At 42.4% G+C, this 106,776-nt stretch overlaps 2 protein-coding genes across 13 annotated transcripts; one reads left to right on the forward strand and one right to left on the reverse strand.

Annotated features, from left to right (window-relative positions):
- The first annotated feature begins 4,097 nt into the window (after positions 1 to 4,097).
- Positions 4,098 to 42,823, forward strand: atxn2 (ataxin 2). Of its 11 annotated transcripts, none has more exons than XM_061671968.1 (26): positions 4,098 to 4,882; positions 14,501 to 14,531; positions 15,243 to 15,302; positions 15,666 to 15,737; positions 16,670 to 16,820; positions 17,481 to 17,495; positions 20,203 to 20,357; positions 20,437 to 20,528; positions 22,588 to 22,776; positions 22,852 to 23,024; positions 25,755 to 26,006; positions 26,846 to 27,031; positions 29,994 to 30,167; positions 30,234 to 30,335; positions 35,526 to 35,596; positions 35,679 to 36,004; positions 36,086 to 36,149; positions 37,133 to 37,282; positions 37,505 to 37,522; positions 37,991 to 38,063; positions 38,168 to 38,361; positions 39,366 to 39,486; positions 39,594 to 39,785; positions 39,863 to 40,074; positions 41,974 to 42,151; positions 42,218 to 42,823. In XM_061671968.1, the coding sequence occupies exons 1-26, from the start codon at positions 4,788 to 4,790 to the stop codon at positions 42,244 to 42,246; spliced, it is 3,375 nt and encodes a 1,124-aa protein (XP_061527952.1). In that variant the 5' UTR covers positions 4,098 to 4,787; the 3' UTR covers positions 42,247 to 42,823. The 11 variants fall into 11 exon arrangements, with proteins under 11 accessions (XP_061527952.1, XP_061527954.1, XP_061527955.1 ...); XM_061671970.1 differs by having other exon boundaries at positions 4,099 to 4,882; positions 37,136 to 37,282; XM_061671971.1 differs by having other exon boundaries at positions 4,099 to 4,882; positions 20,233 to 20,357; positions 37,136 to 37,282.
- Positions 42,824 to 48,552: 5,729 nt separating this feature from the next.
- On the reverse strand, positions 48,553 to 104,787 carry sh2b3 (SH2B adaptor protein 3). 2 transcript variants are annotated; one of them, XM_061671974.1, is made up of 8 exons: positions 104,524 to 104,787; positions 80,521 to 81,681; positions 56,548 to 56,649; positions 56,372 to 56,460; positions 54,798 to 54,949; positions 53,616 to 53,830; positions 53,360 to 53,537; positions 48,553 to 51,181 (listed from the first exon to the last, which is right to left on the reverse strand). In XM_061671974.1, exons 2-8 carry the CDS (start codon positions 81,652 to 81,654, stop codon positions 50,802 to 50,804), a joined length of 2,250 nt encoding a protein of 749 aa, XP_061527958.1. In that variant the 5' UTR covers positions 81,655 to 81,681; positions 104,524 to 104,787; the 3' UTR covers positions 48,553 to 50,801. The 2 variants fall into 2 exon arrangements, with proteins under 2 accessions (XP_061527958.1, XP_061527959.1); XM_061671975.1 differs by lacking the exon at positions 104,524 to 104,787 and adding an exon at positions 90,239 to 90,472.
- Positions 104,788 to 106,776: the final 1,989 nt, after the last annotated feature.

Below are 106,776 nucleotides of genomic sequence, written 5' to 3' on the forward strand. Positions count from 1 at the left end.
ACACTTTCCCAGAAGTGTCGCCATTTTAAAAAAATATATTAAGACAATCAGAGTTAAGCTTTACACGATTAGGATTTTTGGGGCCGATCAGCGAGTTTAGAAAAACGATAACCGATTTCCGATCCGATCACAAGATGGAGGAATTTGTCTATTTAAATGACCTGTTCATTTACTGTATCTACTTGTGTACTTAATTGCTCAAAAAAATAATTTACAATAAATAATGTATCTTTGTTCCTCTATTAATACCAGTGAGGCACAGTGACAGACAGAACAAATGAATGGTCTTCTATTAGATGGCAGGAAGTAAATACAGTAATTAATGTATCCACTTTTGTGACATGTTTGTTTGTTGGTGTGCCGTGAGATTTTTCAATTGTAAAATATGTTCCTTGGCTCCATAAATGTTAGAAATCACTGCGCTAGTCAGATCGTGTATTCTAGTCAGTCAGGTCAAACCAACATTACATGACAGAAAAAATGGGTGCTAACCTACTGTAATTAAATGATTTTTTATTAAATTACTTCACCCACACCGAAACTTTCGAGCATGATTCGACAGAACGGCAACATGTTTACATCCAACCCTTCGTGGTACCACTAGCTTGCTAGGCTACATAACATTTTATTGCCTGCTTGTGAGCCGTATCGAATTAAAACTACGTGAACATACCTCAAGCAAGCCTTAAACAAACGTCCTCTCCTGTCCTGAGCACCGGTGACCACCAACACACGTTTTCCCCCATATTGTCCTTATAATACAAAGTCGACGCGCTCCACTCTTGTTGTTGTCGCCACGGTAACGAGTGTATCCGGTCGCATTTAAGTTGACAAGATAAAGCCCAATGATCGTAAAAAACAGGATCCGATGGTATCGGAATACAAGATTTTATTGCAGTAGTCTGACAGTGCAATCGTGAAAGAGCAAATTTGTCTTGTAATCTTATCCGGGCATTACTTGTTCCCCGTCCGTCTCTGACGTGTTATCTGTCCCACACCGCCGACATGTTTTTTTGTTTTTTTTATAAATAACTTCATTGGCCGTCAGATATTTACAGTACTATGTCAAAAGACACGCGACAAGGCAAAAAATAAACTAGCTTTTGGATTCAAATATACTGTGCACGCAGCGACGCGGAGTAAATGTCTTTTGTGGAGCCGATCAGTGAGGTCATTGATCGGATCGGTGAATTAAATTGACACGGGCGACTGTGATTTAGGACCCAAATGCAGCACACCTGGAAAGATAGAAAATATTTGGATTAACTGGGACAGGTTAAATCAAAGCCAGCATACAGTTTAGCGAAGGGCAGTCGCTTCACACGTGACAGCCGAGAGGGCCAGGCTTTGAAGATCGGCCAAAGTGATGCAATACTTTGTAATCCACAGATAGCAGGTCAGGAAATGCTTATATTTCACTACTGTCTTAATCCATGATTCACATAGAGCAGAATGAGGACCTTGCACTCCTTGCAGAATCCCCAACAGCCACAGGGACAGGAACAGGCAAACCTCAAAAGGCGGAACTGCTTGTGTCTTCGTCAAATATTCTAACTGGTTGCATCATCAACAAGGCCTTAAATAGGAAGTTGTCACTGACTCTGGTTAGTAGGATGTGATTGGCTGGCTAGTAGAACATGATTAGCTGACAGATTGGCTGTCTAGTAGAAGGCGATTGGCTGACATGTGACAGAAGAAATGGTACACTGTCAGAGTAAATAAAGTTTTCCAAAATGTCAGTACAACTAAAGTGTTCATCTTTGACTTATCTTTGTTTTAAGTTAAAAAAAAAAAAGTGCATGGAATTCCCAGGCGGCACGGTGGACGACTGGTTAGCACATCTGCCTCACAGTTCAAATCCCGGCCACGTCTATGTGGAGTTTGTATGTTCTCCCCGTGCCTGGGTGGGTTTTCTACGGGCACCCCGGTTTCCTCCCACATCCCAAAAGCATGCGTGGTGGGTTGATTGAAGACTTTAAATGAATAAATGTGTGTGCGAATGGTTGTTTGTTTCTATGTGCCCTGCGATTGGCTGGCGACCGGTTCAGGGTGTACCCCGCCTCCTGCCCAAAGATAGCTGGGACAGGCTAGCCAGCTGGGATAGGCTAGCCAGCCCATGACCCGAGTTAGGATAAGCGGTTAAGAAAATGGATGGATGGAATTCCCAGGATCAGCAGCATCGCCAATAAAGTTAACTGAAAAATAAATTAATAGTTCCATGAAGTTTACCCAGTTTTAAAGTGATCGCTTCTCGGCCGTCGGATTCAGCATTCATTAGCTGCCATTATGCGTCAAAATACCGAATAGCTGTGCTGATAATTGGCCCAGCCAATAATTGTCTAGTAGGGATTACTTGGAAATAAATTGTCTATTATTTATTTTGTTATGAATGAATAATGTAATCTACTAAAGAAATGGGATGGCAACAGAAAATCAAATATGGCAGCATTTACTTAAATCTTGATGACATTTACAGTGCTGTATTCACATTTTCCTACGATTGTCCATGCAAGGAGAATGTATTCATGACATTTTAACATGGTCAGGCAGTTTATGAAATCATATACGTGTAGTTAGTAGCACTATAGCTAATGTACAATTACAACGTAGTTAATGTCTAATATTTGATTCTACGCATTCAATGGCCCTCATTCACTAATAAATGCGTAAAATACGTTCTTACTCTGTGCACAAGTTGAGCGTAAACGCAAAATCAGTCAGATTCCTGACAAGGGCGTACAGGCCAACTTTCTTTGCAACACTGTGTATATGTTAGTCAATCATTCTAAATGACGAGCTCGAGCCCATGAGCTGCAATCTGCATAAACCGTGCCCGTCTCCAATGAAATGGCGTCCGTCTGACGCATCTCAAAACTTTAACAACTTTCTTCATCTTTATCCTATTTTCAAAACGTTTGTATCATCAGAAAGCTTGTAAAACACAGAAACTGACAACATATACTGTAATATATTCTTGTTAATAATTCTTAATCCTGAAGTAAAATTTGAGGATACAGCTCAAAAAATATACAAAAAACTACTTACGAACCGAGAGTAAAACAATACTGCATACATTGTTAAAATAAATAGTAAGGAATAAATAGCACAACGAAGAGGCATTTGTAGTTGATAAAATTCATGAAATTATTGTTGGAAGCCACAGAAAATATATGAGACATATGCCGGTCGGAGGTACGTCCCAAGCAATCACGCCAGCAGTGGTGTAAGATTCGATAAATTTACATCACATTTGAACATGCATAATAACAATATATTTGTGCATACGCCCGGTCTGAAGAGCTTCTAAATTTGTTTGCAGAGTATGAAAACAAGTACGAACACATTGATGAATTAGACATTTGTGGAATCTGTGCGTATACAAGGTTAGTGAATGAGGCCCAATGAGTATTCAGTATGATCAAAAGCGTAGGAAAAAAAAAGTCTGGACACTGTTTGAACTCACCGCACTGCACCACATTGGTTAAACCCACGTCACATGGTTTACGGACGCCATGTTGTCTCTAATCCCGTTATTGACTTGCATTAGCTTCGGACAGTTTTGGGCCTTTTAAATGCACTTTTGGCGAGTTTTGGCAAAAAGGTTGGCTTTGTGGGTGTCAGCTGTTCCACACATCCCGGACAAACCATACGGATGCAAAAAAGATTACGCCTTTGGGAGGTAAACCCTATATTAACCGAATAATAATTAAACACAATCTAGGATTAAATTTAAGAGATGACAAATTTATTTTGTGTCAAAAATTATGTATATATTTTAAACAGGGGTGCTCGCCAACGCAAGCCCTGTTTAAAAAAAAAAAAAAAATATATATATATATATATATGTATATATATATATATATATATATATATGTTGTTTTCATAATATGAGCCGATTTCTTTTGTAGTTCACTTACTGGCCATGATGATAATCTTAGATTACCATAAAGCACGTATAGTGTGAGGTTTCTGTGGGAAATATCCCTTATATATGGTCAATTTTGGAAATAGTCATTTGCGTCGCATTGCATTGTCTAGTGACGTTGTGTCAAACTGGTAACAATATGGCGCCCTCTCTTGTCACTGTCCAGACTTTCTTTTCTCCGGCTTTGGGTTTGATGGAAGCGCATGTGTATGCGGTGTGTTCGCCGGCTCACGTGGATGCCACAACACAGCCTTGGTGGATTTCCTGAAAATAGTCCCATTAAAGTAGCGCTTTTGTTTCAAACACTTAACTATCACCGTGTTTGTTTGATATAATCGTGTCTTTAACAGTCTGTTTGCTGTAGTCGTGCGTTGTCGTTAAATGTACAGAGATTTTTTTGTGTGTGCGCTTCGGACGCCAAGGGCCGTTACGCCTGTCAAATATCCCTCCGCCGTTTTTTTGTCCCCTTTCAAACTGTTTTGGTCTTTTCGATGTTAGCAACGGAAACAGCCCCAGACAGCACTCAAAATCAATTTTCAGATTACAAAATTATTTCGTTCGGATTAACGCAGCACGTTGGCAAGAGGTTCAACGCCCGCATTTATTTTAGGAGAATCGTTTTCACGTGTTGTCTTTTTTTAAAGCGTACCCCCCCCCCCCGCCCCTCCTCTTGATTTAAAAGCAATTGTACAGGTTGATAATTGGGCTAACCTAGAACGTTGACATTAGCCTGCTAGCCACCAGAGTGCTAACAGCGGCGGCTAACTGTCAACCAACCACAGACACAGTGGTCTCATCGTCGACGAGAGAATTTGCGGTGTCAAGCTGGTCATTTTAAGACGCCGTCTTTTATGGGCTCGCCATGTCAATGAAGGCCGGTGGAAATCGCAGCAAGCCCGGCGGTGGCAACGCCGCTGGTGCCGGAGGAAGCGGCGGGGGACGACAGAATCTGGGCAGGTCTGTGCGAATCGAAAACGTTCAACCTAGCGACGAAATACAACGACGGATAGGCGTACTGTGGCCTGTTTCCCGGACGAGATCACATTTGGTTAATCTTAGTGTCGTTTTTAAGAGATGACATACCCGCCTTGTGTCCGTTTTTGTGGGGTACGGGAGTGCTGAGGGCCTTGCGACGTGTTGGTCACCCAGGGAGCAACCGAGCTAACGCGGCCTGTCCGCTCGCTCCGGGTATTGCACATTAACGTCACCAATACGACTTTATTCATGTATTTAAGACATTTTCACCCCTATCATATTTGTGTGCGGACCACCTTCCAATGTTGGTTTAGCTTGGGTTATTTAGCCTTTTGCCATCTCGTAATTGAACGCTCTGGGCTCGGTTAAGCTAATCAGACGCTTGTCACCTGAACGCATCGTAACATGTAAAGCGATGCTGCCACATGTGTATTATAGTATATATTTTTAATACACTAACGAGGAGTGTTGGCGTGTGTGTGAGAGAGTGCAGAAATGGTAAGTACGCTGTCTGTCAACCTTGACGTCGCCCCGCTCATGTGAAATAATAATAATGCCCTTCAAGTGTGACTTTTAAATGCAATGCCCGAAGGATCAGGTGATCGCAGAGCTGTCAGCGAAATTAATTCATTTGAGCACGGCTCCTTATTCACTTGGTCACTGGCACAGCACAGTACGCCCTGTTTGTTCACTGCGTAGCGTTTCATTGAGGCAGCCTTTTTTTTTTTTTTTTTTTTTTTTTTTTTTTTTTTAAAAAGCTACATTTAGACACGCATCCCATTCTATTTGTCCAGGGGATTTATACGAGCCGATATTGGTGGAAAATTATGCTCAATCTTTCAGTTCAATATGTTTAATGATAGCTAATATCTATTGATTAGACGGAAGGCACTTTAGCCTGCATGTGATTGCATACCGGGCCACGTTCCAGCCGCCGAACAAGGTGCATTCTAGGACATGCTCAACGAATAAGATAAATTTTAGGATGTGATTAAAGTAGAACGCAGTGTATTTTACCGGACGAATATGTGTATTTGAGGACACGCTCAATGAATGACGTGTTATAGGATGTAACAAAAATAAATCTGTGTACTAGAAGAATAAGGTGCATTTGAGGACATGCGCAATAAATAAGTTGCATTCTACGACGTGACTATAAGAAGGTGAATTATTGAGCGTGACTATAGGAATAAGCTGCATTGCTGGACGTGACAAGAGTACTGTGCATTTTACAAGAATAAGGTGTATTCGAGTACACACACATTTTCACGTAGAATAAGGTGTATTCTAGGATGTGACTATAGGAAATAAGTGTATTTTACAGAAAGGATAAGGTTTAGGACATCCTCAATAAATAAGGTGTTTTGTTGGACGTGCCGATAAGAATAAGGTGCATTCTTAGGCGTGACTATAGGAATAAGGTGCATTGTTGGACGTAACTTTAAGAATAAGGTACATTGTTAGACGCGACTTCTAAAATACACTGCATTTTACAAGAATAATAAGGTGCATTCGAGGACATGTGGAATGATGTCTTATTGTAGTGTATTGTATGTGACTATAGGAATAAAGTGCATTTTACTGGAAGAGTAAAGTCTATACTAGATTATGCGCAATAAAGTGCATTCTGGGACGTCATAATTATAATGCTACATTCACACCGGACTCGAAGGTAACTATTAGGCTTGACACGATCAGGATTTTTGGGGCCGATCACCGATCAGCAAGTTTAAAAAAACCGATAACCGGTCACCGATCCGATCACAAGATGGTGTCCATTTACATGAGTTGTTTATTTATTGTATCTACTTGTGTACTGTATACTGAGTACTGTATCCATCCATCTATCCATTTTCTATACCGCTTATCCTCACTAGGGTCGAGGACGTGCTGGAGCCCATCCCAGCTCGAAATTATTCTCTAGCATTTTAGACAAAAGTTAAAACATCAATGACCTCTAGGGGGCATTCAAAGATTGGCCACTGACATAAGTTTAGGTCAGATCAACATTGCAACATGAAATAAATAATGGCTGCTAACTTACTTTAAATTAATTTGCTGCAATTAAATTACTTTAATAAATACTGTTAATGACATGCTTACTCTAACTTTCTCACTGTCCCAGCTATATGGACCTGTGTTGTCCAGAGTTTGCCTTTTTTTTCCCTTTTTTTTTTTCACGCTGCGTTGCTTGAACGCGGCATTTTCGTCCTTGTGTACATTCTTCAGGTGCCCGATCAAATTTGTGTTGATGCATTTAGATGACGTTCCCCACAATGTACTTCAGTTGTGCACAGACTGCAAATAACTTGCGTGTTGTCTGTCTGAGACACCGCAAAATAGTCCCACACTGATGACTTATTTTTAACTGACAAGATTGAAAAAAACTTTATTGGCCGTCAGATAGTTCGTTTTGCGCCACAAAACACGTGGCAAGGCTAAAAATAAACTAGCTTTTGAATTGAAATGCAACGGCGACGCGGCGTTAAATGTCTTGTGCAGAGCCAATCGATGATGTCATTGATCCAATCGGAGAATTATGACATGAAAGCGATCAGCATAAATGCTAATTATCGGCCGATCAATAACACCGATCAGATCGGCGTAAAGTCTAGTAACTATTGCCTTGGGTTACTCTTGCAAGTTTGATTGTGGTAGTATTTATACACACTGAACATGCATCACGTTGATGTCCTCCTCCCACCTCAGTTCTCTTAAGTGTGTCATCGGTCAGGGGGCATGACCTGCCCCCTGACTGGTTAGCTTTTTTTAAAAAAAAAACAACAACAACAATGTATTTTTATCCCCCCCCCCCCCCCTTTCACAGTTCTACTTCCCATTCCAGTCCCTCAGTCCTGCGACAATCACATCGTAGGTGTGAGTGTGAATGGTTGTTTGTTTCTGTGCCCTGCGATTGGCTGGCGATCGGTTCAGGGTGTACCCAAAGATAGCTGGGATAGGCTCCAGCAGCCCGCGACCCTAGTGAGGATACACATGACTAGATCCAGAAAAGGGGCTTTCTTGGACATGTTTAATGAGTCAGTTGAATTATAGGATGTGACTATACGAATAAGGTGTATTTTAGGATGTGAGAAATGAATGTGGTACATTTTACTAGAAGAATAACGTGCATTCTCTGACATGGTCATTGAAAAAGATACGTTATCTGACATGGTGAAAGAAACAGTACATTTTACTATAACAAGGTAAATGTCGGACGTTTCAAGAATAATATATATTCTAGGACACGATGAGAGACATGACAAAGATACAACCCCAATTCCAATGAAGTTGGGATGTTAAACAAAAATAAAAACAGAATACAATGATTTGAAAATCATGCTAAACCTATATTTAATTGAATACACTACAAGACAAGATATTTAATCTTCCAACTGATAAACTTGATTGTTTTTAGCAAATAATTATTAACTTAGAATTTTATGCTTGCAACATGTTCCCAAAAAGCTGGGACAGGTGGCAATAAAGACTGAGAAAGTTAAGGAATGCTAATCAAACACCTGTTTGGAACATCCTAACAGGCTAATTGGGAACAAGCAAAGGTGGGTGAGGTTCCCCTCTTTGTGAACAAGTGCGTGAGAAAATAGTTGAACAGTTTAAGGACAATGTTCCTCAACGTACAATTGCAAGGAATTTAGGGATTTCATCATCTACGGTCCATAATATCATCAACAGGTTCAGAGAATCTGGAGAAATCACTGCATGTAAGCGGCAAGGCCGAAAACCAACATTGAATGCCCGTGACCTTCGATCCCTCAGGCAGCACTGCATCAAAAACCGACTTCAATGTGTGAAAGATATCACCACATGGGCTCAGGAACACTTCAGAAAACCATTGTCAGTAAATACAGTTTGGCTCTAAATCCGTAAGTGCAACTTGAAACTCTACGATGCAAAGTAAAAGGCATTAATCAACAACACCCAGAAACGCCGCTGGCTTCTCTGGGCCCGAGCTCATCTAAGATGGACTGATGCGAAGTGGAAAAGTGTTCTGTGGTCCGACGTGTCCACATTTCAAATTGTTTTTGGAAATTGTGAACGTCATGTCCTCCGGGCCAAAGAGGAGTTATGGAGGCAAAGTTCATAAGCCAGCTTCTGTGATGGTATTGGGGCTGTGTTAGTGCCAATGGCATGGGTAACTTACACATCTGTGAAGGCACCATTAATGCTGAAAGGTACATACAGGTTTTGGAGAAACATATGTTGCCATCCAAGCAACGTCTTTTTCATAGACGCCCCTGCTTATTTCAGCAAGGCAATGCCAAACCACATTCTGCACATTACCACAGCATGGGTTCGTAGTAAAAGAGTGCGGGTACTAGACTGGCATGCCTGCAGTCCAGACCTGTCTCCCATTGAAAATGTGTGGCGCATTATGAAGCGTAAAATACGTCAACGGAGACCCCGGACTGTTGAACAGCTGAAGCTGTACATCAAGCAAGAATGGGAAATAATTCCACCAACAAAGCTTCAACAATTAGTGTTTTCAGTTCCCAAATGTTTATTGAATGTTGTTAAAAGAAAATGTGATCTAACACAGTGGTAAACATGACTCTGTCCCAGCTTTTTTGGAACGTGTTGCAGCCATAAAATTCAAAGTTAATAATTATTTGCGAAACAATAAAGTTGATCAGTTTGAACATTAAATATCTTGTCTTTGTAGTGTATTCAATTAAATATAGGTTGAACATGATTTGCAAATCATTGTATTCAGTTTTTATTTATTTAACACAACATCCCAACTTCATTGGAATTGGGGTTGTACATACAGTACAGTGGCATGAAAAAGTATTGTCCCCCTTCTCAAATACTTATATTTTTGCATAGTTTCCCCACTTTAATGTTGAAGATCATCAAACCAATGTGAACTTAAAATGCTGTTATTAAAGGGTGATTTGATTTATGAAGGGGAAAAAAAATTCAGTTACCTGGCCCTGTGTGAAAAAGCAATTACCCCCCCCCCCCTTGTTAAATCATGAATTAATTGTGGCTAATTTAAATTTTTGGTATTTTTCACTGATATCACCCAAGCCTAATTACCTCCAGACCTGTTCAATCTAGAAATCACTTCAACAAAATCTGTCCTGACAAAACCAAGTCGGACAAAAAAAGAAGTAAACTGCAACAAAATGACAGGATGTAAAGAAAATCAAGAGCAGTTGAGAAATAAAGTAATTGACATCTATCAGTCTGCAAAGGGTTACAAAAGCTACCGTATTTTCACGACCATAAGGCGCACTTAAAAGTCTAAAATTTTCTCCAAAATGGACGGAGCGCCTTATAATGTGGCCCGCCTTCTGTGTGCACAGAGTTCCAAAATCTGTAAATGTTGTTGTAACTTTGATGAGTGCTCCGCTTGACTGATTGGGAGCATTTCCTGCCGACACGCTGCTTATATAGAGGAAAGGCGGATGTAACTGAGGACAGCATGCGGACGTTAAAGGGGGAAGGGTGCGCGTGAAGGAGGATGCTAAAGGCACGCCCCCAGTAGGTATATAGCGCCGGTATGTGCATTGTGCAAAACATCGGTTTGGCTAAGGACCCCCGAAAATGGCACCTGCGAAGAGACACGCTTACGAAGCTCAGTTTAATCTGCAAGCTATCAGTTACGCGGAGGAAGATGGGAATCGAGCAGTCGCGAGAGAATTCAAGATCAACGAATCCATGGTTCGCAAGTGGAGGAAACAGGAAAACGAGCTTCGCCAAGTCAAGAAGACGAAGCTGAGTTTCCGCGGAAACAAGGCAAAGAAGAAGTTGGAAGACAAACTCGAGCAATGGATTAATGAACAAAGGGCAGCCGGGAGAAGCGTCTCTACAGTCACCATTCGACTGAGTGCAATAACTCTGAGCTTGCCATCATTCCGGGAGGCTTGACGAAGGAACTCCAACCGGTGGACATCGCTGTAAACCGGGTGTTCAAAGTGAAGTTGGGAACGATGGATGACAGATGGCGAACACAGCTTTACTAAGACTAGCAGGCAGCTAGTGGCGAGTTACGCCACAATTTGTGAATGGATTGTGGATGCTTGGGCGAACGTGTCTACTTGCACTGTCGTTCGAGCTTTTGTAAAAGCCGGCATTATTTCTGAGGAGCCGCACGGCAACGAGACTGACTCCGACAATGACGAGAGGGAACCTGGCGTGTTTGATGGAGAACTTGCCCAGCTGTTCATTTCGGATACGGAAGATGAGGACTTTGGATTTGTGGATGAGGATTGATCAAAAAATAACGTGAGTACATTGTTAAATACTTCAATAAAGTACAACCGAACTCAGTTTTACTCCCGCTGCCTTTTTAAAAACAATGTTTTAGTGTGCATGCATGCTACCGTATGTTTTAAGCTAGCGTATGTTTTACCATGCTTGCGCCCAATAATTCGGTGCGCCTTATGTATGTGTTAAATACAAAAATAGAGCCGGTAACTGAGACTGCGCCTTTTAATACGGTGCACCTTATGGTCGTGAAAATACGGTATTTCTAAAGCTTTAGAATTCCAGCAAACCATAGGGAGAGCCATTATCCTCACATGGAGAAAACATGGAACAATGGAGAACCTTCCCAGGAGTGGCCTGCCGGCAAAGATTACCCCAAAAGAACAGCAATGTCTCATCCAGGAGGCCACAAAGGAACTCAGGACAACTTTTAAAGAACTGCAGGCCTCCCTTGTCTCGGATAAGGTCAGTGTTCATGACACAACAATAAAGAAGAGACTAGGTAAAAATGGCATCCATGGCAGAGTTCCCAAGGTGAAAACCACTGCTGACCAAAAAGAACATAAAGGCTCGTCTAACAGTGGGTACGGAAAGTTTTCAGACCTCCTTCAATTTGTCACTCTTTGTTATATTGCAGCCATTTGTTAAAATAATTTTACGTTATTTTTTTTTTTCCTCATTAATGTACACACAGCACCCCATATTGACAGAAAAAAACTTTCTGCATCTTCATTGGAGTCCAGCTGTGCTTGGTTATACTGATTGGACTTGATTAGGAAAGCCACACCCCTGTCTATATAAGACCTTACAGCTCACAGTGCATGTCAGAGCAAATGAGAATCATGGGGTCAAAGGAACTGCCTGAAGAGATCAGAGACAAAATTGTGGCAAGGTACAGATCTGGCCAAGGTTACAAAAAAATTCTGCTGCACCTTAAGGTTCCAAAGAGCACAGTGGCCTTCATAATCCTGAAATGGAAGACGTTTGGGACAATCAGAACCCTTCCTAGAGCTGGCCGTCCCGCCAAACTGAGCAATTGGGGGAGAAGAGCCTTGGAGAGAGAGGTAAAGAAGAACCCAAAGATCACTGTGGCTGAGCTCCAGAGATGCAGTCGGGAGATGGGAGAAAGTTCTAGAAAGTCAACCATCACTGCAGCCCTCTACCAGTCAGGGCTTTATGGCAGAGTGGCCCAACAGAAGCCTCTCCTCAGTACAAGACACATGAAAGCCCGCATGGAGTTGGCTAAAAAAACCCTGAAGGACTCCAAGATGGTGAGAAATAAGATTCTCTGGTCTGATGAGCCCAAGATGGAAATTGTTGGCCTTAATTCTAAGTGGTATGTGTGGAGAAAACCAGGCACTGATCATCACCTGTCCAATACAGTCCCAACAGTGAAGCATGGTGGTGGCAGCATGATGCTGTGGGGGTGTTTTTCAGCTGCAGGGACAGGGAGACTTGTTGCAATCGAAGAAAAGATGAATGCGGCTAAGTACAGGGATATCCTGGATGAAAACCTTCTCCATAGTGCTCAGAACCTCAGACTGGGCCGAAGGTTCACCTTCAAAAAAGACAATGACCCTAAGCACACAGCTAAAATACCGAAGGAGTGGCTTCAGAACAACTCCGTGACTGTTTCTCAATGGCCCAGCCAGAGACCTGACTTAAACCCAATTGAGCATCTCTGGAAATACCTGAAAATGACTGCCAACCAACGTTCACCATCCAACCTGACAGAACTGGAGAGGATCTGCAAGGGGGAATGGGAGATGATGCCCAAATCCAGGTGGGAAAAACCTTTTGCATCATTCCCAAAAAGACTCATGGCTGTATTAGCTCAAAAAGGTGCTTCTACTAAATATTGAGGAAAGGGTCTGAATACTTATGGCTGTGTGATATTTCCGTTTTTCTTGTTTAATAAGTCTGCAAAAATGTCGTCAATTCAGTTTTTTTCTGTCAATATGGGGTGCTGTGTGCACGTTAATGTGGGAAAAAATAATTTAAATGATTTTAGCAAATGGCCGCAATATAAAAAAAGTGAAAAATTTAAGGGGGTCTGAATACTTTCTGTACCCACTGTACTTTTGCAAAAAAAAAAACCATCTGACTGATTCCCAAGACTTTTGGGAGAATATTATATGGACTGACAAGATGGAAGTTGAGCTTTTTGGAAGGTGTATGTTTTGTTACATCTGGCGTAAATGTAGCACAGCATTTCAGAAAAAGAACATCATACCAACAGTCAAACATGGTAATGGTAGTGTAATAGTCTTGGGCTGCTTGCTCCTTCAGGACCTGGACAACTTGTTGTGACTGATGGAACCATGAATTCTGCTCTTTAACAGAAAATTTTGTCGAAGAATCTTCAGCCATCAGTTTGTGACCTTGAGCTGAGGCGCACTTGGGTTCTGCAGCAGGATAACAATACAAAACACACCAGCAAGTCAACTTCTGCATGGTTTAAAAAAGCAATTTTAAGGTTTTGGAGTGGCCAAGTCAAAGTCGAGACTTGAATCCGATTGCAATGTGGCATGACCTTAAAAAGGCCGATGATGCTTGAAAACCCTCCATTTTTGCTAAATTCAAGCAATTCTGCAAGGAAGAGTGTGCCAAAATATCTCCACAAAGATGTGAAAAACTCATTGCCAGTTATAGAAAACACTTGATTTCAGTTGCTGCTGCTGAGGATGGCCCAACCAGTTATTAGGTTTAGGGGGCCATTACTTTTTTTACACAAGGCCAGGTAACTGAATAGTTTTTTTCCTTAATAAATGAAATCACCATTTAAAAACACACACATTAAGTTCACTTGGGTTGTATTTGTCTGATATTTACATTTGTTGGGGAAACTGCAAAAATCAAAGAATTTGAGAAGGGGGGCCAATACTTTTTCACAGCACTGTACATAGGAGAATAAGGTCAATTGTAGGACGCAGTGGAAGAACACCTAGGCTAAACAATGCTTGACCTCCAGCTGTGGACAAGTTGTTCAATGATTTCTGTAACTAAAAGGCTTCAAGTTCGATCACCATAGTGTTACTGCTATGAACGCGTTCGTTTTTATGTATGTGTTAAAAATGTTTTCATGACAGTAAACCTGTTCTATTCTTAATTTAGACACTTCACTCAAAAAGGGCTGTGGGAAATTTGAGCTGCCATGTTGCATTCATGGACTGCACGCTGTTACTAGAACTGGATTTATTGCGTGTGTGTGAATGTGGTCCACGCTGCTTCAATCTCAGTCAGTTATCTACGTGTTGGTTTCTTGGAATTTCTGTCATTCCATCTAACGGGAAAACTACGATCACTTCACTTTGCTCATAAGAACATGAGAAGCAACATGTCATCTGTGACATTTTTATTTTACAGGGGAAGACACAGTGGTAAAGGTCCTGCAGCGGTAAGTAACCTGCTTGAACACTTTGATTTAGTCAGTGGCTACTCTGCTGTTTTCAAAGTAATTTAGTGAAGCTGTTTGAATGTAGTTGTATTACTAATTAACCCAATATTTTTGGGGTAAAGCATGGGAACATGAATAATAAAATTAGCTATAAAGAGCGAGTCAAAATCTTAGTTGCATGCAAGCTTCAGATAATGTTGCCGCTTGAGTGGGGAAAAAAAATAAATAAAAAAAATCGGGTTACCTTTATGCCCCCACTTGGGTAAGGAGAGCCACAGTCATTGATGCACCTTCAGCTATTGATTGAACAGAACAAATACAAAATAAGAACACTCGCAAGTACTGCTGTAGACCATAACTGAAGCCCAGAAACTCACAATTAACTAACCAGCCAACCCGACTCCAACTCCTGATGCCACGTCCCTTAAAGGCACTCATCTAAGACATAAATACATGTACAATAGATACAATTTATAAAAACTGTTTATTTATTTACATTCATTTATGTTTTCTAATATTTTTATACAATGTGATGCTATTTTTCTTCATTTAAAAACATAATGACAAAATGTGGTTTCGTTTTGGAGAGGCTGGAATTGATTAAATGGCATTTCAATGGGGGATAGTTATAAGTAAATTGAATTATGACCTTGGTTACGGAACAAATTAAACTCACAAGTCAAGGTACTACTGTATTTATTTCCTCTTCAGGTCATTTTCAATGGAGTGTATGCGAACATGAGGATGGTCCACGTCTTGACATCAGTTGTGGTATGTTCACTTTCCAGATAACCGAATGCTTTCCGCAGAATTCCATTTATAAAAAATAAAAAAATAAAAAAAAAGTCTCTAACCTTGACACAGCAAAGCCAGCAGTACAAGATAACATTGTGACTCATGATTACTGTCTGTCTTAGTCATGCAGTAGTTTCCTCAAAATGTCCACACGGCAATAAAGCCCAGGCGATTTGCTTAGGTAGCTGCTTGCTTTAACAAAATGCATTGATCAGTCATCAGTCTTTTACAGCAGATGGTTTCTAAATGTGTCTTTAGAGCATGTCAATTGACATTGATGATTCAGTGTATGCGTGAATAAATGTTCACCAAATTTAATTACATGAACGATGATTACAGGGGACCAAGTGTGAACTGAAGGTGAAAAATGGAGCAGTCTATGAAGGAGTATTCAAGACCTATGGTCCAGAGGTAAGGTGGCAGTCTCTTGTCATTCAGGCTCACTGCAGAGGTGGTGCTGATAAAGTCCAATTCTTTCAGTCTGGCCCTTCTCTTTCCCTTTTAGATTGTCACTCTCCTTGGTGCAACCCCTGTGAGGCCATTTTGTCTTCACCAAATTAAATGCTAAACATAAACAAATGCTAAATAGAGAATTTATGAGAGATGAAAATTTGACTGAACTGACTTTTTGATTTTGGGGAAAATTAACCAATTGCTAAATATTATTTTATTGGATTGAGTGAGTCTTTGCATGTTCTGAACTCCTTTTTCGACACCAATGTCATACTAAGTAGAATAATATCGCTGTAAGAGGTGTTGCATGGTGTGGCTGTAGCTCAATTTACATAGCTGACATTATATTGTCTTTAGACTGCAAAGGGAGTCTTTAGTTAACAGCGCCTGTGCTATGTTGCAGCCAAGAGGTGCACTCCATTGCTTCAAGACACGATTAATCTGGAATACATTCCACTCAATGGACAGGATTATTAAAAATCAGCCATTATATTATATGCTCCTGGCTTTATCCAGCACCTTTTCAGAGCAAGTGGCATATGCTGATACTTTTCATTTATAGCACAGAAATGTGATCTTTTGTCATGATTCTGAATCCTTGTGCCATTTTTTTGTTTGAAATCAGTCAAAAGATATTGAGCTTTTCTCAATTTTTGATTGAGTATTCCAGAATGAAGTGGTAAAAAAGAGCATTCCATGAATAGTAACTAAACATCTTCAGATATTACTACTTAATTCACACAATTCACCATTTGATGATGATACATAAGTATGAGTAATTAACAAACGGACAGACAAGTCGTTTTTGTTAATGGATTTGACCTCTACTGAGGTCTACGCCCTACGAAGCTGACCTCTAATTTACACTGAGTTTCTTTGATGTCCCCCAGTGTGACTTGGTGTTGGACGCAGCCCACAGGAAGAGCCCAGAGCTAAGCGTGGGCCCCAGGAAAGAGGACATTGTGGAGAGCATTGTCTTCAAGGCAGTCGATGTTGTCGCCGTGTCCTTCAAAGACGTTGACCTTAACTTTGCAAGGAAAGGTACGCAACATATTATTGAGTCATCAACGTGATTCCTATACGTACAAAACTCATGAAGCATTCACAATGTGAAAAGGCGACTTTGTCACTTTGAATTCACTCACAAATAAACACATGGCTGAGTGAATCAGTGCATACACACGATGTATTGATCTGCCCCGTATTAACTACCAAGCAGGGACTCTGTCATGTGTCTGCTCTGAGAGGCTGCTCGTTGAAGAATAATGCATCCATCGATTGGCCCGAAGCCCTAGTGCAGCGAGAGCACTCAATAAAGACTGAATGACGCCGTCTAATTCATCTTGACCCAGACAGTTTTCCTTTGAGAAATATTGACTGGGCTTTTGTTGTCTGAAAATGAACAGGTGTAACAGTGTGAAGTGTGATAGCTACAGATAGTGATGCAATATTAATTGACCTGTTGAAGTGCACAATTGTATACTATCATTGCTAATATCATACCGAATTTGAGTATTAAAGACTGCAAACCTTCTGACTTGATGATGTTCCTGTATATGATCCTATAAATTTAGTTTTACAAAGCCATGCTGTTTATCATATTGTGTCTTGTAGGAATTGAGTGGTTCACCACTCTGTCATTTTGTCAGTCCATCTTCTGACTTTTTGTCATCTTTCTGTCTCTGCTCTCCCATGGTCTAGTTTCCTCAGACACAGGTAATGAATTACTTCTGTTTTGTCCTCTCATCTTTCTGTCGCACAGACTGTCTCTACTTCTAAATTAAACCTGTTGCAATCGCTCATGCTGCTGCTCATGCCCTGTATGGTAATTCTGTCAGGGATTCGGCTGCTTTAGCTTGCAGCTTAAAAATAAGAATCAAAAACAGTGGAACCTCCAAATTCTACTGCCCTTGAGGCCATATCCTTTATTTCCCCTCACAGTGAAGCATCTTTTTTCTCTGTACGACCAAACTTAGAGAAAAATATTCTAAAGTTGCATGATACTGTGCTAAGGACTAGGGTTGGGCATCGTTTGAAATTGAGCGATTCGGAGTCCGGTTACTTAGTTCGACTCCGGTTCCAAACGATTCTCGATTCCGATTATTTTAGGGGGCTGGGTCAAAAAGGTTTACATGGTATATATAAAGGGTGTCCAAATTATGAAGATCCATTTTCTTAGCAGCCCGCAGCATAGACTAAAATGAACATTTGACTCGTATGAACTAAAAGGCAATGTGTGTGGAAATAACCCAATTGACTTAATATTCATTCATTGTTTCAGCTAAAAGTTAAATATAGCATTATTAAAAGTTATTTTAACTTTTTTAACTATTTTTTTTTTCCACTCACCCAGTTGACTGAGAGTTGACTTCACTGACAGCATAATTAAAATAACTATTTTAACAATGCTATATAGCTGCCCCTGTATTCTTTTCATGGTGAAAAATTCCTTTGCACAATATAATCTTATTCCAATTCTTATTTGCACTGAGGCGACTGGTCATTCATTTTAACAAAGTTAAGACACACTTTTGTTTGCCGTTGGGCACAAGCACGTCATCGTGCACGCTTTTTCGTTGCTTTTCGCCACTTCTTCTTCGCGGGTGGAGGACTAGGCATCAAAACTGGGAACCAAATTTTTTTTAATTTGACCGGTTCCGGGAGAACCGGAACGTTAGTCCCTGTTCCAGGAGTACAGAACCGGAACGTTAGTCCCGGTTCCAATCGGTTCTTGATTCTCGATGCCAACCTTACAAATTACTTTCACAAAACGTGAGCATATCTCATGAGACTTTACCGGCGCAACCGTCAAAGCACAAATTCTGTCCGTTTAAAAAAAATATTTAACACAACACCTCAACATTGAGAAGAACTCGACGAGATGGTTATCAAACACCGAAATTTACATGGCTTCCAGTCAAAGCGGTAAAACTCAAGTGTCAATTACAGTAATCTGTTCAGAATTAATAAATTCACCTATTTGCATTTTTTTGTCTGTGGAACTTATCTTCAGCGAATTCATAGTTTTTGTACTCTTAGTGAAACGCCTTAAAATGCTGCCAAAACCCTGTCTCAATAGGAGTTGGTGTCAAGGAAGTATGTTGACGTGATACATCTCGCTTTAGAGACAAGCTTTGTATTTTGGGGAGGAGCTAAGTGTAGTCTGGGTTGTTAGTGGCAGTTATGCAGTCTTGTGTACATGCACACTTTGGTGTAAGTCAAATCATCTAAGCAAATTTTTAAGGGTAATGTAAAATGAGTTTGAAATAAGATGATGATAGTGGTATATTTACAGTTTCAACTATTGATATGGGCATTTATAAACACTTTGGGGAGCGGGTGTGCCAATTGTGGTTTTTCGCCATTCGCGGCAGGGCCGGATTACTGTACATGCATCACTTGTTATAAAAGTTGTTTGTAATTTGGTTTTACAGGGTAACTACTTTAAATTCAAGTTTAAAAGTTTTGTCACTGTTGGGATTATTTATTGACAGTTTTACTTGTTTTGTGTTTTATAAAGATGTTATTACACTTTTTGTTGGCCCCTGGAATGGTTTATTTCCATTTTTACAATTTAAATTTGAATATATTGAAGGTCAACCAGTGTCCTAGAGCGAGATTTATTCAGTTTAAGAGGTTCCACTGTAGTTGAACTTGTTGTTGCTTTCAGCGGAAGATCAGTAATTTTCCACCATGAAGCATTTTCTGTAGACTCCTACAGAGTTTATACATCTGTGAAGATTAGACATTTTTGCTCATGCCATCATGCTTCCATCTCGATCAAATTTTTTAGTTATAGTTTTGGTTCAGCAATACAAGGCTAACCATGAAGCAGATATTTTTCAAACTGTCCAACAGTTAACAGATGAGATTAGGGCCACCTGGGATAGTGAACCAAACATTTAATTTCCTTTGAAAGCAACAGGTTGTGCAGTTACTCTTAAATCATAAAAAAAAGTGAAATTGCTCTCTAACAATCGGATTCAAATGTCAGAATTTTCCAACAACCATCTGATTGACTGCAGACTAAACACATGCTTGCTTCGCCTCACCCTGTATGTGCAACTTCCATGATGGACAGTGCTCATAAAGCATGTCGGCCAGGTCTGCTAACATATAGCAGATACTTTAACCATCCTGATTCTTGCTTTTAATATTACGAGTGGACCTAAAAACTTTCCTCCCTCCAGATTTTTCCTTTAAAATGTTGCCTTGATGGTTCATTAATACATTTAAGACGTAATGAATTGTTTTTTTGCCACAATGATATTTGAGCCACTCTAATTGTGTAAGGCTTGCACATATTATTTGATGACTACATAAACCACTAAGAGACCTTGTGACAAAAATCCTGAAGGCATGTGTGCTTTGGTGCATAAGCAATAAGCGTGCGGTTTCCCTGCCTGTGTTTGTGTGTCTGCAGAGCATAAAGGTATATCCTTGCGTGTCTCAGATAACTTCACAGACTCCGCAGTCAGTGGAAGGATCAATGGTGAGCATAAAGAGAAAGATCTCGAGCCGTGGGATGGCGGAGAAACCCACAATTCTGACAGCCTCGAATCTCTGGATACTGATGTGGTGAGGAACAAGATTCAAAGCCACAACAAACACTAACCAATGTGTTAACCAGATGAATTAACCTCGTATATTGTTTTAGTCAAACGGCTGGGACCCCAATGATATGTTCAAGTACAACGAGGAGAAGTATGGAGTCTTGTCTACGTATGACAGCAGCCTGTCCACATATACGTAAGAATATGTCTTTCTTTTGTTGCATTAACCTTTTTGCATCTGTTCTGTTTTGAATAGGTTTTTTTGTCTTTAATTTTGATGAAGTCATGACATTTTTCCCATGGAATCAGTCACTTTGGTCTATTAATACTTCAATTTCAGCTAATCTTATTATTGTAGCATGACTGTTTATTGCTCCCTAAACGTATACAGCATGTAAACAAAGGATGCATTGCCTATATAACAGTGCCTGGCTAAGTATTGCCCGTTTGCCACATGCAGCCAGATTTGTTCTTTAATCCGATCCACAGAGCATTTACATGATGAAGTCCGATATTTAGTTTCCCCAAAATTGGTGAAGTAAATGCATTTCACAGTTTTTTCTTTTTCTTTAATTTATAAGTGGTCAATTTATTTATTGAAAATAATACATTCAAAATACAAACAAAAGTACATGTATTTTGTTTTTTTTATAAAATAATACTACTTTTATTAATAACAAATGAGATGTTTCCCCTGCGATTGGCTGGCAACCAGTTCAGGGTGTCCCTGAACTGGTTTCCCCTGCGATTGGCTGCCCGATGATAGCTGGGATAGGCTCCAGCACTCCTGCGACCCCTGTGATGATAAGCGGCTCAGGAAATGGATTGATGGATGGATGTTTCCCCTGTCAGGGGTCACCACAGCGAGTCACTCGCATGATTTGTTAGAATTTTTATAGTGATAAAATTAACCAATTTGCATATTTTTTTGCGTGCATATTTTAATTTCCATCATCCATTTTCTTCCGCTTATCCGAGGTCAGGTAGCGGGGGCAGTAACTTTAGCAGGGAAGCCCCTCTCTCCCCAGCCACTTCATCCAGCTCTTCCGGGGGGATCCCGAGGCGTTCCCAGGCCAGCCGGGAGACATAGTCTCTCCAGCGTGTCCTGTGTCGTGCCCGGGGTCTCCTCCCAGTGGGACATGCCCGGAACAGGCATCCTAATCAGATGGCCGAGCCACCTCATCTGGCTCCTGCTGATGCAGAGGAGCAACAGCTCTACTCTGAGCCCCTCCCGGATGACCGAGCTTCTCACCCCATCTCGAAGGGAGAGCCCAGACACCCTGCGGAGAAAACTCTTTTCGGCCGCTTGTATGCGGGATCGTGTTCTTTCGGTCATGACCCACAGCTCGTGACCATAAGTGAGGCTAGGAACGTAGATTAACCGGTAAATTGAGAGCGTCACCTTTCGGGTTCACTCCTTCTTCACCACAACGAACCGATGCAAAGTCCGCATCAATGAAGACGGTGCAATCCGCCTGTTGATCACCCGTTGTATTCTTCCCTCACTCGTGAAGAAGACTACGAGATACTTGAACTCCTCCACTTGGGTTAGGATATCATTCCCGACCTGGAGAGGGAAGGCCACCCTTTTCCGACTGAGGACCATGGTCTCAGAGTTGGAGGTGCTGATTCTCATTCTCTCTCTTTTCTGATTTTCACCCCAACGGCTTCACAATTGGCTGCGAACCGCTCCAGTGAGAGTTGGAGATCACGGCTTGATGAAGCCAACAGAACCACATCATCTGCAAAAAGCAGAGCTGCAATACTGAGGCCACCAAACCGGACCCCCTCTACGCCTTGGCTGTGTTCCGCGTCCCTAGAGCCAACTTCTGTAGCCAGGGATTGGATCGCAATGGTCCCTACCTTTGGCCATAGCACAACTCACACTGCACCTGACCCCTATGGCCCCTCCCACAGGTGGTGAGCCCATGGGAAGGGGGACCCATGTTACCATTCGAGCTCCACCTCCAGGCCTGGCCCCGGTGACCCGCGTCCGGGCAAGGGAAAACATTTTCCAGTGTTTTTATGCATCGTAGGAGTCTTGTGAGCCGTGCTTTGTCTGGACCTGTTTGATATGGGTGACCCTGCCAAGAAAGAAGTTGTATTTCTGCTTTGGTCTATGCCCCCCACCTTCATTTTACGGTGAAAATTGCGATTATAAAAATTGGCCAAACTTTCATTAAAAATTGGTAAGAACTGATTTTACTAATCCAGATCAGTCCATTGCTGTATTCCAACCTGTCCTTGCTTCCCAGGGTCCCCCTTGAGCGCGACAACTCAGAGGAGTTCCTCAAGAGGGAAGCGCGAGCTGCCCAGCTGGCCGAGGAGATAGAAGCCAGCTCCACTTACAAGGCCCGTGTGGCCCTAGAGAATGATGAGCGCTCAGAGGAAGAGAAATTCACTGCGGTGGTACGGGGGGAAAGAGAGATGCACACACTGAGCAGGTGATACTTAGTTCACATGGTGACGGGTTCACTGGGTCGAAGTCGGCATCATATTGATTGTGTATCTGCGTGCAGGGAGAACAAGTACATTCCCCCTGGCCAGAGAAACAGGGAGGCAATGTCATGGGGGTCTGGACGGCAGAATTCCCCACGTCTGGCTACGAACTCAGCAGGGCCTTCGGCTGCTCGTGCGGGACTGCATGACTACAATCAGAGCCCAGGTGGCGACCAGAGGGTGGTGAACGGAGGTAACCGATGATCCAGCTCACACACACCTAGGATGCTTTGTGCTCCCCTGTAGCCAATGTTTTCATTGGAAAATGGCCTAAACATTTTCAGGTCAGCTTTTCCCAACTGTTTTCCATCTTCCTTTAGTAATACAAGTTTGTCATAGAAAATTACAATGAATAAAGAAATATTGACCCCTTAAATGTATGATTTATTATTTTTTTAATGCTATCATATTCACAATAACAATACAGGGGATTTACGACCGTCCAGACAAAAGTTTCAAGGTTACGGATTCAGCACAATGAAGTGGTTTATTTGTGCAATGGCGTAAGAATACATCATCACTGGAGGAAACGCTCAGTTACGTCATCACGCAGCCTAAAATGTATGCTGAGATCGTCCCCATACTTACTAATTTTTATTTAGTTTTATATGAATGGGCTAGAAGAGTTTAATTTTTTTTTTTTTTTTTAATTTATTTTATACACAAATATTTACTGTAATTATGTTACTACTGCATTAGCGTAAGTTAGTGAAAGACTACGTCACAATTAGACTTTACACCAATCTGATCGGTATCGGCCGTAAATTAGCATTTTATGCTTATCGACTGATCGGCTTTAATGTCATAATTCACCGATCATTGATTGGCTCCGCAAAAGACATTTACTCTGCGTCACCATCGTGTAAAGTATATTTGAATCCAAAAGCTAGTTCATTTTTAGCCTTGTCGCGTGTCTTTTGACGTAGTAGTGTAAATATCTGACCACCAATAATATTTACCCAAAAAAAAAAAAAAAAACGTCGGCGATGTGGGACAGACGACACGTTTGAGACAGACATGTAATGCGTGGCTCAGACTACAAGACAAATTTGGTCTTTCACGATTGCACTGTCAGAAATCTTGTAGTCCGATACCGCTGCATCCCGTTTTTTACGATCACTGGGCTTCATCTTGTCAACTCAAACGTGACCGGATACACTCGTTACCATGGCAACGGCAACACTAATAGATCGAGCCGTGTGTTTATAAGAACATAAATTCATTTATCTTCTGTTCCGCTTATCCTCACAAAATGGGGAAAACGTGTGTTGGTGGTCACCGGTGCTCGGGAGAGGACGTTCGTTTAAGGCTTGCTTGAGGTATGTTCATGTACTTTTAATACGATACCACTCGCAAGCAGGCAACAAAATGTTATGTAGCCTAGCAAGCTTGTGCTAGCACTAACGGTTGTAAGCGAACATGCAGGCGTTTTGTCGAATCATGCTCTAAAATTTTGGTGTGTGTGAAGTAATTCAATTACAACCCCAATTCCAATGAAGTTTGGACCTTGTTAAACATAAATAAAAACAGTTGATACATTCATTACTGTATATACGTCCTGTCATCTAATAGAAGACCCTTCATTTGTTCTGTCTGTCACTATGCCTCACTGGCATAAATAGAGGAACAAAAATACATTATTGTGAATATAATTTTTGAGCAATTAAGTACTTACAGTAGTATAGTATATACAGTAAATGAACAAGTCATTTAAATAGACACATTGGTCCATCTTGTGATCGGATCGGTGATCGGTTGTTTTTTTTTTAAACTTGCTGATCGGTCCCAAAAGTCCTGATCGTGTCAAGCCTAGTCACAATCCAATTTAGGCTAAATTCATGCTTTCCGTGTCCACAGGGTGCGTGTTGCGTTGGTCCATGTGACGTAAATATAGTTATCCACCCCTGTGCGCAATGGTCGACCACGTGCAACTAAATTTTTGTGACCGCACGGACTGAACGCGTATAACCGTGCCGACCATGCACGCACGAGAGCAACCAACAACAACAGCGACGGACGCCTGCTTCGAGAAGCACTTGTGAAGACGTCCGCTGGTATCCCCATCTTTATAATTCAGTACAAATTTAAAGGAATATGAAGATAGCCAGATGGTACAAAAACAGTTTTTTTGCACCAGTGCGCTGAATTTTCAGTCTTCGGTCCTATTCTCGTTCAGTAGTTGTACATTGCATCTTCGGTTTGACTTTTTCATCCTCTTGAGCCACAACAAACAACACAGGAGCTCTGTTTATTTTTCGCTTTCGCTGGGTCGGCATTTTGATCATAAATGTGCATGCGTGCAGCGGGGATGCGTGGACCAATGCGCACCAACCTGAACCCTGAACTGTAGCATGCATGGAACAGTGTGCGCATCTGTGATCTCACTTTGTCAGTATGTATTACATTGATTGTTTCTACTGCCTTTATTGTGAAGGGTCTGGCATTCATTTCTACCCAACTTTAAATTATAAATATGGTTTCTTGCCCTATAGAGGGCCACAGCAGCAGGTCAGTTTGTCTTATTTTATCCCACCAGACTTACATTGGTTACTGCAGATATATTGTTGTGTGCAGACCACAGATCACCTTTATTTGGAATTCTAGGGTTCTAGGTCTCATCATGGGCTAAAGAAGATATCACCCCTTTTCAGTTTCGGCAAATTGTCAAAGGGAATATGCCCAGTTGGATACATTATGACAGTCTACTACGTCGATGTATTTCTCGTTAGAAGTGTTTGTGCTGCAGTTATTTTAGGAATGCCTTTTTGGTCGGTATATCATTATTTGAAACCCTTGCTGTTCTGTGTTATGTTAATTAATGAATGGCATGTGCGCTTATGTTTGTTCTACTCTACTTTTTCCATTTGAGTTGCTTATTGTCCGCTGTGTGACATCCTTGATCATTTGTCCTTCCCTCTTTTAGGTTCATCCCATTGGCCCTCACCCTGTCCATCTCCTTCCTCCCGTCCCCTCCCTCGCTACCAGTCCGGCCCCTCCTCCCTGCCTCCTCGGGCCACCACGCCCACCAGGCCACCCTCCAGACCCCCCTCTCGACCTTCCAGGCCACACTCTCATTCATCCTATCCCTCCTCCTCCTCTTCCTCCTCATCTCCCTTTCCTGTCCACGGGCCCTCGTCGACGGCCTCCACTCTGCCCAAACGCATGTCTTCAGAAGGTACCCACATCCGTGTGGCGTAGACCTGGGCAAAGGCATGAGTTGAAGGTGGATGGATTGGTCTTAACCATAGTGACGCCTAACTCCTGGCTTAACATGTCCTAAAAGTTAATATGTTAACTGCTTTCAAAAGTAAATTTGCCCAGGTCTAGTGTGGAACATAGTGTAAGATGAAGTGCTTTCTGTGGAATGATTTGCAACACATTACCTAAATTACCCATAACAACAATGGGACAGTGATCTCCTAGACAGTGTTTCATTTCAGAGTAAAGCTAAACTGTGCACTTAATTTAAGGCTTATTTTAAAATGCATAACTCCTGTGAAAATACATGTACGCATCTTTACCCATATGAATGCCAGGCAGGTGGGATCTGATGCATCCGTAATGACAAATCAATGCAGCGAGTGACACTGAATTTCTGACTTAATTTGTAAATAAATTGATTGATTTCCTTAAAGTTGCAAATAATGTGTCTGCGACCCCCCCCCCCTTGAGCATGTTCCATGTCATCCATGGACTAGGGATTTACCAGTGTGACTGGTTTGTGAATCTTATTTTCTGCCCCAGTTCTGTCAGTACTTTGCACTGAGGGGTCACTAGTTCTTAAGCTGCACAAATGCTGCTTGTCATTGAATCTGTTCAATACCACCTCACCTTTTCCCCTCCAACTTCCCACGTTCCCCTCTTTGTTCACTTGGCTGCAGTTTGAGATGTTTGGTGTGCGTGTTTGGTTTGATCTCATATCTGCTACTAACAAGCATGTCCAGCCATCCCTGTGTAACTGTGTTTGACTCATGATTTCTTCTCTCAAATGTCTTTTATCTTCTGTCCTTGTAGGTCCACCACGGATGTCTCCGAAATCCCAGAGGACGCCCCGTGCTCACAGAGTACCTCCCAGCAGGACCACTGGGATGCCACCAGGAGTTGATCTAATTTCTCACAATGCCCCTGGAGAGGTCCCAGTGACTCCGTCCAACAGAGGCAACTCCTCGGGAGGAACTTGGTCTTCTGTCGTTAGTGGAGGTAGACACTTTTAATGGTCTTCAGCCATGATGTCAGCAAACTTATCTCTATTAGTATACAGAAATGTGCAAATGTTCCTTTTCTTCCTGAGTTCAGCGAGGAAGACCAGCAAGCAGCATATCATGCAGTGTTAACATACCTTTCCATGAAACAAAGTATAATGATACATGTTTAACATGCGATGTCATATAAATCCAGTATTAGTCCTTAATTGTTGTACATTGGATCAAAATCACTTCAGATTTAGGCAATGTCCACACGGAAATTGAGCTGATGTTTTTTTTTTTCGGTTTTTAAAGTTTGCAGTAAACATGTAATCATTTCAAGAAATGCATGTGTTCACGCACAGACGATGTAAGCATACAACAGTGGCAGAGAATGCCAAGCAAGCAAGCAAAGAAAAGCCATATCGGGCTCCTCAGGAGCTTCTGCAGCATGAACGCAACATGGTGACCCAGTGTTGCTGCTGTTGTTGCTGGAACTGGGCTTACCATGTCATCCTCTCAGTAAAGATGCATATGTGTTGGAAACACGGAAAGGCAAGGGCAGCTTTTTCACATTTATTCACTCTTGGAACTGGTTTTAAAATTATCCTATTCTGGCTCCCAAAATGCCAGTTCCATGTGGACGAAACATAGAAATGATAAAGAAAACCTTTGAAGATACCCTTAAACTTGTGTGGACACAGCCTTAAGAAAAATTAGTCTGTCATGACCAGCCGCAGAGAGCAACTTATCCTTAGCGGCGGGAACAAAAACAAGTGGCACATTTTTAAAAAATCCTTTAACTTTCTTTTACGTCCTTACTAAGCATAATGTTCCTGGATCAATTTAATCTGTTACCCAAAAGTGTCAGAAATGAAAACAAATCTCAATTTAATATAATTTATCTCATTACAAAATACTCAGTTTCAATCAATATTTAAACAGGGAGTTGTCGACCTTACTTGAATTTGTTCGCAAGTCTGAAGTCTGTCGTAACTACTTAAGGTAAATATTTGTATGGAAAACCCTTCTTGGTCATAAATGTAAAAAAAATGTAAAACCGTAAGTACGGCGGTAACTGAACGTCTCGTCTCGCCTTGTGCCATGTGACAAATTTATTCTTACGCATCGAAACCTCGTATGTCATGACTGTTGTAAAGCAAGCACTTTATTAAGCCACTACATCAACTCAGCAATTTCTTGAACTTAAATAAACTTTTGTCAAATTTTCCGGTTTTCGAACTCATCACACTACAGAATATGTTCTTATCAAAGAGCTACATGATATAAGGTTGAATACTGACTCGGCAATTCTGGTTTTGTTGGATCTGAGTGCAGCTTTTGATACGGTAGATCATAATATACCACTGAACAGGTTGGAAACGTGGGTAGGACTAAACAGAACAGTCCTTAAATGGTTTAGGTCCTACCTGGAGGACAGGAGTTATTTTGTAACCATTGGAAGCCTGCAATCTCATCGAATGGCAATGACCTATGGGGTCCCTCAAGGGTCAGTTCTTGGACCCTTCCTGTTCAGCCTGTATATGCTACCCTTGGGTCAAATTCTTCAGAACTTTAATTTTGACTATCATAGCTATGCAGATGACACACAGTTATATCTAGCAATGGTCTCCAGATGACTGCAGTTCAATGTTGTCAGTCTAAAAATAACTGGATGAGCCAAAATTCCCTTCAGTTAAACCACAACAAAAGTGAGATAATTGTTTTTGGCAATAAAGAGAATTGCTGTTAGTAAATACCTGGAGTCACTCGCCTTAAAAACCAAAGTCCGAAACCTTGGTGTACTGATAGAGTCCGACCTGACTTTCAACAGTCATATCAAAACAATTACTAAAACTGTCGTCTACCATCTGAAGAACATATCCAGAGTGAAGGCTTGCATGTGCCAAGCAGACCAGGAGAAGCTCATCCATGCTTTTATCTCAAGTAGACTAGACTATTATAATGGTCTTCTGACTGGACTCCCCAAAAAGAGCATTAAACAGCTGCAGCTCAGGTTCTAACCAGAACAGAGGTCAGAGCATATTACTCCAATTCTAAAGTCTTTACACTGGCTCCCAGTCAGCTTTAGAATAGATTTTAAAGTTCTGCTATTGGTCTATAAATCACTAAACTGTTTAGGTCCTGAATACATGAAGGAAATGCTAATGGAATATAAACCCAGTACGGCTCGGAGATCGACAGACTCAGGTCAAATAGTGGAGCACAGAGTCCAAAGCAAACATGGTGAAGCAGCATTTAGCTATTATGCTGCACACAAATGGAATAAGTTGCCAACCGAAGTGACGTCAGCCCCAAGTTGTGAATGTTTTTAAGTCCAGGTTAAAAACTCTTTTTAAAAAAAATTTTTTTGTATTTCTTTTATTTATTTTTCTCAGACTTTTTAGAGTATTTTGACTTTTAAATGATATTTCTTGCACTGTACGCTGTTTTTAATTGTACTTTGAGTTTATTTTATTTTTTTCTTTGTTTTAAATGTTTAAAGGCTGTTTTTTTTCTTTTTTTTAAAAATGATTTTAATCATGTAAAGCACATTGAGTTACCTTGTGTATGAAATGCGCTATATAAATACATTTGCTTAGCTTTACTTTAAAACAAGTCAATTAGACCCGCATCTTAATAGGAGTGTTAATTTTCATATAATGGCAGCATAGCGGCGTAGTGGTTAGCTTGTTTGCCTCACAGTTATGAGGTTCTATGTTCAAGTTTTAGTTGTCTGGCAATCAGTCCCAACATAGGGCCCGTCTATATAAAATGGATGGATGGGCATCAGAGTATATAGTGCCTCCTGTTTCTTTGTCATGTGCTTGACAGCCTGTGACAACATTTTCATGTGGACTGATGGAATTGGTGTGGGTAAAGATTTCTTTGACCCTATAGTGGGGAATAATTTAGTTTACATGTGGTCATAACTTAAAAATGTCTTTTTTTTTTTTTTTTCTTTTCTTCCTCGTCAGCTCACAGGCCACGCTCCCCACGTCAGAGCAATATGGGTGGAGCCTCCCCTTCCTCCTCTTCTCTGTCTCAGACAGGAACAACTCCTCCAGAGTCTTTTGCTGCACCGATGTCCGCTTCCTCCCCGACTGCTGCGAGCCCTGCCCCCAATACGCTTGCCTCTCTGACAGGAGATGGTAAGGCTCCAAGTTTAGTAACTGTCAAGACTGCTTTATCTTGTATGTCACATATAATTGTTACAGTTAAAGAAAGTCGTGTCCAGGAGACGAGACAAACATCCCCCAAAGCCAACAAAGACGGCATGAAGGACAGTTCGTCCAGTATCATCAGATCTGTGTGTAAAGGTACTCCAAAGTCCTAATAGCCTTGAAACAGTGAAACTGGACAAGTTGTTTTTTGTAGTTTGATGGCTAATCTAAAGCAGTTATTACCAACCACTGGAAATTATCCAATTTCACTTAATTGGTTTGAACATTGTTGTGTATATTCTTCCAAATAACTTTCTTCATTTGTAGTCCCCTCGAAATGTATTGGAACAGCTAGGTCAATTCCTTTGTTTTTGTGGTATACTGAAGACATTTGGGTTTCAGATCAAAAGATGAATATCAGAATCATCTTTATTTGCCAAGTATGTGAAAAACACACGAGGAACATGTCTCCTGTAGTTGCAGTCGCTCTAGTACGACAACAAACAGCCATTTGACAGAAAATACCTTTTGAGGCATAAAAACACAGTACGGAGAGTGGAATTTGTTCTCTGCATTTTACCCATCACAGTGAACACATACACATGTTAGTGGAACACACTGGAGCAGGTGGCAGCTGAAGCGCCCGGGGAGCATTTTGTGGTATCAGTGTCTTGCTCAAGGACACCACAGCCGTGACTCCGGGGGATGTTGGCGGATGGTCCAGTCGGGGTTTTGAACCTAGGTCCCCCACGGTGGCTGGCGATAGATAATCTTAACCATTGGGCCACGGTTGCCCACCATTGGGCCAGATGGTGGGCCACGGTTGCCCACCATTGGGCCACATGGTGGGCCACGGTTGCCCACCATTGGGCCACATGGTGGGCCACGGTTGCCCACTATTGGGCCACATGGTGGGCCACGGTTGCCCACCATTGGGCCACATGGTGGGCCACGGTTGCCCACCATTGGGCCACATGGTGGGCCACGGTTGCCCACCATTGGGCCACATGGTGGGCCACGGTTGCCCACCATTGGGCCACATGGTGGGCCACGGTTGCCCACCATTGGGCCACATGGTGGGCCACGGTGGCCCACCATTGGGCCACGGTTGCCCAATAGCGCTTACCTGAGGGAAGGATCTGGAAGAGGTGGTGATTTTGCATGCTCTTGTCTTAGTTCTGGCAGCATGCAAGTCCTCAAGAGTGGGTAGGGGGGTACTGACAATTTTTTCAGCAGTTTTGATTGTCCGTTGCAGTCGGAGTTTGTCCTTTTTTGTGGCAGCACCAAACTGAATGTGATGGATGAACACGGGACTCATTTGATGACTGCTGTGTGGAACTGCCTCAACAGCTCCTGTGACAGGAAGTACATCCTCTGCTGGGCCTTTTTGAGGATGGAGTTGATGTTGGTCTACCACTTCAGGTCCTGAGAGACTATAATTCCCAGGAACTTGAAGGTTCGACAGTTGACACAGGGCAGTTTGACAGCGTGAGATGAAGGATGCCTCCTGAAGTTCACGATCATCTCTACAGTCTTGAGCGTGTTCAGCTCCAGGTTGTGTCGGCTACACCACAGCTCCAGCCACTCCACTTCCTGTCGATATGCAGACTCATCACCGGCTTTGATGAGGCCGATGACTGGTTTCGTCTGCAAACTTCAGGAATTTGACAGCCAGGTCCGTTAAGGTGCAGTCATTCGTGTAGAGCTAGAAGAGCAGCGGAGAGAGGAAAAATCCCTGGGGCACCCTGGTGCGTGTAGATGAGGTGGTGTCCCCCAGCCTCACATGCTGTGTCTCCAGGAAGCTGTAAATCCACTACAGATGGGGATGGTGGTGTTGAACGCAGAGTTGAAGTCCATGAACAGGATCCTTGCATAGATCAACCGCGCCTTCGAGGTGTTCTAGATTGAAGTGCAGTCCCATGTTTACAGTGTCATCCACAGACCTGTTTGCTCGGTAGGCAAACTGCAGGGGGTCCAGCAGGGGACCTGTGACGCTCTTGAGGTGGTCTAGCACGAGGCGTTCAAAGGACTTCATGACCACAGATGTCAGGGCGACATGCCTGTAGTCATTCAGACCTGAGATTGCATTTAATATTTGGTGACACTTGCATGCAATAACTGCATCAAGCCTGCGACCCATTGGCTTCACCAGACTGTTGCATTCTTCATTTGAAATGCTTTTCCAGGCCTTTACTCATACATGCAAATCAGTCGCCTTTCGATGAAATTAACCCGTTCCGAACTCAAAATAGGCCATTTACGTGAATCGTATAGAGCCGATGAGTTTTCGTGGGGGGGGGGGGGGGGGGGGGGGTGGTTGCCGTCGCTGTCATCATCATCATAGGCTGTTTAGTACACCTTGAACGCTGGCAGCTAGATCCATTCTACACATCCACACACAGATGTAATTGTGAATATTCCTCCGCGGCGGACTAATATGGGAGCGCATTGGTGAGTTTCCACCTGAGCGCGCGTGACCTCCGCTTTGTTTAAGTCACAGGAGTTGACGAGACCAGGAAAAAAAACTTCCGCCTCTTCTGCTGTTAAGAAGTAGCAATACTTTTACTCCGTTACAAAGATCTAAATGTCGCTCGATACTGTTATCAATTATTGCTTATTTATCAACTACTTCGTGCATGAGATTTCTACTTTCGCATTGAGCGCTGTTTGCGCTAATCCCATTTAAGCGCTAGTGACGTTTAAGTCTAGATCACCAATCGAACGACAAAGCCACATGACCTCAAACAACGTCTTCTATTGGGCTTCCCGGGCATAGGTATTAACACTAGATAAGCCAGACCCGGTGATCGTTGTGTCTTCGTGGCGGCCATGTTGCGGAGGTCGTCGTCACTATGAAGGCAACTCGTTTACATTTCGATGAAGATAAATAACAGCTTTCATGTATTGTAGTATTTTAGTGGCACTGTCTGCCCAAACGTAGATATTTCAGCTCACTTATAACTTGAGAAAACACTGCAGTAAATTGCATACACCAATATAGCAACATCACAATTTGCACATTCACATTTTATTTTGTAATGTTTTTAAATTGATGTTCATTCTGTGGTTAAAAACATCAGAAGTTACTCAGTTTTTGAGTAATTATTTCACTGTATACTTTTTACACTTATTTTTTTTGGAGGCCTACTTTTTACTTGTGTCACATTATTGTCAGGTAACAGTACTCTTATTTGAGTACAATATTTGGCTTCTCTACCCACCTCTAGAGCGGAGATCCACAATTACTACTCTTACGTTTAAGCAACATTTTAAACGGAGCAATGTCAGGGATTATTACACAACACAGAATGAACTAACTTCAAATTCAGCCATGCAAGCCCAAGTCATGACATTACCTCCACCATGCTTCACCAGATGAGCTTGTGTGTTTTGGATCATAAGCAGATCCTTTCTTTCTCCATACGTTGGCCTTTCCGCCACTTTGGTAGCGGTTAATCTTGGTCTCATCAGGCCATAAAACTTTGTTCTAAAACCTTTGTGGCTCATCTCTGTACTTCTTTGCAAAATCCACTCTGGCCTTCAGATTCTCTTTGCTGATGAGTGGTTTGCTTCTTGTGGTATGGCCTCTATATTTATTCTCTCGAAGTCTTCTTCGAACAGTGGATTGTGATACATTCACCCCTGCCCTGTGGAGGTTGGCAGTGATATCACTGATTGTTGTCTTTGGGTGTTTCTTCACAGCTCTCACGTTTCTGTCATCAGCTGCTGTTGATAGCCTTGGCCGACCTGTTCGATGTCTGTTGCTCAATACACCAGTAGTTTCTTTCTTTTTCAGGACATTTCAAATTGTTGTATTGTCTATGACCAATGTTTGTGCAATAGCTCTGATCGATTTCCCCTATTCTCTCACCTTCAAAATTGTTTGCTTTTCTCCCATAGTCAGCTCTCTGGTCTTCATGTTTAATAGCAAATGCAGTTTTCACAGGTGCAACTCAGTCAAAAACAAGCACTATCTAATGTTTAAGCAATCAATCTAAAAGGCAACACCTGAGCAACTAGAAACAGTCACATGTTCCAATACCTTTGCTCACTTGAAAAATGGGTGGGTTCAAACAAAATGTGCTCTGTCCTGAGTTGTTTAATACATCTAGCTTTAAATACCATCAAATAAAAGCTGGGATTCTGAACTTTTGTTTCATATTCATCTTTTTATCTGAAACCCAAATGTCTTCAGTATACAACAAAAACAAAGGAATTGACCTTGCTGTTCCAATACTTTTGGAGGGGACTGTATCTATGCCTGCAACGTCTAGTGTAAGGCAGCACAATTAAATGATCCTCCGTTAGATGAAAGAAGGTGCAATCAACCTGTTGCCATTCATACAACATAATTAATAGCTTTGTATTTAGCTAAATAGTCCCAGACTAAATTTGTGAGTAAACTGAGATGATTATTTCAGTCTATATACTGTAATTTCTCATATAATGCACATTTCCCCAAAATAACGTATCAAAAATCAATGGTGTGCATTATACATGGTTATAGGGGAAAATGAAAAAGACTTTCCCATTTTATAAATGTATGCCACCAGAGTATACATTTATATAGCCAGAGTTTATGAAAAAGCAGTACACAGTCATTCCAATATGCCACCACCACCTAGAGGTTATAAGAGAGGTGTACACTTTCATTCTAATATGCCAGCGCCACCTAGAGGCTATGAAAAAGGTGTAGCCTTCACTTTCATTCCAATATGACAGGGCTACTTATGACTGCATAATATGTACAGTTGTGCTCATAAGTTTACATACCCTGGCAGAATTTGTGAAATATTGTTTTTTTTAAATACAACTGACTGAACAACAACCATCATTAATTTCTTTATCGTTATGTTTTGTTTGATGATAATGCTTTTCTGAAATGCTTGACAGTTTAGTTTGAATCCCATTAAAATAAAACAAAATGTGTTTCGCCTGGCCCTTCATGTTTTCTTTAAAGAATTGTACCCAGCTTACAAATTCTGCCTGGGTAATCAAACATATGAGCACAACTGTGTTTTCTCATTCACTAAATAAAAGTGGAGCTGTGAATTTCAAAATAAGAGGAAGTAAATAAAAAGTATTACGTGTTCAAATAAAGTGCTTCAGAATAATTATTTGAAAAAATGAACAAAATACATAACACTTCGTTTTGATCATATGGGTAGAAGCAAAATCGTGCATTGTAAAAATGCATTATACACGGATAGAAGGGGTTTCCAGAATTTTGAGGTCAACTTTGGGGGTGCGTATTATACATGTGTGTGCAATATACACGTGAAATTACGTTACTTCTTGTGACCGGTTGGGAAACACTGCCCTAAATTATCTTTCCTCCCTTCACAGGTCCCCCCTCCTTGGCACCTGACCACAGGAAACAACTTGACAATTTAAAGAAATTTAGTGAAGATTTTAGGGTGAGTGTCTTTTAGCGCAATTCTGAATCACTGTCCATTTTCCATGCCACCTTTAACTCTTGGTTGGTCCTTCATTCTTCAGCTGCAGTCTAGTTCTAACTCTGACCCTGCCTTCGACCACATGATCACCAAGCCTCCAAGAGACTCTGCGGACAAGCCTACCGACCTTGCCTCCTTGGACAAAGCCGCAACAGGCCCTGAAGAGCACGGCGGTGGCACCCCGTCCACGGGCGCCATCAACACGAGTAAGCCCGGCAGCCCCGCCGCGCTGTCCCCGTCTCCTTCGGGCCCAGAGCAGAAGAGGGTGGGGCTGGATGTGACCTCGCAAGGTGTTCAGACGACAGCCATGTCTACTTTTGGAGGACCCAAGCATGAAGAGAAGGAGGACAAGAAGGAGGCGGTACAAGAGTGAGTGAGGTCGTATGGAGGTGGCTTTCGGAACAGTTAAATAATGCCAATGATGAACTTAATGTGGTTTTCTTCTCGCAGTCAAGTGAGAAAGTCCACCTTAAACCCCAACGCCAACGAGTTCAAGCCGAGGTTCAACACGCAGGTGAGAGCAGCCCACCTCTAGAATAGACACCAACAACACAAAAACTTTATTTCTTCATATTGTGACCTTGCCACATTTATTTCTATATCAGTATATAAATATATGATTATAATAATGTAATATGTGTTAAAGATACTATTAAATAATGATTAATACATTTTCACAACTGATATTTCAATGAAGTGAATATGAAATATAATTTTTTTTTTATTTTGTACCGGTACCTTTTTCAAGTAAGACGGCGCACACCAGGATTGCATTGGGGTTGTTTTATTTGTGCTACAGCACCTGATGAAGTCGGCACAAAACGAAATCCTCCTGTCAAATGTGGAGATGTAGTGTGCGCCTACACAAAATACATCCAACAGGAACGCATTGAAATACTTATAATACTACTTAATACTAAAAAACTGAAATGAAAACAAACAAAAGTTTCTCCGGCTGCTCGGCTTTGCTTTGCTTTGACTTACATGCAAAACATTTTCGATACAAACGCTAGCTGGTAGCAGCGAGTTAAACTCAGCTCACTTCGCAATAAGCAGAAGTTGGGCAGCTAGTGAGCAATTCTTCCACAGTGAGGCTAAAAGCTGTTTATTGGCACGCCTGCTTGAATTTGACTGTCAAACTATACTTCGTGTATTTAAAATAGCCAAGCACCTGTCTAAAGACGGGCCCTGCTAGCGTAATGCTAACTCACAATGCAAATTGCCATAGACTGCCTAACAAATTGCATCGATGTTGCTGTTTATTTGCATTCTATTTTATTATGGTGTTACTGTATGGTTGTTAAAGCGTAATACAATGGTGTGCTGTTTGTCTTATTAAAAACACTATTGAGGTATGTCAATTACTTTATTCAAGTGAACCACAAACCCAGTGAAGAATTGTGGCTTGTCATCTATTGGCGCAGAGGCCATTATTTGAGGAAATGGGTGGAAATTTGTAATGGAACGTTGTCTGGTCTCTTGCCATCTCTCTCCCAGCAGCCCAAACCACCCAACACCCCGACACCCCCGCGACCTCAGGGCCAGCCCAGCCCCTCCATTGTGGTCCAGCAGCCCCCCACCGTCTACGGCCAGCCGGTGTGCTTCCCCCAGATGTATCCCCTCACACCAGTTAGTCCCGGCGTACAGGTGCGATGCTCACCTCTTTGTAGCCGACACGCGTGCGACGCCTTTGACATGAATGTCCCGCTTAGTGTAAATTATGTGATGTATCATGTTGCTTTAAGAACAACTTGGTGATCCAACATCAGACACATGTAAAGACATGCATTTTTCCTTTTCTTCCCCCTGCTCCTCATCCTCTCTCTCGCTCTCTCTCTCTCTCTCCCCCCCTCTCTCTCTCTCCATTAGAAAAGCATAATATGGAAGGTTTGTGAATTTTTCCTTAAATTTCCATTTCTTTATCCTTTTATTATTATTTTTTTGTCTAGGCCAAATTAGCTTTGGGATGTTTTGCTTGCTTGTCAGTTTTAACGCATTCAGATGTTGGTTTGCCAACTTCTTATTGCAATTCATCTCTTACAGCTATAATTTTCAAGCCGCTAGGGGTTTATTTCTGCTGCAGTAATAGAAGTGCATGGGGTTTAGTGACAGGGAAGGGTTTAAAAACACGCACACAAAAAGTAGAAAATGCATGCAAGTCCAGGTAAGATGAAGCCTACAGTCTGACATGCTTGTCTTTTATGTAGTGTTAAGAAAAAAGTAAAATGTTTTTTTTTTTTTTTTTTTTTTTTTTTTTTTTTTTTTGTAAGACTTACTAAAATGTGATGTTAACTGATTTACTATAAAATAAACACATGAAGAATTCCCTCCATCTCGTTTGTCCTTCCCGTGCAGTCTCCAGCGATGTACCAGGTCCAGATGCCGCATATGACTGTCAACCAGTCTAAACCGTACAGACCAGGTAAAGGTGAGAACAGCCTGCTTTCCCTCCTCATGGCTCATAACCAGAAAATAAATCTCGTGTGATATTCCAATGCCGAGCGGCTCCATCTTCTTCTTTTACTCGGCCAGTGCCCAACATGACGCAGGGCAGGTCGGACCAACACCACCCGCCGGGCACGCCCACCCTCATGCACCCGGCCACAGCAGCGGGGCCGCCGATCATCACGCAGAGCCCGGCCTACTCCGCCCAGTACTTCACGTGCAGCCCGCAGCAGTTCCCCAGTCAGCAGCTGGTTCAGCAGATGCCACATTACCAGTCTCAGGTCGGTTTATATGAAGCATTTATACACAGACCATAATGGTTGCACCAGATTTTTGTCGACTAAATGTCAGCTAGTTGCTGCTGACGTCACTGATATTTTTTCATAATACAGTGTTCCCTGGCTATATCACGGTTAACCTTTCAAGTGTTTTTAAGAGTATGGTAGAGGTTACTCGGGGTGTGGAGAAGATTAATAAGAGTCTGGGGAAGTTCATACACCTTTAAAATATGGATAAACGATCAAAGAAATGTAGTTGCTTCTTCGCGGATTTCACCTATTGTGGAGCTGGTCCGGAAGATAACACTCGTGATAAGCGAGGGATTACTGTATTCCTAAAATTAAAAACAAAAATCACAGGAGGAGGGAATGCTTGCGTCTGGGACAGCCAGGTAATGTTTGTGCCACCAAACTAGGAAACCTTTTCTCTTTCTGGATCTCTCGCGCTCTCTCTCTCTCTCTCTGTCTCTCTCTAAAATTTTAGATTTCTTGTAGAATTTCCCTTATTTACCTCAATAAATTATTCTCAGAAAAACACCGTAATTTCTCAAATATGCTCTTGAATATAATACGCACACCCAAAATCAGCCCCAAAAATCAGGAAGACCCTTCTACCTTTTTATAATACACTCTAAGAGCTACTATCCATACAGTGTATAATTATATTTATTATAATAATAAACCAGGCTAACTATCTTTGTGTTGCATCAGATTACGACATTTTCAAACATCTTTCACTTTGTAAAGCAATGATCAACATCTTTGCCTATTTTCTGACGTTTCTGACCAAACCAGTGACCAATTCAAAAGCAGTTGGTTTGGGCATTTTCTGCACTGTCTATTTGAATAGTCCTACTTTTGAATAAAGGTATGGAAATGTGTTTTTCTATTCAGATTCATCAATTAATAGCAAAAATAGACTTTTAATTGATTGTTAGAATAATTGTTAATTGCAGCCCTTCTGTTGCATCTGATTTCCATCCCAGTAAGCATTTTGTGTGTTGCAGGCACAGCACGTGTTCAGTCCTGTGATGCAGGGCAGCGCCCGCATGATGGCGCCCCACGGCCAGCCCAGCCTGGTGTCGTCCTCCACCAATCAGTACCCAGAGCAGACGCACACCATGTATGGTATGTCCCGCCCCCTCCCCACGTGCCACAATGCATCTTGACTGCGTTGTCTCATGCCGCCCTCTTTTTTTGTTGTTGTTGTTTGTTTTGCTGCCCCTGTTGCTTAGTGTCTCCTGGCCCCATGCCCCAGCAGTACCCACACCCGAGCGCCACCTTGCATCCCCACCAGCAGCACCCTCAGCCCTCCGCCACGCCCACAGGCCAAGCGCAGCAGGGGGGCCCGCCCCAGCACGGAGGCCCACCCAACCACCCGGCCGCCAGCCCTGTGCAGCACCCGCAGCACCCTCAGGCGGCAGCGGGTGACCACACCGGCACATTCCGAGAGCTCCTTAACTTTTGCGTTGTTCATTAACGCCGCTTTTGTCTTTCTCGTCAGCTGCCGCGGCCGCCGCCCAAGCTATCCACTTGGCCAACCAATCCCAGCAGCCCATGTACTCCGCTTTGGCCCCCACGCCGCCTTCCATGACGCCGGGCCCCAACCCGCAGTCTCCACAGGCGTCCTTCCCGTCGGCACAGCAGACAGTCTACATCCACCCGCAGCAGGTGCAGCATGGATACAACCCCAACCACATGGCCCACGTGCAGCAGGTAACCAGCAAGCACACAAGACAAACAGTAGTCAAAAGAAGAATCCTGAGGGAATTATACAGTGGATATCAAAAGTCCTACACACCTGTTCATATGCCAGGTTTTTGTGATTTTACAAAAAAAAAAACACCAAGATAAATCATTTCAAAAACCTTTTCCACCATTGTGAACTATAACCTGAACGACCTGAAAAAATGATTCTCCAAAGGGGATGTAAAACTGAGTTAATGTTAATTAAGTGCGCACACCCTCTTATATCTGGGATGTGGCTGTGTTCAAAATTAACCAACCACATTCAAACTGCCATTCCAAGTGCCACTGACTAACCCTAAATAAATTTCAGTTGTTCTTGTGCGCTTTTCCTTGACATTTTTGTAGTCACATGATAGAGCACGTATAAAATGCATTGCAGTATTTTTTTTCCTTTATGACCTTGTAGCGTATACGGGTTAAATGAAAATGTAATTAATTTAGGAGAAAAGAATGAGCTGGAAGCGACACCTGCGTTACTTCCGGTTTAGCGTAATTTTAAATTACAGCGTTATAAATCAAACTATTTTATCTAGTAAAAGGGGGCACCACATCACTTTTTATGTGGGTAAAATTTAGGGAAAGTGACGAGAAAGCTTTTTATCAGTCTCGTAATCTGAAGGTTGCTACACTTTCTAAAGTTTTGATAAGAGTTCTAGACGGCCAGAGGTTTCGTTCCTTGAACCCAAACACCCACAACAATGCACGTAGTGAATTTTATGAAAAATGTAATTACATCTAACAGGTGGAATCTACAGGGAAACAACATAGGGAAAAAAAAAAAGAGAGGAAAAAAAACAAGGCAGACGGGTCGACCTTCCGCGGGTTGGCAAGAGCGCTCACGAGGGATGTTTTGAAGAGAAAGGAAGGAAAGAGGAAAAGACGCACTTCAAGTGCAGATTGGCTGGCCCGCTGCCTTCCATTGTCCCGGCTTGTTCTTGTCCAATTCTTTTTCTCATATTGACTTTATTCTCATATTAAATAATCCCAATTTTTTTCTTATATAATGTTATCCTTGTGATATTTACACCTTGTCCTTTGTAATATTTTTATTTTAATTACTCGTTTTCTTATATTTATTAAAAAAAAAATTATTTTTTTTTATCTGCCTTCTCGAGTTTTTTTTTTTTACTTGTAATATTATGACTGCTCTAGTCAAATTGACTTTATTCTCATTATTAAAAAAAAAATGTTCTTGTAAAATGATGATATTCTTGTGATATCACGTTTATTTCGTCATATTTTTGACTGTTTTTCTTTCTTTTGAATGTGGCTAATTGTGATTGTATTCAGTTTTTTCCTCGTATAATTTTGGATATATTTTTCATAAATTTTAAAATATATTTTTCTCACGAAATGACTTATTGCTCGTAACACAACTTTTCCACATCTAACTGTAATCTTTGAAAAATGTTCCCCCCCTTGTAATAGTGGTATTTGCCTCATGAGTGTAACCACATGACCACGCTCGTATCTCAAATCATTGATCCCCTCTGAAAGGAACGCAAATGATGATCCAATATTGTACTGTATAGAAACAAACCGTAATTATAAAACAATGTTATCGACGCCTTCTGCTTCAGTATAGTACATATTGTGCTGCTTCACCAAGTCGACTACACACACGCCGTAGGACCCATGGTTAGAAAAAAAGACCTTAGGCAAAATTCCTGCACGTAAAATGGAAAATGCGAGCGCCAAACACAACAGATACTTTGACTGCGAGGTCACCACATAAACTGACGGTGGCCGGATGTAGTCAAGTTCACTGCTGTCATCTAGTCTGAAGCGGAATTTTTAGTCAAATTTTTGCTGGCAACGCTTGGCACAAAATGGAGTGAACTCTCTTTGTTTGCGTGTTTGTCTCAGGCTCACATGCAGTCAGGCATGGTGCCGTCACACCACGCGGCGCCCGCCCACGCCCCGATGATGCTGATGGCCACCCAGGGCCCGCCGGGCGGCCCGCAGCCCCCCATGGCCCAGACGGCCCTCAACCACATCCCTGTCTCTTCCACCACACACTTCTCCTACCTGGCGCATCCACAAGGTAAACAAACAACTCTGTTTGGATCTTGAGCCTTGTTCACTTTTGGATTTTGTGTGACTTTTGCAGTGCAGACTCATCACCAGCAGCAGCTGTAGATGGCAGAAAGAGGGCGCCAGCGAGCGGAACTATCATTCACGAAGGAACGGAGTTCTCCTTTGTCCTTCATCGCTTTCCTCCTCCTCCTCTCTTATTTCATCGTCCTCCAGCTGACCATTCCCATCCACTTACCTCCCTCCTTCCGCACACAAGGCAATAAGAGAATGTTAACAGGTTGATGATGCAGTGATGTGTTTTAAGAGAAAACTAATCTACGAACGAAGAATTAAACTGGAACTTTGTCTGCACCTTGTGTTGGGGGTGGGGAAAAAAGCAACCCATTTTGAACAGTATTAATGTTACTGTTGTATTGCTGATGCTGCTGCTACAAGACTACAAATGTCTAACCAAACTAAAAAATGGCCATCGACAGGGAAAATACAACAAACATGAGCGTTTATTTATGAAAAAAAAAAAAAGAAAAACCCTGAAGAAATGACAGTGATCACAACCCACCTCTCACCCAAGCCCAATGTAACTTTTAAGTTAAAACTTTTACTTTGTAGATAATATAAATAATTTAAAAAAATGAGCCAAAAAAAAATTTAAAAATAAAAAAAAGTTTTAAAAACTGAACTGACTGCTGTGTGTTTCTTTGGAAATGAATGTTGCAAAGAAATTGCGTTTTTTTCTTCACATTATTCTACATTGGTGTAAAATAAACTCACAAAATGATAAATATCAGGACCCCCCCCACGTAAAATGACTTGTTTACTGTTTGTCTTGTAAACTTACGACTAAACTCATTACCACTTTTCCAAATTGTCGCTTTATTCTTGTAATGAGTTTTTCCCCTCATTGAAATTATTTTTTGGGGTAAAATAAATTTTTCTCAAAATTTCTCAAATATAACTGATGACTTTTTGGAGAATCTTACGAGGAAAAATTACTTAGGCAAATGTAAAAAACCTATTAAAGATTTGTAGAAATTATTTTTAAAAAAACGTATACATATGTCTACACACGTGTGTGTGTATATATATATATATATATATGGCTAGCCATTGTTGTTTTGTTCAAGTACATCAAATATGTTAAGGACTTTAGGCTGCAGTTACCCTGGAAAGAGGCTTTAATCTGGTTAGGTTTATTTTACAAAAGAAAAAAACAAAAACAAAACAATGAGTCCAATGTACAGTTGATATATAATTTAGAAGGCTTACAACTGAATGAAAAGGGATTGTGAACACAAAGACAACATCTTCATTCAAAAGCTCTGTGGTGGTCTGGAATGGGAGGGGGAGGGCAAGGGGAGCTTTACAGTGCTGAGGTAAACACAAACAGTATTGAGAACACGTTCATTAACGGGACATTTTCCAATCAACTCAAATGGCACAATGACATCAAATCATCATCATGGTCATAATTTAAAAAAAGAATGAGTGGCTAAAGCAACTGATGAGAAGCATTGAAGCAGGGATGGGGGACCCAACATGGAGCAGTTCTAAAACATAAAACCTCAGAGGAACTAAAATACACAACCAACAAACACTCATCATACTGAACAATACACATTTGTTGCATCATGTTTGTTTGTTAATTCAGTATGGCCCTCAGAGGACTACAAAATAGAAAAACTAAAGGTTCCCCAACACTGATTTAAAAACATGAGAACATTGCGGCTATGTGGAATCAAATTCCAGCTATGGGAAGCACTACAATGATATTGCACGGCACACTTGCTTCTTTTGTTTTTGAAGCAAAGAGAGGACTTGTGATGGGTCAACATGTTACAGTTGCAAGAACATCACACGTGTCCATTTTGTTGAAGTGCCCAAAATAAAAAAACAAAAAAAAAAAGAAAACAAACAAAAAACAATCGGACGTGTGTTAGTGTTAAGACATCCCATTGTTACCAAAATAAAGCGTGGCAGATGAATATTTGTTGTTGTGACAACGTCGCACAACAAACAGTTAATGCTACCTGTGTGTGTGTTTAAAAAATATATTTAAAAAGTAGAGTTGGACATATATGTATTTAAAAAAAAAAAAAAAAAAACATTTCGTCCAAAGGAAATGTGTAAAACAAAAAAGAAAAGTGTGTCATCGAGTTAAAGGCGGTGCTCAAAATTCTTACGGTACTTGAACGCGCCACGAGGCACATTGGCTCACAAAAATAGAAAATATTTCATAATAGCAACCTTACTGAGTACGAGGGCTTTCATTCATTGATGTATATTTGTTCATCTCTCTATGCAAGCCACGTATAGTGACAGGTAGAACAATACAATGCTCTTCCACGGCACAAAATACATAATTAACCTGTGCATCCATTTTTGCTTGGTGGTATGCCGTGATAATTTAAACATACACTTAAATATGTGCCTTGGTTCAATAAATGTGAAATATTCCACAATAATGGACAAAACCCCTTAATGTATTGATGATGATTGTGTCGGTCCCTCCCGATTACATCTTTGTTGATTTTGGACCAGTTTCACGTGTCCAAAGTGAAGACGTTTAGCATATTAGCCTGTCACACTGCCTGGAAAAACTGGCATTTTTCCACCTTTTTTCCCCAGAGTCACTGTTTTATATCAAGAGGACACAGAATGGGGGTGAACAAGTCGACCGGGCGAGGTAGTATTAGAGCCGGAACAACATACAGCGGATTAAAAAAGTCTCCACACCCCTGTTCAAATGGCAGGTTTTTATGATGTATCCAGTCCCCTCCAAAAGTATCGAAACAGCAAGGTCAATTCCCTTGTTTTTGTTGTTTACTGAAGACATTTGGGTTTCAGATCAAAATAAAATATGAATGTGAGACAAAAGTTCAGAGTTACACCTTTTATTTCATGGTATTTACATCTAGATGTGTTAAGCAACTCAGGACAGAGCACCTTTTGTTTGAAGCCACCCACTTCTCAAGTGAGCAAAAGTATTGGAACATGTGACCGATGGGTGTCTGGAGTTGCTCAGGTGTTGCCTTTTCGATCGATTGCTTAAACGTTAGATAGTGCTTGTTTTTGGCTTTGGATTTCACCTGTGAAAACTCCATTTGCTATTCAGCAAACATGTGGACCAGAGAGCTGTGTATGGGAGAAAAGCAAACCATTTTGAAGCTGAGAGAAGAGGGAAAATCGATCAGTGCTATTGCACAAACTTTGACCATAGTCAATACAACAGCTTATGATCCAAAACAGACAAGCTCATCTGTGAAGCATGGTGGAGGTAATGTCATGGCTTGGCCTTGCATGCCTGCTTCTGGAACGGGCTCACTAGTCATTATTGATGTTGTAACTCATGATGGTAGCAGCAGAATAAATTGTGAAGTCTACAAAACCATTTTGCCTGGCAATTTACAGAAAAATGCATCCAAAATAATCGGGAGAAGCTTCATCATGCAACAAGACAATGACCCAAAACACACTGCCAACACAACAAAGGACTTCATCAGGGGGAAAAAGTGGAAGGTCTTCGAATGGCCAAGTCAATCACTGGACCTTAACACAATAGAGAATGCAATTTACCTCCTCAAGAGGAGACTGAAGGGAGAAACCCCCAGAAACAAACAAGAACTGAAAGAGGCTGCAGTAAACAGACATGCAAACACCAAAGGCATGAAAAAGGTGACCAAAAAAATTAACAAAAACAACAACAACATTGTATTGGGGGGGGGCTTGGGCCCCCGCAGAGATTTAGTTTTTATTTTAACATAAATTAAGCAATCTGGAAGACTGAATAGTACAATGAGGCAAAATGAATTTTCTTCATGCAGAAACACATGCATTTACACCACTCAAGTACATGTTGATGTACAAATTTAAGATTAATATTGAATTTGCCTCGTTTCTTTGCTTTTTTGTTTTGGCCTCCAACTTGAGCCAGACCCATCTCCACCTGGATGGTAGCAGCAGAATGAATTCTGAAGTCTAGAAAACCATTTTGTCTGGCAATTTACAGAACAATGCATCCAAACTAATAGGGAGACGCTTCATCGTGCAACAAGACAATGACCCAAAACACACTGCCAACACAACAAAGGACTTCATCAGGGGGAAATAGTGGAAGAAGGTCTTTGACTGGCCAAGTCACTCACCAGACCTTAACCCAATACAGCATGCAATTTAACTCCTGAAGAGGAGACTGAAGAGAGAAACCCCCAGAAACAAACAAGAACTGAAAGAGGCTGATGCAACAGTCAATGGGCTTGATGCAGTTATTGCAAGTGAGGGTTATGCCACCAAATATGAAATGTTATTCACTTTAATTTAATAATGTCTGTTCCTGGCACAATGGCCGACTGCCTCACAGTTCTGGGTGACCGGGGTTCAAATCCCGGCCCCGCCTGTGTGGAGTTTGCATGTTTCTCCGGGCACTCCGGTTCCTCCTACATGCCCAAAAAAGTTTGATTGAAGACTTTAAATTCCCCGTAGGTGTGAATGTGAGTGTGAATGGTTGTTTGGCTGGCGACCGGTTCAGGGTGTACCCCGCCCCCCGCCCGAAGATAGCTGGGATAGGCTCCAAAAGCGTGCGACCCTAGTGAGGATAAGCGATAAAGAAAATGGATGGATGGATGGATGTTCCAATACTTTTGCTCACTTGAAAAGTGGATGGCTTCAAACAAAAGGTGCTCTGTCCTGAGTTGTTTAACACATCTAGATGTAAATACCATGAAATGAAAGCTGGAATTCTTAACTTTTGTCTCATATTCATCTTTTCCTCTGAAACCCAAATGCCACAACAAAAACAAAGGAATTGACCTTGCCGTTCCAATACTTTTGGAGGGGATTGCGATTGGCTGGTGACCAGTTCAGGGTGTACCCCGCCTTTCGCCCTGAAGATAGTGGGATAGGCTCCAGCACGCCCTTGTGAGGATAAGCGGAACGGAAGATGAATGAATGAATGAATGAATGAATGAATATATATATATATTTATACACAGTGGGTACGAAAAGTATTCAGAGCCCCTTAAATTTTTCACTCTTTTTTATATTGCAGCCATTTGCTAAAATAATTTAAGTTCATATTTTTTTCTACATTAATGTACACACAGCACCCCATATTGACAGAAAAAAACATAATTGTTAACATTTTTGCAGATTTATTAAAAAAGAAAAACTGAAATATCACACAGCGTTAAGTATTCATACCCTTTGCTCAGTATTTATTAGAAGCACCCTTTTGAGCTAATACAGCCATGAGTCTTTTTGGGAATGATGCAATAAGTTTTTCCCACCTGGATTTGGGGATCCTCTGCCATTCCTCCTTGCAGATCCTCTCCAGTTCTGTCTGGTTGGATGTTGAACGTTGGTGGGCAGCCATTTTCAGGTCTTTCCATAGATGCTCAATTGGGTTTAAGTCAGAGCTCTGGCTGGGCCATTGAGAAACAGTCACGGAGTTGTTCTGAAGCCACTCCTTCGGTATTTTAGCTGTGTGCTTAGGGTCATTGTCTTTTTTGAAGGTGAACCTTCGGCCCAGTCTGAGGTTCTGAGCACTATGGAGAAGGTTTTCATCCAGGATATCCCTGTACTTAGCCGCATTCATCTTTTCTTCGATTGCAACAAGTCTCCCTGTCCCTGCAGCTGAAAAACACCCCCACAGCATGATGCTGCCACCACCATGCTTCACTGTTGGGACTGTATTGGACAGGTGATGAGCAGTGCCTGGTTTTCTCCACACATGCCACTTAGAATTAAGGTAAACAATTTCTATCTTGGTCTCATCAGACCAGAGAATCTTATTTCTCACCATCTTGGAGTCCTTCAGTTTTTTTACCAAACTCCATGTGGGCTTTCATGTGTCTTGTACTGAGCAGAGGCTTCCGTCGGGCCACTCTGCCATAAAGCCCCGACTGGTGGAAGGCTGCAGTGATGGTTGACTTTCTAGAACGGCCAGCTCCAGGAAGGGTTCTGATCGTCCCAAACGTCTTCCATTTCAGGATTATGCAGGCCACTGTGCTCTTAGGAACCTTAAGTGCAGCAGACATTTTTTTGTAACCTTGGCCAGATCTGTGCCTTGTCACAATTCTGTCTCTGAGCTCTTCAGGCAGTTCCTTTAACCTCATGATTCGCATTTGCTCTGACATGCACTGTGAGCTGGTCTTATATAGACTGGGGTGTGGCTTTCCTAAACAAGTCCAATCAGTATAATCGAACACAGCTGGACTCCAATAAAGGTGTAGAACCATCTTAAGGATGATCAGAAGAAATGGACAGCACCCAAGTTAAATATATGAGTGTCACAGCAAAGGGTCTATTTCAGTTTTTCTTTTTTAATAAATCAGCAAAAAATACATTTTTTTTCTGTCAATATGGGGTGCTGTGTGTACATTAATGAGAAAAAAAAAACTTAAAACACACACACACACACACACACAAAAGCACAAAACCAGGCTTCTGCTCGAAAGCAAACAATATCAGGAAAACCCTACGAGAACAGCTGAGGGGTAATCAGAGGCACACTAAATGGTGGCAGGTGTGTGCACACGTGTTTGAATGTGGTTGATTCTGAACACAGCCACATCCCCAATTATCCCCAAGAGGGTGTGCACACGTGTGCAAACACATGACCTCAGTTTATATTTATTTCCATTCTCAGATTTCTTTTTTCTCAACTGAGTTAAACAGGTTGAAGGTAACTTTAATGATGGAAAAAGCTTTGAAATGGTTTATATTCATCTTATTTTTTCATTTTTACAGGGGTGTGTACACTTTATTTTATCCACTGTAAATTTATACCGGGACACGGATGTGTTGAAACCAATTATGGCTGTCTGACAACTATTTTATGTCACATCAGACGCCAGTGTTGACATAATCTAATTAGCTGGTGCTGTTTCACCGTATGGAAGTTCACACAGATCATCTTAGCTGGGTTTTGTGTCAAATGGCAGAGCTTCTGATGTGCCAATTTTGCAGGATAGCTGGGTTAAAGGGGCTCAAGCTGTAACAGACCTGTGTGAAAGGTTTTTTTTCGCAATCCGCTATTTTGTGGTGAGAGTAATTGTCGCCGTCCGACAACAATTTTGCCTACGTCACGCCAGGCATCATCTAATTGCAGATGCTGTGTTGCTGTTAAAAATCAAACGCATTTGAAAATATCCCAGATTAGCTGGGTTCCGCGTAAAAGGCTCCTAAATGTTGAATTCTCACAATTTTCCAGGATCGCTTTATAAAGAGGCTAATGCCACAACAGACAGAATGAGGCCTGGAAGAAAGGTTAAGGGTGCGGTGGTATGCAGGGTTTCGTGTAAAAGGCAAAGGTTGATACATTTTGGATCTTCTATCACAGAAATTTTGCGTATCCCTGCGTAAAAGTGTAATTGTGTAAAAGAGCACACAGATGCAGAAACATTCTGCCTAAGCTGGGTTCCGTGTAAAATGGTGGCTCTTTGACAGTACTGATGCACCAGGTCTCTGTATAAAAAGAGACTACAGCCACAGCAGAAGAGGTGTAAAAAGTTGACAAATGGCGGGTCTTCACAATCCCGGTTTAGCTGGGTTTCGTGTAAAAAGCTGATGACTGGCCGATCTTCCGTTACGACTTTGATGTGACAATTTTGCAGTATCTCTTTGTGAAAGAGGCTAGTGCCACAACAGAGGCGATGTGAAAGGCTGAAAAATGGCGGCTCTGGTATTGATGAGGCAATTTTGCAGGGTCTCTAAGTGAAAGAGGGCAGAGCTTCTTGACTGTTTTCTGTATTTTATATTTTTATGTTTTCTATATATTTTATTTTGTATTCTCTACAAAAGAATGTGTGTTTAGATAAAACATATACATTGTCTCTAAACCTCGAGAGCAAAAGGCATCCATTCTTTTTTAGCGCTTGTCCTCGCTGGAGCCTATCCCAGCTGACTTTGGGCAAGAGGCGGGGTACACCTAGGACTGGTCGCCAGCCAATCACAGGGCACATATAAACAAACAACCATTCCCACTCACATTCGCACCTATGGACAATTTCGAGTCTTCAGTGAACCGAACCCGCATATTTCTGGAATGTGGGAGGAAACCGGGGAGAACACAAACTCCACACAGGCCGTTATTTGAACCTAGAACCTCTCCACTGTGAGGCAGGAGTGTTAACCTACTAGGGCATTGTCCTACTTTTATAGGAAATTAATGAACAAAAATGAGAAATATTGTGACAAAGAATTAGAAGTCCCCAAAAGTGATGAACAAGAGAAAGAAGAGTGCTTCGTTGTTTGTGTTTATATACGAAAGTGAGTGTTGGCCCCACCCGGGGAACATTGTGCCAAGAATAAATGGCTTTTTTTTTGTGGGGGTGCGGGGGGTAAAAAAGTGATCTAGCGTCGGCAAAGTTACGAAAGGAGGCAGCGAGAGGCGGCCAACATAAATAAAAAGTGGTCAATTCACACGTGACTCGTGCTAAGCTAGCATTTCATTGGAAGAAGCCAACCTTCAAAAGTTTGCTTTTAGAAAATGTAGAAAAATAGTTTTTGCTCGCTTGGCTTGAAGACAACCTGTCGGCTCCCCCCGACCCCAAACAACAAAATACATTCACTGTGGACACCTGTGTGGAGGCTGTGGGGGTCTCGAGTCTGCTCCGCACACCCTGCATCAAACGCGTGCATCTCATAGAGCAGGTGGGAGGTCAGAGCAACATGTATTGGTTGTCGATGGCCCGCTTACGTCCGCGCTCGGGCTCCAGCTCGTAGTCCGAGTCCCGCTGGGGGATGACGGGCGGGTGCGGGTTGCCGTGGCGGAGCAGCGGGCGCCGGCCCGCCGACTCGCTGCGGCGCAGGGGAGCGGAGACGGCGGCGCCGGTCGACGGCGACGGGGTCGGGGCGACGTGCTGGGGCGGCTGCGGGCCGGCAGCGCCCGCGGCGGCGCAGGAGGACGACGTGGAGGAGGACGAGGAGGAAGAGGAGGGCGGCTGGCTGCAACCGCGAGACATGCCGCAGTGGGCCAAGCTGGGCTCAGAGTTCCAGCGGTGAAGCGAGAACGGCACCAAGAGGGCGCCAGAGAGCTGACCTGGCACAGGGAAAACCACATGGAGCCAACATGGAATCAACACTTCTCACAAAAAGTTTGTTTTCAGGGGAAATTTCAGGATGAACCTAAAATACCTTCCATCCATACTTTTCTCGGCCCTAATTTCCAGACTTCTCGGTAAAAAATTCTAATAATTACTGACATTTGAGTTTATAGCTGTGTATCATTCTGATTCTTTATATTCCATTATGTCGCCAAATAATTTCCAGAAGATTATTGCTCGGGAATGTGGTTCATGCAAATAAAGAGCAAACCTAGTGACACGATGACTCGGCGTGCACATGGCTCACAACTGCCGCCTCCTTTGAAACCCTAACCCTGTTTTTAAACACTACTTTGAAACCATAACCCTGTTTTAAAACCCTACTTTGAAACCCTAACGCTGTTTTGAAACCCTACTTTGAGACACTAACCCTGTTTTGAAACCCCAATTTGAAACCCTAACCCTGTTTTGAAATCCTACTTTGAAACCCTAATCCTCTTTTGAAAGCCTAACTCTCTTTTGAAACCCTAATTTCAAACCCTAACCCTCTTTTGAAACCCTAACTCTCTTTTGAAACCCCAATTTCAAACCCTAACCCATGTTTTGAAACCCACTTTGAAACCTTAATGTTGTTTTGAAACCCTAATTTGACACACTAAACCTGTTTTGAAACTCTAATTTGAAACCCTAACCCGTTTTGAAACCTTAATTTGAAACCCTAACCCTGTTTTGAAACCCTACTTTGAAACCCAAACAGTTTTGAAACCCTAATTTGAAACCCTAACCCTGCTTTGAAACCCTAATTTGAAACCCTAATGCTGTTTTGAAACCCTAACCCATTTTTTGAACCCCACTTTGAAACCTTAACACTCTTTTGAAACCCTAATTTGAAACCCTAACGCTGTTTTGAAACCCTAATTTGAAACACTAACCCATGTTTTGAACCCTACGTTGAAACCTTAACGCTGTTTTGAAACCCCAATTTGAAACCCTAACGCTGTTTTGAAACCCTAATTTGAAACCCTAACCCATGTTTTGAAACGTCACACCTCAATTTGAAAACCTAACCCATGTTTTGAAACCCTAACCCTATTTTGAAAACCTACTTTGAAACCCTAACCCATATTTTGAAACCCTACTTTGAAAACCTCATGCTGTTTTGAAACGGTAATTTGAAACACTAACCCTGTTTTGAAACCCTACTTTGAAACCCTAACCCTGTTTTGAAAGCCTACTTTGAAATCCTAACCCATGTTTTGAAACCCTAACACTGTTTTGAAACCCTATTTCGAAACAGAAAATCTGTTTTAAAACCCTACTTTAAAGCCCTAACACTGTTTTAAACCCTACTTTGAAACCCTAACCCTGTTTTGAAACCCTACCCATGTTGTGAATCCCTACCCATGTTTTGAAACCCTAATTTGATTCCCTTACCCTGTTTTGAAACCCTACTTTCAAACCCTACTCATGTTTTGAAACCGTAACCCTGTTTTAAAACCCTCATTTGAAACCTTAACCCTGTTTTAAACCTAACCTATGTGCACCTTGTCCTCTTGGGGGCAATGTGGTGCACTTATGTTAAGATCAAAAGAGAAGAAGAAGAAAGCAACGCACTTTATCTATGTAACCTGTTTTACCCAGATTAGGAAGAATATATGCCCTTGAGTATTGTGATATTATCTGTCTGTATGTGTTACTACTGCATTTATGTGTGATTATTTGTTATTTGAAGGTAAATTCCTCTCATGATGTCAAATGCTAATTTTTACTGGCCGGTCAACAGGGTTTTCCATTGAGTGCTACATTAAGATGGCGATGTTTCTGAAACAAACTGTCTTGTATTAAAATATAAAATGTGTGTAATTCATTTTTTTGCGTGTTTAATTTACAGTAAACTCCAACTCCAAACAGCTTAATGCTTAAAATAGGTCACATGCTTTCTGTTAGAGTATTGGTGCATTCAGGGTGCTTTTACAACGCATGAACTTTCATACACCAGCCACGCCGTCCAGCACATTAATCGTTTTTCTTCGATTATGTTTTTATGATCTAGAGAAGCCAAAATCTAAATCACGATTAAATGAGTCAGTCAAGGCACCACTGTATGTAATAACAGGCTGCCGAAAATGAACATCCCATAATGGTTAATATTTGCAGAAGAAGGGGGTCCTCACCCTGTGACGGGGGGCTGGAGCCGGCCACGACGAAGCTGGAGAGCGTGACGGCGCCGGCGGCTCCGCACTCGAGCGGGATGGGGAAGAGGCGGAAGTGGCTGAGCATTTCCATGACGGAGGGGAAGCGCAGGTGCTGCACCCTGCACTGCCCCCACTCGGTCAGCGAGAGGCGCAGGTGCTGCACACACACAAACAGGAAGTCAGAAGCGTACCCTGAATAATCACGCCGCCGGTCCCGTGAGGGTTCCCGCCCCACCTTGGCTTTTCCTTGGTAGTTAAAGGTGAGGACGTAGTCTCCTCGCCGCGTCTCGCTCTGACGCACCAGAAAGACGCCGTGGCCCTCGGTCCCCGAGCTCTGGACCAGGTGGGCCGCCTTGACCCGGGAGATGTGCCCGTGAAACCACGGGTAGGAGAAGAGGAAGTGATCCGTCTTGTGGATGAGCGGCTCTGGCAGACCCAGGGTGACTGGGCCTGAGGAGGAGGAACAGGGTAAGTGGTCTACAGCTACACCCAATAACAGTTCTCAATAGCAAATAGGGTTACAGGGGGGATTTTAAAGTAAATTTCCGGAAAGAAATAGGAAGTTAAGCTGGGGAATTTTGGAAAGGTATCATACAAAGTAATACAGTGGACCCTGGCATACTCGGCGTTTGGCACCCGCGGATTCACCTATCTGCACATTTTTTGTTCAAATTCCCACCGCCGATTTTCCCCCCCGCTTTTTACCCCAAAAACACTTAGTGGCTGTGTATCCCTGCTTATTCAATAATTTTTGGGGTAAAAAAAAAAAAGTTATTTCAATGCAGTTTTCAAAATTCCTATTCCACTGTACAATTAAAAAGCATGGCACTGTAACAGATTTATTTCAAGGCTGAACATTATCATGTTTCAGAGATTTTTTTGAACAATCAATTCTTTCATTGAAGAACAAAAACATGAATGTTGAGTTCAATACAACTCACCCCCTAACCCAACCCGTCCACCCCGCCCTCATTCAATACCAATAAAGTTCCATTCAAAATGTTCAATGAAAAGTGCCTCTCCGTAAAAAAAAAAAAAAAAAAGTCTACATTCTCGAAATCATCTGTGCCTGCGACTTTGAAAATTCCTAGAATTTTGACATCCGACGTTCAACTAATATGAAAATTGTGTTATTGATATATTAAACAACTACATCCATCCATTCTCAATAATGCTTATCCTGTTCAGGGTCGCGGGGCACTGTAGCCCGTCCCAGCTGACTAGTCAGTTGCAGGGCACATTTAGACACAAACAACCATTTCGCACTCACATTCACACCGTCACTGAACCCACGTTGCCTGTACCAAAGTCAGGCAAATGTCACCATCAGTCACTGAACAACTACAGTAAAGTGTATTCCAACTGTACAACTGACAAACTCAGAAACTGTGACATGAATTAAAGGAAAAATACATACAGCTAATTGTGACGGGTCGCGTCTGGGGAGCCAGGTGGGAGGAACCGGGCCGCCAATCACTTTGACTTCCCGGCTCGGAGCTTGCTCTGTGACTGGTCGAGATGCCGCTATCAACCGGGGAAGGGAGGGGCTCCAGATCCACACTCCCCAACCTGAACAACACATACATACATACATACACACACACACACACACACACACACATATACGCTACATCATTTGCTGCACATGAATGTTGCTCAGCGGCACACTTTTAATTAAATTTTATACCAATTTGGGTGAAACTGTTTCAAGTATGCGGTGCTAAATTGTTTATGTTTAAGTGAGAGTGTGTATTTGAAAACAGCAGCAGCAAACACAGACAGGAAGTGAGCCAACTTCATACTCTTACACACATATAACACATAGAGTTAGTTCTTCAGATGCCATTCTGCCGCTCCTTCATGGGTGTTGTTTTCAAGCGAAATCCATTAAAAAAAAACAATTAACAATTTGCTCCACAGTCTCCACTTAGTTGCAACGCTACAAGAAAGGAGCCCGGCGGAAGGCAAACATCGCGCTGAACATTACCTAAGAGACGGTGGGTCGGACCCGCTAATATTTCGCCTTGTCTCACCTGTACAACTGTAAGTGCGAGCTGGCAACAGACAAACGCAGAGGCCAAGCCATGCAGTTTGACAGCTTATGTAGTTATGTTGAATTGTTGAACATTTAAAATGTTAATTTATCGAGGATCATGTTTACATATTGTACTTTTTTTTTTTTTTTTTGCCAAAATGGATTTTTTCCCCAAAGAACCTATTTTCACTTTTTCTGTAAGGAAACAAAAATATTTATTTTTTTACATTTATTATTTCTGTAGAAAGTTAATACTGCGGAAAAACCTTTGGCATCAGCAGAAATAAAGCAATCGCAAAAGGAGTAAAAACAAAAAACAAAAAACAAAACTTGTTTGTAATAATGTATTTGTCAAGTGCTTACTACAGAATAACATATAGAATAACAGTAACAAAATAATCTCTTAATATCAGAAATGAGATTTTATTTTAAAGCCATATTGCTCAGCCCTACTTCAATATGGCTTGTTTTTCACAGTTTCCAGTGACAATTTGAGCAGCTTTGTTTTGTCGTAAAAAATGACCATATACAACAACAGTAGAAAACCTAATACCAAAATAACTGCCGTTCTAAACTATATGTCACAATTACTATAAATGTTTTACAAAAAGGTATAGGCTATGTAACAGATAAGTGCCTCTGATTTCCACATAGCACCTGCTTGGTTCTCTTTCGTAAATATTTCATGACTCTTGTGTCTCTACTTGGGGTGTAATCTGATTTTACACAGGATACAAGTATGACCTCGAAACCTCTGACCTCTTGAGTGTGTGTGTGTTTGTGTGTGTGTCTGTGTTTGTGTGTGTGCGTCTACTGGACATCTGCAGAAATGATTCTCAGACCTCCCCCACACTTCCTTTTGCAGTCGGATACACGTGCACACGCTGCATGGCTGTCCACTTTATGTATGATTCCAGTTTACGAGATTTGACGGTTTGTAGCAATGTTGGTCCCACCTGTTGTTGATGCATTCTTTAATTTCTGTAGTCCAGGAGCTGACCTGCTGGTCGTTGTCCGTCTCAAATATCAAACTGCCTCGATTAACCTTTCGGGGGACAAAGAGGCTTTTTAAATGCACCCACGTAATAAACTGTTTAAGTGTTGCATGGCTCTCATATAAACCAACACACACCTTTAAAACAAACGTATTTAAGTTGTCGGGCATCTCCAGCCGGTTGCAGCGACGGACTTCTTGGATATCTGAGCAGTGAGTCGTCAGTTTGGGACCGGAGGCCTAGGAGACACAAACACGAATGTAAATATGTCAGCAAACAGCTAAACGAGAATGGATGCCTGCACGCCTGCATTCCTGTCACCGTGAAGGTCCCCACATGACCGAGATGCGGCAGAGAAGACGCGGCACAGCTCGCCCAGTAAATGCAGCAAATGCATAATAATTTTAAAAAATTAATGTGAACCACGTGGCACTGTTTGTGTGTAAACGAGCAAACGAGTTCAGTATGTGCATACATGCCCTTGGCGTTTTTATCTGTGTGAAGCACGATAGGAGCTCACCAGTGATGTTGCTTTGGTGGCTCACAATGTCAATTGGTGGTCTGAAGTAAGAGAACGTGTTTTTGGTGGGCAATGGGGAGACTCACTACAAACCCAATGTTGTCATGATGGTTTAAGCTTGGCATTTTCCAACCTTTTTGAGCCAAGGCACATAATTTTACATTTGAGAAAATCTCAGGGCACACTCGACAAAAAGGCACAAAAAAGTAGATACACAGGTTAAGTATGTACTGTACCTTATGCCATCTAGTGGAAGAGAATTTACTTGTTCTGCTGGTTACTATATGTCACCGGCATAGTTAGTTGAACAAAGATACAAGGTTTGGAGTAAATAAATAATTTTCACAGCTTAATTATGTACCTTATGCCATCTAGTATAAGAGAATTTGCTTGTTCTGCTGGTCACTATATGTCACCGGCATAGTTAGTTGAACAAAGATACAAGGTTTGGAGTAAATAAATAATTTTCACAGCGTAATTATGTACCTTATGCCATCTAGTATAAGAGAATTTGCTTGTTCTGCCTGTCACTATACGTCACTGGCATAGATAGTCGAACAAAGATACATGATGATTTGGAGTAAATAAATAATTTTCAGTTGGGAAAATTCATAGATCTAATTCAATTTACTGGTTGGGAATCACTTGTTTCAGCACATGCAGGAGAGCAATCAGGATTTATTTATCGTAAAATTCACAGTTGGGCACATAGTTTGATTTTAAAGTCACCGTTTGGTTCACATTGGGTACAGTAACTGCAAAAGATAAAGTAGCAGACTTAATGACATTTAAAATAAAAAAAACTGCAACGTGCTAGCAGTAAATTCTCAGCAGTAAATGACACATTCTAAAATAAGATGCATACAATAAGATAAATGTTAAATACAATACTCCAATAAATACTAAATATTATTGAGATTATAAATTGTAATAATTATGTAATTAATAAACCATTTCTTCCTGCGAGTATATTAGCTTTGTGTTCAATTAAACAGGCCCAGATTTTACGCTGAGTAAGTAAATTTGATAGCAAACTGAGAAATCATCATAATTTTACAATTCATACTTTTTGCGACATTTTTGTTTGGAGGTTTGTCTAACGTCAAATGGGTGCTCAATAAAGCTTGGTCTGCGGCATGTTCCGACTTCCATACAAATTTGGGCTACGGCGCTGTCATAGGAACAGAAGTACATCGTGCACCGAGGACGCCCCGTACCGTTTTACCCCGAGTTAAAATGTGTAAACTCAGGGGTGTCCAAAATACGGCACGGGGGTCATTTGCGGCGTGCCATCTGTTTTTTAGCAGCGCGCAATGTATAATAAAAATAACATTTGACCCAATACGCGTTTTTTTTTGTTTTTCTTTAAAGGGGGTGGCAGGGTGGTGGTGGGAGGGTGCTACTACTACAACAAATAATAATTGATTGGTTTCGACAAAGCTTTACTTGATATGCAATCACAAAAAAACTAACTATTTACAATCGTAAAAAAATGCCCATTTATAATGCCTTGATAAATAAAGTTTCAGAAGAAAATTGTGAATTGCTATTGCCACTTTGTGCTCTGTGTCATTTGTCAAACACTAATGATCCTTCCAAATAAAGTAAACACTCCTTTAAAGATTGTCATCTTACTGCAGAATCCTCTTCTTTGGTTGTGATTGTGGAAATGGACAGTAAACTGTCAAGTAACAGTTTTTCAAAATAAATATATTTACATAAACACATATAATTGCTTAGCATACAGTATCTTTACCTACATGGATTGCTTTTAGTGTTTAGTACATTAAAAGGTGAGAAATTCTGTATGCAGCCATCAGGGAAATGATCGTAATTTAAATGATCACAACGTAGACTTAGGAGCTTATGATGGAACAGTGATGACATGGCTGCACTGAGTACAACTAAGACAACAAACAAAGACCTCTAGTTGGAAGGATTCCATTGTGTGCAGTGAGAACATCCCACCAGTTTGGTCACTGTCAGGCCTCCGTTATGATGACCACGATGATGATTGTGATGAAAGATGTCAGCTAGCGGATGACTGTTGATCATCGCCATCGCCTGGCAACTTCCCCTCCTTCGCCTCCCACACCCGTCGTTCTCGCCGTGCGCTCGGACGCACGACACCAAACATATGAATAACACACTTTAACCTCTCATGACTGTCTGACTTGCACGCCTGCACGCGTTATTGTCAGCTGCCACCTTTCACCACAGGGGGGCCGCGGGCCTGCACGCCCGGCTGACCGACTCATCCATCCGTGTGCGTGTTTACGCCGACGGCCATGTTGGCGCTCGATTGGATGTGTGGGCTCGGCAGCTCAACAGCGATGCTGACATTTGAGTCGCGCCGGTGTGTTCTTACAAAAATACACATTTTTGGCTTTCTTGTATCCATCGTGGTCTGCCTTCACCTCCATATGAATCATTGTGCCTTCATAGGATTTGACTGCCCAAGGGTGGTTGTAGGTGCTCCAATGACTTTCAAATGAGCTTTACATTTTCAGCATTTACAGATCACATACCTGTCAAAATATTCTTTAGTTTAGTTTATTGTCAAAGTGAAAGCCTTACTGATTTGTTTTTCAACATTGAAATAATAGGGACTGTGGAGAAACTGTAAAAAACCGCTGCAATGAACGCACCAAACTAAATGAGACAGCTTACGAACAACGGAGAGGAACGTTTTAAGACCATACATTTTTGCTAAGTGCGCATCTGGTGTTGTTGTTGTTGTTGTTAACATTGCAACATTGTTCATTTTCCCCAAATTTTCCCTCTATAGCCCCTTTCTCACTCCCGATCAAAGCCGGCCTTTTCACGGCCACTTGCCCTTGTGTTCTGTAACTTTAGCGGTAGTATTAGAGGAATAACAGAGGCAGCTGTATAAAAGGGATTACACAGGGGTCCTCGGGTTTACGATAGAGTTCCATTCCTACGGTGACAACGTAACCCCAATTTGTACACAGAGTGGAATATGCCCTGGTATATCACTAACCTATACGCTGACGCAGTTAAGGCATCTATCCATTTTCTATACCACATATCCTGTCCAGTTCTACACCACAAATGTTCCGTAATAGTTCCTTGTGTCGAGCCCCAAAGAACTGTTACCGTAATCAATTTCTCAAAAGTATTCTTCTGTGTATTGTTTTTCTACACCATAGTTATAATACTTCCAGAAAAAATACTTTTATGTTGAAAGAGATCATGGCATCCATCTATCCATCCAATCATCCATCCAGCCATAATATCTATTTCCAGTACCTATCTACCGTATCTACAGCCATCTTCTTTTGAGTGTATTTAACTTGTGAAATTCAAATACCATTCATCGCTCCGTCACCCCTCGGCTAGGACTTCCTCCCATCCAAACATGGAGCACAGACAAGGCTCGCATGCCTCTCTAGAATCAACACGGGAGCCCGTGGGACGACATGCTGTGCGCCGGGGAGCGCGGCAAAGAAATGTAAAGGGGGGTGGGGTGGAGGGGGATTGGCGTGAGAGAACAAAAGCGTCAAAAGGAAACAGACGAGACGGCGATAGACACGGCTGGGGGGGAAGAGGGGTGATGGCGAGAGGGAGGGAGTGATGGAGAGCAGAGGGACGATAGATTCCAGGGCTTTTGTGCGCCGGATGCGTCTGAGTCCATGTGACATTGTGTGAGCCTGAGGAATGTCTATGCTAATCCAACACACACATGCACGTAAGCACAACGAAAGAAGAGATGACCCATGCATTTCCTCAGATGGCCAGTTATTGTGAATGGACGCCATCAGTCGCGTCGTCGGGTGTCTCAACCACAGCGTCTAATATCATCAACGAGAGTGGTGGGAGGGAAATGAGTCATTTCATCGAATGTGACTATGAGGAAGTGACTAAAAGTGAAGTTATCTGCCTCCTTTAAATATCCCTGTTGAAAGAGGAAAAAACATTAAATTAATTAAATACGAAGAAGAATTTCACTGACTGCGATTGGCTGGCGACCGGTTCAGGGTTTACCCCACCTCCCGCCCGAAGATAGCTGGGATAGGCTCCAGCAGCCCGCGACCCTAGTGAGGATAAGCGGTAAAGAAAATGGATGGATGGATGGAGAATTTCACTGTTGGTTTTGTGGAACCTCTCTTAGGAGAGGAAGGTAACATTCTGTTCAATTAACGCAACCATTTCCTCAGAGTGGCCAGGGGGGTTTATTTTCTCCACTGCAGAGAGAACCAGGAATCTATTTGGGGTCCAAGTTTAGGCGTGAGACCCTGATTTTTACACATCATAAAAATGTGACTAACCAGCCACAGAATTGGTCACTAACACAATATAATATCCAATAGAGGTGTACCAAATTTTGGTTTTACGAAGGTAATAAGGTAATAATCAGTTTTGATTAGATATTGAAAGGTATTAATTTAAGAAAACGTTCATTCTTGTTTTTAATATTTTTTTTAATATACTGTTTAGGTTAGAAACTAAGTCCAATTGGGCTGAGCACTCTGGTCTTTTTTAGTGTCAATGAATTGAAATAATTACAGTTGCTGTTTTTCTTTTTTCCAGAGGGAAAGAAAATGGAGGCATCTATTTGAGGGGAGGCTCTTCTACAAGTGAATGATGAAGTGGAGGTCACAATTTCACAATTTGAAGAGGCACAACATGTAAAATTACCGGCCCTGCCTGTGTGGAGTTTGCATGTTCTCCCCGTGCCTGTGTGGGTTTTCTCCGGGTGCTGCGGTTTCCTCCCGCATCCCAAAAACAAGCGTGGTAGGTTAATTGACAACTCTAAATTGCCCGTAGGTGTGAATGCTATGCCAGCTAGTTAGCGGTAGCTCTCGTCAATCATCTTCCACGATGTGTTGAATGAACTTTATCCAATTCATCTGCCACGCTCGCAGTCTGTCATGAACATCCGTGCAGCTCCTCTGGCCTTGGGATGCCTTGTTCCGCAGAGATTATCGTCTCGGGGGAGAGTAAGGCTCTGTGATCCACATGACGGGTACAACTGGTCCTACAACTGCGCATATGTGCATAACGTGGCAGAAGTAAACACAGCATTGAAGCTCTTGTCAGAATAAAATACACTGGTTTGTTTTTATTCAAATGCTAAAAATTATCATTCGGGATTCACGTTTTTTACATCAAAAGGTTGCGAGAAAAAGTTAAAGGTTGAATGATAGCGTACTAATTTTTGTAAATAAAAATAAAAATTTAACCACATTTGATTGTTACAAGATTGTTTTATTTAGAATGCAAAATTTTAATGTAACAGGATTTTTTTTTTTTTTTATTTGGACAAACTTTTTGCTTTCTCACTAATAACACAAAGCTGAGATTTGTGAGATTAAAGTTTTTTTTAAAGCACGTTTCATAAACACAAGATGAAGTGGACCCCCATCTTGTCTTACATTTTATCGTATGTGGCCCCTCGTTTCATTTTAAATTAGACTTTTATCTAAATTATGGTCCCTAATTTTCTTGCTTATCTACGAGGTGATTAATACAACATTTGAAACTATTATACTATTTGTTTTTCATACTATATAACATACTGTAAATTGAACATCAACATCTAAAAGCAAAAACTAATACACCAATTTTGGGGATGTGGGGAATCGAAAAAGCAAAAGCATGCGTCTTCACACGATGCTGTCGCAGGTGCAACAGCTAACGAGATCTTTGTCTTTGCGAGAGTGACTCACGGAGAGGAATTTATTGTGAGAATGTGAATGAGTCTGTGATGACTTTGAGGAACCATATGTTGCGTGAAGAGGAAAAAGAAGAAGAAGAGGGAGGAGGAGAAGAAACAAGCAGCAGATGTCTCTGCGGTTGAACAACACATCACAACAGATCTGACTGGTGAATCAACTCCACTGAGGGAGCGAGGTCAGCGCATGGTGATGAGTGATCATCTCTATATAAACGCACACAAATGGTCACATACACAGTCATTATGTTAATTGGGTTGATGGCGAGTTAAATTAGAGGAGTGGCCACACAGGAGTGCTACGCCACGAGAGATGGCGAAGAATAAATGCTCCCAAACTCTCTGCAGATATTACCTGACATCACACACACATAAACACTCAGACTGATATCAAGGCACAGCTAGTATGAAACCCCCGTGGGACTTTTTTTTTATTAGCGCCTCAAATGACTGATCCCATGTGTGCTTGTGCGCCGTACTTTTGCCCTGCAAGCAGTTTAAAATCTGGATGTTATATGTAAAGTAAGTAAAATGCGTTCTTAAAACATCATTCTACATACAGTATTAGCAATAAAATGCATATTTTGCTTAAACTTTACAGTATATTATTAGATCAACTGGTGAATTAAGTCTTAATAATTAAAAAATATGAAAACAGCTTGTACATACAGTACATTTAAATGCCAAGAGACTGCTTCTCTTTTCTAAGAATTGCAAACTGTCAAAGAAAACAGCAGCATGATATTCAGATGAGAAAATTTTATAATAGGTAGGGTTTGTTTTGACATGCTACTGATATTACGAGCCTGTTATGACTATTCTTTTTCTCTTATTTTTCACACTGACTCAGCTTTCACTACGGCCTTCAAAGAAACACACTCTCACACTTCCTCCTCGCGCGCACACCTTCGCACAGCATAGCCATGGATGAAAGTAGCTTGAATATAGACGCAGCAACAGATGTGACCACACGACCTCGCGCCCACTTCGTCCTAAGTGCACGTATACAGTACTGAGCGTGCACACCCACATTTGGGTGACACACAGGATGTTAGGAGTCCAAGATGACATTCCCAGGGTCCCTCTTGCAAGGCCATTGCCATGGTAACTGACTGACATGCAGCATTCCGCAATCCCTATGAGGGGTGCTGTGGCCTACACTTCCAGGGTGCCGGTGTGTGTGTGTGTGCGTGTATGTCTCTATATATATATATATATATATATATATATATATATATATATATATATATATATATATATATATTTAAGTGTGTGTGCGCACGCGCTGTATGACACTATCCGCTGGGGGCTGAGGAGACCTTGACCTTAAACGTCGTAATCGACACATCTGTCAGTGCTTCCCAGGGGTCAAGAGGAGAATGTTGCTGTGTTTGTTTTTACAAGGCTAAAGATACTCCACATTGTTCAAACTATACAGTGGAACATGTAAATTGAACACCCCAAAAGTTGTATAATTTGGAGTTCAATCAGAATTTTCTGGAAAATTATGCCTCAAAAGTCCATGTGTCTGGTTGCGCATTACAATATGATCAATACATTTAACTGCAGGTGCTTCAACAGAGTTCTTTCTAAGGAGGCGATGCAATCTGAATACATATGTGCAAGGTGTGTCAGAAAGCTTCCAGCACTGGTGTCTCATATTTCTGAGGGCCAGATGATCAACCAGCACATCCACAAAGAGATCCTGCAGCGTTTGCTGCGGCAGGACAACTCGTGGCTCCTTAACCATGACAACGCGCCTGCCAACAATGCTATGAACATCCCACAGTTAGTGGTTGAGAAGAACATAGCCGTGCTGGAGCAACCTCCCTACTCACACGACTTGGCGCTGTGTGATTTTTTTTCCCCCTCTTCCCCAAGCTCAAAGGGGTTATCAAGGAGACTTATTCTTACAACGACGTGCTAACTACTAATTCACCAGGCTGCCTATCAATCTTTTTTATTTTGCACTTATACAGGACTACACTGGTGCCCTGACATACAAGTTTAATTTATTCAGTGACTATGCTTGTATCTCAGAACATGTGTATGTCAAATCTTCTCTTCCCATTGAAATGAAGTAAACATCAGTCAGGTGGCATCAAAAGGAGAGTATCGGTAGTTTTACTTTATTTTGGTTTTATTTTAATTTATTATAGAGTTCTTGTACAACAGTTAAGATTGTTGCAATGTTACTTAAAACATCACCAGACTGCATACTCACTTGTTTTTTAGGCTGAAAACTACAACCACAGAATTAAGCATATTGTTAAATGAAGAGTATCGCTCTGATTGTGTCAATAAAAACTGAATATGATTATCTTTGTAAAAACAGGTTTGTTTGACACAACTATTCCATGGGCTCTCATTAAATTGGATCCAATCAAGAGTCTCGTGAGTATATTTGAAAAACATATCTCCACTGTGGCTTCCAAGACAGCTTTAGAGCTCATCATATTTACTATCACCTCCAAATGCAGAAGCTGAAAAAGAACAAAAGATTCACAGAAGCCAACTCAGCTGCGCTTCGGTGAACTAGCTGTGGTATTACCAGAGATGCTCGAAAGACGATGTCATACAATTCAAGATCTTTGGCTCAAATACAACCACCAAGAGGATGAGGATGATAATGATGCGAGCATATCGTAAAAATAGTGTAAAAACAGGTATCTTTATGTTAATTATCCTGTTAAGACAATTCCAGGATATCACTCAAGTGACAACGGTAATATAAAATACAATACAATAGAGCCTTCCAAGAGGAATTCCCAAATAGTCGTGCAACAACCAAGATTTTCTAGGAAAACAGACCTCAAAAGGCAAACGAAAAAAACACCTTTGTACTTTTCTTTACCTTTTTTGACAGACAGAAAATAACACATAACTCTCAACACTCTCCATTAGATGTCTTGGGTGAGTAGTTTTGCAGTGGTGCCTTGAGAGATGTATTAATTTGTAAACATCATCTTTCCCCAGTGAAATTAAAGGAAATGTCATCAATCTCTTTTAGCCTCCCAAAAAAATTTAAAAATGTTTGTGATGTGTTTTTAATAATAATAAAAAAGAATACCACTCTATAATATTGTACTTCATAAAAACACAGTAATGACATAATAATAAATGGAATGTGAAGAATTAAACAGTTTTTGTTAAATTATTTTGCTTAAATTTAATAGACATTGTGCTGCTCCTTCTAGTGTGCACGCCTTGGCCACCTGGGGGAAGTACAATACAGATATAGACACACGAAGAAGAGTTTCAAGACTGACTCCGTAAACTCAACTTTATTTAGCAGTAATATAAGACAGTTTTCATAAAGGATAAAGCATATACACCTGTGGGTATTGTTTTATTGTCGGTCTACATACTGTCAAGTCAAAGAAAAAAAACAAAAATCAGCCGAACGACAGCTCATATTTTAAACACGGTCACTCATATCTCAAGGCACCACTGCAATTTATTTTTGAAATGTATTATTATTTATTATTTATTATCCAGGGTTGAACTTGTTTTCATACGAGCATGTGTGAATTTTAAAATGTTACTTTAAAAAAAATAATAATAATCTGAGTTTGTAAAAGTTTTATGAGGCCGACAGTTTGTGCCTGGAACTAATGAATTTTCTTTTATATTACACAGTTTGTAATGAAAAGAAACTTGGAAGCCAACCAGCATCTCGCACCTCCGCCCTGTGGAATCAATTCGGTGGCATCATTTTGGAACATTTTGGTAGAGGATTAGAGGTCCATCCAGGACAAATGATTCAAAAAAGTGTTGCAGTATGAATAGCAAGAAGAGAGGAGAATGGAAGATAAACAGATTGTGTGAATGTGAGCACAGCATTAACAATGTAGAAAAATAGCAGAAAATAGAAAAAAAATACTCATTTAACCTTATGATGACTGTCTTTTCATACTCAGGACAGGTTTTGCCAGGAAAGATTCGTGGCATTGACATAAAATGCCATAAACTTTTCATTTTATTGCGCACATATGCCAGCATGGAACATCATCGTCATCGTTCCAGAAAGGAACTTTTCTTCATACAATTCACCCCACAGAATTGCGGAAGTCGCTTGCGTGTGTCCACATGTGACAAATGTGTTTGTTAAGGGTATGTGTTTGTGTGACAACAGCGTGCAATGCTACTGCTCAATAAAGACAACAACATTTTGTGAGGGACAATTTGAAGTGTTGCCATTGTGTCTGAAAACAAGAGCTTCGTACAACATACGTAGAAAACATGATATACAGTGGAACCTCTGAATGTGACCGCTCCTGAAAAATCTTTCAGTTGCAGTTGGAAGGGCTGTGAGTCTTCAGCTCAGAGATAATCGAAAGGATTAACTCCAAAAGCCTGTTTTTGATATTTGAACACAAATGACAGAACAACACATGTAGACAGATGATATAACAATACTCACAGGCATATATTCTTTATCGTCTGCGAAGAACGAATAGTATTTCTGTGGCTTACTGAGCAATCGTGACCATCTCATACTGTACTGTATGTCTGTATTGTTGTTTACTGTTTCACCAGAAAACGACGGCTGCAAGTCACGATTATTTTAATAATTGATTAATTGGTCGATTATTCTTTGATTAATCGATGAATAGGATTAAGAACATTTAATTTGCATCCCTTTATTCAAAAAAAGCACATTATCTCAAATTGGCATTGCACAAAAGTTCAAAAAGCTCCTAAAGTAAAAAAAATATGACTAATTAAAAAAAAAAAAAATCATGCACCCACATAGAAATTCTTGGCCGAAAGCAAAAACCGAAAATGAAGTAACCAGGGCGGAAAACTGAAACACGAAAATAAATTATTATGCCAATTATTAGTAAAAACACATTCATGGCTACGGCTGCAGAGCTGCCAACCTATGGAATCTCACTTCCAAAACAATTTGTCTGAATTTCCATATTTTTAATATTAGGTCAATAATATAACCGGGAATAGTTATTGCAGTATTTTACATAATAGGTGTAAAATAATTCTGCATAGTGTGCAATTGCACAACATAATCATTACTCTTTTATCATAATCATTAATTATGGCTTCAATACTTGTTATTGTGTGTACATATACATAAAAATCTGCTCAATACCAATACATTTAAATGCAGTGAAGTTTGCCAGGTATCTAACAGTCCATATAAATAGTCCAACTTTGCTGGCTTCAAGCTGTTTATTGACACTCCAGTTGAAGTTGACTGTGAAACTAAACACACAACAAAAAATAATTAATCACTTATATTTTAATACAACGCATACTTCATTTTACAAACATCGCCAACTAACACTAACACTCAATGCTTCTAAAACTATTGACAGGATAACAGAACTAGCGCCAAATTTGCATTACTAATATAACTCCAAATAACCAATATTCACACAAACTCTGCACCAGGATACACAGAAAGATGATATAAGAAAATATATATATATTCATATATTCTTCCTACTCTGTGAAAAACTACTCTGTGAAAAAACACCCTGACTCACCCCTCATTATTCTCGGGGACTTTAACAAAGCTAAACTCAACCACGAACTCCCTAAATACAAGCAGCACATCGACTGTCCTACCAGGGAAAATAATACTTTAGACCACTGCTACACTACGGTAAAAAACGCATACCGTGCTATACCTCGTGCAGCCCTGGGCTCGTCTGATCACTGCTTAATTCACTTAATACCGACGTACAAGCAAGAACTTAAATGTGCGAAGCCTACAGTGAAAACAGTCAAAAAGTGGACCAATGAAGCCAAGATGGAACTTCAAAGCTGTTTAGACTGCACAGACTGGAGTGTCTTTGAAAATTCAGCTGGCAGCCTGGATGAATATACGGACACTGTCACATCCTATATCAGTTTCTGTGAAGAGGTTTGTGTACCAACAAAATCATTTCGGACATTCAACAACAACAAGCCGTGGTTCACTGCTAAACTTAAGCAGCTTCGCCAAGCTAAGGAAGATGCATATCAGAGCGGGGACAGGGCCCTGTATAATCGAGCTAGAAAACAGCTTACTAAAGAAATTAACATTGCAAAGAGGATCTATGCAGCAAAGTTGGAAAAACAGTTTAGCGCGAACGACTCGAAATCAGTCTGGCGTGCATTCCAATCGCTGACTAATTACAAGCGACGATCCCCCCAAGCTGAGAACAATAGCACACTAGCCAACGACTTGAATACCTTCTATTGCAGATTTGAAAAGGACAGTTTCACTCCACACACCCACCCGGCCGCACCCGCGACCACAACCACACCTCTGACTTCTGCGTTAACCATCCATGAACAGGATGTGAGACGCATCTTCAAACAACAGAAGATTAACAAAGCAACAGGACCGGACCATGTATCCCCATCCTGCCTCAAAGTCTGCGCGGACCAGCTCGCTCCAGTCTTCACTCAGATCTTTAACAGATCTTTGGAAATGTGCGAAGTTCCACCCTGCTTCAAACGCTCCACCATCATTCCAGTCCCCAAGAAACCTGCAATCTCTGGTCTGAATGACTACAGGCCTGTCGCTTTGACATCTGTGGTCATGAAGTCCTTTGAACGTCTCGTGCTGGACCACCTCAAGAGTGTCACAGGTCCCCTGCTGGACCCCCTGCAGTTTGCCTACCAAGCGAACAGGTCTGCGGATGATGCAGTCAACATGGGACTGCACTTCATCCTAGAACACCTCGACAGTGCAGGGACCTACGCGAGGATCCTGTTCGTGGACTTCAGCTCAGCGTTCAACACCATCATCCCTGAACTCCTTTCAACCAAGCTTCTCCAGCTCAGCGTCTCACCTGCCATCTGCCAGTGGATTTACAGCTTTCTGACGGGCAGGACACAGCAGGTCAGGCTGGGGGAGGCCACCTCATCCACACGCAGCATCAGCACTGGGGCGCCCCAAGGTTGTGTCCTCTCTCCGCTGCTCTTCTCTCTCTACACGAACGACTGCACCTCAGCGAACCCGACTGTCAAGCTCCTGAAGTTTGCAGATGACACCACTGTCATCGGCCTCATCAAGGACGGTGACGAGTCTGCATATCGACAGGAAGCGGAGCGGCTGGAGCTGTGGTGCGGGCGACACAACCTGGAGCTGAACACGCTCAAGACGGTAGAGATGATCGTGGACTTCAGGAGGCATCCTTCGCCACAGCTGCCCCTCACGTTGTCCAGCTGCCTTGTGTCAACCGTCGAGACCTTCAAGTTCCTGGGAATTACAATCTCTCAGGACCTGAAGTGGGCGAACAACATCAACTCCGTCCTCAAAAAGGCCCAGCAGAGGATGTACTTCCTGCGGCTTCTGAGAAAGCACGGCCTGCCACCGGAGCTGCTGAGACAGTTCTACACAGCGGTCATCGAATCGGTCCTGTGTTCTTCCATCACAGTCTGGTTTGGTGCTGCTACAAAAAAGGACAAACTCCGACTGCAACGGACAATCAAAACTGCTGAAAGGATTGTCGGTACCCCCCTACCCACCATTGAGGACTTGCACGCTGCCAGAACTAAGACAAGGGCGTGCAAAATCCTCTCGGACCGTCTGCACCCCGGTCACCAGCTCTTCCAGCTCCTTCCCTCAGGTAGGCGCTACCGATCAACGCAAACTACAACCAGTAGACATTCCAACAGCTTCTTCCCTCTTGCGATCAACTTCTTAAACACCTAACCTATAATTCCATTACAACAAGCTGGCAATTTTTTGACTTGAGTTCGTTGTCACATTTCTGTGGGGCCAATTATGTATTACTTGTGCACTCACTGTAGTTGTCTCGCCATGCTGCACTATTTGCATATACTGGCCACTCATGCCAGAGTAGCATCTGCTCCATTTGCACACTGATTGAGGAGTATCTGTAACATTTGCACAACCGACATTGTCCCAGATGATCGCACTACTCGTCACTTTAAACCGCATACACTCCTTGAAGTCTCAGCGCCCTTTGCACAATGGTCATTCCACCGGACTATTGCAATATTAGTCGTTCGAACTGCTCTAAGTGCTAGAGGACTCTGCATCTTTTTGCACAATTGTTTTTTGTCAATGTCTTTATGTCCCCAAAGTGTTCTGTAAATTGACTGTTTGTTGTACTAGAGCGGCTCCAACTACCGGAGACAAATTCCTTGTGTGTTTTGGACATACTTGGCAAATAAAGATGATTCTGATTCTGATTCTGACATTTAATGCCGTTCAAGCGCGACTTTTATCTGATGAAGTTGTGTTATCTGTATGTGTGCGCCACACTGCCCCGAACACCCCAAGTCGCACACATCAGGAACAGCAATAATAATATATAATAATATAATAATAATAATATATAATAATATAATAACAAAATTCGTTGCCAACACTTTCAATTATTGATGTTTATCAATTTCATTGATTCATTGAAAAAAGAGTAAAGCACAAATAATTGTTGAAGGTTTGAATTATGTGTTTGATTAACTTCTGACTTCTGAGAGAAGCCCAGTGAGCCGGCTCAAATTCTTCACTCACTTAAAAATTGTATAACATCGAGAGCTCACTGAAGTCCGCACCAAAGTATTTCTTTATGCTGGATGATCTAACTTTAATGCATTTGCTAAGCACTATATATATGAATTGACTGTATTTCCTCTATTTTTAGATCAAGGAAAGGTGATCAAAAACTGCAAATCCCCTATGAAAATTCTAATAATATTTCCATTAAAACAAACCAAAAGGCATGAGAATGTGCTGTCAGTGTTTTTTGATGAAGGGAGAGGTTCACCCCTAGATCCTTTCTTTCCTGTTTGGCGTGTTTGAACAAACATTGTAATGCAATTCTGCTCTTCCTGACTTCACTTCCCAGGTTCAGCTGAGCCAGAAGCCAGCCTGCATTGGGAGTGAGATCAAGCCGTGATAACATTTTCCACACGAGCGTCAATGCCAAACGTGACTATCCAAGGTCAAACTCTGCCAAAATGTTTAAAAGGCAGTTTTCTGTGAGAGGCAAATACGTTCCACTGGCAATGGGGATTCTTAAACATTCTGTTACAAGTGAGAGGCACGCAATAATAAATAATTGACACCAATGTAATGGAAACCTGAGCGAACGAGAGGAGCAGGCCTTACACAGGGATGAGTTACGCAGCTACCTCACAATGAAAGAATAGTGTAAAATAGTGTGAATATGAAAAGGAATACGCAAATATACACACAACTTTAGAGACATGAGAAAATTTTGGGTTGAACTCCAACTTGTACAACTTATGGTTTCCCTTGTATGTCTTAACTAGAGCTTCCTTCTATGTATTAACTAGAGCTACGAACAAATGAGTGGCAATTTGCATTCACTCGCGTGTCTGCTTGAAAAAAACGAATCCCGAATCATAATTTTCCCCATTCGACTGAAAACGAATGAAGGAACGTATTTTATTCTGACAAGAGGTGCAATGCTTCGTTTTCCTTCTGCCGCCATTTTGACTAACTGTGCATGTGCATATGCACAATTGTGCCCATAGTTGTACCAGATCACGTGGAAAACGGAGCCATAGTCTCCCCCGAGACCATCTTTTCCGCGGAACGACGCGTCCGATGGCCATGAGGAGCTGCACGGATGTTTATGGTAGATGAATTGGATGAAGTTATGAAAGATTCATTCAACATATTGTGGCAGATGACTGATGAGACATAGCCAGCTACCACTAACTAGCAGCTAAGTTAACTAGCTGGCTTAGTATTTACGCATTTTACAGGACTGAGACCGGCATACAACAGACCATGGCCGTGATGCGGCAAGGGATCCTGGTTAAAGTAAGCCATTTCAAACTGGAAAAAAAAGCATTTTGCCAACAGATTTCTCCGGAGGGAAAAGCTGTTGCTAAAACGCGTCAGCTAAAATGCGTCAGCTGTCTTCTTTGGTGTTGGGAAAAAAATCTGCAACCCATCCCCCCCCACCCCACCCCCCCAAAAAAATGCGACCAGGACTTAACCAGGGGGTTATAGATAGTTTTCAATAATCAAAATGGATTTTTCATTTGTTGGACCATGACATCTTTACTTCGGAAGTACAAGGAGTTACGATTCTATTGTTATTCGCTAGTCATTCACTACTGTCAATGCGAATAGCCATTGGGGCATTAGGTGGCGAGTCCAATCTCTAGTATTAAAATAATACTAATTATATTAAGTTTGCTAGCACTGTGCTCTCAGATGGCTTTATCTATTCTGGATTGAACACACACACTTTGGGAGTAGGAAGGGGCGTTTCGTGGTTCTGCAATTTCAAAGGCAACACAGGTTTGTACCATAGAGTATTGCGATTTTTGGTTTTGATATTGTATAGTTAAGGACTTAGTAATTATTAGTGCTTTGAGGCATTTTCATGTTTGTCTGCATGCAAATAAGGCCAAAGGAAAACTGCTGATTGAGGCTGTTGCACAGCTTTGCATTGTGAGGGCTTTCCACATGCAACTTGGGAGGGTTGTGTTTCACTGGTGTTTTGGTCCTAGGTTAGCACACAACCACACAAAAGAAGAAATTAAACCGAATTAATCAAAAATAGATGAAAGAAGCAAGGGCATGCGTTTACACATTAAAAAGGCAGACAGCTTGACAACCCACTCCTGCAAAAAGAGACACTCGAAAGAAACGACAGTGAGATCTGACAAGCATCTTGACCACATGACTCAAACCACTTCACTTCCTTTAGATGTTTCTCTTGATTTTTGTCACACCAAAACACACATGCAAACTGAAAGACATGCACTTTTAAGGCATTTTCAACAGTTGAACTTAAGATCCCAGCTCAGTCATAGTTGTGAGAGTAATTTTGCGGAGGTTCGAGAGGTTGTGACTCAATGAAATCAAATGAAGCAAAATACGACATTCCTTTGAAGTGTAATTGCTCGCCACATCTCGGCTCATCACGTCACTTTTCTTTGGCTGATATTGGCGAGAACTTTACCAATGACTTTTTCCATTCTGATGCAATAGTCCAGGCACGAAACAAAGTGCATGTGTCGCCAATTTTCTTGGCTAGCTCACAGAGGTAGCCCCTGGACCAGTCATTTTCTACACAAGCACTATTGACAAGTAAAAGGTCAAGTGAGCCTTAGATATCAATCCAACATTTAGGTAATAATATCAACACTGAAATACAAGAGAGCCTTCTGTGAGATAAGCCTTCTGTGAGATGAGATTATGCAAGACTTGTTCAAATTCAACACTTCTAAACAGACACCCAAGTCGTTCCCCTTCCTTTTCCTGGCTTTCCTATCTTAGCGCTGCCGCCTGTGTCTCTCATGTCTCTCACTGTTGCATTTCCTGTGTCTCTTCTCGGCTGGTTCCATTTGGTTTCTGGTACAGCTGACTGGGCCCATGTGTGCGGAGAGCTTTATTTGTGGAATGTGATGAAGGGCAAATTTATGCCTAGATCAGACTACAGGATTTTAGCCCCGATATTGACCCGATTAGCTATTGTGGGCGATTTCCCAGACATATTTTGTCATATTTATGTCTTGTACTGTGACATAATCCACAACCAACGAGCTGGCCCTACGATAGCCCTACGACGCCAAAATGAAGTCAAGCATGTTTGATTTTTTGGGATTTCTTCCGTGTAGTGTGACATATCAACGACAACTCTCCGACAGCGAACCTTGACGTCAACCAATAGGATTGCGTTTTGTGACCGGCGCATCGCCTCCCGTGCTTCCCGTTGTCAGCATTCTTGTGCACCGTTGTCAATATTTATTAACGAGCACAAACCAATGTTTACTGAAGATTTAGAGCATGACTGGACAGAACGCCGGCTTGTTTACATACAAACGTTAGTGCTAGCACTAGCTTGCTAGGCTACATAACAAAATGTTGCCTGCTTGCGAGCCGCATTGTATTAAAAGTATGTGAACATACCTCAAGCTCCTGTTGAATGGACAGCCCACTCCCGAGCACCGGTGCGCTTTTTCTCTTTTTATTCTTTTTCCCTCCAACACAATTCATCCATTGTTGTTATCGAGATGCGGTGGTATCGGAATACATATCGTGTAGTGTTGCCACTTTTTGACCAATATACGGCAAGATTTTATGGTAGTAGTCTGACATGCAATCGTGAAAGACCAAATTTGTCTTGTAGTCTGATCCAGGCATAATGCTGCATGTTGCCAAATGAGAGACTAAAGCACAAGTAATACGCAACAGATAGACTAGGCAGTCGGGCTGATCAAAAACTACTTTCCACTTATGCTAAGAATGCCTTTTCTTAACCTCTGCATAGGTGTGTGGAAAAGCACACCCGCAACTACAATGGAGTCTTTAAAGTTGAATCACATCCTCTTTAGAATTGCACCGGACTATTGCAAAATTAGTCATTCGAACTGCTCCAACTGCAAGAGGACTCTGCATCTTAAATGTACCGGCATTACCAAATAACTAGCAACTCTTTACTGCTCAGTGACTGTTTTTTTTTTTTTTGTCAATGTCTTTCTGTCTCCAAAGTGTTCTCTGTCAATTGACTGTCTGTTGTCATACTAGAGCGGCTCCAACTACCGGAGACAAATTCCTTCTTTGTTTTTCGACATACTTGGCAAATAAAGATGATTCTGATTCTTTAATACAGCCAGAATTTTGGGGAAAATATTGAAAAGTCACATAAAACGCTACCATGTCCAAGACCTTAAAGGGCTACAAGCTCCATTTATGGCTGGGATACGTTCCCGACCCACCCGCAATAGGTGAAACTCTGCGATATATGTAGAAAGACCATATTTTAAAAAATCGTTTTACCCCTCCTGCACTCTTTAAACATTGAATTCCTTACTCGCCCACACAGTTCTCCAAATAAGAGGCCAAGTGTGCTTGCTCCAAGCTGTTTGTCACTCCAAGTTGAAGTTTATTGTAAAACTGACACATAAAACAAAAGAAAATTGAATGTTGCCTATTTAAAGACCAAAATGTTCAAACAAACCATGCAATTTCCTCTAACGGAAGTGTGGTAGATTATTCCTAACATATAATGCAAAACTCCAAAAACAGGCAAACGGAAATTAGCATAGATGTTATGATAATTATAACCTCCCATGCACAAGCAGTCCAGTCATTACTGTGATGGATGCATAAGTTATTTTAAGTTTTGTTATGCAGTTGGTTATTTTACACGCTAAAGTGCAGACTCACCTTTAACTGCCCTTTAGGGGTGAGAAGTCTAACTCAATTTTTTTTACAATACAGAGGTTCACTTCTTTTTACACTTCTATGACACCTGAGTCAACTCACCTTTAGCAATAGTCTCATCTCCAGTTTCCTATATCCTGTGCATCCACCAGTTATATTATGTTTATTATGCAACATATTTCTTATAAAATGATTATTAGAACTCTGATCAACTAACAGGTCAACGAGCATCCCAGTTGCAGTGTTAACGTATGACCCATTTTCCAGTCATCCTGCCCATTGCATTGCTAGAGCTACTCCAAATTTGTGCAGTCGCTTAGAATCTTTTTTTGTCTCGACACTAGAGCATTAAGACAAGGTACCATGCCAGTCTAATTGGCTCCAATATGCCGCCAATATACAGGAGGACATGAAATAAGTGCAGAAGACAACACGGACAGACAGCGAATGACAAGTCAAGAACAAAGCATGAAGAGAAACCATGTGGGAAAGATTAAGACGAGAAAAGCTGGAACATACACACACACACAGCTGAGATGTGATTAGGACGAAGCCTACAGGAGGTCTGAGGAAACATATCCGCTGTGAGACTTTCAGCCGTCTGTGGGAACTAAAGTGACTTTTGGAAGGGAGCGACACCGCAACTTTCCTGGCAACATTCTGAGCTTGTCGGCAGCCTTTTTTGTACGTGCGCGCGCGCATCAGATGAAAGGAACGAGCGTTCGTGCTGCAGAGGGAGCGAGTCAAAATCTGACAGACGACAATCTCAAGGCTAAACACGCTAAAGAAACTGCAGCGAGTTCATGTCGCACATTTGCTCCGAGAGGCACGGACCAATTAATCTAAAACTGAGCGGAACGAAATGTAAATTGTATGCAGGTTGCGGGGGTCAGTTTATTCTCTTCAAGATACTGAAGCTATTGACAGCGATGATATGTTGGCGTCAGTAATGTCTTTGTCCTGACTTCCGTCCTTTCAGCTGAAATGACAAGATTCACTTCTGCAGGGAAGCATCTTTGGCCTGACTGTTTTGTCATCACACATGCAGAAGAAAAACAGACCTTAAACCTGCTTTAATGACCGATTACAGTAGTCGTGATAAACAAATTACTTTGGTTATTGCTCCAGGGTTCACACAGATAAACCATTGTCGGGGCATTGAAAAATATGTTTTGGCTGGCGACCAGTACAGGGTGTCCCCCACCTCTCGCCCAAGAGTCAGCTGGGATGAGTTCCAGCTCAACTGTGATCCCAATGAGGACAAAATACTGTAGAAAATGGACAGAGAGATAAATCTCACAAAAACGTGTTTTGCTTTTTTAAAGATACCACCACAGGAAAATTTGACAGAAACCACAGAACCATAAATGGAATTTATTACAAAGAAGAAAAGTGGGACACAGATGTCTGTCCTGGCTGCTCAGTACAATATGGGTCGTGATAATATCCATCCATCCCTACCTCTTGTTCTCATTAGGGTCATTGGTGAGCTGGAGCCTAACCCAGCTGATATTGGGCAAGAGGCGTATTAGTCACCAGGCAATCGCGGGGCATACGGTATAGACAAAAAAGTATTCACACTCACATTTTACACCCATGATGAACAATTTAAAGTCTACATTGGACCTAACATCATGTTTTTGGAATACGGGAGGAAGCCAGAGTACCTGGAGAAAACCCACGCAAGCAAATTGAGAACACGCAAATGCCACACTGGCAGGCTGAAGTCGAGATTCGAACCCTGAACTGTGGACATGCAGTTGTGGTAACCACTCGTTGATCGTGCTGACTTGACAATAAATATAAAAGAAAAAGAAAAAAAATTATCATTAAGTCAGCTAAACTTCAGTCGATTCACACTGTGTGTCGTGTTTTATTATTCTTTTTTTTTTAAATTTGCATTAAAATGTTCCTTAAATCTTTGCCTGTACTATTAATAACTTTGACTCATTTTGACTCTGGTACTTATAAATTTATTTTCCATTTTATTTTACGGGAATCACTGACGGTGTAGTGGTACACTCGCCTGACTTTGGTGCAGGCGTGGGTTCAGTTCCCACTCAGTGACGGTGTGAATGTGAGTGCAAATGGTTGTCCGTGTTGCCCTGTGACTGACTGGCGACCAGTTCAGGGTGTAGTCCGCCTTTCGCCCGAAGTCAGCTAGGATGGGCTCCAGCATGCCCGCGACCCTAGTGAGGATAAGTGGTTCAGGAAATGGATGGATGGATGGATCCTATGGGAAATAGATGTAAGTACTGTTGAGGGCACATACTTTCATTACACAATGCAATGTTCCATTATGTGGCCTTCAATTTAGACAATGCAGAAGTGAAACAGTCTTCGGTTTTGCCTACATTGACAAAAGCACACTTGATGCACTTTTATTTACTGTTGCCATTACATTTTAACCCAATTGTCACCTCAGGCTGTGTAATCAGACATCATCTGGTGAGATTATTGCATTTTCCGATCAATTCTCTGGACTTGTTGCAGGTGCGTCATGGCTGGAACTACATTATCAGTTCCAAAGCAGCTTCCTCTTTTAGCTAAATGAGTTAGCTGATAATACCGTTTCACACAAAAGACATAGCACAGATATAAATACAAGTCACTAAAACCGGATATAGTTATTATTGCCGTATTTGTGCTCATACACTGCGAAGGTCCTCAGATTTATTGGAAGATTAAAAAGAAAAAGTTTGGCAAACAAATTTTCCTCACGAGCCTTAAATTGTGTGCATGATAGTGAACAGCTCTCCTTCCTTTTAAGGCCATTCTCGGGGCCCTTAACGCTCTGCCCTGCCAAGATTCCACACACGTGCACAAACATAAAGTGAGAGAACCCTGATGCTTTTGGCGTTGCAGTGGAGTGGGCAAAATCCTGCCAGGGCCTTCGCCGCGGTGAACAAACGCACACGTATGCGCGGGCACATGCGCAGCTTCGGCCCTATCATTAAGTCAATTACTTCAAGCATGCGGTCGGCCTCGCAGCTGGCAGAGAGGTTGAGGGCTTCTAAATATAAAATACTACCAAGCGCACACATGCAACCTCTTTCTCATTGACCTAGCGTAAGTGTGTGGGCCAGGATACAAACTGGCACACACCCAGAGGCGAGATGCAGCCCTGTTTCCAGTGACCTTACAGATGGCTGTGGCTGGGACAATAGTCAAGTGAGCCACTTTGATTACTGGTTCTGAGCTCCTGGGGGAGTGGGTGTGCAAACACGAGCTGCCTTGCAGCTGGACCGACTTGAAAAATTGCAGTGTTTTCTCCCATTACGCTGGGAGCCAAACACGAGCTCATGCATGAGTAAAGAAAGAAAGAAAAAAAAAGACTGCTGATGTGACTGCGATGCACTGTGCTACTTCAAGGTGTGCAACCTCAAGCTTGTTTATTCAGCCAAAAACCTGACGCATGAACGTGACTTTCGTATTAGAGTCCGAACGGAGTCACATGTAAACACTGGGAGAGCATGTGGCTGAAGTAAGCCCCAAACAAACAGGAAGCAGCGTGGGAGGTTTTTCTACTCACCAGAGTGCAAGAGGACATGAATTCTCACATATTCTTTGAAGTAATTCAGCACACAGTAAAAGTGCTAAAGTGGTGAAACGCTGTTACATATATGCATAACAATAGACCGCATAACGAGGAAGCGTGTGACAGTAATCGGTGACATGAGCGCAAACTAGTTCTGATCTATTATAGCCACTCTGTTTCCTTTGGTTTCTTTACCCAGGTTCTAAGACTAATTAGCTACACTATGTGTGTGAAATACATTTATGGAGTGCACTGATGAGTTTAGTGTAAACGCCCAGAAGATTGATTAAAATTGAGTGGTCTCTCCGCAGTATACGGGCAAAAAGGAGTTTAAAACCGTCATCATATTGCGTGAGAAAGTCCCCATATCAGGAGAGACCCCAGCTCAATGAGCAATTAAAGCAGGGGTCAGCAAACTCCCGCTTCTCGGTCTTGGCTCGTGAGAGCATTTGATCGATTCGTGATGATAAAGGAGGAACTTCTTTTTATACTCGGTGTTGCTGTTAAGAATGTTAAAACTTTACTTTAAAACAGGTAATAACGGTTTTATTATGTGACAGTTAGCGCTGCTGTGAAATGAAAAACTTTATTTCCATTTGGAATTTGAACAAAAGGAAGTCAAAGAGCATTGCAGAACTCTGGATGTTCTAATGTTCAATCGGTTTGATGAAATCCACAGCTTCTTGAACATCATAGAGCACTGAGTGGGTGTTAGTTAAAATGCTAAATCAGTTACTGAAGGCAGAAGAGAAAAATGGATACCAAATAAATGTGAACATAAATGCCAAAATAGCTCTGCTCTTGTTTGGTCACAAGGCAAAAATCATTGCACTTCATTCACTTAGGAAAACAAACAAGGGACAAAGGAAACTGGAAATGATTTTAAAAAAGGATGGTGGATACCCCTGCGACAAAAACAGCTGGATGCAGGAAATGACAGTGCCCCTGTGTGTGTTGTGCTGTGTGTGTGAGAGCTGGATTTTGTGTGTGTTATATTATAAGGTAGTGGAAACTGCTGCTATTTTGTGTACGGACACAGGCAAAAAAACTAAAAACCTTTTCTGGGTTACGCTGCTCCTGATTTAGGATACATCCTCTCTTATACAACCTGACTCTCAACAATTGCTGGGATCTATTGCAGGCATGGATTTCATGGTGCATGTGCAAGCATAATATGAGATAAGCAGTCAGTCAATTTTCGTGTGTGTGACTGTGTTTGTACCTTTGGAGGATCATAAAGCTCCAACTGGTAGCCCTCGCCTCCTCCGCCTTCAGCGTCCCTGATCCTCCTGACCAGCAGGCGGCAGCGCTGCCATCGCGGCAGAGAGTCTGAAATGGTGTCGTCAACTTGCAAGTACCTTAGCTGGCCCTCTTTACAGCAGCTGCTGACCTCTGATCTCCTCTGCCTCATGCTCCCGCCGCGTAACCAACGGAAACGATCCAGGAAATTGAAGGCTACTCCAGAGAGCGGTGACGATGCCGGAGGCGTGGCTTCAGAGTTGAGCAAAGAGGGTGTTTGTGTGGAAGAAGAGGGTAATGTTTGCTCAGACGTGAAGGGCGCACTGCTAGCGGGGCAGGTGAGCGAATGGGTGAGGTTGTTGGCAGACAGGTCCTGGGACGAGGGCGGCCTGGGAAGTGGCCGTTTCTTAAAAAGTCGTCTGACAGACTGCCGAATCTGATTGACAGAGAAGTGTGTGACGTCATGTGATGGACCCGAAGCTGAAGGGTTGGCTACTTGTCGACCGTCTGTGCCAGACAGCTCCTCGTTACTACGGCTACGGAACAATAATGACCCGCTGCCGAATGTACGGGTCAAGCCCCTGAGCAGCACCGGGTTTCCTGAATGGGGGTTTCCCGCCGTGCAACGCAGAGGCTGCTCTTGCTCCCTGCTCGCCACGACCGGCTCTACTTTTGGCGACACGACGGTAAAGAGAGCGGCTCCTCCAGTTTGTCGACCCGCCTCCCGGTAGTCCTGCACCCCGGACAAAGCAGTGATTCGTAATCGACTGATCATGGTCTGCGATGAAACCGGAGGAACCGCCGGACTAGTGCTGGTAGTGTTGCCAGGAGCGGTGGAGCAGGTGCTCTGCTGGAGAGGCGTGCCATCCTTGTCGACCTCGCAGCTGAAGTGCTGCTGGAAGATGTCGGTGAACTGCTTGGAAAACGTCTCCGGCGGGAGAACGTCATGCTGGGGGCGCTCCCTGGCGAAGTTCCAGTAGTGTCCTGCAAGTTGCCGTGCTGTGGCGATGGCATGCAGCTCGCAGAACTCCCTCCAGCCTCGCGGGGGTGCCACCACGCCTGGGCTGCCTCCTACTGTCGTGGTGGTGCTGACTGGATGGAATGTGTTACCATTCATTGCAGTAACCAGACCGGTTGAGAATCACTGCAGAGAAGCAAACACAGAAGGAACTAACTAAAAGAGAATGACAAATAAAGAAGTGTTGAAAAGTGAAAAATTGATCAAGAGTGAGGTAAGGGATGGATGGATAGGGGGGTTACAAAACTGAGATATATGGAAATGTAACTATGATCAAATTGAGATAATGCTGAGTGTTGTGCAAGAACCTGAGTACTAAAAAAGGAATCCAGTCAAAGCATTTCTTTCAAACACTTGAAACTTTGTTCAGGCACATCCAAAGTCTAATTTTATCTCAAGTCTCTCTCAAACAGAATTGGATCACACAAGTCTGCACAGAAAAAAAAGAAAGTTAATCCAGGTCACCAGTTAGCTCAAGAGCCATTGGTTTCAATCATTGGTCTCAATCTTGGAATCAACGGAATCATGAGCAAAAGGATGTGAGGAAATCTCTCCAGAAAGGAGATAAACGACATTAAGAACAAAAACGAGGAGATGGAGGAGTGGAAGCAATTACAATGATTAAATCTGTTATAAATTCCCCCGCGCCGATTGCAAAAGGTCAAGTATGTGAAATGAATGAACACAGTAATAAGTCATTGAGACAGACACTGAATGAGGTTTGACAAAGGAAGTATGGTTGGAAAATTTCTCAATCAACCACACTGTCGGCTCCACCATCTGTGCTCGGGTGTTGACACGTGACCCATTTCAAGGCGCAACCCCACCAACAAGTGCACAGACCACACACTTGGCCCTTTGGCTTTACGATGAAGCGCTCGCTGGAGCAGGGCCGTAATGGGGGCATGTTGATTAGTCTTGGCAACATTTAGAAGTATCACATGCTATACTACATATATATACTATATATATATATATGTAGTATACATATATATATATATATATATATATATATATATATATATAGTATGTATACTATGTATATATATATATACATATATATATATATATATATATATATATAGTATATGTAGTATACATACTACATGGTGTGCATATTTTCACACCAGATACTATTTGCCCTTTTAATGCTATTTGCCCTTTTAATGCAGCCCTATGGGGGGCACAAGCCAGTGCAAACTCTAAGCCCGGATAAATGCAGAGGGTTGCGTCAGGAAGGGCATCCGACTTAAAACTTTGCCAAACAAATATGAGCGTTCATCCAAAGAATTCCATACTGGATCGGTCATGGCCCTGGTTAACAACGTCCGCCACCGCCGGTGGAAATTCAGCTACTGTGGGTCGAAGTCGAAGAAGAAGAGGTGGAAAGCGGGTTCTTCGGCAGAAAGAGAAGAGGAAAGCACAGAGCCTAGAACTGAATGCGGGGACTTTGAATGTTGGGACAATGACAGGAAGATCTCGGGAGTTGGTTGACATGATGATAAGGAGAAAGGTTGATATATTGTGTGTCCAGGAGACCTGGTGGCAAGGCAGTAAGGCTAGAAGTTTAGGGGCAGGGTTTTAAATATTTTAGCGTCGTGTAGATGGGAAGAGAAATGGAGTCGGGGTTATTTTAAAAGAAGAGTTGGCTAAGAATGTCTTGGAGGTGAAAAGAGTATCAGATCGAGTGATGAGGCTGAAACTTGAAATTGAAAAAAGGATGCAAATGGCTGAAGTGAACACTTATTTCCAGAAGAGGCAGGAACATAGGGTGACCTACAAGAGCAGAGGTAGAAGCACGCAGGTGGATTACATCTTGTGCAGACGATGTAATCTAAAGGAGTTTACAGACTGTAAATTAGTGGTAGGGGAGACTGTGGCTAGACAGCATAGGATGGTGGTGTGTAAGATTACTCTGGTGGTGGGGAGGAAGATTAGGAAGACAAAGGCAGAGCAGAGAACCATGTGGTGGAAGCTGAGACAGGACGAGTGCTGCGCAGCTTTTCGGGAAGAGGTGTGACAGGCTCTCGGTGGACAGAAGGAGCTTCCAGAAGACTGGACCACTGCAGCCAAGGTGATCAGGGAGGCAGGCAGGAGAGTACTTGGTGTATCTTCTGGCAGGAAAGGAGAGAAGGAGACTTGGTGGTGGAACCTCACTGTACAGGTAATCATAAAAGGAAAAAGGTTGGCTAAGAATAAGTGGGACCGAGGAGAGGCGAAAGGAATACATTGAGATGTGACATAGAGCAAAGGTAGAGGTGGCAAAGGCCAAACAAGTGGCATATGATGACATGTATGCCAGGTTGGACACTAAAGAAGGAGAAAAGGATCTATACAGGTTGGCCAGACAGAGGGATAGAGATGGGAAGGATGTGCAGCAGGTTATGGTGATTAAGGATAGAGATGGAAATATGTTGACTGGTGCCAGGAGTGTGCTTGATAGATGGAAATAATACTTCGAGGAGTTGATGAATGAGGAAAATGAGAGCGAAGGGAGAGTAGAAGAGGCAAGTGTGGTGGACCAGGAAGTGGTAATGATTAGTAAGGGGGAAGTTAGAAACACATTAAAGAGGATGAAAAATGGAAAGGCAGTTGGTCCTGATGATATTCCTGTGGAGGTATGGAAGCATCTAGGAGAGGTGGCTGTGGAGTTTTTGACCAGCTTGTTCAATAGAATTCTAGCGTGTGAGAAGATGCCTGAGGAATGGAGGAAAAGTGTGCTGGTGCCCATTTTTAAGACCAAGGGTGATGTGCAGAGGTGTGGGAACTATAGAGGAATAAAGTTGATGAGCCACAAAATGAAGTTATGGGAAAGAGTAGTGGAGGCTAGAATCAGGACAGAAGTGAGTTTTTTTTGCCCCTGTCCCAGCTTTTTTTGGAACGTGTTGCAGTCATCAATTCAAAATGAGAGAATATTTGCAAAAAACAAACAAACAAACAAATTAATTGGAACATTAAGTCCTTGTAGTCTATTCAATTGAATATACGTTGAAAAGGATTTACAAATCAATGTATTCTGTTTTTATCTACGTTTTACACAACGTCCCAACTTCACTGGAATTGGGGTTTAATGAACCATTCTACCTGTAGACACTAAATTGAAGACATGCCGAGTAAGTCAATGTTTGCATCCGATTCCAACCTGTAGTTACGCCGTTTAAGGTAAAAACCGATTGGGTTATTTGCAAGTTGTTAGTGGATCAAGGTGAAATTTCTTTTTTACCAAAATTTAATCATGCCCAGTTCATTCTAACCTCTTCTGGGTAGTCTTTGTACGGGGTAAAATTAACTTGATTACAACGGACTAAATCTTGCTAGTGTGAAAGCACCTAGTGACCCCCAACACTAGGCATGTCACGATAAAAATTTTTTTAAAGACCATATATCTTCTCAAAGCACGACTCAAAGACCCCTAATGATGACGACAAACAATGGACTTCGTTTTCCCTTGCCCGGACGTGGGTCACCGGGGCCCCCCACTGGAGCCAGGCCTGGTGGTGGGGCTCGAAGGCGAGCGCCTGGTGGCCGGGCCTGCACCCATGGGGCCCGGGCGGGCACAGCCTGAAAGGGTAACGTGGGTCCCCCTTCCCATGGGCTCACCACCTGTGGGAGGGGCCATAGAGGTCGGGTGCAGTGTGAGCTGGGCGGTGGCCGAAGGCGGGGACCTTGGCGATCCGATCCCCGGCTACAGAAGCTGGCTCTAGGGACGTGGAATGTCACCTCTCTGGCAGGGAAGGAGCCCGAGCTGGTGTGAGAGGTCGAGAAGTTCCGACTAGATATAGTCGGACTCGCCTCCACACACAGCTTGGGCTATGGTACCAGTCCTCTCGAGAGGGGTTGAACTCTCTTCCACTCTGGAGTTGCCCACGGTGAGAGGCACCGAGCAGGTGTGGGTATACTTATTGCCCCCCGGCTCGGCGCCTGTACGTTGGGGTTCACCCCGGAGGACGAGAGGGTAGCCTCCCTCCGCCTTCGGGTGGGGGGACGGGTCCTGACTGTTGTTTGTGCCTATGCACCAAACAGCAGTTCAGAGTACCCACCCTTTTTGGAGTCCTTGGAGGGGGTGCTGGAGAGCGCTCCCGCTGGGGACTCCATTGTTCTGTTGGGGGGCTTCAATGCTCACGTGGGCAATGACAGTGAGACCTGGAAGGGCGTGATTGGGAGGAACGGCCCCCCCGATCAGAACCCGAGCGGTGTTCTTTTATTGGACTTCTGTGCTCGTTACGGATTGTCCATAACAAACACCATGTTCAAGCATAAGGGTGTCCACACATGCACTTGGCACCAGGACACCCTAGGTCGCAGTTCGATGATCGACTTTGTGGTCGTGTCATCGGACTTGCGGCCGCATGTCTTGGACACTCGGGTGAAGAGAGGGGCGGAGCTGTCAACTGATCACCACCTGGTGGTTAGTTGGGTCCGATGGTGGGGGAAGATGCCGGTCCGACGTGGCAGGCCCAAACGTATTGTGAGGGTCTGCTGGGAACGTCTGGCAGAATCCCCTGTCAGAAGGAGTTTCAACTCCCACCTCCGACAGAACTTTGCTCATGTTCCGGGGGAGGCTGGGGAGATTGAGTCCGAGTGGACCATGTTCCACGCCTCCATTGCTGAGGCGGCCGACCGGAGCTGTGGCTGTAAGGTGGTCGGTGCCTGTCGTGGCGGAAATCCCCGAACCCGTTGGTGGACACCAACGGTGAGGGACGCCGTCAAGCTGAAGAAGGAGTCCTATTGGGCCTTTTTGGCCTGTGGGACTCCTGAGGCAGCTGATGGGTACCGGCTGGCCAAGCGGAATGCAGCTCTGGTGGTCGCTGAAGCAAAAACTCGGGTATGGGAGGAGTTCGGTGAGGCCATGGAGAAAGACCTCCGGACGGCTTCGAGGAAATTCTGGTCCACCATCCGACGTCTCAGGAGAGGAAGGCAGTGCACCACCAACACTGTGTATAGTGGGGATGGGGCGCTGCTGACCTCGACTCGGGACGTTGTGAGTCGGTGGGGAGAATACTTCGAAGACCTCCTCAATTCCACCTACACGCCTTCCCATGAGGAAGCAGAGTGTGGGTTCTCTGAGGCGGGCTCTCCTATCTCTGGGTTTGAGGTCACCGAGGTAGTTAAAAAGCTCCTCGGTGGCAGGGCCCCGGGGGTGGATGAGATTCTCCTGTTCCTAAAGGCTCTGGATGTTGTGGGGCTGTCCTGGTTGACACGCCTCTGCAACATCGCGTGGACATCGGGGACAGTGCCTCTGGATTGGCAGACTGGGGTGGTGGTCCCCCTTTTTAAGAAGGGGGACCGGAGGGTGTGTTCCAACTACAGGGGGATCACACTGCTCAGCCTCCCTGGTAAGGTCTATTCAGGGGTGCTGGAGAGGAGGGTCCGTCGGGAAGTCGAATCTCAGATTCAGGAGGAGCAGTGTGGTTTTCGTCCTGGCCGTGGAACAGTGGACCAGCTCTACACCCTTGGCAGGGTCCTCAAGGGTGCATGGGAGTTCGCCCAACCAGTCTACATGTGTTTTGTGGACTTGGAGAAGGCGTTCGATCGTGTCCCTCGGGGAGTCCTGTGGAGGGTGCTTCAGGAGTATGGGGTACCGAACCCCCTGATACGGGCTGTTCAGTCCCTGTACGACCGGAGTCAGACTTTGGTCCGCATTTCCGGCAGTAAGTCAGAACTCGTTCCCGGTGAGGGTTGGACTCCGCCAAGGCTGCCCTTTGTCGCCGATTCTGTTCATAACTTTTATGGACAGAATTTCTAGGCGCAGCCGAGGCGTAGAGAGGGTCCGGTTTGGTGGCCTCAGTATTGCATCTCTGCTTTTTGCTGATGATGTGGTTCTGTTGGCTTCATCAAGCCGTGAGCTCCAACTCTCACTGGAGCAGTTCGCAGCCGAGTGTGAAGCGGCTGGGATGAGAATCAGCACCTCCAAATCTGAGACCATGGTCCTCAGTCGGAAAAGGGTGGCATGCCCTCTCCGGGTCGGGGATGAGATCCTGCCCCAAGTGGAGGAGTTCAAGTATCTTGGGGTCTTGTTCACGAGTGAGGGAAGAATGGAACGGGAGATCGACAGGCGGATCGGTGCAGCGTCTGCAGTGATGCACACTTTGTATCGGTCCGTTGTGGTAAAGAAGGAGCTAAGCCGAAAGGCGAAGCTCTCAATTTACTGGTCGATCTTCGTTCCTACCCTCACTTATGGTCATGAGCTGTGGGTCATGACCGAAAGAACAAGATCCCGGATACAAGCGGCCGAAATGAGTTTCCTCCGCAGGGTGTCCGGGCTCTCCCTTAGAGATAGGGTGAGAAGCTCCGTCATCCGGGAGGATCTCAGAGTAGAGCCACTGCTCCTCCGCATTGAGAGGAGCCAGATGAGGTGGCTGGGGCATCTGATTCGGATGCCTCCCGGACGCCTCCCCGGTGAGGTGTTCCAGGCACGTCCCACCGGGAGGAGACCCAGGGGACGACCCAGGACACGCTGGAGAGACTACGTCCTTCGGCTGGCCTGGGAACGCCTCGGGATCCCCCCGGAAGAGCTGGTTGAAAAAAAAAGCGCCCCTGCTAGCTAGCTTTAGCGTCCCTGCTAAAGCTACTGCCCCCGCGACCCGACCCGGATAAGCGGTGGAAAATGGATAGATGGATGGATATCTTCTCAAAAACTATCACCATAAACGTTAATATTGTTGTTTTCTTTATGCCTCTGAAATCATGAAAAATAAGACCCGGCCTTATTATTTTTTATCATTTATTTTATTTATTATTTTAGGTGGCCGACTGGTTCGCACGTCTGCCTCACAGTTCTGAGGACCCAGGTTCAAATCTGGCCTCGCCTGTGTGAAGTTTGCATGTTCTCCCTGTGTCTTTGTGGGTTTTCTCCGAGTACTCCTGTTTCCTCCCACATCCCAAAAACATGTATGGTAGGTTAATTGAAGACTCTAAATTGCCCATAAGTGTGAATGTGAGTGAAAATGGTTGTTTGTTTATATGTGCCCTGCGATGGATTGGCGACCAGTTCAGGGTGTACGGAAAAACTATAATGTCCATTTTATTTATCAAACAGTAAGTCAATATAGTATTTAGTGACAGGCCTACCCAACACTATCGTCCAGTCAGGATGTGCAAAGAAAAAATACCTACCGTTGATACCAAGCCGCTCTTCTTACAACACCAATTCCAATGAAGTTGGGACGTTGCGTTAAACATAAACAAAAACCGAATACAATGATTTGAAAATCATGTTCAACCTATATTTAATTATAGTATTTTTCAGGGACAGCCCTGCTTAGTTCAGCAAGACAATGCTAAGCGAAGCTACAGCTCTGCATATGTTACAACAGCGTAGCTTTGTAGTAAATGAGTGTGAATACGAGACTGGCCTGCCAGCAGTCCAGACCTGTCTCATGAAAATGTGTGGTGCATTATGAAGCACAAAATTAGAATTTATTTCAATTGATCTCTGGTCAACTGTTTACATGTGATCTATTCCGATTGGATGTATACAACTCTGCTATACATTTCATGGGAACAGCGGTGTGAGATGCGCACATCGACCTAAACGTCACGTCATTTATCAAGAGGGAGGGCTGTTGTATATTTAGAACAGTAGTTGTGATTGTTTTTACACTTTTATAAAAACAACAGCTTCATAAAATCATGTTACAAGTACCGTATTTTCACGACCATAAGGCGCACTTAAAAATCTTAAATTGTCTCCAAAATGGACGGGGCGCCTTATAATGCGGCACGCCTTATGTGTGCACCGGGTTCCAAAATCTGTAAATGTTGTGATGAGCGCTCCGCTCGACTGACTGGAAGCATTTCCTGCCGACAAGCTGCGAATATAGATGAAAGGCGGACGTGACTGAGGACAGCATGCGGACGTTAAAGGGGGAAGGGTGCGCATGAAAAAGGAGGCTAAAGGCACGCCCCCAGTAGGTATATAGCGGCGGTATGTGCATTGTGCAAAACAACTTTGGTTTGGCTAAGGACCCCAGAAAATGGCACCTACGAATAGACACGCTTACGAAGCACAGTTTAAACTGCAAGCTCCCCCCTTATTAGTGTCCTCAGTTCCCAAAGGCTTATTGAGTGTTTTGTTAAACAGGAAAGGTGATGTAACACAGTGGTAAACATGCAGCTGTCCCAGCTTTTTTGGAACGTGTTGCAGGCACCAAATTCAAAATGAATGAATGTTTTGTCTTTGTCTTACACTTGTCTAGTGTATTCAATTAAATGTAGGTTGAACATGATTTGCAAATCATTGTATTCTGTTTTTATTTATGTTTAACACAACGTCCCAACTTCGTTGGAATTGGGGTTGTATAATTAGAATGGCATGGTGCAGTGGTTTTAAAAATTAACCATTTAGCTAATCAAAGAAACTTTGTAGTCATGCCTATCCAAAAGAAATACAGATCCTGTCCATCACCTCTTCAAACATTTAGCTTTTGGCCACTAGTGAGTACAAGTCGTACAAGTATGCACGAATATCTGTCAGTGGGGCCTCAGTCAGGGGGGGGTAAAAGAAAATGCAGTAAAATCACCAAAATAAAGCAAAATATCTAATTAGAAGTAACTTTGTAGGTGGAAGCCTTATGTTGTTCAAGGATTTAAATATATAAAACACACAGTGTTTTCTGAATAGTTGAAACTAATCATGACTAAAACATGGATTTAAGAGTCAGCAAAGAGCTACAATACATACCAGCTTCCTCCAATGCAGCAGTAAAGGGTCTTTTCTACAAACAGGAAGCATGACTGAATGTGTGTATATTTGTGGATAAGTTTAAATGTGGGTTTGCGTTTGTGTGTAGAGGTGGCGGGGTTGTAGGGGACGCTCAGTACTCCAACAGATCACAGAAAGCCACAAGAAATAGAAGGGGGAGCTTCTTTGTGTTCAGCAAAACATGCTCCAACATGACAAATTATCTCCTGACCAAATCTCTCTCCATGTCCTCAGTGACGCCACTAAAAGGCAGCCACTTCTGCACATGGTGTCATGCCCCAAGCTTACAGCTGACTTGTTGTTTCCCCCCAAAATCTAACATACCAATGCCAAAGAGGAGAAACTTGGCATCGCGAAATATTGCGTCAGTACAGTTTCAGGAGGAGTCCTGTCACAATTACTAATTCCCTTCCTGCACTTTACAGAGCATGCTCAGTCTGCGCCTCCTTTGCACCCCTGCAGTTGGCCCCCCAGAAGGCTCTTTCTATCTGCATGGCCAGCCCAGCGATGACTCAGCAATCAGCGAGTCAACATGCGCGCACATATGCACACAAACTTCCTCTTGCTGTATCTCCCTAGGGGGTTGAGACGCCACTGTTCCCATGGTCATCCTCATCGCCCAGTTCCTCCGGTTGTGTGCATCTGATGATGTCCTCACGTTCATGCACCTAGGAGCGATGAATTCCATTTGTGGAGGAAACATAACATTTTTGGAACACTCTAACTCTTGCTCTGGATCTCTTACCATAACCGCAAAGAGCTTTAAGCAGTTTCGTCTTCCAATGAGCAGGGGGACCGAATAAGTAAAAAAAAGCCCTTGAGTCCAGACCAGAGTACTGAACTACACACTACTATGTGTGAACACACCTTTAATTATTCATAAGCCCTCATCTGCCTCTCTCTAAATCTCGCACACTTTTTCCAAGCCTGAAACAATGCATCCATTAAGTCCGTTCTTTCCTGCTCTCTGGTATAAATACAAACATCCACATCAGCCACATGGTAGGTCCCATTTAAAACGAAGGAACTACTGGGGCTGCCTCTCAGTCACTTCATCTTCAAATCAAAAACAGGCAGCAGGGCCTGTATCAAACATACGTTTCAAACAGCTGCTGGCGACAAGAATCAAGTACTCCTCAGAGTCTCATGCCGTTAGGAGGAAAATAATATAAATTATATTCAAAACTACCATGAAAATTCACTTAACCTTACACACAATGCCTGTCTTTTAGTTGTTTAACAGTGTTGTTCAAAAAAGAAAAACAGATCCTTGTGATGGCCATTTAAAAAAAAACAACTGAGGAACGAATACACAGAATCATGGCTTATCAAGACTGTTAGTCACAGTCTTCATCAAGGAGGCTCTCTGTTTCGAATGCTTCACAATACAGATGGAGGCCAAGACTAAATGTGAACCAACCCAACATCTAAATGCAACTTCACACTCTCTTCCTTAACTGATTCTAATGGCGCAGGATGGAAGCAGATTGCATGACATACACAGTACACGCCAATTAATCTCGCCCACAGGACTAACCTCATGACTCACTGGTTTGATTTTAACACAACCTTGAATCGACCTTGAAACTTCTCAAGATGGCAGTGACGTGTGATGCAGCAGCAGTGCCATGTCAACTCGATGCCATGACACGCCACAGACAAACCTCAGCGCGTACAGTACATCTTCACTGGCCCCTAAATTATGTATTGCTTGCAGCTTGTAAGCAATAATACATATTACACAATTAGGTTACTTTCATTTATGAGAAAACCATTTGATTTCAACTCAACAATTTCTCAAACTTAATCACAACAAATTGATGATCTCTATAATATTCACAAGGGAACTTCCAGTTTTCTCAAACTAGCACTGAAGTGCCATTTAGAAAATTAAATTCGAAAAAAGTTAAAACCCTCAAATTTAAATTACCTATGTCCTTTGCTGAATGTAGGTCAGAATTAATGAACATAATAGGCCGCATTCTTAATATTTACAGAGTGAATATTACATAATGAATGCAACAGCTTGAAGTGCAAATAATTAAAAAGCATACTCTTTGTACTTGCATGTAAATGTCATTTGCAACCCCTTATTAACAATTTTCACACAGCACACAATTACAAGGACGTATACTGTATAACATGTACACAACACGAGTGTTGTATTACCCGTGATCAGTCTTTGTCGAGAGACCATTGTCAAAACCACTTCAGATTGTATTCTGGCTCTGACTCACACATGTGCGACTTAGATTTATTCTCCAGACCAGTCAAGACCAAAAATATGGGAACAGCACTGCATCACCTATGCATTTTATGATTTGTTTATGAACGTAACCAGGTTTCAAGTAGTGTGACACAGATCAGCAAATAATTTCATACCTTTTTTTCCTGGGTCATAAACCAAGGCATATTGTCACAGCTTCACAATTTGGTACTAAAAGTGTTGTCAGTCCCTGCCCCTTAGCTGCAGAGTATAATAAGACCCCCTTGGGTATTTTTAGGTCATAGACTGATTCTCATATTTCTGAAATGCAACCAAACATACATCCATCCATCTTCTATACCGCTTCCCCCACACTAGGGTCACAGTTGAGCTACAGCATATCCAAGCTGTCTTTGGCCAAGAGGCAGGGTATACCCTGACTAGTCCCTAGCCAATCGCAGTGCAACCAAGCACTGAAGGCAAATTTCCCATTGATGCTTTGAGAGAAAATTGTTTTTTGGGGAGGTTACAACCCATTCATGTTAATACTTTGTGGTTTGGTACTCCAAGGGTGCATTTTTACAAACGCTATCTAACAAGGCTTAACCTGGTCTTGTTCTTGGCTCTGTCTCAGATTACCTCAGTCTTGGTCTTGACTTGATTTCAGTTGCTAAAAGTCTCAAACAATTAACTTTTACCATTACTATCAATATCAGACAGCTCTATCTAACAGCTTGCCATCTAATAGGAATGCATGGCATGAATTGATCGGAAACATCACAAGCGGTTTTCCCGAAAATGTGGAGAGGGGAAAAAAAAAAACATGGCAACATGTGCATCACAGGGTCCGGGATGAAAAACAGATTTTGTTACCACCTTTGAATTTTCATTGTGTGACTCACAGAGTGAATCAGTGTGGGTTACACTTACAAAGCATAGCGAGTGTGTGGGCACGAGGGGGTTATTAGAAGAAAAAAGGGGGGAGGTGAGGAAATAAAACAAAAAAGCAAAGAGAAGTTAGGCAAGACTCATTGAGGCATTGAAGGATGGGGGGATAATGAGAGAGAGGGCAGGAAGTGTGAAAATCAGAGTGCGAGTGAGGAGAAGGGGCGCCAGGTTTGGGAGTGGAGGTCCAGGTGGTCGAGTCAGACTGTGTCAGACTAAGCGGAGGATCTTTACTCTGACTGGGCTGCGATCACAGCGACAGGAAGCAACAAGGAGCCCTGCCCTGGCAAGCAGTGACTGCTATGTAAATGCAATGTACATCATTTATGTTGACATCATTGGTGTTGATTGATTGATTGATCTATAGTTGATTGAAGCATTTGACATGCGGCGTGGTGGACGACGACTGGTTAGCACATCTGCATCATAGTTCTGAGGACCTGGGTTCAAATCCCAGCCCCGCCTGTGTGGAGTTTGCATGTTCTCCCCGTGCCTGCGTGGGTTTTCTCCGGGCACTCTGGTTTCCTCCCACATCTCAAAAACATGCATGGTAGGTTAATTGAAGACTCTAAATTGCCCGTAAGTGTGAATGTGAGTGTGAATGGTTGTTTGTTTGTATGTGCCCTGCAATTGGTTGGCGACCAGTTCAGGGTGTACCCCGCTTCTCTCGCCAGAAGATAGCTGGGATAGGCTCCAGCACGCCCGCGACCCTAGTGAGGATAAAGCGGAATGGAAGATGAATGAATGCATGAATCATTGGTGTTGATTGATTGATTGTTCTATAGTTGATTGAAGCATTTGACACACCATAGGCATCAGCCTTTCCAGAAGAATGGGAGCCGTTATAGCAGCAGTGAGGACCAACTCCACATTTTCTTCACTTCCTGTTCTGTCGATAAAGTGCATTTCAAAGAGGAGAGAAAAATAGCAATGACGACAGAAACACTATGACTCATTTGCTCAATAGTAGAGATCTTCCTGTGATGGAGGATAGACAGATGGCTCATCCAATCAACTACCCTCCAAATGTTTTCCAAGGACAACACCCCAAATGGTTCTCTATTCAGCGGTGATGTGGCATGTCAAGTTAATGCACTACTCATCCATTTGAAGAACAGATAGTTAATTCCGGCAGGCAGAAAAGTCGCTCTACTGACACTTGATGACTTTATGCAAGCAGGAAGGTGTTAAGTGTTGAGGTTCGACAACTCTTGTTTTTAGGAAACATGCAACTTAAGACGGGGTATATTTACACAACAAAAGCATAAAATGTTTTTTTAACAAGTGATCAAAACAATCCAATCCTCACAGTCCTTATAGTACCTGTAAAAATAATGTCTTTTACATTTGACATCAGAGAAGAGTCTTGTTAACAACCCACCCAAATATAAATAATTACAAAACTCGTCCAGAAAATAAAATTAGGCTTCTAAATCGTGAAAAATCCAGCTTTTTACTCAGCTCTCAAACGCTGTGGGCGTGACCGCTGAATACTGAAATCACGCCCCGCTCAACTGTCAATCGAATACCAGGACTATGGCCTGGAAATTTGACTAGAATCTTTCTCATGTCTACACATAACTACATGTTTGACCCCTAAAAATATATCCGCTTAAAGTCTCCAGGGGCTGGAGTACGTCCTTCTGGGTTGTCGCAGGGCTGTTCCACAATGTGACAACGAGCCGCTCTAAAGTGCCCTTGCCAGTGCAAAGCTACTGTCCACACGCTGGCTGTCACGTTGAACTCCCCCCCCCCCGGCTCCATGATGTGTCGCACTCACTGGCCGAAGACGAGGCACTCTAAAGCAGACACACCACTATTTGAAGGAAAGATGCATTTTCAGGGTGTACGCACTTCACGTCGCAATTGCGCCAGATAACCGCTGCTACGAACGAAGGCGCTCAAATTCTTAGATAGTGGGGGAGGGGCAACTAATGCCAGACTCTAAATTGCATCACATGGTGCCGTTTTAGCCACACACACCCCCCCAAAAAATCACGAAAACTGAAATGGACTGTTTAACGCTATAGCTCCAAAATTAAGTACTACATTGTTCTCAGTCTTTGGATGTTTTCAGCAATTATCTGGCCAGTAGTTGGCAATGTCACATTGTAAAGAAACAATACGAGCCCAAACCGCACCCCTTGTGAACGAGGTGTTGCATCTCAAGAGGTTTATCTCACGTAAATAAAGAATTGGGAGGGGACTGGAATTTCCAACCAGTAACCCTTTCCTATTTTGTTATTACATGCAAAAGCAGGGCACTTCATATTAGCCAACACTCCAGTTAGGAAGAACTGACACCATGTGACCTTTTTCAGTAACTTTCACTTCATATTTTATAATCAAGCACGACAAGCTGCTGCGAAAGGCCGGCGGGAGCACCGCTGTGCAAAAGTGCACGACTTCTTGATGCCACGCAAAGGAGACGAGGGATGATGGGACAGGACGGGTCTCGGCTTCCCTCCGTGTTTGTGTTGAGAGACGCGAGAGCGCGCATACACACACACACACACACACACACACACACACAAGTACACGTCTTGCATAATTGAAGAACATATTGTAAAGAAGGAAGCGACACTGAAACATGAGATAACCTTAGTATTACTTCCCACAGCCTGAGCGGAGCATCAGCTGATTTGTGGTCAAACGAGCGGGGAGCCTTGAGCGCCTTTGCAAAACAGCCCGGTGGAAGTCCATTCTCTGAAATTCTTCTGAATTTAGCTCTGTTGAAATATCATCGCTAACGGGCCACAGCAACCTTAAGCTATCGCCTCCTCGACTTATGTTTGGCATTTAGCGATTACTTTATCCTGGTTGGCTTGAGGAAACACATTTAATATTTTCTAAAAGCCTTTTCTCCTCCTATAAATGCAAGCCCAAACATGAGGTGGTAAACAGTTGGAAGGTCAACAAAAGTTAAGAGTTATACGTTGTTAGGTTTGATTTTTTTTTTTTTTTTTTTTTTTTGCTTTGGAGCGCATTCTCTCGATCAGTTCTGCATTCCCACAACAATGCGCGCTCCGACACGACACAATGCTGCTATTCTTAAGACGCACAGAAATAAAGCTGTACTGCTCTCGGGCCATTTCCTGTGGTCTGGGAACGAGGAGGCACGCTGGGAAAACTGAAAAACACCGAGCGACAGCTGGACGAATGAGGAATAGACGGGATTAGCGTGGAGTGTCGCAAGACAAGATAATTCCACGAAGAGGAAGGAGACAAACGCTTCAAACAAACAGCATGACTAATAAAAGATGCAGACATAAAGCCTGCAGTCCATCATTATCCTCACTTAGACAGAACCTGGCATGTTGGGGAAATCATAAAACACAGGGATCTAATGACAGACCTACAATGAGTTGAGTACAGACATCTTGACAGGATGGCCCGTGATGAGTGATTGTGTGGGGGGGAGCATCAGGGCTCACAGACACTACAGAAGATTGTTGACGAAACACGACAAAGTATGATGAGCAAACATACAAGCCTCCGTTACACTGCCTGTAAAAGCAGCCATTTTTCCCCGTGTCGATGTTCACACCGATATGGAATTGGGGGACGAAGTTGACATGGCAATTTTCCGCCTTTTAATGTAGTATCAGAGGTGTTACAAAGGCAATACAATGTTAGCACGCATCTAATTATCGGATTGTGGGATGCTGGGTCATGGCAATTTCCTATTTGGCTGGGTTGCATGTAAACGGCAAAGGTGGATACGGTGGATATAAAAAATAGTCTACACACCCATGTTCAAATTCCAGGTTTTGTGGAAAATATTAGACCAAGATAAATCATTTTGAAATGTTTCCACCATTAATGTGACCTATAACCTGCAAAAAAAAAACTTTTCAAGAGGAAAAATTAAAATTAAAAACTAAGATTATGTGGTTGCACAAGTGTGCACACCCTCTTATAACTGGGTATATGGCTGTGTTCAGGAGTCCACACACATATGCCACCATTTTAAGTGACTGATAACCCCCAACTAAAGCTCAGATGTTCTAGTATGCTTTTCCTTGAATTTTTGTAGTCACATCTTACAGCACAAGCCATAGTCCGCAACATCACCGGGATCTCATTGTTCAGTCAGAAATATTGTAAAAAAACAATTTCCAAGCCATTAAATAGACCATGGAACACAGTGACTGGGGAATATTTGCACAACAGTAACATTACCAAGAACTGGACGTCCCTAAAAATTGATGAAAAGATGAGAAGAAAACATGTCAGGAGGGCTGTCAAAAGAATGAAGACAAACAATGAAGGAGCTGCAGGAATTTCTGGCGAATACTGTCTGTTTAGTACATGTGACAACAATCTTCTATGTATGTCTGGGCTATGGGGTAGGGTGGCAAGACGGAATCCCTATCTTACAAAAAAACAAAAACACACTTGAAATCTCCCAAACACATGGGGAAATGTGTTATGTTTCAATGGAAAAAAAAAAAGAACCTTTTGGCCATAATTGCAAAAATTATGTTTGGCGCAAACACAACACTGCTAATCACCATACCTACCGTGAGGCATGGTGGTGGCAGCATCATGCTTTATGATATTTTTCTTCAGGTGAAACTGGGGCCTTATTCAAGTCACCACAGCCCGCCCCCTCGAGAGTTCCTGGTAATTTTAAGAAGACCCTGGGGGGACAGGAAGAATTAAATAATCCTCGGCGAACCTTCTGTACCCTGGTAGATTTTTGCGGTAGGGCAAATTAGAAACCTAGTCAGTGCAGAGTGTATGTGATTTTCCCCCCCATAATTTGTTACAACAGATGGATTAGTGAATAAATTGTTGACAGAAAACTAATATTATCAAACATTTATAGAGCGGCAGTATACATATGTGTGACCCCCCCCCCAAACGCTGAATCTGGAGCTGGGCCAGGCAGGCGAGCTACATTCAAGGGGCAACAAACGTGTTTTAAAGCTGCCCAGCGTGTACGTTTCATCCGTAGAAAGCCTTGATAGTACTTGACAAACAAGAGGGAATGTATTCACATCCGTATTAAACAGCGGGCCGAAACCTAGTGCGCCTTTGAGCCTTCGGAGTTTGGTAGCACCGTGCCCCCACGGCCTGTCATGGATACTGCAATAGGCTGTGAGCAAGACACACACTAACTTAGCGAGACTTGAATTACAAGAAAAAAATGTTTTGGACAAATGTGGCAGCCATGGCCGCCGGGAACATATTGTAAATGTAACCTTATTAGAAGCCAGTGTACTGTAACAATTTTGAGATTGTTTTACATATTGTTGCTTTAAAAATCTGCCGGCTATGAAATGTTAATTTTTGTTTTTACGCTGACATAAGTAATTAAAAACAGCTTTGTTCAAAGTCGTTTCCAGATTAATTTTCTACAGACTGTCAGCGTGAATTATTAACTACAAAAAAAACCATAAAAACTGTGGCATGCTTTATATTTCTACAAGGCAAATAAGTATTTTTATGATCAGTTCTGATCTCTAGTGTTCTTAAGTGTACTGCACATACAGTTGAGACAATGAATGCAGCCACAAAGAATTGAGCGCAAAACAAACCCTGACTGCATATCCCAGTACACGAAACACAATTTATCGTTGGAATCTTTAAACACACGCTTGTTTTCAGGAAACTTGAAAGCAACAATACATCATTCACATCCGAGCCAAGATGAATTCACACCGTTTAAGCGTGCCTCAAATATTCCACCCCTGGAACATGAAGCATCTCTCGCTGAGCTACGCCAGCGGTTACAGAGTGACTCATTCCTACGTGTGGATTGTTTGATTGATTTCAAATTGTGACAAAATTGGAGACGTGATATACGGGGGTGAGAGGTGGGGAATAATTAGACTGCGGCTCATTTAACTTCCTAGAAGTCTAATTGCGGAGGAAAGGTCGAGACGGGTTTGAGAAAAATGCTTTGAAAGACAACTAACTTTCTTGACACCGTACAATTCAGAATTGACCACACAAAAAAAATTAATTGGGAAACATACAAGATCTCAGAGGTCCAACAACCGTCATCTTGACACACTTTGTCTTAGTGAGTTTCCAAGGTCTTACCTCCATAAGTTTGTTTTCTTTGGCATTTTTTTTTGTCATCACAGAAGTACAATAAACCCATGGGAAAAACATTTTTTCCCACCTCACAGGTTCCACCCCATGCAAGAATCTTATTATAATGAACAGTTTTGTGACAACAATGTCTATTTGTGACAACATGCGCTCTTGACTGAGACTTGTGACTTGCAGTTCTGCCAAACAAAAACTCGCTGGCTGGAAATCTACAAGAGTATGTGAAAAAATATGTCAAGATGTACCCATGAAGCCTGGCGAAACATCCCGTGACTAAACGGCTAACAATCAGGGCGTGTTTCCCTGACCCCATCCCCGCACCAAGAATCAACCGCAGCACCGACAAGCAGACACGTTTTTTTTCTCCCCCCCACCAACAAGGTCCCCCGCACGGCTGCAACTAAATCGGACCTGTAATCAACATTTTTTTCCCTAACAACAGGATTGCAGTGGAGGGACACGTTGGAGTAAAGACACCCTAGTACAAATGCTCTCTTATTATGGCAGCTTTGAAGGCAACACTTGTGTGTTTGCCTCAAAACAAACATGAACCTAAGCTTTTTTTTCCCCCGGAAAATCCACTACACACAAATGTACACCTCTAAACAATGTGTTTACTGCGGTAGCTCCCTGACAGAAAGTGGAACCTCCAAAGTCAAACATAATCTGTCCCATGATCCTGGTGGATGTTCAACATAACAAGAAATCTCAGGAAATTATATAAAGTGAATTACCTCATTATGGCTTTAATGCATGAAACAGGCAACGTTTTAATTTCTAATTCAGTGTAAAGAATGTAAAGAGAAGCTAACCACGAAGCAATTAAACTAAATACAACTACAACCCCAACTCCAATGAAGTTGGGACGTTGTGTTAAACATAAATAAAAACAGAATACAATGATTTGCAAATCATGTTCAACCTATATTTAATTGAATACACTACAAAGACAAGATATTTAATGTTCAAACTGATAAACTTTATTGTTTTTAGCAAATAATCATTAACTTAGAATATTATGGCTGCAACACGTTCCAAAAAAGGTGGCACAGGGTCATGTGCCATACATCCTTGGTCGCATGTAATAGTGTAATTACCTGTCATGATATGTATTATTATGGGGCACGGTGAACGACTGGTTAGAGCGTCTGCCTCACAGTTCTGAGGACCGGGGTTCAATCCCCGGCCCCGCCTGTGTGGAGTTTGCATGTTCTCCCCGTGCCTGCGTGGGGTTTCTCCGGGCACTCCGGTTTCCTCCCACATCCCAAAAACATGCATGGTAGTTTAATTGAAGTCTCTAAATTGCCCCTATGTGTGAATGTGAGTGTGAATGGTTGTTTGTTTATGTGTGCCCTGCAATTGGCTGGCAACCAGTTCATTGTGTACCCCGCCTCCTGCCTGATGATAGCTGGGATAGGCACTCCAGCACTCCCGACCCTTGTGAGGATAAGCGGCTCAGAAAATGGATGGATGGATATGTATTATTAGTTTGGTATTTAAAGAGGCCATTGAAACCTTGGAGTCGTGCAGGAACGTGCAAAACATGGGGGAACGTGCCGGAGCGTGCAGGGGTGTGCGGGAACGTGCAGGAGCGTTCGGGGGCGTCCGGGAGGGCGGTTCTTTGAAAACGGACACACAAACTTTGAGCTTTACTTATATAGATTATTATCCATTTCTTTCCTCTGTCATCACTGGTAGCTTTCTGTGGTGGTCACATAAATAAAAAAGAAGTTTTGAAAAAAAGAAAAACACATTTGTTAAGTTGTCCTCTAAACGATCACTGAGCTGAACTTCATTATATGCGCTGACATCAGCCATGACAAAGGCTTGAACTCCAAATTGCACCACTTTTCTGCTGTACAAACTTTCTTTCTCTTCCATATTTCCGCCCTAATTTGGTTCTTCCTTTTTAAATTCCCATTCCAATCCGCTGGGCAATTATCTCCCTCAGTGCTTCGCTTCCTCCCGGCTCCCCCCCCTTTCCCCGCCCCCCTCCCGCAGCGCCGCCGTGAGTCGGTCCTCTCTCGTGGTCTCGTCAGCGGAGTTCTTGGAAACCCCGAGAAGAGAGGAAGAGACGACTGCCGATAGCGCCGAGATGTGAGGCCGCGGTCACGTGGCCTGATCTGTGAGCGATGGCGGACATCCTGTTTCTACTTGAAAAATGAACCAACCAAAGCACAATCTCCATGTTTCTTGTATGTCTGAATGCACAAAGGCAGTTCAACTCTCGAACTTTTTACACCAAGGACCACTTAAAAAAATACAGTTAATACTTTTAAATATTAGTTTAAACCAGTGGTTCCTAAACTTTCTCTGCTGGGCCCGCCTTTGGTTCATAAGATATTTTTGCGACCCCCCCCCCCCCCCCCCCCCTTTCAGAGTGCATTGCAGTTTATTTCACACATTGTAATAATCACAACGTGTGGAATAAACGGCAATGGACTTATTACAATGTAATTAATACAAACCTCAACGTTTTTTGAAAAAATAAAAAGTGAACTGCCATAAACTGCTGGTTGTAATAACTGTAACTGTTTTCAATCACCTTAACTGTGTAATTTTGTTCAGTGTAACAGGTTTCTTTTTTCAATATTCATCATTGCTATTAATGCAATGTTTTTATTCATTCATTTGTCCCGCGCCCTGCACCCAACCTGCAAATGCTCTGTGCCCCCCACTTTGAGAACCACTGGTGTAAGCTACTATAACATTTGAACATTAACACTGAGCCTATACATTTGGGGGGGTAACTTTAGCTACTTAAATAATGATTCAATTAAAATGTTTAATTCTCCAACAGCCTACACCTTAACGCTAGTCAAATTCTGAGTTTAAGTAATGAAAGTAGTGAAAATGTCCTTTAAATCAAAGTGATAATGCGTAGCATTGGCGCACCTCACTAACCCTCTTTTCAGCCAGCATCAAAGGATTACCTCTGCATGTGCATTTTGCTTTTTCTTTGGTTGTCACCTGTGATCAAAAGGTAGCGTGTTATGTGCTGATTTGTCGTTAAAGTTAAAGAGAGTGCTTTAATGTTCCATAACATAATATTGGACTGGTTAACTTCTTCTTTGCTTTAATAAAAGTTACAATGGTATTTAAAACTTTGTTTGTACAGTTAATACAGGTTTTATGATGGTGACAGATGACTGGATATGTACAGTAATTCATCTCATTGAGAAAATTGTGTGGGCACCACAGTGTACTAGTGCAAACCAGGTCTGCCTCCGAGTCAAAAGGCCCTAATTCTCCGGTTCAAACTCTTGGTTCAGGCCCTCCTGTATGGCGTTTGTAAAGTTTACCCCATGCATGCGTGGGTTTTCGATGGGTACTCCGGTTTCCTCCCACATGTCAAAAATATGCATTGGTTAGGTTCATTGAAGACTGAATTGTCCATTGATGTGAACACAAGAGTGACTGATTGGTTGTCTGTACGTACCCTGCGATTGACTGGCAACCAGTCCGAGGGTCTAGCCCACCTCTCGCCCATAGTCAGCTGGGACAGGCTCCAGCTCACACGTGACCCGAAACAGAAAAAGTGCTATAGAAAATGGATAGAGGATATGAAATTGGGTTCTTTTGTGCCCTAGTTATACTTCTTATTGCAGCGAGTGGTTCGGTAAAGGCAGTAATAGTGCTTAAGTGCCTTTTACAGTAGCTACATTGCACATAACAGTGAAATAAAAAAATTACCTAAATTAATGGTTCATAAACATATAGTTCTTGAAGATTAATACAAATGCATTAAACATAAAAGTTAAATACAACTGAATTGTACCCACGCAGTGACTGTTTCGTATACAAGTAGAGGTAGCCCACATACTACTAGTACTGGTATATGTAACACACTTTAAGCATCAATGGTGTATTCAATGAAGCTAACATGCTGGAAAATCTTTGATTTTGCAGGTTATTTTATATGGGTACAGTATATCCTTAGAATATGTTGTTAAATTGAAATCACTGTATTATCATTCCATTTTCCATTTTACTTCTCTTCATTAGGGTGGTGAGTAAGCTGCAGGAACCTATCCCAGCTGACTTTGGGCAAGAGGCAGCGTACGACCTGGACTGGTTGCCAGCCAATCGCAGGCCACATATAGACAAACAACCATTCAATCTCACATTCACACCAATGGATAAAAAAAAAAAAAAATGTTGTGCTCATGTAATACTATGATGAGGCCATTAAACATTTATCTGGTTTCACAGTCATAATGTCCCTATGAGGAAAACTGTGCCTACAACTTGCCCCGAGGAAGAAAATTGAAGAGTTTGATGCCCCTGAGGAAGATGTGCTGACCGCGCACCAACCATGTTGCCCTAGATTTATTTCATTTATCACAACAAGCAAGAAAAAAAATCAAAGAAAGCACAAGGAGAAAATGAAAACTCCACACAAGATGGCCGCAGCAGAGATTCGAACCCCGAACCTCAGAAATTTTGAGGCAGACATTAATTATTGTTTGCGATGCAATTCTGACACATGGTACCATTAGTGCTTTTACTGGCTGTAAGAAATTAAAACAAATTATACTACACACTAATATGTATATATATATATATATATATATATATATATATATATATATATATATATATATACAGTAGATCCTATTTAATGCTAAATTTGTCAGTACAAGAGACTTATCTCAATGTTTCTAGTCTACATCAGATGTGCAGGTAAGATGGGCTAGCTGGGTGCCATGCTGCGTCATTGCCATGGTGACCACCGGCAGACTTACGTCAGTTTTTCAATGACAGCGTCAGAACAACGTGGACTTTATCCAACTAGTTTTAAAAAAAAAAAACACGCACACACCTTTGCCAAGTTTATGTCAAGCCGTGCACCCCACGGGCAACGTCAGAAAACTTCCGAGTTCCCTTTTAAATCTCACTCCAGCACATTTTCACGCGAAAGAGGAAACTTAACTATACAGCATTTAGAACGTGAACGTGAACGCATCCCTGGGGACAAAGTGCCATGTGTTGGAAAGAGAAGAAGTTGTTGAAGCGTTTCAATGTCAATACGTAGCAAGACAGTACTCACGTTCTCCGTTATCTCGGATGGGCACCCACCGCAGCACGACGACAACACAACAGTTTGGACTTCGCATAACGGAAATGTGTCGAAAAGGCATCAAAAAGTTGGTCACAAAAGTGGCGTCGGCGGGAAGAATAAAAAAGAGAGAGAGAGAGAGAGAGAGTCCACCTCAGCGGGAAGAAGTGCACAAAACGGTATCTTTGGCTTCCATTGTGACTTGACGCGACGATGTCTCCGACTTAAAAGATGACGAAAAAAAAACTTTGAGGCATGAAGTTGACGCGGAAAAAAAAAAAAAAAAAAAAAGTGGCGACCCTAGTTTCCGCTCAGTGGGGTGGGAGGGAAATGCACCGCCGCGTCAAGGGAGAGACATTTCACAAAAGCTCTTCCGGCTTCCGCTTGAGCAAAAATAAAAGTCCAACATGTCGGTTCAAGAAGCAGTCAGTTTTGTGCCCTACCACTTGATTACATTCTTGTATTTTTTCCCAGTTGCGTTTTTTATTTTTATTTAATTTTTTTAATGTGAACTAGGCATGAAACTTACTGAAATGTGGGGAAGAGATTATTTTGTTAGTAGTTTGTTATAGTTTTAGTACGCCATTTACAGGCACTGACTTACTGTAGCCGGTTAGCGTGTTAGCTTTAATATACACCCGAAGCGATTTAGTTATTTGGTACTTATAACTACGTGACAGTATAGCTCCTTATCTTGCTCCTTATCTTGTCCTGGTCCGAACTATTGTCCGATAGTTGTTGAGTAGTTAGTTGGGTGGGTCTACTGCAGTACAGTGATTCACATTAAGTTTGTTACTCAAATCATCTTTTCCCATTGAAATGAATAAAAATACAATTAATACGTTCCAGCCTCCCCCAAAACACCAAGAAAGTATTTTTGTAACGTGTTTTTTTATGGGGGAAATATCACCATAATATTCTACTTAATAAAACATATGCTAATGACATGATAAAATAGAATTCAAAATAATTTAACAGATTTTGTCACACTTTCCCCTTCAATGCACATTTTGCTGCCCATCCTGGTGTGTGTGCCTCGGCCACCATACTGTACTGGAGACTCGGCTCCTCTCAACTTCTCAGTATGGCAGCAATATTAGTCGTTATTTGCAGAGAACGACTTTTTGCCATGGACGGACGGGGTGGGACTTTCAGCAAAAGCACAGGCCGGGCAAAATGAAAAGCGACGAGGAGAACTTTTCCGATCGTGTAAACATTATGCCACTGAAAAATGTTGCGACACATTGCCTATTCGATTTTGGAGCTTGTGGATGAACAAAGGATGGCTTGGAGCCAATCAGTCAGAAAAGAGTCGAGCCACGCTATGAAGTCACGTATGACGTAACTCCTTTCCACTCTGCATCTCCGTGCTTTTCCAGGTGTACAATGTATTTTTTTTAATGTTTTCAATGTATTTTACGTTCCCCAGTATTATATTATCATAAAGCACCGCAATGACAATACGGGGTGGCTGCGGTCGTCCTCGCTCTCGCTAAAAAAAAGTGGCCGGCCACACAGATAAAAAAAAACGGCTTGCTACTTGAACTCACCACGAAAGGAGGACAAAACAATATAATGTTGTGTTGATGTAGTTTGCCTTGCTTAAGGACGTTTGTAAAATGTCAATGATGGTGTCGTCTCTTGTAGTTTAGAACCAGGAATTAACATTAATAGCTATGCTAGCTACGCATTAGACGATGGCTCTATATTGAACTCAAGTATTGATGTGGATGAATATGCTTTAGAGATACGACTCAACTCGTTCAGCGAAATGTTTGGTGTGCCTTGGGTGAATTGTAAATAATTTGGCATAGCGATCGAAGGGCCGGAAGAGCAGTATCAGTCCTTGAAACCGGAATTGCGTGGCATAACCTCCATATATGCCTGTGAGTGTTATATTATCTGTCTACATGTGTTGCTGGACCGTTTGTGTTCAGATATCCGATGCTTAAACGGTAACACCACCGCCACATAGATTCTAATTGTGAGTCTGAGTGCCTATGATGTTTCCCATTGTATGTTAGCATTAAGCTAGCAGAGGCTAGTCGTTTTAAATACAACACGTTTAATTCTCGTCTCTTTATTTTGACCTTTATTGAGCCAAGGCACAAATTTTGAGTTCAAAGTGTTTTTTCATATTACATAATTAGGACTTCATGTTCATCCATCCATTTTCTATAGCACTTGTTCTCATTAGGGTTGTAGGTGAGCCGGAGACTATCCCCTCAGGAGGGGGACAACCCT

Source organism: Phycodurus eques, chromosome 3 (assembly GCF_024500275.1).
Source record: "Phycodurus eques isolate BA_2022a chromosome 3, UOR_Pequ_1.1, whole genome shotgun sequence".
Classification (NCBI taxonomy): domain Eukaryota; kingdom Metazoa; phylum Chordata; class Actinopteri; order Syngnathiformes; family Syngnathidae; genus Phycodurus; species Phycodurus eques.

What these genes read in the sequence shown, in the direction of transcription:
- atxn2 (XM_061671962.1), top strand. Translation starts at nt 11,460, where the DNA reads ATGGAACAATGGAGAACCTTCCCAGGAGTGGCCTGCCGGCAAAGATTA. An exon ending in GTGGTAAAGGTCCTGCAGCG is followed by an intron (nt 14,532 to 15,242) that starts GTAAGTAACCTG and finishes TTTCCTCTTCAG; the next exon opens with GTCATTTTCAATGGAGTGTA. An exon ending in AAGAAGGAGGCGGTACAAGA is followed by an intron (nt 36,005 to 36,085) that starts GTGAGTGAGGTC and finishes TTCTTCTCGCAG; the next exon opens with TCAAGTGAGAAAGTCCACCT.
- sh2b3 (XM_061671974.1), bottom strand. Translation starts at nt 81,654, where the DNA reads ATGAATGGTAACACATTCCATCCAGTCAGCACCACCACGACAGTAGGA. An exon ending in AGCTTTATGATCCTCCAAAG is followed by an intron (nt 56,650 to 80,520) that starts GTACAAACACAG and finishes TGTGTCTCCTAG; the next exon opens with GCCTCCGGTCCCAAACTGAC. An exon ending in AAAGAATGCATCAACAACAG is followed by an intron (nt 54,950 to 56,371) that starts GTGGGACCAACA and finishes TGTGTTGTTCAG; the next exon opens with GTTGGGGAGTGTGGATCTGG.